Source organism: Pecten maximus, chromosome 2, assembly GCF_902652985.1.
Source record: "Pecten maximus chromosome 2, xPecMax1.1, whole genome shotgun sequence".
Taxonomy (NCBI): Eukaryota; Metazoa; Mollusca; class Bivalvia; order Pectinida; family Pectinidae; genus Pecten; species Pecten maximus.
Window position 1 is genome coordinate 41,471,317 of NC_047016.1, and position 111,837 is coordinate 41,583,153.

General features: G+C 34.2%; 6 protein-coding genes and 1 long non-coding RNA gene across 9 annotated transcripts; 3 read left to right on the forward strand and 4 right to left on the reverse strand.

The window, feature by feature from the left end:
- The first annotated feature begins 17,889 nt into the window (after window positions 1–17,889).
- Window positions 17,890–24,864, forward strand: LOC117322110. Its single transcript, XM_033876865.1, has 8 exons — window positions 17,890–18,069; window positions 18,212–18,267; window positions 19,972–20,188; window positions 20,289–20,744; window positions 21,250–21,357; window positions 22,495–22,724; window positions 23,271–23,463; window positions 23,635–24,864. The coding sequence occupies exons 1-8, from the start codon at window positions 18,003–18,005 to the stop codon at window positions 23,754–23,756; spliced, it is 1,449 nt and encodes a 482-aa protein (XP_033732756.1). The 5' UTR covers window positions 17,890–18,002; the 3' UTR covers window positions 23,757–24,864.
- A 23,912-nt stretch (window positions 24,865–48,776) lies between these two features.
- Window positions 48,777–69,981, reverse strand: LOC117322111 (L-proline trans-4-hydroxylase-like). Of its 2 annotated transcripts, XM_033876866.1 has the most exons (10): window positions 69,689–69,832; window positions 69,356–69,408; window positions 68,104–68,185; window positions 66,580–66,661; window positions 63,975–64,085; window positions 63,340–63,431; window positions 62,479–62,569; window positions 62,109–62,238; window positions 61,439–61,590; window positions 59,875–60,971 (listed from the first exon to the last, which is right to left on the reverse strand). In XM_033876866.1, exons 2-10 carry the CDS (start codon window positions 69,372–69,374, stop codon window positions 60,861–60,863), a joined length of 870 nt encoding a protein of 289 aa, XP_033732757.1. In that variant the 5' UTR covers window positions 69,375–69,408; window positions 69,689–69,832; the 3' UTR covers window positions 59,875–60,860. The 2 variants fall into 2 exon arrangements, with proteins under 2 accessions (XP_033732758.1, XP_033732757.1); XM_033876867.1 differs by lacking the exons at window positions 59,875–60,971; window positions 61,439–61,590 and adding an exon at window positions 48,777–49,160 and having other exon boundaries at window positions 69,689–69,981.
- On the forward strand, window positions 55,483–59,676 carry LOC117322112 (failed axon connections homolog). The gene is made up of 5 exons (XM_033876869.1): window positions 55,483–55,600; window positions 56,329–56,525; window positions 57,133–57,329; window positions 57,756–57,872; window positions 58,134–59,676. Exons 1-5 carry the CDS (start codon window positions 55,496–55,498, stop codon window positions 58,235–58,237), a joined length of 720 nt encoding a protein of 239 aa, XP_033732760.1. The 5' UTR covers window positions 55,483–55,495; the 3' UTR covers window positions 58,238–59,676.
- Window positions 69,982–73,030: 3,049 nt separating the features above from the next.
- Window positions 73,031–79,811, reverse strand: LOC117322113 (mucin-2-like). Its single transcript, XM_033876870.1, has 10 exons — window positions 79,759–79,811; window positions 78,901–78,948; window positions 78,661–78,746; window positions 77,983–78,090; window positions 77,551–77,677; window positions 76,906–76,997; window positions 76,379–76,441; window positions 75,814–75,934; window positions 74,524–75,549; window positions 73,031–73,286 (listed from the first exon to the last, which is right to left on the reverse strand). Exons 1-10 carry the CDS (start codon window positions 79,784–79,786, stop codon window positions 73,144–73,146), a joined length of 1,842 nt encoding a protein of 613 aa, XP_033732761.1. The 5' UTR covers window positions 79,787–79,811; the 3' UTR covers window positions 73,031–73,143.
- A 1,290-nt stretch (window positions 79,812–81,101) lies between these two features.
- Window positions 81,102–85,826, forward strand: LOC117322114. The gene is made up of 7 exons (XM_033876871.1): window positions 81,102–81,224; window positions 81,404–81,446; window positions 82,056–82,248; window positions 82,868–83,021; window positions 83,190–83,398; window positions 83,774–83,922; window positions 85,581–85,826. Exons 1-7 carry the CDS (start codon window positions 81,170–81,172, stop codon window positions 85,723–85,725), a joined length of 948 nt encoding a protein of 315 aa, XP_033732762.1. The 5' UTR covers window positions 81,102–81,169; the 3' UTR covers window positions 85,726–85,826.
- A 7,299-nt stretch (window positions 85,827–93,125) lies between these two features.
- Window positions 93,126–93,632, reverse strand: LOC117322116. 2 transcript variants are annotated; one of them, XR_004531458.1, is made up of 2 exons: window positions 93,471–93,632; window positions 93,126–93,337 (listed from the first exon to the last, which is right to left on the reverse strand). It is a non-coding gene; the product is annotated as an uncharacterized LOC117322116 (long non-coding RNA). The 2 variants fall into 2 exon arrangements; XR_004531459.1 differs by having other exon boundaries at window positions 93,373–93,471.
- Window positions 93,633–93,645: 13 nt separating this feature from the next.
- Window positions 93,646–104,534, reverse strand: LOC117322115 (uridine-cytidine kinase 2-like). Its single transcript, XM_033876872.1, has 7 exons — window positions 104,252–104,534; window positions 101,855–102,014; window positions 100,938–101,034; window positions 100,465–100,607; window positions 95,510–95,607; window positions 94,896–94,944; window positions 93,646–93,943 (listed from the first exon to the last, which is right to left on the reverse strand). Exons 1-7 carry the CDS (start codon window positions 104,420–104,422, stop codon window positions 93,834–93,836), a joined length of 828 nt encoding a protein of 275 aa, XP_033732763.1. The 5' UTR covers window positions 104,423–104,534; the 3' UTR covers window positions 93,646–93,833.
- Between the last annotated feature and the right edge of the window lie 7,303 nt (window positions 104,535–111,837).

Below are 111,837 nucleotides of genomic sequence, written 5' to 3' on the forward strand. Positions count from 1 at the left end.
CCTCTATCACACCACCAACACCTATCACACCACCAACATCTACCCCTATCCCACTACCAAATGTAAATGTTTTTTTATCACACCACCAACACTCACCCCTATCACACCACCAACACTCACTCCTATCACACCACCAACACTCACTCCTATCACACCACCAACACTCACCCCTATCACACCACCAACACTCACCTCTATCACACCACCAACACCTATCACACCACCAACACCTACCCCTATCCCACTACCAAATGTAAATGCTTTTTTTGTTATCACACTACGAACACTCACCAGAGCACACAACACTGCTCAAACCGACATAAGCTGACAAGAGAACACAATGCTACTCACACCTTGGGAAACACACCAGAACACAAACTAATACACAACACTGTCACAACGACCTCAACTCACCAGATAAACAACACTGCTTACTGACATAAACTCACATAAGCAACCAGATAAACTGCACTGTTTACACTGACTGGTGTCACGACCATAAACAACTTATTTTTTTATATATACAAATTAAGTGCTTATCCGAGTAGAAACTAACAAAGAAATAGATCACGTGGTCCTTATATGGGGAACTCTAAATCAATACTCCGAATTCCATGTTGATATGCATGTATAACACAGCATCTATAAATAGCCGATAATGGATTCATAGTTAAATTAGTTGAAGGGGTGATTTAAACTGGTAAGTACAGCTAATAGCAATGGTACTAATATCTTATTTATATATGGGATATATACACGTATACACGTAACCCGATTTATTTCGTATGAATGATATTGGGGCAATATCGGTCATCAAAACATTTTTATCTGTATCGCGATATCAAACACCTTATGGATACTGTTGGCGAGCTTATGTATATGTGTACGAGTATTAGTCTGTTAATTCTTATATTCAATCAATCAGTACCAAACAAAAGCCGAAAACTAATCCTTCTATTATTACTCACGTTTCAGACAATAAAAAAATCTACGGTAGACAACTCCACTCATGACTATTTTTCTCCCATTTTCCTTTTAGAGAGTAACTCTAGTTTTGTTTCTACTCAGACGTGCGCTAGAATGATATATTAAAGATTACCTTCAACATCAGTGACTGTTCCTTGCACTTTTACTAAATTATGCAAGAAGACATGCAGAACACTTAAGTTTAAAAAAATTGCTCCCTGCCCAATTTCCTTGTTTAAAATTAATCAATACGTGACAAGCAGGTTACTCATGGATTGATCTCTATCCTCCGTGGTTAATCCCTAACCATATCATGATAATGACTAGCGGTTTGTAGCATACGACCATTTAGAACACCAGGGACAATGTATCGACTAATCAATTGCATTTCTTTTAACACACAATATAAATCGCTTATCTATTTCATTTCAATATTATTTTCGAAAAATATCTATTATATTAATCAATCAATACCTTAAGCATACACAAAGCAGATACAATATGAGCCTATTTTCGGAAATGATCTTCGATTCCCGGAATTTCCTGTTCTAAATATATATATATACATTGCATTGCCATAAAAATAGACCACAGATGACGGAATAAACCAGACCGACAGACAGCCATATAGAAGGAGCAGTCAGTAATTTGTATTGGTGAGTACAAAGGAATTTTAAAATAACAATTTTGCTTGTTGGTGTGTTTTTTTTTTGTTGTCTTGATAGGTCTAACTCAGGAAAAACGCACACGTACACACTAGAACACACACACCCGTATATACCCTACCTCGGAGCGCCACGTCCATAATTGGAAAACTGCCAAACAAATCAATTCAGCCAAAAACAGACGTGGCAAAGACCAAATTACCACTCGCTATATGTCATAATTTAATGTAGGTATGCATCATGAAAGTGTAGGTAGTCGAGTGCACATTCTGACGTTTTAATTTGTAGATAAACGAACATATACAATCTGGCGTTTTGCTATGGCGTTCTAGGTACATATTGACATTTAACTATGGTTGTTCTAACCATTTGTTCTTGTACCATATCTATATATAATATGCTATACACCCCATGTGCACTGTCAGTGTTTTTTTGTGCATATGCGTACAAGTATTAGTCTGTTATTTCATTTATTCAATCCACTACCAAACAAAAGTCAAACAAAATTCCTACCATTATGATTCATATGTTTCAGATAAGACAGATGTTCAGTAGACAATTCCACCAACAACTATTTCTCTGTTTGACAAAGTTACCTTTTTCTTTTTAACTCGTACTTGTGCCGGAATGATTTCTGATATTTCAATTTCAACTACTGTTCCTTGCACCCTTACAAATATGCACATCTTATATGAAGACTTGATGCACAAGTATTTTTTTTCAAACATCCACATTTGTAAATTAATACGTGAACCGGTGTATAACTAGCCGATCTCAGGATTTGGCTGCACTCATCCGTTGAAATGCCTGAACTTTGTCATGATACGAGTAATCCAGCTAACAGACTTAGTATTGCAGCTTTGCAGCAGGTGACAATTTAGACTACTATCAACAATTTGTAAATACAAGTGATTCATATTGTCTGAAAAATGTAGTTCACTAATTAATTGTATTCGATGTTATGTTTAGTGAAAGTGTCAATCCATTAGAAGGTAATATTAAAACCATTAAGCAATGCAATCACATAATAGTCGTCTGACATATTTTAAGAAATGCTCTCCAGTTCCCGGAATTCCGTGTCCTAAAAATGTACGTATTGTGTTGCATGTCAAACAGTCTACAGACGATGGAGTGAAGCAGACAGATCTGTAAAATTGGTGACTGGAAACAGGTAAGTACAATGGAATATTAAATAATGAAAGTTATTTATGTAGGACGTATCTTGTATACTTATAATGTTACTGGTTTGGTATATTTATTGTTGTATATTTCAAGGTGTGAGTTTTGTTTCCTTGATTGGTCAAATCGGGAAAAATAAACACGATCAAACACACCCAAACATTGAACCACACACATAAATAAAAAGAACATGTTCTATACCAGGATGGTGATATCAAACCAATAAATTCAGTCAAGATTGACGTAGACAAAGAACAAATCGTCAATGATTAATATTACAATGTAATTAAGTCATGCATCATTGGATTTGTGATATGCACAATGTCGTTATGTTGGTATGAACACATCTACTCTTATCGTTACACAAAAACTTTTAGTCCCGTTTAAAACAACACTATCGGTCATAAGTAGTTTGAGATGTGCTAGTATGTTTAAAATTTTGATATACCAGGTTAAGTGCTTGAGGGAAGAGGTATATCATAGCACAGCATTGTAGAACGAAAAGGTCTCTTGGTCGGCGATAGGTATACTCTTGTCACTTGTCACTGGTTGTATCAGAGATGTTGCAACATGCACACACAATTGTAGCAATACAGTTTAGCGTTTTCCCCTCCTGTATGATGGTCAATAATTCATGGCTATTGATTTACATAGTAAATGGGCTTTAGGACTCGCGTTCGTGATGAAATGATTGTGATATTTTGTGTGTGTGTATTTTTTTTAATGAAGAAGTTCGATGAGAACATATCCCCATTTATTTTACCAAATGTTACTCAAGGCCAAGTATACATGCTGTACTTGTACAAGTCGAACGGCATATATCTACTGCTACTAATCAAAGACAGGGGTAGGTCTGAACGTCGTCATGAGTTTACATTATGAAAATGGTATAAGCAAAACGGTGATAATGACACAATGCAATAACAACTTTAAAAAGAAATCAGAAATCGATGTAAAAAAAAACCCATTTTATTTTGGTGACGGTATAACAGCTAATTGATTAATATAAAAACTGTTCTATCTTGGTATTTATTGAATCAAGATAATCTAACAAAATACATTCCATGATATGTCGCAACACATGTCAACTAGTAAACAGAGACCTTTTTACCGCTGTAGCAGACGACAATTTAGAATATTAGCAATGATTTATCAGTGTTATTAATCAATAGTACTGTTACCTCACAATGGAAATCACTAATTAGATTTAGATTGATAATTACAAAACATCAATTACAATATATGTATCAATCAATCGTTATATCCTAACGCTATGCAAACAAGAATGTCACATGCCTTATGACGTTCGTTTCCCGGAATTCTATGTAAGAAACACCCGTTGTATTACGTTTAAGATAGACTGGAATAGTCGATTGGATGAAGTTGACTATGTAGAATGAGTGGCTTAAATTGGCAAATATAATAAAATAACTGATACTGACATTTTTATGTTACGTACGTACATCGTATTGTAAATGGTCTATCACGTGCGGCTTTATTTGTGTTATGTCGGTTTATTTGTTCAAACGTGTTATAGGATTATTTATGTAATTTCATCTTCAACAATTCTTCTTTTCACTTTTAATAAGTAACGTGTTCTTTTAATCAGAGTACTTGCATTAGGTATGAAGTCAGGCATCTAACAAAACAAAGAACTGTTCAAAGACAATCATCCATTAGCACCTTTTAAAGCAAATTCATTTAGCATACCACTATTTTGTCGTCGATGGCTTAAATAATATTAGGTTTAAATACATGGGTGTAATCTGAGGTGTGTCAATATTCAAAGTAATTAAAACGTGTAAATCAGGTTATGTCAAGTTAGGCTAAGCTCTTACCAGGATATAAAATGTAGCCGATCGCTGGGACTAGCTGCACTCATCCGTAGCAATGCCCCAACTGTATCATAATACAGGTGATCTAGCTACCAGACTGAGTACATATGCTGCAGCTTCGTAGCAGACGACACATTATTAATGCATATGTTCTATTTTCGGAAATGCTTTCCGACTCCCGGAATTCCATGTCCTAAAAATATATATTGCATTGCATTTGGAATAGAAAACAAAGAACGGGTAGAAACAGCCATATAGAAGGAGAGATTAGAAATTGGTAAGTAAAAAGGGTATTATTGAATACGATGTTTATCTCGTTTGTTAGTGAGGTGTCTGTTGTATAAATTTGTCTAAATCAGAAAAAAACACATCAACAGACACAGACACGCACAGACACGCACGCTGATGCAAACACACATTTATACACATACAGAGACAGACGGACACCGACGTACACGCAAACACATAACACACAGACACAGAGACACACACGTACACTTACACACATACAGCTACACACAGAAACAGACGGACACAGACAAACACGCAGACACATAGCACACATAAACACACGCACATTTATATACACAAAGACACATCAACACATACACACACAGAGAGACAGACGGACACATACAAACACGCACACAGACAGATGGGGACAGGCGCACAGAAACAAACGCACACACCCTCCCTGACACACGTGCACACTCCAAAACAGAAATCCACATTACTAATTTCAAAATAACCAAACAAATTAATCCAGTCAAAACAGACGTGGACGAAGAGTGTGTATTTGTTATGTGTTGTAATTCAATGTAGATGATCATCATGAAACTGTTTGCATGTAAATACATATATGTATACAGTATGATTAATATGTAAGAATCATGTTCTCTCTAACAGTTTGCTATATTAGTAGGTACATGGAGACAATGGTTCTTTATTTTTCGGGTAGGGACATTTAAAGAAAGATATATTTATATCTCGATAATATACACCACATGGATACTGTAGGTGTGTCTGTATATGTGTACAACAATTGATCTGTTATGTTTTGTAATCAATCCACTACCAATCAAAATAACCAGTCCTAATAGCAGAGCTTTCAGGCGTCCGTATCAATGAATGGTCTGCATTGTGAAACGAGTAATCTAGCTAACAGACTGAACATTGTATCTCTACAGCAGACGGCAATTAAGAATACCAGCAACTGTTTGTAAATACACATAATCAATGGTAGGATTTCACGTCTTAAAAATATCAATAATTGATATTAAAACAGACTAGGATACAATCATATAGCGAAGTGAATGGAAACGTGTAAGTATGATGCAATAATTAATGCTGCTATTTAATCGTAATGCAACTGTTTGGTATTTTGATCTCTCAATTGTTAATCTTATATTAACTCTCTTGATCAGTCAAGCCAGGAAAAAAACACACGCGTACAGACACTTCCAAACACTCAGCAAACAAACACGTCAAAATACACGCGCACAAACGCGCGCGCGCGCGTAAAAACACACCAAAACACACATGTGCAAACATACTAAAACAAAAACACATCCAAACACGTCAAGTACAAATACACCCAAACACTTGTACGAACACAACCTAACACGTCACGTGCAATAACTTTCAAATACCAAACACACGTACAAAACCGACCAGATATGTCACTTGCAAACACATAATAATGCAGAAATCACATCAGTAACTGGATATTTTGAGCCATCGTGATGATATTAAACCACTCAAGCAAGTAAAAACATGTCATTGGTTACATGTTAAAATGTAATGTAGTTATGCATCGTGGAATTGCTGATATATGCATGCACAGTATGTTGGTATGCGATGTTTCTTTTTTTTTGTTACTACTATTATAGAAGTGAAAAGAGCACATATCCCTACAATTTTACTATGATTGGGTTTTAATAATGTACATATACCAGTCGGACAGGAAACCACCACTGTCAAAAAAGCCTTGAAATATCAAAGAGAGAAATATATCTGGAAATAATCAGTTCACTTCTACAAGTGCAATTAATGACCATGTACATTCGCTTGCTCTAGAATAACGTATATTTTTAAAAGATATCATTGTAAACTAAGAACAAAATATTGATACACATTCTGCATCAGTTTGGTATTTATTGAGTCAAGATAAATTAACACCATACATTCCGTGAGTTGTTGTCACACAGGTACACTGGTTAACAAAGAGAACTTTATACCATTGTAGCAGATGACAATTTAGTATACGAGCAATAATTTATCAGTATTATTAATTAATAAAACTGTTACTTAACAATTGAAATTACTAATTATATTTAAATATTTTCTATATTATAAACATCAATTACATTCTATTGATATTAAATCCTGACACTATGAAAACTCAAGATTATCACATGTGCTATTCTCGGAAATGACGTTCGTTTCACGGAATTCCACGTATAAAACACCCATTGTATTGCGTGCAAAAAAAGTACAACAGTAGTCGATTAAAATTTGATACTGACATATATATGTTACATACATCTCGACTTACAAAGGAAAAATACAAAAGCACAATCATAACCTCACGCAATCCGAGAAACGAGACGGGAAACCTTCTCAGAGATTAATGATATTAGAGCAGGGAAACCCCCATGGTCAGATTAGCCTTCATACGTTATCTAAAGGTAAAACGATATTTTGTTTGTTTATCAATGTATGATTGCTGATGTTGATATCTTTGCTAGATGTGTTCTTGCTGTGTTGTAACTCTTACAAAAATCGGGTTAGCGCTTATGTTGAGGTGTGTCGAACGTCCTGTGTCGACTCTGTTGGTTTTCTCGATATCAAATGCTTGTCTTGTTTGTTGACATTATAGGTATTGTTGTGTATTACTCTAAGTAATCGTGATTTATAAAGATTAGCTTTTGGCGTCATGGATTCACGTAGATGAGGTGACACACAAGGAACAGTTTATTAAAGACAAGTGAAATGCATAGACTTGTGGAAACAACAGAATCCTTTTCCGAGTTATTCTTTTTTTGAGGAAATAATATCGGAAGGACTATTTAGCATCAATTTATTTTATGAATGACATTTCAAAAAACGTATATATTAATTTGTAGTTTCTTTATCACGAACATAATTATGACCTGTCATCAAAAGTGATGAATTCTGTTATCATGTTTCGTTCACAAACAACACTGCAGAGACAACATAGTCTTACCTCTGCGATAGGAATGGCATTCTTCTGAAGTGCATGCTTGCCTCTTTGACTTTTATGTGGGGTTTTCCGCTGTATTTAATGATACAAACAATACCTTTAAATATATATATATATATATTTATTTATAGATTTGAAATGGAAGCACAGGAATCAGATGAAGTCTTCATCTCCTACAGTAGCGACGACATCAACCTGGTCCAAGATATAAAGGCGGGCTTAAGACAGAATGGTTAGTATTTAAATCACAATAAATCTATGCTCCTAACCTTTTGTTAACGGAAATCTTCTTTAAATATTTATGATTTGTAAGTTTTTTGATTTGGTCAATGATATAAAGGCGGGCTTAAGACAGAATGGCTAGTGTTTAAATTATAATAAATCTATGCTCCTAACCTTTTGTTAACGGAAATCATCTTGAAATATTTATGATTTTTAAGTTGTTTTTATTTGGTCAATGATATAAAGGCGGGCTTAAGACAGAATGGTTTGTATTTAAATTATAATAAATATATGCTCCTAACCTTTTGTTAACGGAAATCTTCTTGAGACAGAATGATTAGTGTTTAAATCATAATAAAACATCTAAACCATAACCAAGAAAGCTCCTTATACAAAGATAAGCGAACATATTAACTTTAAGAAAGTGAATACGTTCTCAACGATGCCGTTTTGTCAATATTGCCTGTCTGATACGATTATAATTAACACAATGGAATAAATAATGGAAATTGTCTTCTATCATAAAACACACGTACATCGAGGTAAAGGTTAACCCTCCCATTTTCATCATTCTTTTAAGATTTTAGATATTTATACTTTGTAAGTTGACCCGTAGAGCGCTGTTAAATAAGCTATAGTATTGTTTGTCTTAAAATTTGATTTTCAGATATTAAGTGGGCGAAACGAAAATATCTGAACAAAAAAAGGAAATCTAACCTCACAATTGAAATTATTTTCACTAGGCACTGAATGCTTTGTTGCTTACGATGCCATCAGAGCAGGGACTCCCACGATGGACGCAATTACATACGCCCTTTCAAAATGTCGGGCGGGCCTATTTCTTGTCACTCCCGCGGCTTTGGAGAGTTCTTGGTTTGCTTTTGAAGCTATCCTCACATTGGAGAGATCCCAACAGCGCGGCCACCTCAATTGTGTGATCCTCCTGCATGGGGTGACTGAAGACAAGGTTTATCATTTTCTAATTTACATTTATAGCTAAAGATCAGGTTAATCATTTAATAATGTATATTTCTATCTGAAGATCATGTATATCATTTACTCATTCACATTTATAACTAAATGTCAGTTTTATTATTTATTTACCTATTTACATTTCTAACTGAAGATAAGGTTATCATTTTCTCATGTACATTTATATAATTGAAGATCAGGTTTATCTTTTACACATTCACATTTTTAACTGAAGATAAAGTTTATTATTTACTTATTCACATATTTATATAATTGAAGATCAGGTTTATCAATTACTCATTTACATTTATAACTAAAGATCAGGTTTATCATTTACTTATTTACATTCCTAACTGTAGATCAAGTTTATCATTTACCCATTTAAATTTCTAACTGAAGTTCAAGCTTAGCGTTTACTCATTAACATTTACAAAAAAATATCAGGTTTATCATTTACTCATTCACATTTTTAACCAAAGATAAGGGTTATCTTTGTCTCATTAATATTTATATAACTCAAGATTAGAATCATCATTTACTCATTTACATTTATAACTAAAGTTCAGGTTCATCATTTACTCATTTACATTCCTAACTGAAGATTATGTGTATCATTTATTCATTCATATTTATAACTGAAGATCATGTTTATCACTTACTCATTCACATTTATAACTCAAGATTAGAATAGTCATTTACGCATTCACTTTTGTGACTTAAGATCAGGAATCTTGTTAATATTCACACCAGTGACTGCAGATCAGATATCTCGGTTACATTATTCACACAAATTTCTGGACATCTGGCATCTCGTTCATCCCATTCACACTTATTCAAAGTCATTACTGAATGGTGAATAGCTTCAATAGCACTGCTAAGTATGAGTTCGAAAATGTATGAAATGTATTTATAATACTGAGCACATTTAGTCCGTTTTGGATGTTAAAAAATACCAGATAATTATTTCATATTGAGTATGAAATAGAAGATCAAGTTATATGTGACACATTGGCAATGAACATACACTTGAAATCCTCTTATTGGAATAGCCGATTTTAGAAATGAGTAATATTAACGTAACAATTTGTTCAAATTTAAATTGCAGCTTGCCAAGTTTGCGCTTTTTCAAATGATTGATAAATATGTGCTGAGCTTGGACGAGTCAGGAAAGTGGAAAAGCGAACAGATTGTCAAGGTTATACAGAACCTCCGAGGTGAATACGTAGTTAATGAAATTCGTGTTTGTTCAAGATTTGAACTTTGTGAAGATATTGCATTGCTTTGAAATGTGCACATTTTGAAAGAAATTACTCTCTAAGAATAATAAGTGAAAAGCGTACAGACATTCAACAAACAAGTAAGCATAGCACTTTCACTATTTAACAACAGCAGAGAGTTTAAACTGACTCTTAAGACAGTAATTAACAAAGCTTCCACTCTTAAGACAGTAATTAACAAAGCTTCCTGACGATTATAAAACTAGTATGGTAATTTGCAAAGAAAAGAGGACACATGCTATTTCTTTACCGAAACATTTGTTTTTTATACTACAACGAGATGCTTATCATTACAGAGGTGAAAACGATTGAGAGTGCTTTGCCTGTAGGCAATATTGCCCATGCCATGGCTTGGTCACATTACTTTGGATATCACCATGTGATACACCCACGTAGGTATTCAAATTATATATCAATATGTTATCATATCTAATCAACTCATGTAGGTAAACTAGCTACATAGCAATAAGGTACCATATTGAGATACACTCACGTAGGTAATTAAACTACATATCAATTAGGGAACCATATTGAGATACACTCACGTAAGTAATTAAACTACATATCAATTAGGGAACCATATTGAGATACACTCACGTAAGTAATTACCCCTTTTAGTAAAAATTTTTGGGGAAAGGGGGGGAAAGGGGAAAAAAGTTTTTTTTTTAGGAAAGAAACTTTTTTAGTTAAAAGGGTAGGGGTGGGTTTTAAAAAACCTTTGGTTTTTAAAAAAAAATTTTTTTACCCGGGGGGGTTTGCGAATTTAAAGGTTTGGAGTGTTTTCCCCCCCCCCGAGTGGGGGGTTTTGAAGGGGTCTGGGGGCGGGGGTTTTGGAAAAATTTTGTTTTTTTTTGGTTTAATGGGGGTTTTTTTGGGGGGGGTTTTTTAAATCAGGGTTTTTTAAAGGGAAATGTTGTTGTCATGTGTGAATTTAGTACATTGTAAATCTATTCTAAGTATCTTTGGCACTCATCTAGCTTAGCAAATTTGAATTCAGTTATTGCCAAATGATAGAACATTTGTCTTAAGGGGAGAGGAATGTAAAAGTAGGAGAAATTTGTAAGCACATAATAATATATCAGTGTGCAGTTACGGTTCATCTCACCTTATTTCGGCCTCCATCTTTGTTTATTCATTCGGAACCTAGTTACAGTAAGTGTTCCGAGTAACTTTCCGGGGGAATCTGCACGTGCAGATTGCCGCAATCTGGCTATATAGCTCGGGGATTTTCTATAGTCAGACAGTCTTACACAAAGTCTTCGTTCGACTGGTATGACTCGCCTCTCTATCCTTCTCTATAGGTTTAGTGTTAGTTAGGGTATCATTTAGTCAGTTGTTGAACAACCTAGGATAGATTAGTATTTAGTTAGGGCGTAGGTTTGTCGTGACCATGCAGGGTTTTAACACTGATTTTATATACCGTCCGTCGTCTATTCAGTAGGATTATGCCGAGTAGCCATTAGTTATATTTAGTTGTGTGAGCGATGCACGTGTGTGGGTGGAATACATGTTGAATTTACTGTGATATACAAACAGTACTTTACGTTTGTTAAGTTAATAAATTATACGTTGATCTTTATATCTGAGTCTGCGTTTCATTTGCCATATGCTTCCCGTTGTCAAATTCTAAGACTCCAATGGGCCCGAGATCCCCCAACCTAGGTTAGGTTTCTAGTACAGAAACCGTGACTTTTACACAACAAAAGTCCATTAAAATCTGATACTGACATATATATGTTACATACATCTCGACATACAAAGGAAAAATACAAAAACACAATCATAACCTCACTCACTCCGAGAAACGAGACGGGAAACCTTCTCAGAGATTAATGATATTAGAGCAGGGTAACTCCCATGGTCAGATTAGCCTTCATACGTTATCTAAAGGTAAAACGATAGTTTGTTTGTTTATTAACGTAGGATTGCTGATGTTGATATCTTTGCTAGCTGTGTTCTTGCTGTGTTGTAACTCTTGTAAAATCGGGTTTCGGCGTTATCGATTATGTTAAGGTGTGACGAACGACCTGTGTCGATTCTGTAGTATAATTGACCCGGCAGTTGATGTTTTCTCGATATCAAATGCTTTCCTTTTTGTTGACATTGCAGGTATTGTTGTGTAATCACTCTAAGTAATCGTAATTTATAAAGATTAGCTTTTGGTGTCATGGATTATCGTAGTTGAGGTGACACACAAGGAACAGTTTATTAAAGCCAAGTGAAATGCATAGACTTGTGGAAACAACAGAATTCTTTTCCGAGTTATTCTTATTTTGAGGAAATGATATCGGAAGGACTATTTACCATCAATTTATTATATGAATGACATTTCAAAAGCGTATATGTTAATTTTGTAGTTTCTATATCACGAACATGGTTATGCCTTGTCATCAAAAGTGATGAATTCTGTGATCATGTTTCTTTCACAAACAACACTGCAGAGACAACATAGTCTTACCTCTGCGATAGGAATGGCATTCTTCTGAAGTGCATGCTTGCATCATTGACTTCTATGTGTTTTTTCCTCTGTATTTAATGATACAAACAATACCTTCACATATATAACTTTATTTTTAGATTTGAAATGGAAGCACAGGAATCTGATGAAGTCTTCATCTCCTACAGTAGCGATGATATCAACCTGATCAAAGATATAAGAGAGGGCTTAAGACAAAATGGTTAGTATTTAAATCTTAATAAATCTATGCTCCTAACCTTTTGTTAATGGAAATCTTCTTTAAATATTTATGATTTGAAAGTTTTTAGATTTGGTTAGTGATATAAAGGCGGGCTTAAAACAGAATGATTAGTATTTAAATCATAATAAAACATCTAAATCATAACCAAGAAAGCTCCTTATACAAAAATAAGCAAACATATTAACTAAGAAAGTGAATACGTTCTCAACGATGCCGTTTTGTCAATATTGCTGTCTGATACGATTATAATTAACACAATTGAATAAAAAATTGGAAATTGTCTTCTATCATAAAACACACGTACATCGAGGTAAATGTTTGCCCTCTCATTTTCATCTTTATTTAGATATGTATGCTTTGTAAGTTGACCCGTAAAGCGCTGTTAAATAAGCTATAGTATTGTATGTCTTAAGATTTGATTTTCTGATATTAAGTGAGCCAAACGAAAATATCTTAACAAAAAAAAAAAAAAAAAAAATACCAGGAAATCTAACCTTAAAATTGAAATTATTTTCACTAGGCACTGAATGCTTTGTTGCTGATGATGCCATCAAAGCAGGGACTCCCACGATGGACGCAATAACATACGCCCTTTCAAAATGTCGGGCGAGCCTGTTTCTTGTCACTCCCGCGGCTTTGGAGAGTTCTTGGTTTGCTTTTGAAGCTATCCTCACGTTAGAGAGATCCCAACAGCGCGGCCACCTCAATTGTGTGATCCTACTGCATGGGGTGACTGAAGACAAGGTTTATCATTTTCTAATTTACATTTATAGCTAAAGATCAGGTTAATCATTTAATAATGTATATTTCTATCTGAAGATCAAGTTTATTATTTACTCATTCACATTTATAACTAAAGATCAGTTTTATCATTTACCCATTTACATTTCTAACTGAAGATAAGGTTATCATTTTCTCATTTACATTAATACAATTGAAGATCAGATTTATCTTTTACACATTTACATTTTTAACTGAAGATCAAGTTTATTATTTACTTATTCACATATTTATATAATTGAAGATCAGGTTTATCATTTACTCATTTACATTTATAACTAAAGATCAGGTTTACCATTTACTCATTTACATTCCTGACTGAAGATCAAGTTTATCATTTACTCATTTACGTTTCTAACTGGAGTTCAAGCTTAGCATTTACTCATTAACATTTACAAAAAAATATCAGGTTTATCATTTGCTCATTCACATTTCTAACCAAAGATAAAGTTTATCATTGTCTCATTAATATTTATATAACTCAAGATTAAAATCATCATTTACTCATTTACATTTATAACTAAAAATCATGTTTATCATTTACTCATTTACATTCCTAACTGAAGATTATGTGTATCATTTACTCATTTACATTTATAACTAAAAATCATGTTTATCATTTACTCATTCACATCTATAACCCAAGATTAGAATCATCATTTACGCATTTACTTTCCTGATTTAAGATCAGGAATCTTGTTAATATTCACACCAGTGATTGCAGATAAGATATCTCGGTTACATTATTCACACAAATTTCTGGACATCGGGCATCTCGTTCATCCCATTCACACTTATTCAAAGTCATTACTGAATGGTGAATAGCTTCAATAGCACTGCTAAGTATGAGTTCGAAAATGTCTGAAATTTATTTATAATACTGAGTACATTTAGTTCGTTTAGGATGTTAAAAAATTACCAGATAATGATTTCATATTGAGTATAAAATAGAAGATTAAGTTATATGTGACAAATTGGCAAAGTACAAACATTTAAAATCCTCTTATTGGAATAGGCGATTGTAGAAAAGAGTCATATTAACGTACTAATTTGTTCAAACTTAAATTGCAGCTTCCTCAGTTTGCGCTTTTTCAAATGATTGATAAATATGTGCTGAGCTTGGACGAGTCAGGAAAGTGGAAAAGTGAACAGATCGCGCAGGTTATACAGACCCTCCGAGGTGAATACGTAGTTAACGAAATCCGTGCTTGTTCAGGATTTGAACTTTGTGAAGATGTTGCATAATAATAAGAATGATAAGTGAATAGTGTACAGACATTCAACAAACAAATAAGCATAGCACTTTCACTATTTAACAATGGCAGTGAGTTTAAACTGACTCTTGAGACAGTAATAAACAAAGCTACCTGACGATTATAAAACTATTATGGTCATTTACAAAGAAAAGAGGACAAATGATATTTCTTTGCCTAAACATTTGTTTTGATACTATAAAGAGATGCTTATCATTACAGAGGTGAAAACGATCGATAGTGTTTTGCCGGTTGGCAATATTGCCCATGCCATGGCTTGGTCACATTACTTTGGATATCACCATGTGATACACCCACGTAGGTATTCAAATTATATATCAATATGTTATCATATCTGATCAACTCATGTAGGTAATTAAGCTATATACCAATTAGGTACCATATTCATAAACACTTACGTAGGAATTCAAACTACATATCAATTTGCTATCATATTGAAACACACTTACGTTGTATTCAAAGTACATATAAATTTGCTATCATATTATTCAAACTACATATCAATTTGCTGTTACATTGTGATACACTTACGTAAGTTTTCAAAGTACATATTAATTTGCTATCATATTGTGATAAATCTACATAGTTATTTAAACTAGACATCAGTGTTCTATCATATGTGATACAACCTCGTGTCCAAACTACATGTGAGTTTATTTACGTTTATAGCGATCATTCGAAAAGTCTTCGGGAATCCTACACCCTATTCACCTTCGCCACGCAATACATATCTAGATTTTGTCTGTTGTATTTTTGTTACATTTTTAAGCATTAATTGCTATTCATATCATAGTCTTAAATGGCTTGAGGTAAAGAAAAATTGATTTGGTCAAAATAATCCTTTGGGTATGTATACTAAGACAAATGGACAAATCGCGCAATATATTGCGCCTAAATGAAATCCACATGCTATTAACAAAAAATACATTAGCCCTCTTGTGTCTGTCTAACAGTAACAACAACAGCAAAATAGGACTCGTTGCATAACATATACCGATAAGCATCCCAGGCATTTAACCTCGTTTGGGTTACATGTTCTTGATAATAATGAACTATAGCTTCGCAAAGGCATTTTGATCTATAAGAGTTACTCCTCTTCATTGCACTCTGTAATATTGTATAGCGATAATGCGCAAGGGATCCCCTTTAATACACACACTTTATACATCCTATGGTGGATCCAAGGTCCCATTACTCATAATCACGAGTTAAATAACGTTACTTACCTTGCTTGCTTAAAATGCGTTTATAGATATAGTTATGTAGTTCAGTTGTCCATAACGGCAATGACTTTTGTTTGTCTTCCTTCATATTACTGTAAACGTGGTTATTTTCGCGGGTGGTCAATTTCGCGATTTCGATATGAAAACTATACGCGTTGGGGTAATTTTCGTGATCGATTCAAATTCGTTTGTAGTTCGAGATTACGCAAATTGATATCAAATCTTGTTTACACCCTATTGATAACAGAAGTATTTCCTTGACTTCAGATTCAAACAGTGGTTACCTAGATAAACATAAGAAAAAACGTGCAATCAGCAACGACAAAGTTTTATCAAATAGTAGATCCGCTATTGAAATAATTTAAAACAATGAGGTTCGTTATTGATTTTCAACTCAAGGACTTTCAGGATCTAGCACTTCTCAAATGTGCTACATGCATAAGTGATGCGAATACTTGACCAATGTCTTAATTCATACATGTACAAGATGGAAAAATAGGGGAAAATTACTTAAGTTTGATAAATAAGTTGAACTATCTTACCTATATAAAACAAATATTGTATAGAAAAAATATTTTAACGGACTTTGTCAGGTTTGTTAAGTTATGTAGTTTATTACCCAGAATACATATCCTATATTTGACATCTTGACAAGTTGTATATGTGCCCAGATTTAAAACTTAAGAATAACGAGACTCAATACATTAAGATAAAAAATCAAATCACTTTACTGTACTGAAAATTTCTATTTGCAAGGACTTTGAGTACTTTGATTGTTTTCAATGCAAAACAAAAGAAGAATAAATGTTATTTACAGCCACAAAACATGACCAATTACTTCTTTTGATATAATTGCCTAAGATTTATTCAGCATATTTCAATATTTTATATATGCGTTTTATACATTGCAATGAGTTATTCGTAATTCGATTTTATCTTCCATAGATCTCTCTGAGAAGATTAGGGAATGTCCCTGGTTTAAGAACAACATGCCAATTGCCGTTTACGAACTAGTTCCAAAAAGCTGCACCATGCCACGTGTTATACAGGATGAACATATGAAGCTAGTTGGAAAGCTCAACCCGATCATAGTAGAATTGGCCGGACAAAAAGAGAGACGTTACGAATTAAATGTATACTGCATTGAGGACGGGGGAGAGGTACAAGACTGCAACTGATATTTTTTAATGATATACATTACACGACTTTGTCATCAACGTAGCTTGTTGTAAAGAGGTTATTTAGAGGATTTTTTTTTTCAATTAGACCTATTTTAAACGTTATTATTTTGGCGCATTCAAATTTTAGCATAAAATCAAATTGAAACAGGTTAACGCTAGCGATGATTTGAAGAGTTATCACATAAGGAATATTTGCCATAAAATAGGTCAAAAAAAAATATACGTGTACATGATCTGCAGGGTAGTAAACGTAATAGTTTTGCCTTCACTGCAAACGGTGATTAGTTATTACTGTGTTGTTCTGTGTAGAGAAAATGCACATTCATTTTTTTTAAGGAAACAACTTACCTTCTTACATTTTGTATTTTCGTTTAAAAAGGAATACCACTGCATTGTGCAGTATCCTAGCGCACTAAGTCTCATTGGCAAAATGGAAAAGTCTCCCATGATCGACATGGACGAAGCGCACAAGATCCTGCAGGTGGCGCGATTCTACTACACTCTGCATGCCATACTTCAACACTCAAAAGCTAAGGGATGCAGTGAACAGGCTAAGCTCCTATGGGTTTGATGGTAAATTGTCAATACATTTAAAAAAATGCCATTTTTAATAGTAAGGGAAATATCGAAATGAAAATATTCACTTATTACGCTTGGAATGTAAATAAGAACACATTAAAAATTAAATTTATCATTCATCAATCCTTAATTTCAGACTCTGTTGAAGCCGCTAAGGACGTGTTACTAAAGGCAGTTAAGACATACCTCAAGGTTTTATTTTATTCTACAGTATTTTTATATAGATGTTGTCTTGACTTTCATTTCACATTTTTGTAGCTTTAGCGTATTTCACTAGAGCGTCATTGCGACATTATTTAACAATTCAAGCTTTGTTTTTTTACGATAAAAGTACCTTTGTAACTATTTGATCCTTTGGCTTTGGTTTTGTATTGTTCAACATCCTAGCATCGGCTAAAGTCATTTACTGACGGTCTCCGGTGTGTGCGATATGTATTCGTTAAGTGTATGTGTGTGTGTGTGTGTGTGTGTGTGTGTGTGTGTGTGTGTGTGTGTGAGAGGGTGTATGTGTGTGTGTGTGTGTGTGTATGTGTGTGTGCTATGGGAGACTGCGATAGAAATGAAACTGGTGCCAACTTCATAGTGCTACCTCACTGGCGCATACCACCATACACATCCAGCCATACACTCCAACCGGTCACATTATAATGACAACGGGAAAACCTGTCGTACCACTTCAAAAAATGCTGAACGTTTAACGACAGTAGCAACCTTTTTTGTAAGATTCTAGTATTTCTCGGCATGTGAACAGAACCCAAAGCCTTCCTCACAAAGGCAAACCCACAACTTAAGAAAGCAATATTGCAGATTGACATGTTGATTTTTGACAACTACGCTAGAATAAGATTAATAATGAGATATGTACGTTTGCTGTTATTTGTTAACCTTTCAACAACTACACTTGCATCTTACCTCTTTTCTCGTAAAACGCACACTTCTGCTTTGTCAATATCGCACTGGCAATTTGGCATTTTGATGACTACGACGAAAAATAACTTCTCTATAGGATTATCTTAACTGAACAGTGATTTCATTTTAATTTTGTTTGTTATCTATTAATGCTTTCTAATTATATCTAATATTTACTGTATGCCTTTAAAAAAAATTACAATCGAACTGAATTGTGTTTGAGTTTCACATTGTTTCCTCATTTTCATATTTAGAACACATGCTTGTTAACAGCTATTGACTCTCTTTATATAGAGCCTGACTGCAATGTCACTTGTGATTTGTATATTTCATATCATTGAATATTTTTACCACAAAATCTTGATTTAACTGTAGCCCCTTTATTGAAAAGTCAACGCAAAATAATTCCCTTCTACAGATTAGATTTAGAATAACAATTCCAGCCGTTTAATAAGGTCTGTACATGATTTTAGTAACACCCCCCCCCCCCCCCCCCCCCCCCCCCAAACATATTTGACATTGTTTGACAATACCACAATGAAGTAAATCATAACCTCACTAATTTTAAGAAACGCCAAATCAATCAACTTATATCCATCTACCCGGATAGTCAATTTGACTTTATATCAGAAATCAAATGACAATTTTAACCAGTCAGAAAATTCAATATTATCCATACATAATAAATATAAAATGATTTTCTATTGAAAGGTTAATAAAAGCTTAATGAGTATCAAGGCCATGTTCGTATATGATTTCATAATCATAATTGTTTTTTTCTTAATACATGTAGCTTGCTTTCCAGGATTTCAGAAAAGAAATTGTGACAAGTGTCACGTGCTTTACGCGAAAAACTTTTGCTATTGTATTCATTTTAGGTTATAACTATGCTTAACACATGAGTATTTATTTTCAATGTTAAGAGAACCAGTCATTTCCTAGAAAAGAAAAAAAATCAGATTTCTAAATATCGATTTTTTTTTCCAGCTCACATCTTTCGACGTAGCAGCGAATGATCTAACGAGAGTCCTGAGTGCTGTAGAAGAGAACAACTCACAGGAAAAGGAGTACGATGCAACCATTCTGTTCAACATCGATGATGAAGCATCTAGTAACATACGTACACAGATTACAAAATATCTTCAAGACAAAAATGTACTTCTTTTGCCATCCCCGAATATGGCAGGAGCAAGAGAATTCAAAGGTAAGTATGTTATGTTGATTCCTATACATGTAACTTACATGTCCGTTCAAATGGTAGTTAAGTAAAAGCTTTTCCATGCATACCTGTATTTTGTTTACAGATTTAGAAGAGGCAATAGGAATGGTGCGATGGTTGATTCTGATCATCAATCAAGATAGCATACTCCATAACACACCGTTCAAGCTGCAGACCTTGAGCATTCTGGCAGACTGTGTCAAAAGTAAGAAAGTAAGAATTATCCCGGTCATCCACAACATGACTGAAAGTGTCAACGGTAACCAAGCTGAGGGTATCTCCTCTGACAACGGCAACTCAGCCGATGGTGTCTCCTCGGACAACGGTAACCAAGCTGAGGGTATCTCCTCTGACAACAACAACTCAGCCGAGCTTGTCTCATCTGACAGCTGTAATTCAGATGAGAGTGACAACAGCCACTTTTCTACGGAAAACGGCACCATGACTGAGGCTGGCATTATACCAGATCTTTTTAAATGGCTGACTTACATTGACACTCGCACAAAAGGATTTGAACATCGAGTTTACCAAGCATTGAGAGGTTAGTGATCCTGTGTACTATTCAAGACAGCGCAACAATCCGTCCTCGGTATATTATTTAAGAAAGTGAAGTACAATTGTTTTATGTAGTGCAGTGATAACATCAGGCCCTTTCATGCTTCCTGGCATTATAGATTTTTATTTGTAATCTGTCCGAAATCAAAAGACAGTTGATGGCGTAGTCGGTGTCCATCACCAATCGTCCATCCGATCATTGTCAGCTTCTTCTTAATAAGGATTTACCAAAAGGCAGGCTGTCAAAGCTGTTCAAAATGAATGATGGTGACAAAAGAAATATTAAAAGTAATGACGTTTATTAATTATGGGTATTATTATCGGTATCAATTTTTAAGAACGTTAGCTGACCTAGAAGAACGAACAAGCTTATATCTTGTGTGTCGCTTGTATAATCCTTGCAAGGTGAAAACATGTAAAAAAAAACTTGATCGTGAATATGTCAATATATCATTGCGATTACTCTGAACGCCTGTCTCTCTAATTGTCAGGAGAAGACATCCCACTGACTTTAGACGCCGGGCACATTCCCGCTGGAAACATCGGTTACGGTCTAGCCTGGGGCTACGTCCTGAATTACCTCGAGTTTGTTCTTTCACGTGAGTAAATGTCTTAGCATTATTTTGAAACGTAACATCACGAGGTTTATTATCAAATATTAAACTTTTAATTCGTAAACAACTTTGGACGTAAAAATGATCTAGTTATCGAACCAATTTTCAGAAATATCAATGCCATTCTCTAGAAGGTTGTATTGTTTATTTTGAAATGGTAGCTTGATGTCTTATTGTTTTAAATTGTGAAGTGTTTATATTGAGACTTTGGATTACATTGTATATTGTTAGGTGGGGTTATCAATTGATTTATTGTGTATAATAAATTTACTGGTAATCTGAAGCGATTTCTAATGGACAACCGATATAATGTGGGTCCCAGAGTCTAGAGGAGCAATTCACCGCTACTATGTTATTATTAGATATCATCAATATACATGTGATCATTTGGTGAAAAGGACCAATAATAGGTGTTCGGTGTGGTAACTGTCGAGGTCCTGTGTAGAGATAGGTATTAAGTCGTTTTGAGGAATTGGTTTATATATATGGCTCAGGTCATACTATGTTAATAGACAATCAAAATAGCACCAGTACTATTGTTTTCATGATTTGGAGATATGATTTAATGTTTTAAAGATACTATAAGATATCTATTTAATTAAGTCATATCTAAATACTGTTTTTAGTCTAATATTGGTGAAATCGGGGAACTATAGTTTTCATCTCCTTCCGTCTTGTACTTACGACGTGATATTCTTACTAAGTCTTGTCAACACTCTAATGGTTTGAGGGATATGGACCCATACTATCTTGAACAAGCTTGAGTTATAGGGAAGTTGGGCTGGGGTCAAGGTCAATGTTACTATTTTTAGAAAATTACTGTCAGCGCTCAAGCGGCTTCATTCCTTCGGGGAATTTGATCAAACTTCACACAAATACAAAATATTTTACTATCTCGCACAAGTTAGAATTTTAGGGATTTTAGATAAGTTTCAAGGTCATTGTTATTATTTCCAGCGGGGACTGGTAAGGGACATATATTGGTTTAGCAATACCAATTATGCTTGTTCATTTAAGACTGGTTTCAGCATCTGAACGTGGCGAATTCTAAAAATAAATAAATAAATTCAAATATATAGTCATAATTATCAAAAGTCTAGTATGAAATATATTTGGTTTCAGAGCTTGGACAACCTCTCCAGGATCTTCTCAGAGATAGGACGAAGATAAGTCAATGCCCGGATAAACTCTACCTGTTGGTACCGGAAACATGCAATTGTCCAGGAGTCGTCGACGACAAACATGTCAAACATGTCCTGTCCCTGGATTCGAAAGATGACTATCGTGGTGGAGCGAACATCCTCAAAAGCTTGGATATTTATAGCCTTGCAGACATTTCTGATGAATCAAAGGTGAAAACACATTTCTTCAACATCGTATTCAGGTTTATGCCATTCAGTAATATTCATGTGCTATTGGTTATAGTTTAATGTGTTACGTTGTATTTTCCCTTGTTTGTAACTAGAGACAAAAGAAATCAGTCTGATACATCTTATTTTAAAAGACATTTTCATTCCATAAAAATAGTGTATATACATCACACCACATATACGAACATACATCCATTCTAATATGTATGGTTTGTAACCTGATAAATCTGTGGCATTACTGGCAATAACGTCTTTTATATAATCATTATTTCTATATACCCCCAAATATAAAACTGTTTTCCTGTTGTGTTAAAAATAAATCCAATCTCTCAGAAATGTCCTTTGTTACATGTAGTTAATGTTGGTAATGTATTGGTCCTGCTGTATCTTATCATTAGTTTGGGCTCATTTTGATGTTCCCTACTTCCTTTCTAAACTTACACATTTTGGTCCCTATTATCACTAAACACTTAAAAAGACGAACTATTTGTATGAAAAGTATGGCATTTGACGAATTCTTTGTTACAGAAGCACAACTTCATCGGACAATACCCAGCCCCATTACGCACTCTTAGTTTGATGAATGAATGCAGGGTGGCCGGTATCAACCTGAAATCAATGAAGAGGGAACTACGGCGATTCTGTCATACTTTACAAGATATTCTTCAAAGCCCAGTGGGCGAGAAATTACGTAACAAGTGTGAACTGGTCTTCTATGATGGTAAATGGAAATATACCCTTTATTTAGCATGGTATAATATATTCGGCTACGCGAAGCCAGGTATTGAGATTTTGTCACGTGTCCGGCGCTTGTGTGTATTTGCATATGTGACAATTTAACGTCCTATATACAACTGAATCAGCGAATAAGTTTTTTTTATCTCCTTTTCAGACAATGACTGCGACGACCTTCAAAGGCAGCTATCAAAAAAATTGCATTGTCACTCACAACTGAAGCGGAAACAAGACGTGAACGACTCTCAGTGCAGTGGTGTTAAATGTCCACGTTACTAGCCAATGAATTAGTGTATGGATCGATATAGCAGTATCAATAGGTCTCTAATAAGACTTGGAATTGTGATGCATTTAAACGTTACAAAATAATCAAAATATTTCCTTAAAAATCTTACTGACATGCATCCAGTGATTATCTTTTTCTTCCAAATGTTGTGTTTATACAATGTATATATATTATTTATATCCTATATTATATACTTGGTGTTGATATTAATGTGATTTTTGCGAGCAATGATTATATATGGTTTTGATATTGCCATTTGATATGGCAAACAGCCAGGGTCATTTTGAGGCGGGATGGCCTTGTAGTACTTGGCGATTACCACACTGATCAACGCACAGAAGATCCGTCGTATGGCACCCAGAGCACTAAGGACACAGCCACGACAGTACAGACCGGTCATTTTCTCAGCTTCCCGACATGAGCAGAGAGCGTCAAAACACGTTCCTCGGATCTTCACCTGAGATTACATATAATGCGCTTTAACCGACTGAGGTATCGCGGTCCCTTTATCAAAGTTACATTCGCTTAATAGTTACTATTTGCATAAGTGTAATATAAGTTATAAAGAAAATAATAAGTAATGTTTAGTTATATAGTATTTACAAAATGTCATAGTACAAAAGTAAGCCAATATTAGCCGGTCTGTACTGTTGTGGATAGTAATCATAGTACAAAAGTAAGCCAATATTAGCCGGTCTGTACTGTCGTGGATAGTAATCAAGTGTTGGGCACCTTATCCCCTCGGCCACAGCGGACCCTAAGATACAGGAACTGAAACTTGTGCACGATTCACAATAGTAACGAATAACAATGGACATCGTTTTACTGTGTTACATATACTTTAAGGTGACTTATCATTATTAGTGAACTGTCACAGAGCGTTTGCATGTGTGTGGATTTTTTTTTTGGGGGGGGGGGGGTGTGGTTGCGGTTGCGGTTTGGGGGTGAGCAAATGTTGTAATTTAACTGCAGGATAAGTAAAAAGTCGTCTATTTCAAACTCTACTAGGATAACGTACACAGTATATGTAATACTATCATGTACCCTTGCAATTACTGTCTGACTAGAATCATGTTTATAAATGTATTTCATCTTTGTGTTGATGTGTTTTGGTGTCTTTTTGTTGTTGTTTTTTGGTGTTTTTTTCTTTTTCTATTAATTCTTAATTTCAAGTTTCTCTCAATGGACATGGCTTCACTCTTTTCAATTACATGAACACAAATTGCTTCGGAACCAGGGAAAGAATTTTCATTTCTTGTTGAATGTGAGACAGAAATAGCGCTTGCGTATAATATTTTAGTATTTGTAAATCATTGATAGGTGAATACAGCCAGATAATTTTTTCTCTTGATATTTTAAGGAAACATTGCTATCTTTACCTATCTTCATTTAACGTACAAACATATAAATATTGTTTTCTACAACTTTCGTGAATTTTGTCGCATCTCGCATATATGTTGCATTGTTTTAATATATTCATATGTACGCGTTACGTACAATATTGATAGCCCAATAATAATAACAAAACCCATACCTACAACTGATGTAGAAGACTAGATGGATGACAAGTGACAACCATACCACTATGCTTCATACGTTCAGTAAATAATGTCTGGACGGATCGAGAACATTTGTAAGTGATATTTCCATTCCAAGCCAGGATGTTCTGTATGGTTAAATTGAACCAAATAACCAAATTTTCATAAAATACTTGGGCATGGATCTCTCATTCGAAAACATTTTAAGATAAGATATTCGTCTATTATATTGTCATATTGTTTTGCTGTTTAAGTTTAACTGGTAACTTGATTATAGCTAGCTTCGTTTTCTCCACGTTTTAACAGCAACAAAACTCGACCATTTCTCTGTAGCTCTCTCACAAATTCCTATGTGTAACTATCCTTCCATTTCATGTTTGCGCCATATCCATCCAGCCTCAGAACTCTCACGCCACACATCTATTATGTTGACATGCGTTTAATTGCAGCATTTGAAAGAAAGAAATTACAACAAACCCTACAGTATATAAATAAACAAATGTAAATGTTAAAAAGGAATAATAACATATATGACACCTGAACATCTTGAGTTATATAAACATTATCTACAGCCTCATCTTTACGTCTTTACGTTCAATAATATGATTCCTCAATGACTAGTATGTCACAAACAAACGTGTACCAATATTGGAATCCAAGCATCTGAAAACACCTTGTTCCACTTTTACACAGGTATCTATATCATTTTTGTATAGTACTACTCGCTGGAGGAAAGTAACTGATAGCTATATTTGTTTTTTACCATCATAATACCGGAGAAATCTTAAAAACTACAATACCATTCACTACTAGTATACGATACAGTTACAACGACATTCCGGTAATCTTTCAGCCAATTCTTATGAAATAAAACCATTCTCCGTCCCTTCTCTTTTTTGCCATTACATGTGCTGTTATTTGGGTAAATATATATTTATTTTATTAACTCAGTAGTTTTACATTCAGTTTTGCAGTGAGAAACCTGCAGCAAAAACAGTCTCAGTCTGCCCTTTGTCGGATAGCGAACCTTACCGAACCTGTATTTACACTCTCCACTAATGTTATAGGGACCAACCAACCAATTGTTTTCCAATAGACTTTAGTGTTAACGTTTTGGAGTATTTCATTCAAATTCTTGAATTCAATATGACAATTATGGTTAATAACAAAAGTTTAGGGTCTGATATAACACCTAATCAAAAAGAAAGTTGGGTCCTTCAGCTCAAGTTTTCTCCAGGGTAGCCATTTTGAAAATAGGTGAATTTCGCAGTAAAAATTCTCAAAAATCTTAAATGTTTACATGTTTATTATTATTACGTGAACTTTTGGGAAAAAATCAATCGGACTAACGAAATGTATATCAACATTTCTTATTAATAGTTACCTTTCAGGCTACATATCTATTTTCTCACTTAATAACATACTGGCCAATCAGTGGCTGCCAGACATTTTATCCTTGGCTCAACTTTCTATACACAGGGGCTGTTTCAAAATATATTTTTTCAATTGGTTGGTTGTTCCCTATACGGTCATACTCCAGAAAGTGAGCACATTAGTTGTAGAGGTAACACTCCAGAAAGTGAGTTCCTCTCATTTCGATTTTTTGTAGTGACGGTGAGGTTTTTTTTTGTAAAGGTTGCACTCTACAAAGAGACATATTTCATACATTTTTACCAATAAATTATCGGAAGTAGTCAATTTGATAAAATTTTTCATTGTCACTGCCGTGATGATATCAAAAGTCTAGGTGATGTTATAATTTCGGTTTTTTCACCAATCGAAAATGAGGATTCTAATCACCGCATTGAAATCCACCGACTTTCCTGTGAAGCAATTCTATAATAAATGCTTATTTTACTATACTTCTGCAGTGTTTACGTGCCAGGTACATAACACTCATTTGACAACAGGTATGGAAGCAAAACTTACCATGTGAGAGCAGTTGAGAAGCCCATCTAAAATGGCGTCATGTTTTCAAGCTTAACATCATAAGCATACGGCCTCACAGATTATGCTACAGATTCAAGTGATTTTTCAACGCGTACATTTCTCTCTCTCTCTCTCTCTCTCTCTCTCTCTCTCTCTCTCTCTCTTTTCTTCGTTAAAATGTAATATAATCTAATGGTTTCCCTATGAATATGATATACATTTCATTCGAATGACAGAATGTACCGATATTTTTCACTTGTGCGTCATACTCATGAAAAATATTGATATTCTGTCATACTCGTGAAAAATATGTTATATTCAACGGGAAACCAAAATATATATATTTTATATATTTTATATAATGTTCAAATAGAAAAACGTTTGCTAAAGAGGTAAGATTCTACAGAGGGAAAAACAATTGTTACAGATATCACATTTTCTGCAACAAAGGGTTATTTGCTTTAAAGTTCAAACTCTGATTAAAAATGTCAATTTGGTATAGAGGTTAATCTATAAGATAGGCGGGGACTATTATTTTAGGAGTCAAATTTTACAATGGCGACGATATGATTTTGTTTATGTTATGATTTAGATTGCAGGCTACAAGACGAGGGATACATCCGCGAAAGAGTTCACTTTCTTCAGAGGGATACATTCGTTATGCAGGTCACTTTTTACAATGACAAGGGTATATTAGTTTTAGAAATCTTCACCCCAGGAAGGAATACATCTATAAAGATCATACTCTGCTAAGGGACGAACATATTTTGAAGATGGTGTTACATTGTATGTTTTAAGTTTAATATAATGTACTTGTAGGCTTACATCAAATCTATATTGAAATACAATTATATTATCTGCACATTATCCGTATATCTTCATTCCTGTGATTGACACACGTCCTCGCCTGTTTTATGTACAGTAAACAGTGACGTCATTTGGTGATTTCTATACAAAAACTTAAAAATCTACCTTGCTACATCATTCCATGCGTTACACCATGCCCTGGTTCACATCGTAGCATCGTATCTTAATGTACCTGCTGGCCTTAATCTGATTTTTTTTTCTATTCAAAATTGAAAAGCCGCAGCAACTATACCCGACAAGATATGAATGCGAATTATCATTGGAAAATACACAACTGAAAGCTTGCTTGGACTGTATTCTCTACTTAAAATCTGAAAGTAACCTAGCTATCCGAAGAACTTAATCACCAAAAAAAGAAATCTTTTATGCAACTATGCGTTAATTTTAATGGTGGTATTAGCTATAAATTTACTTTAACAGTGAAGCTAAAAACATCACGATATGCACAAGTGAGAAGTAAGTTTATATGGTTGGTACGTGGAAAAAATGTAGCATAAAGTTGTTACATTAATTATGTCAGTGCTATGCGTTGGTAATTTGATATTACGGCAGTTGGGATAACAAAAAGTCAAGCAAAGAACGCGACCAACTGTATTGAGATAGGACTGCATGCATGGAGAAATCAGCGCATGCGTGGTGCTATTTTAAGAGTGAATATATAATACATACTTGGATTCTTCCTCTTTAACAGACAGGATATAGGTATCGATGACAGAACGGTTTGTACTTTTAATTAATGATTGTCTGATGTTCAAAAGTAATAAGATTTTTATAGAAGTCATAATATATGCAACTATGTGTTCAATGTTATCTTAATCTCAAGTATGATATAGAGGTCCTATACTTTAGCAATTTCATCTTAATCTCAAGTATTCTATATAGGTCATTTATTTTAACAATCATACTGTCAAAGCATGCCATGTGTAATGGAGATCTACGCACACATTGGATAGTCGTCTAAGTACGTGATAAAATACAAGATGAGCGCATGCTTAGATGAAGTCAATTTATTAATTATGCATAGTTGATTAAGAATAACAAAAACTAAGGACAAAATGTAGCCTATGAAAAACTGTTAAAATGGGTCATGATTATGATGAACGTCTTGGCATGCGCAATGCTGTTTTTACAGTTTTGAAAATGTATGCGTAAATACTTATTTTTCTCCTACTTTGACAGACAAGTGGTGATTATCGAAGATAGAATGGTACGTAATCTAAGAAGATTTTATTCGATTGTGATTATCATTATTAATATTCCTTTTTCATAATTTGAAATTGGTGTATGTTAGGATTGTTGAATTGTGTGCGATTTACGATGGAGATCATTTACATTTTTAATTCGAAACATCGTGTGAAAGGAAATTGATACTGATTTTAAAAAAAAAAACATCACTAGTTAAGGCACTTTTCTTCCAATGCGTAGCATCTGCCGTCTGTCGCCTATCTGCTTTTTTTGTAAGTCGATACTTGTCCAGTAAAGCTGAGTGGAATTTGATCAATTTGGTCAGAAGCATTCTTGATTTTTATGAAATCATTTGACTTATAAGCAATTAGTCCTGACCGATGGCATTTCTTTCGGGGTACAAAAGGGAAAATTACACAAATTCTTTAAAATAGGTTTTTTCTCTCCATCCCCCCTTTTTTGTGAAAACAGCGGAGTTTGTCAAAATTTGGAGGATTTCGTTCTTTGTATGAAACACATTTTTTTTTTAAAATGGATTTATTTTGAATTAATAGTGGTTCTAGTCACCAACTCGCTACGTTAAAGTGTCTGTACTGCCATTTATTCCAGGTTTTACAGTTTATATATCTTTAAAAAAAAAGACTTTAAAATATGAGTAATACCAAATATATCAAAGATAGCGTTGTGTTCCATGCATACACTAGTACTAATGGCGATCTCAAATGGGACGATCATAATACGATTGTCTTGTATTGATGTTTTTACTTCCTTTTAAACGTAACACTGTCTAACTTTACTTGAAATAGGTCCTAGTTATCATTCTATTTTCTTAAGTATGTGTTAGTCTTGTAAATAAATGAAAATTAACGTGCTGTTGCTTCACTAGTTATATTATATAAAAATGTATGTGTATTTGTTTGGATTTTGTTCAGCGTGAATCAAAAGCGTAAGTGTGTATACATTATCATAAATGTGATTAATTTCAAGTACATGTATTTGAATAAGACATATTTAACGTTTACTAAGGGGCGTATGTATATTGTAGGTCCTTACGTTAGTAAATGGAACGACAGCGTGTTGTGATAGTTAGATATGGATATGGGTACAATGTGATTGACAGATGTCTGCTGTCGAGAGGTTGATGGCAAAATAACAAAACGTGAGACACAGTACTGGAGAGGGTATACGGAAGGTCTGGAGGGACATTTTAATTTACCAGTTATTTATCACTGCGTTTTTGTTATAATTTATTTACAATATAATTTTTATTTGATGATTACAATAAAAGGTGGTGGGGCTGTTTGGCAAAACAGACGGATTTAGTTCTGACGAACATCAGAACGCTGAAATTATGAAATGTGAACATTTAATTGAACAGAGGATGCTTGCAATGTTAATGCACTAATAAGTGTAAATGAATAAGTGTAAATATATAAGAATTAAAAATAAAAAAAAACAATGATGGGTGTATATTGTTTTAAGCAAATGGATACTCAAGTGTACTATATAACGGCACTTCGAAAGGGGGAATATACGAATTCAATCCTTTCTTTGAAATTTAGATAGTGATATCAATCCCACAACAAATAATTTGTATGATATAATAAATATGTATTAATTATAAGTAATAACAGATAAGAATAACAAATAAGTGGCGCCTAAAGATGTCCCCCAGGAATGACGTAGTGATAAGATACAGCCCTCTCTCTCACTGATAAGCTGCAGAGTTTAATTAAGTGTTATAAAGAGCTTTGAACTCTCACACAAATTTGTTCAAATGGGTTTGCTTGTCAAAATATGTTACTTTTTATTATCCAAATAAAATGTCAGCCTCTGGATTCGACACTATGTTTTACCATACTCTAAGTTTTATGAGAAAATTTCACTCAAAACATTCTTTACCTTCGCTCTGAAAATTTCAAGAAATATTTTGTGTTTAGTGTTACATAATGTATTTCGGCTACCTTATCGAGTCAACTTTAGTTCAGGGTTACATACATTCACACTTCGCAAAGCAAACATCTAAACAGGAAGACATAACATATGCGCAATCATGATGATGTTACGTGACTTTTTTCTTTACATATTTGTCCTGAATGACGGAAGTTATGCATAATGTTACTTGTGTGTCTGCTTCAGTAACTTCACACCGCTAATAATCTCAAAAGAAAGAAATAACAAAACTGGGATGATGGGTGATAGGGCGAATATCACGAAACTAGAAAGATAATCTCATTTAGGTCCTAGGAGCGAAACGACGAAAATGTTCGTTATTTCGCCATGCGGAGCGAAAAGACTGTATCATTCTGATAGGCGAGATAAATCACGAGACATTGAATGGTCGGCTTACTGAAACTCACGTAATAATATGTGTCAGCATAAATAATTTTAAAGTTTTTTTTTTATTAATGTGAATAAGGAATTACTATCCAACGTTCCCTTTCTGCTTGGAATCTACTATTCAAATATTTTTACAGACGTGTACGTGTAACAAGTAGTCCAATATTATGCCTAAATACGTACAATATTTAAGATAGATTTATAAATGTATAGGTATGTACTAGTGACATCATATGGATTTCATGTTTTCATCCCCTTCCATAACCTTCAATAGATAAACAGATATCTTTAGATAAAATGTTTATTGCGATTAAACATTCACATTCGTATATGTTATATACAACATGTAAGCAATGTTATATCGTCTACGTATAGTATTTATGTTTTGAAGGGACACAATGTGAATATACATGTTTGTGTAACAATGAAGTTTTGCAGAAAAAAAAGAAAACAAAAGAAAAAACAAAACAAAAAAAACAGACATTCATATTCCAATATGTTCACATGTACATGTGTAACATGTAGCGCAATATTATGCCTAAATGCGTATAACATTTAAGATTTGAGAGAGACAGAAAAACAAAACAAAACAAAACAGACACTCATATTCAACTATGTTCACATAAATGTGTAACATATTGCATAATATTATGTAAATAGATATGTATGAAATTTTACAAAATTATATACAATGTATATATATATATATGGAGACATTCATATTCAAATATATTAACAAACGATTCTGGCACGTTATGTACAACATATTTAGACATGCAAACCTAAATAAAGTTATAGTAGGATGATGGCTCAGTTTAATTAACGAACGACATGCGAGTATCATATCACAGTCTGACAGGAATGGAGTTTGAGAGAGTGTTGTACGAGAGTATAAATATATACGTGTCATACAGGAATATAACATTACTTAGGGGAGATAGAGTATATATATATATACGTGTCATGACGTATATCTACGTGTCATACAGAAGTATAACATTACTTAGGGGAGATAGAGTATATATATATACGTGTCATGACGTATATCTACGTGTCATACAGAAGTATAACATTACTTAGGGGAGATAGAGTATATATATATATACGTGTCATACAGAAGTATTACATTACTTAGGGGAGAGAGAGTATATATATATACGTGTCATGACGTATATCTACGTGTCATACAGAAGTATAACATTACTTAGGGGAGATAGAGTATATATATATATACGTGTCATACAGAAGTATAACATTACTTAGGGGAGATAAAGTAAATATATATATACGTGTCATACAGAAGTTTAACATTACTTAGGGGAGATAGAGTATATATATATATACGTGTCATACAGAAGTATAACATTACTTAGGGGAGATAAAGTAAATATATATATACCTGTCATACAGAAGTTTAACATTACTTAGGGGAGATAGAGTATATATATATACGTGTCATGACGTATATCTACGTGTCATACAGAAGTATAACATTACTTAGGGGAGATAGAGTATATATATATACGTGTCATGACGTATATCTACGTGTGATACAGAAGTATAACATTACTTAGGGGAGATAGAGTATATATATATATATATATACGTGTCATGACGTATATCTACGTGTCATACAGAGGTATAACATTACTTAGGGGAGATAGAGTATATATCTACGTGCCATACAGAAGTATAACATTACTTAGGGGAGATAGAGTATATATATATATATATATATACGTGTCATGACGTATATCTACGTGTCATACAGAAGTATAACATTACTTGGGGTAAATTGAGTATATATACTTGTCATACAGAAGTATAACATTACTTAGGGGAGATGTAGAATATATATACGTGTCATACAGAAGTATAACATTACTTAGGGGAGATAGAGTATATATATATATATATACGTGTCATACAGATGTATTGCATTACATAGGGTAAATTAAGTATATATATACGTGTCATACAGAAGTATAGCATTACTTAGGGCAAATTGAGTATATATATCTACGTGTCATACAGGAATATAACGTTACTTAGGGGAGATAGAGTATATATATATACGTGTCATACTGAAATATAACGTTACTTATGGTAAATTGAGTATATATATATGTATATACGTGTCATGACGTATATCTACGTGTCATACAGAAGTATAACATTACTTAGGGGAGATAGAGTATATATATATACGTGTCATACAGAAGTATAACATTACTTAGGGGAAATTGAGTATATATATATATAGGTGTCATATATATTTCTCTCGGTACAACTACGACAGGAAATTCAAATCTTTATCTGATACATTGTGCTAATAAATAGTTATACATCTAGCTTAGAAACACAAACGACGAAGGAAGACAAGGGGAAATTGAGTATATATATATATATACGTGTCATACATATAGTATATATACAAGTGAGGAGTAAGTATATATGGTTGGTACGTGGAAAAAATGTAACACAAAGTTGTTACATTAATTATGTCAGTGCTATGTGTTGGTAATTTGATTTATCCCATAACTACGCTTGTTTCACAACTGATATGGCACGTGATAAAATTCGTAGCAGTGTGTTATTGTTTTTGTTTACACACCGCAGTGTGTAACCACTTTCTAAGCCTCCGATTGGTCATTTGTGACCTTCAACGAATCTGATTGGCTAACCTCTGGCCTTTGACCACGGACTATTTTTACTACTCTCACTTATCTTCTCTTTTTGTCGTCTGTCTTCAAAAGATCAGCATAGACACTTTTTGTTGATTTTTTGGTGCTCAACATCAGCATATTAAACTGGGTGAGAGGGGTCCCCGGGTGTCCTCATGGAAATGTCGATTAATCTGGAGTTTGAGTCGTATGAAATATAATTTGATGGTAAAATAGACGACGGAAGCGAGATATAGCATCGATTGTAGGCCTACAAGTAGCGAATTAAAACTGCCTCCCCCCCCCCCCCCCCCCCCCCCCCCTTGATTCTAGATATGCAGTAGACCCGATAGCAATGAATGAATTAAACAAAACAATGAACAAAATGGTTAAATCGCTGCCTCTAGGTAAATCGTAGTCATTTGAATGAAACGGTCGCACCATTTAACGTAACTGTTAGGCAGCTTCCCTTTTAGTTGGGTGCCATTCGGTACGGAACAGAAAAAAAAATCAACGAATAAACACAAGTTTTCTTATCAATCCACTTACCTTTATTACGAATATATTTATCCCAAACACAAAAATTTAAAAATCATCTTGGAACATTTGTCTCATGTCAGTAAACTGACGAGATTTCGTGTAAACACACTGACAAACGTAAACTACATAGGCCTATATTGCTCAACACTCCAGCTCGGTTTCCGAAATATTTGTTGAAATGCACGATGTCTTGAATGAATAAATCTCAGAATGAACATTTAACATCACAATAACCAGTAATAGCATACCTACGAAATCCAGGAAAGGACCGATAATTGAATCTGACAATATTTAGTCTAATATTCAGCGATGACGTTCAACTTCGCGATGACGGTGTCGTCTTCGAATATTTCGAGCGGAGTTATTTAAACAAGTTACCTATTAATAAATTACACAGATACTAGGACTTTCAAACTTATATTTCGTTTTGTAAAATAATATCATTTACAAATATAGTATAGAAGATATGACTCGTGCATCTAAAATAGATGATAAGCTTTCGTTCATAACGACCTATATTTTGTCCCGTAGTGATTTGGTTCACGGAATTTAGTTGCTACGTTGGGAGAATTTGAACTTGACATGCTTACATTTGTAAGTAAAGAAGTTATGGGATAAACAAGTTCCCCTACTCGTGACGATTGTTTATCATTTTTATCCAACTCTCGTTAGTTAATTTAAAATGATAAACAATCTCCACTCGTTGGGGGAACATCTATATTACGGCAGTTGGGATAACAAAAAGTCAAGCAAAGAACGCGGCCAACTGTATTGAGATAGGACTGTATGCATGGAGAAATCAGCGCATGCGCGGTACTATTTTAAGAGTGAATATATAATACATACTAGGATTCTTCCTCTTTAACAGACAGGATATAGGTATCGATGACAGAACGGTTTGTACTTTTAATTAATAATTGTCTGATGTTCAAAAGTAATAAGATTTTTTATAGAAGTCATAATATATGCAACTATGTGTTCAATTTTATCTTAATCTCAAGTATGATATAGAGGTCCTATACTTTAGCAATTTCATCTTAATCTCAAGTATTCTATATAGGTCATTTATCTTAACAATCATACTCAGCATGCAATGTGTAATGGAGATATATGCACACATTGGACAGTCGTCTAAGGTCGTTATAAAATACAAGATGTGCGCATGCTTAGATGAAGTCAATTTATTAATTATGCATAGTTGATTTGGAATAACAAAAACTTTAATTTAAGAAGATTATATTCGATTGTGATTATTATTGATATTCCTTTTTCATAATTTGAAATTGGTTTATGTTAGGATTGTTGAATTGTGTGCGATTAACGATGGAGATCATTTACATTTTTAATTCGAAACATCGTGTGAAAGGAAATTGATACTGATTTTTTAAAAAAAAAGGGGGCACTTTTCTAAAATTCTTACATGCATTTTCTTGGAAGTTTTAAGTTATGGAATTTTCCTGGATAAAGGGAATACCAATGAAGTTGAAGCTAGGTCGAAATTATTCCAATGCGTAGCATTTGCCGTCTGTCGTCTATCTGCTTTTTATGTAAGTCGATACTTGTCAACTCGCTACGTTAAAGTGTCTGTACTGCCATTTATTCCAGGTTTTACAGTATATATATCTTAAAATAGGATTTAAAAAGTTGAGTAATACCCTTATACATCAAAGATAGCGTTGTGTTCCATGCATACACTAGTACTAATGGCGATCTCAAATGGGACGATCATAATGCGATTGTCTTGTATTGATGTTTTCACTTCCTTTTAAACGTAACACTGTCTAACTTTACTTGAAATATGTCTTAGTTATCATTCTATTTTCTAAAGTATGTGTTAGTCTTGTAAATAAATGAAAATTAACGTGCTGTTGCTTCACTAGTTATATTATATAAAAATGTATGTGTATTTGTTTGGATTTTGTTCAGCGTGAATCAAAAGCGTAAGTGTGTATACATTATCATAAATGTAATTAATTTCAAGTACATGTATTTGAATAAGAAATATTTAAAATTTACTAAGGGGCGTATGTATATTGTAGGTCCTTACGTTAGTAGATCGAACGACAGCGTGTTGTGATAGTTAGATATGGGTACAATGTGATTGACATATGTCTTCTGTCGAGAGGCTGATAGCAAAATAACAAAACTTGAGACACAGTACTGGAGAGGGTATACGGAAGGTCTGGAGGCACATTTTAAGTTAGCAGTTATTTATCACTGCGTTTTTGTTATAATTTATTTACAATATAATTTTTATTTGATGATTACAATAAAAGGTGGTGGGGCTGTTTGGCAAAACAGACGGATTTAGTTCTGACGAACATCAGAACGCTGAAATTATGAAATGTGAACATTTAATTGAACAGAGGTTGCTTGCAATGTTAATGCACTAATAAGTGTAAATAAATAAGTGTAAATATATAAGAATTAAAAATAATTAAAAAAAAAACAAATGATGGGGTGTATATTGTTTTAAGCAAATGGATACTCAAGTGTACACCATAACGGCACTTCAAAAGGATGAATATACGAATTGAATCCTTGCTTTGAAATTTAGATAGTGATATCAATCCCACAACAAATAATTTGTATGATATAATAAATAAGTATTAATTATAAGTAATAACAGATAAGAATAACAAATATGTGGCACCTAAAGATGTCCCCCAGGAGTGACGTAGTGATAGGATACAGCCCTCTCTCACACTGATGAGCTGCAGAGTTGAATGAAGTGTTATAAAGAGCGTTGAACTCTCACACAAATTGGTTTAAATGGGTTTGCTTGTCAAAATATGTTACATTTAATATCCAAATAAAATGTCAGCCTCTGGATTCGACACTATGTTTTAACATACTCTAAGTTTTATGAGAAAATTTCACTCAAAACATTCTTTACCTTCTCTCTGAAAATTTCAAGAAGAATTTTGTGTTTAGTGTTACATAATGTATTTTCTACTACCTTATCGCGTCAACTTTAGTTCAGGGTTACAGACATTCACACTTCGCAAAGCAAACATCTAAACAGGAAGACAAAATATATTCGCAATCATGATGATGTTACGTGACTTTTTTCTTTACATTATTATTATTTGTAACGAATTAAGTAAGAAAGAAATAACAAAAATGGGGTGATGGGTGATAGGGCGAATATCACGAAACTAGAAAGACAATGTTATTTAGGTTCTCGGAGCGAAACGACGAAAATGTTCGTTATTTCGCCACGCGGAGCGAAAAGACTGTATCATTCTGAGAGGCGAGATAAATCACGAGATATTGAATGGTCGGCTTACTAAAACTCACGTAATAATATGTATCAGCATAAATAATGTTTCAAAGTTTGTTTTTATTAATGTGAATAAGGAACTACTATCCAACGTTCCTTTCTGCTTTGAATCTACCTGAACATTGATAGTTATATTCGTTTAATATTGACCGCTTTTAAAAACTGCTCATGTGAGTGACTCCCCGCAATTTACTACTGTTCAGCACTTTAAACCGAGGGATTTTTTTAATGATTTTCGATATCATGCTATGATCCTCATAAACGGTTAGCGTTAGCCTTGACTATCTGCCAATGGCTACGAGCGGCCATAGGTTCTGATATAAAAAGCAGCAAACATTTTATAGAAAAAAAAAGAAAAGAAAAGAATACCAACACCCACCACCATCTGTAACTATTCAAACTATTTGCTTGAAGTGACAACATGGTTGTATGAACACTTTGTTCTGCTGTGTTGAAGCTGATCACGTATATATATATATTATGTACATCCCATTTGGCAAACATCCAAGTATGGTACGATATCCGGAGATCAAGAGAGGTTGAAACATTGGCCAATGACCTTAACTTTTAACTGAAAAGAAAACGTGAAAATGTACGTAAAGTTCTTTCAAAAAGAAAAAATGTTCCAGTCTATGTTAATTCTAAGTGAAAATATCAAAGCCATAATTTTTGTTACTAGATATATCTGAATATCTAAGAATAAATGTGACAGGGTGTCTGTTAAAATATCACGAAAGGAGGGGCCTCAGTATTAAGCATAATGTTTGTTGGAAGGTACTTTAAGGTCAGTTGCATATGGTTTGCTATTTAAAGCATAAGACTTTTGTTGGCTCATAATTTTAAGGTGTCAAATGTCACAAGATGATAAGTTCACACGCATTCAATAGTTGAGTAAGATATTAGTTTTTGCGGTATCTCCTAGGTTAATATCAGATTTTTAGAAATAAGTTGAACATATGTCAAAAATTGAAAAAAGTTGGTCTTTTTTCTATATTAAATACTATTAAAAGAAAAGCTATCAAAATGTCCATTAGATAACCCTATAATGGGAGGTTATGCTCTGAAATTGTCAAATTGTTAACCAACTAGGTTTAAAAAGATATGAACTTTCAGTCTAGAATTGTACATTTTTGCCAACAGCATCACTATAAAAATGTACAAATAAATTCATATCTGAAGATGCTATAGATTAATTATTTGATCTAGTTAGTAGATTGATTCACTTCAATGCTAATTCATATTTATTTATTTGTTTGTTTGTTTATTCGGTATAGAAACTTTTCTCAATAACTAAAGTTATGAAGGAAGTGTCTAGTGAAAACTCATAAGGAGAATGATAATCTGCCTATAAAAAAGTATCGAATTCTGAGATGAATCAGACAGTGCTAGAGCCGATATCACAGGTGCAGAATCTTAATACAACAATCATTTTAATGCGGGTATTATGTTGTGAATTAAAATGAAAACCTTCTTCAAACAAACAATAGTTTATGCACATATGGTAAAATTCTGTAGCCATACATACAAAGTGTTACCTAGGTTACAGGAGTTTCAGTCTGTATTTGGTTCGTATTACATGACAAGCAATTTCTAAAAAAATTGCTTAAAAAGTCAAACTTATGAATGCTATAATAGCCATCTTGTCGGCAAATTCCCATCTTATTTTTGCATTCCAGTGTGTGTCAGCTGACTTCTTGAATATGGGAGAAAACATCATATGTCTGTGTGAAGGATTGGGACGTTGTAATTGAAAACCTTTCAGTTGTACGATGCAGGCTCATATTCATAATGTTGCGTGTAATGAACATCTATTATAAAATATGGCCCCAAGTACTTTAAACCGAATGAGTTTTACCTATTAGCAATTTTGGATACACATGATCGATTAGCATAAATATTTTAAACACTTAGTAGCTATCATTAATGCAGATGATACATCACAGATCACAGAACGTGAGAGAGAAAACAGTAAAAAGTCTGGAAGGAAAAACAACTTAAACATGGTTCAATGGATGAATGGATATATATTGCATCTGAATGCATCTACAGCCAAGTGTATGACGATAGGGTTCTCTAAAAAGCTGATGAGAAAAAGATATCAGATGATTTGGAAAATAGGAGACATCATGATTGAAACTGTTAAATGTACAAAACTACTAGGTGTTTTTATCGACAGTTGTCTCTCATGGGAAAAATATATTGAATATATTGCAAAGAAAATATCACAAAAAGGTGTGTTAAGAAGGCTAAGGTCATTAATGTCAAATGACGTTGTTACGAAAATAAACAGCAGTATTGTTTTTCCGCCTTCATCGTTATAATATACACTATATTAGTGTATCTCATTTCAATCTTTACACTGCTATATTCTTAGGATAATTTTACGATTGCTAACTTAAGCCATTGACTGTATTAACATTATATATACTACATCGTTATAGTGTTATACTAATTTGTGTCATGATTGTATATATATTTGATGTAGGACCATATTGTAAATGAGACATGTAATAAGAAGCCCTGGTTAAATACATCGACAATATTAACAGATTCTTCAGTAATACCTAGTATATTTTACGAGTAAGGCTAATATGATATTTTTTCACTCGTACAATAAACGAGTGAAATATATTCGGTTTTACTGAAGATGCATTTAAATATACTGTTTCTTACGTTTTTATAGCAAAATATACCGGGTCACCTTTCAATTTTCCCCATTGTCGTTCATAAACATTGTTTTGTCGGGTCAAATCAGAAAAAAAGTGATAAAGGATATAATTATAATAACAAGTAAATCAACCGTTTACACCACTAAACGATATTTCAACAAAAAAATATGACATATTTATTATTTTAATTGCTTGGAAATGGCCTTTGTTAATCTTCATATTGATATCCCGTACATCTTGTAGGTCAGCGATGTGTGAATAGATAGTCTTTGTCACATTCTTCAATAGATTGGTTATAACACAACCAATGTGGCGTTTCTTTGTCACCCTAAGAAATTTGATCAGCTAAGCATACAGTTCGTACGCTGGGCATTACTTATTATCATTCCGACGGATCTTTTTCTTTACACAATATTATTTACACATAGACCTATACCTTGGCTTTTTTTTTTTTTTTTTTTTTGTAGTTGTTGTTTTTTTTTTGTTTACTTTACACATGCATTTTCTTAAAGCATTATCCAACGTTAGAAATCAGGAATTTTATTAACTTATGCGATGAATACCTACATCTTCAAAGTTTTCACAAGGTTGCTCTAAGTGTGTTTTTGTAGGACGAAACACTCGTATGACGCAATTTATATCGTATGATACAGTTTTCAATTCACTATTTAACATACAAAATGCATCATAACTGTATATTTTATATTCATAAAAAGATCAAGTATTCTTATCGATAATGAAATGAATTTAATATATAGAATTACTTGAGACTGCAACGTAATAATAGTCTATGCTATCTGCTTGCGGGATTTAAATCACTCATTACCTCAGTTGCTGTCTGTAAACAATGCCACAAAGATAAAACCGAATAGAGACACATAGGTTCCGTATATGCAAGCAAGGGGTTCTTTTTAGCGTTCTGCTTAGGAGCATTATCATGCATTCTTGTAGGGCATACCAAATAGTTATTTTGCTGTTTTGTACTGATATAGGTATTTATACAACACGCTACGGGCACTTGTTAAGGGATATCATTACACTATATTCGCTTTTTCGGTATTTTTTAGTTGCGTGTACTCTGTTTACGCCTGTCGTGCTCCATGTTCTTGATAGAAAATATGTAACCGCAGATATATGTACCATTCGAACATTTTATAGCATTACCACCATATGCCATTCAATTACCTTTTGACTCATTACTGTATATTCTACAGTTTATATAACCTCTCATCCACAAAAAAAATGATATAAGAGATTATTTTGATGTCATTAGAGCCACACCGTTAGGTTTTCGCAAGAAAGAATGATAGAGAGGATCAGTGTTACCCCCATAACCACCTCGAAAAGAACCATATGTTCCTTGCCAAAGTGACATGCATTCCTCCATCGAAACCACAAGTCAAAATGACCCAATGAATCGTTACAATCTTGGTTAAGACTGTAATTACACAAACGGCTTGAATGCCATGCCGTCATGTAACTGTCTCAAAGATTGAAAGATTTGAAGGCATTTAAATATTATTTTTGAAACCTGAGACCTAATAGCCATACATTGCCCATTTGTTCTACATCTTATGGGGCATTGTACAAAAGATACGTATAATATAAGAGTCAAAACAAATCGAGAGTAAGATACTGTAAATCCGAAATTGAAGATTGTAGACCTTATTCATATTATTTTTAAAGTTTATTAAGATCACTGAAAGGGGATTCCAAAATGTGTAGCCCGCCACTCCACATGCTACTAGCCTCGTATAATTAATCCGGTCTGGTTTTTTAGAGGGGAGAGGGCGGGAGAAAGGGGACGGTGGAGTTATGGAACAGTTATTTAAAGATTTAAACATATTGAACCATGCAGCCTCGAGAGAATGGTTCGGTATTCATTTTTAAAAACCTCGGTAGAGTTGGTCAAAATTATTCATTGAAAAAGGAGCAGATTTCCCAGCATGCCACTGACCTACTATGTTATCGGCCATGTAGAGGAAGTGACGTAAAATGTACGATTTTAAACATTTTACTGACAGAGAGACTTTGGAAGTATATTAAAGTAATTTATAGTTTAGATAGGTTGGTCGCAAATTCAAGTCTGCTTTTAATTTTTCATTGGAGAGTTTGTTTGTATATGTTTTTTTATTAAGAATAAAACTTCTAGATTTATCACAACCACTTGATCCTGATTTCTGGTACAAGAAAAATAAACACTACTATATAAATGTGATTTGATTTAGATGCTGATGATGCTGACAGCAGTGACCATAGTGAGTGTTCTGACAGCGCCCTGTCTTGGATTCAGTCTTAGTCCTCCGTTAGGGGCGTGTGTGAGTATGTGGCCTCATCACGGAGTAGACGCCCAATCTTCGGATCCTCCCTATACGATCACCGTCAGCAAGAGCATATACAACCCCAGGGACCAACTCACTAGTAAGTGACGCGATACTATCAAAATAATTATATTTAGACTAATGAATTGTCATAACCTGACGAATTATTAATATATTTTAATTTAGACTCATACTTAACTCATTTAACTACATTTAAAATGTTTTTCTGTAGTATTTATATGATTTCCTCTGCCTGTGTGAATTTCAGGATTCATTAACATGTGTAAATATAAAGGAAATACCATGCGATCTCTTCCTCTGTTTCTATATTTCTGATATCGTAAATGCCGCCATATATGGACTTATCACTCCTCTTACGCACAAACAACATGCAATTGATCTTTGTCCACCAGCATCCGTAATGGATTTTGCTGACTGAAAGTCTGTGCTGTAATTTTCTGAGAGGTACTGGAATCAGGAGGGAAAATGTACATAAATGTATTTCATGCTTGGTCTCTAGTTAAGCATGTTCAATCATGAGAAAGCTAGGACAAACAAAATGTATTAAATGAAGAAATCGGTAATTCTACTGGACTTTCTCCTCGGGTTCCATACGGTCTGTAAGTTCAATTTTGAGATTGATTATGTAAACAAAAAAGCTGAAAAAACGAACATCTTAGATTTTGATCAATTTAGTTTGTAATTGGCAATTTCTACATAGCTTTGTTTCAAGTATAATTATTGCGGTTATACAGGGTCTCTTCTTGTCGCAACACTGCACGGCAAACTAGATAAGTCTAGCCCTATAAACTTTTGTTTTGTATTCTGCTCATCTACATGTGAGCAACTCCGATTCTCTATTATAGTTTTCGTCAATACGACCGACCAGAATTCAGATATAGAATTCTTCGAAGGTTTGATGATCCAAGCTAGGCGGGCCAGGTGTGACGTTGTCGATTATCAGGAAGCCGTTGGGTCGTTTACGCTCGATAGTAACGAGGACTTCCTTGGCCTGATGGACTGTCAGGGAGGAGTTGACGTGCGTACTATTATTAGAAAATAATATAATGACATCACTGTATTGGATGGTTATTTAGAAGTATTTAGAAAACGGATAATAGCTAATGTAGTAGCTTTACATTCCCTGCATACAGTAAAACGTCGTTAATCTGATGTCGTCGGGATTGTGATAAACTTCGAGTTATTCCAAAGTCTATGAGAAAAACCCAGCTTCAAAAAAGACATTTGGTATACGTATATCTTTAAAAATCCCTTAACAGAAACACTCCTATTTCATTTCAACTATGACAAAATCGTATTTATCATTTATACTACAAACGGTGTGTATTGCAAATAGATAGTATTTCATGTAATACTGTTGTATCGTTTTGGAATACATTATGCGTATACCTGTGATTGGGTCAGTTTCTGATATGTCTTTTCTAACTGAATGGAAGACGAGAAGACAATTTCAGCATTTTAATATTCCTCGAGTTCCCACATTCAGAATATTTTTTGACAAAGAGCACATTGGAAGACAAACTTTGACAATGCTTTTCGAAGTAACAGAAGCCATCTAAAATTCTAAATTATAAAATCGTAGTTGAATAACATAACCGACAACACATATTTCGCTTTCAATAAGTCCACATAGCTCATATTATTAGGACTAACCGCTTAGCAACCCGAAGGTTCAGAGAAACAAACTACCATATCGATTAGACATACATAGATTGGTAGTGTAAAATGACTATTCATTGTCAGTTTTACTGTATTTCATATGGTGAACCACATAATCCGTTCACAACTCACAGCGAGACTATTGACCATGGCGATCTATTTTGGTACTGTGGGAATCACAGGCGTCACCTGATATTTTACCGGTACTATCGATGTACAAACGACCACATTTATTTTAAAAATCTATTCAGGATATATTACCAGAATAAACAAATGGGTATGCTAATCAGGGGGGTCTCGTAGGGTCCGACACATAGTAATTCTGACGAGTCGGAATCTTTGTTGAAATTGTAGTAGTAAACAATGTATGTGCTACGTGGTCATTGATCTCATGTTTCGCTTTGTTTGTCGTTTATTTCAGAGTGCTGTCGTTCACAGGGCACATGCGCACATCTATAACAGGACATTCACGTGGACTGCTCCGTCGATAAGTGTAGGACATATCTATTTCAGGTCTGTTCCGCATACTCTTAATGTTCTGTTATTTGTAATGTTTAACAGGTGAATGGAAATCTGTGTCAAACTGTAAGCCAGGTAATAATTAGTGCAAATTTTCACTATATCTGATTTTCCTAAAATTCCAGTTTAATTTAATGCTGCGTTGTTTTTTTTTTGTTTTTTGTTTTTTTTTGTTTTTAATCAGTTCACTCGTTAATATACATATAAAACTTTTGTTTTTGATCTTCTTAAAATAAGCAAATTCGTAAAACAATAGATTAATACATTAATAATTTCATCTCATTAAAATGTGTCATAAATTATTCAAAATTGTACCTCAATTAACAATGGAATGTGATATATATGAGCTTACAAAACTGTTTTAGCGGCACGAAAGCGATACTGTGGTATTTATACTATGTTAGTAACAGTTTGAAAATAATACTTGTTATACTCGGAAACTCATACGACATTAAACTTAATCGAGAGAAGTGGGCCTTACTGATTGTGACATTGTCGATCTATTACCTGTAATAAATAAACCTATAGATATAGATATAATACCTATAGCTATTGTATTTGATATAAACATAAGGATAATATATGATCTATGTACAACATCGATAACAAGGACATACCTGTATGTATGTCTGTCTATCTGTCTGTATGTAGACCACTAGCGTCGTAACTTGAACAAAGGATCATATTGCTATTACTTTCGCACATTAAGATGTATATTTCAAAATTATTTTAAAGCCTGAATTTAAAAATAGCTCTTTGAAAAAAAAGACGTATTGTTCAAAATATATATAGCTTGGTGTTACATAATGTTAAGACTTTCCTCTTAAAATGTCCACAATCATATTTAAATGCACAAACAGTCTACAATCGGAGACTTGTGAATTTCAATTTAGAGCGGGCTAATCCCGATATCACATAAGTATGCAACAAATTAAAGTTAAGGGTATAACCCTGCATATCGCTATAATATCAACTTTTATCATCATTCAATATATTATTATGAATAGTGCTTCATTTTACAGAGGGACAATCGCGAGGAGAAAATCTACCTTTTGGACAACGGTGATGTCGACATTTATTCGGGACGCCTCGGATTCTTCCACACCGATGACATGCTATCACCAGACAAAAAGCCAGGAGGAGAGCGCCTGCACCAGCTCCGCAGGCAATGTTGAGATCTCTCGTGTTGCTTTCCTGCTTACCATCGTGGTGTTTTGGTTGAGAATATGAGCACCTTTTCTTCCAGCCCACAGTGTTCCACATATACGATGGGTATATATATATGTATGCGTATGCATTCCATTGAATTAATAGACTACTCACACTTTTATTTTGCTGAAACATCTTTAGAAAATATGTTAATACAGAACTGTTGATAGTATTTTAACGATTGCCGATTTAAGAGAAATAACATCTACATAAGTAATAACTAGCATGACTTTGTACGTGTGTAGTATTATATAATGCCAACGCGACGCAGTCCATCTTCAAGAGGGAGCAAATAAAGTTTTAATTTCAAACACCTGGATCTGGAACAAATCCATTACCTACATACCCTTATACATATGTATTGAATTGTCACATATTATACATGTATATGTACAGTAGTTAGAAATATATGCGTTGTAGTTTTCACAGATATGTTCCCCTCCTCAGCTACACGAAAGTTGAATATAATTAATAATGTTGCTTAAGTCCGTAAGGAGTCGCATTCCAACATTCCTGAACTGTTTTAGTTACATCACAGAAATATGACGATGAGATATGATATAGATGTTCATATCAGCAACACGTCGTCTAAAATAAGAACTGTATTTTCGAGTTCTCTTTATCCATCATACCAACATCCACTGATTAATATAATGTTGGATTTTTAACAAAGGGATTTTGGTGATGTGTGGGCATATCTCATTTCAGATTTCGTTGCTATCGATTTACTAAAAAATAAAACGAAGTGACATGTATTTGTATGTAACACCACAAAAAGAGCTTATCGAAAATAACATATTCTACAATTTAAGCAATCATTACAGAGAAGTCTTTTTCAAATACTTATATTGTATATTAACACGTCAAACACATTTCATGGATGCATGTAAAAGTATTTGTTGTCGCGAATACATCTGCCTTCTTTTTTTAGCTTACGTGCTGCCTAACATTTTTCTGTGGGACAATTTAATTGATGATTCAAAACCCTGCCCTGGCAACTCGATATTATTTTCAAATAGTCTTTCTTCGTATTTTCTCTTTAAATGTTTTATACCAAGTTGTACCAAAATTGTATCGTATACTACTCTTAAATAACAATAATCGATCGCATATGTACTCTGCCTAATATATATACGAATCATGTTATATATGTTATTATATGTTCGATAAAACGTCTAATGAATCATCGTTTTTTCTGTTGTCATTTTTAAGACTAGTCACTATAATTCTTATCATTTTAGCATTATACAGTTTAGGTTAACCTCAAGTATATGTCTTTCCTTCTACTTTGGTTCCAGCGTCGTATGAGTTTTGATGTTTCAAATTTATCCAAAATCTTTGGTCAAAATATTTGATAAGTATCTTCAATAGTAAAAGGATTTTTTTCTTAATTCTACCCTGCTCCCTGGTACGGCACTCTTCTTCAACTTTAAATCTTTCCGAAACTCTGCTTGTTTCTGGGGCTCTCTACACAAACATACAAGCCAAACTGCCAGCTTCAATATATTACATCTCCAACAGTAAGTAATTATGATGGAAAACAAGAGCAGGCTGTTGTATATTTTTATTCAATAAAAAGTTTCATGCTTCACACTACTACTTCCCTCCAAAAGTTTGAGCTTTTCATTTATCTTTTGAATCAAAAGTATATTTAAAATTAATTGCATCCAGGGGAAATTATATCATGCTTGCCCTCTATTTCATGTATATAATTATCGGTCTTAAAGCTATCAAAACTATGACTTTGTTATTTTATTTTTTCTCTTCTTTATGTTAATTAGTTATACAATGTATTTTTATACCTTAGTTGCCATTTTATGAATTAATGTGAGAAGAGCACCTTTAGAGAATGACATGACCTACAGCGGCACTCACCCTACACACAGCCCATTATACTTTATAGACCATGCACCACCAACGACGACTCACACCTATCTGTGCAAATATCTATTTAATCAATATGTCAACCCGGTGTTAGGAGGGGGTATCAGATGACATCCTATGATATGAATTATATAAATTTCAACAAATCATATTATGCATCATGACAATTAAAATGTCGTTTTCACCGTAAAAACGCCGAGGTCCACATTGAATGCACATAAAACAAAGATAAAAACAAAATTAAACAATCTGACATGAAAGAATATATCAATAAGAATGATGGAAAATACCACAGGCGCTTGCATATAGATAATATCTATAGCAAACAAATATTAGCTCCTATCCCTACAATATCAGTAGGAGAAAGTGCTAATATTTTTTTTTCTTTTTTTGCTTTAAATACTATTCAGATGCAGTCGCCTGTGAAAATGCTTAAATAATATCACTCGAATATATCAGGCATGACAGATATCGGTGGTTTTTCAACTTTTAATACATAACACAAACACAAATAATTGTCAACTGGTATGATAATGGGAATGATAGTGTATTACGAATATATACGTGCAATCATCTGTAGTCATAATTGTGGTGGTCGAGTGGTCAAAGTATCCCGACACTTTATCACTAGCCCTCCACCTCTGGGTCGCGAGTCCGAAACCTACGCAAGGGAGTTGCTGTAGGCCGCAGGTTTTTCTCCGGGTACTCTGACTTTAGTCGACCTCCAAAACCAGGCACGTCCTTCGATGACCCGGGCGGTTCATATGACGCTAAACAAAATAAACCAAACCGAATTATTTCTTTATACGTCAATATATATATATTAATATATTCGATACGGTTGTTATATTTGTACCGGATTCGCGGTTAAAGCATACTATCATCCTCGTGTTTATAAACTACTGTAATAGGCACTGATTAGATATCTTGTTAAATCATTTACGTCTATAACTAATAAACGTCTCATCGCATATAACTTATAAGTTTTTACTTGAAAATAAAACGAGATTTAAAGACTTCACTTCACTATCATAAAATTCCACTTTAGACTTTAATTGGACGTTTTAAACGGTTTAATATTACTATGTCTTGTGCTTTCATTGATTTCGAAAACTCATCCATAACAGGTAAAATCGTTGAGTGATGATTTAAAGTTATAAGTACAGTGGCTTAAGTCATTGAAGGTATTATATTATATATGTATTTGTTGTTCTGAAGTCAGACATAGAAAAAACTTATCCTTTCTTTCCTCCATATTTAAGTTAACTTCAAGTTGTTCATGCTCTATTGATATAATTTTACACTAATTCAACACTATGACACCTTAAAGCCAATACTGACATGAGGACTAAATACTTAATTCATAATCATTATTCATGATTAAGAAAAAAAAGTTAGATCTCCATCTACGACTAGTTTATGTACAAATAAATTTTTGAACATGATATAAAGTTACCGATTGAACATGGCAGGTGGAAAATACCCCTACATAAAATGAAATTTTCAACCTGTGAAACGAAATTTAAGACGGAGTCCTTTGTTTGTTATAACCGGGAGATTTAAGTGAACAGGAATGCTTATTCTCCAGGTGAAAAGCACTTTAAAATTCTATATTTCATTTATGTTTGTAGTTAAAACTTAATAGACAAAGACTATTGCTAATGTTTAGGGGAGAGGGTTAAAAAACTTATTTCCTACAGCTCACCTAGAAAATTTATAAGAAAAGAAAGAAATGACATATAGATATATTTATCTTATGATTATGATATGATATATATCAAAATCTTAACATTGTTAATAATACGCATTCATTAATAAGCACCTGATCTTTTTTATATAAAAAAAATGACATAACATTATCGAATTTATTTGAAAGCATTACTATTTTCATAATTGTATAATCGTAGACAAACAGGAAAGGTAATTTGATCATGGTTAAACAAAAATTACATTCATTAATTCAAGATATTAATTGTGTAAATGTGAACAAAAGAAATTGTCGTGTATACTCAAAGAATACGACAACCTGTTACATTGACAAAAGCAGTTAACTCGAAACAGGAATCAACAAAAAATATTTGAAAGTGTGATGCTCTCACAAAAATACTCAAGTATTAGATGTTATTGATGGGGTACTTTGTTGTACCTTAAATATTAAGTTGATACTTAGTAATCTATCTGATAAATACTCTAGCACTAACAAACATAAAAAAATAGCTATGGAATGTAGTAAAAGGGATGTGATGAAATTTTGATATATCTGTTGAGTGTAACTATCAAATCTAGGACGGCTGACACTATTTAAATTTAATTTGGATGTGTGAAAATTATCGTCCGCCCCAATTGGAAATCGCACTCTCGCTTGGATTCACAAAGGTAATCGATAGTGCAATCTTCACCCGGGACCGAGTATTATAAAATGGTATAGCATACGGTCGGCTAGCTTCATTTAAATAAAAGTACAACGAACCTCAAGATACTGAAGAAAATATACATGAATTACATTCATCTAATCAGTTTTAACTACATGAGTAATCCATTTACACCGACAACGCTGTCAATGATGAAAGGATAAAAAAAAAAAAAAATACTGGGGAGCAAATTGATTTTGATCAATTTTGAAAATGGAATTGACCTCTTAAATAGCACACGTATGCTGAGTATTTGAATATAAAACCACAACCACTAAATGTGTAAAATCTGGACTGGCCGATTTCCTTGTAGATCACAGAAGATCAACTAACTATGACGAAATTATCAAGGTGAAAGTATTTGCATTTGAAGTTACTAAATGTAATGTAATTATGAAATGAAAGGTCGTTCGCATCTAATATAGAATTTCTACTCATGTATGTTCTATTGAACATACATGAGTAGAAATTCTATTTCTTTAAAGGAAATTCCTTAGTTCAGCTAACCAATAAAACCACTAAAATACAACAAAATCAAATTTGAGTAACAACAGATCAATAGGAACCAACATTTACTTTGATAAACATAGATATGAAACGTATTACACCGCTACAGTAGCGAGTCGGTTCCTTTTCCGAAGAGGTGCCTCTTCGGAAAAGGACAGGGTGTCTGTCACGCACCCGTGGTTAACAAAAACGTGTGAGACACGTGGTTGTTGTACCTTACAATGAGTGACCTATATGCTGGGGGTCATGCTCCTGTGCCTGTATTGGCTATATTTTCAACCTTGAACTTCAGTGTCGCGGACCCCAAATGTAATCAAGTGCATGTTTAACCGGAACAGCCGTACAGGGCTGAATATAATGTATCTTTTCATTTGGTCGGGAAGTTTAAATTAAATTCTAACAATTGTTTGACGTTTAGGATCATTTTTCCATAGAATGGTTTATATGACTTATTACTAGTATTCCTTAGTATCGATCCTCCTACACTCTAAATTTATTTATTTCTAAACAAACATAACTGGTCGTGTTATTTCTCCTGTGTTCGATCAACCATTATTGCTTTAAATAAAAGTGCGCTGTCTTTCATAACGTATCTGCGTCACTGTGCATTCACACGTAGAAGTACACATTGACACCTGTGACACCTATGCCATGATTGAATAGGGGAAATCTTATATACGTATATATAGACACCCTGTACGTAACGTCGTCCTTGTTCTTCAACAGCTAGGGCGGTTGAATATCAGTGCCGTTCTAGATAGGTAGAATCTATAAAGTGTAAGGAATCTATATTTAGATAATGTCACACGATAAACTATTCCAGAACTTTATAAATAGTTATATACATGTTTCCAAAAAATCAATTAAGTTCCAGCTATAAAAAATGGAAACTAATACATGGATTGCATTACTAAGTATAAGCTGTTAGGTGATATTACTGTCAGAACTTTGGCCTGTTCTGTACATAATAATTTAATGCAGTGGTTGCTTCACTGCATAAGTTCTTTCTTTATAGTTTTACACAACAAAATCACTAAAGAGATCTTCAAATGATATTATTTAAAGAACGAGGCAACACGATACAGTAATTATACACACACGTAATGAAATACAATGGTCTATGTCTGACATCAAAAGCTAGTTAAATGTAGAATCCTAGGTGAATATGTCGAACGCAGCACAGATTTTCACCCCCTTAACAGATATTGAGGGAGACTAGAATTGCTTGGGAACAGAACAAAACATTAATGTATGGGTATAAATTGTCGTACATCCTCAGCGAGCTAGGCAAAACATTCCCAACAAGCTAGGTAAAACATTCATACTCAGGATGGTAGGACGTTCTCAGGTCGGGTAAGTGCTGTGTAATACAAGTCCCCTATTAGGGTTAATTTTATGATGTCGCATAATATTTTCTATATGATGGAATGGTAAAATATTATAAGATATGTGATATGCTCATGATGTCGGGATAAAGCATGTACAATAGAAAATCCGGGCTTACAGATGTGGTTATAAAAGGAAAACTGGACTTACATTTGTGCGCACAATAGGAAAAGTGGGCTTATATTTGTGCGCACGATTAGAAACTGGTCTTACATTTGAGAGCAGATTGAAAATATGGGCTTGTATTTGTGCGCACGATCGGAAAATTGAGCTTACATATTTGCGCACGATAGAAAAAATAGTGGGTTTACGTTTGTGCGCACGATAAGAAGACTGGGCTGACATTTGTACATGTATGTACATGTACGATAGGAAAAGTGGGATTACATATGTGTGCATCATAGGAATACTGGACTTAGATTTGGGATATGGTTTTGATTGAGGAAATATTTCAGGACAATTGATTATATTTGCTGGCTATATTAAAATGTTCATATGATTTGAGATACATATACATCTGTGGTAATGTAGTTTACAGACCTATAAACTTATATCTATGGTAATGTAGTTTACAGACCTATAAACTTACATCTGTGGTAATGTAGTTTACAGACCTATAAACTTACATCTGTGGTAATGTAGCTTACAGACCTATAAACTTACATCTGTGGTAATGTAGTTTACAGACCTATAAACTTACATCTGTGGTAATGTAGTTTACAGACCTATCAACTTACATCTGTGGTAATGTAGTTTACAGACCTATAAACTTACATCTATGGTAATGTAGTTTACAGACCTATAAACTTACATCTGTGGTAATGTAGTTTACAGACCTATAAACTTACATCTGTGGTAATGTAGTTTACAGACCTATAAACTTACATCTGTGGTAATGTAGTTTACAGACCTATAAACTTACAAAGTGATAGCATTAATGTACCGGCACTCAATGAGTATCAGTAGCAGGTGAATGGACGATTTCGTTACCTCAAAAATGCTTTCTCTGAAATCATTATAGAAATATTAATATTCCTTTTGTTTTGTTTTTTTCTTCTTCTATTTTTCTTCTTTTTTTGTGTTTTGAACAATAACAATACTTACAACTTGTATATCCTCAGATAAAACTATATGTGTTACGGAGGAGTCCTAGCTCTGTCCATGCCTGCCATCTTTACTCTTATGTAACTGTCGTTATAATAGCTCTCAGGAGCTAATGTAATTTGTATCACATATGTGACGTTAAATAACGATTATTACATTGTATTGTCGGTGCAATATCGCGATGGCCGAGCAAATCTTGTTGAAAAGTTAAGAAAATTCAGGTGGGAGACAACTAAATAATTATTATACATGTTTGGCACTTATCCAATTAATATACCATGATTATAAAACTAGTATAATAACCAGGCTAGCTTAATCATAAGCCATTATTGCTCCCCATTTTCCATATATTCCTTCAATCCTATTTCATTCATTTAAAGTGTATGCATCTCTTGCACGTGTCACTGTTAATTACCTTGAATATCTTCGCTTCATAAGGTGTCGAGGTACAGGGTACACATGTATTGTCTGCGACTTGTTGTATTTGATGAGAAGAACTAAGCATCATTACGGGATTTCTTGTTTCCATATAACATATATGTCTCCAAATGCAGCTTAACTAAATTTAATTACTCCCCCCCCCCCCCCCCCCCCACACACACACACACACACACACACACACACACACCTCCCACACACCCCTCCCACCCCCGCCCACATCCGGGCTTTCATCCGGGCTTTCATCCGGGCTAACAAGTATGATTAACATACATTGTTATGACTTGTTTCGCAGTTGTAATGAAAACAATAAATACAAAGTTCACATTTTAAAAACATGATTAAGAACACATTAGCTAAAATCCAAAATATTGATTCCCCCTCTAAGGAAAGATTTTGCTTAACTGTGCTTGGGAATAATGGATAATGCCATTCAAAGTACAAAGTATAATTTTCCTTTAAACGTTTTCCTTGCTCATCTTAAGAATAAACTTTACTACTTCAAAGAAAACTGATTATCTAAGTATTACCTATTTGTACAAAGCTCAGTTCTCGATCCGTTAAGTTTAAACAAAGGTTCACAGAAGACATTTAACTGATAAGCATGCTCTTACGTTGAACTGATATTACTTCAAAGTTAAAGAACCAATACATGTACCACTCTGAAATATGTGTTATCGAGTAAACACTTATATTGTAGAGTCAAAACATGATCTCCAATTAACAATTCCTATGTCCTCTACAGAAAAAATACAAAATCATGCTATTAAAACATTAGAACTGCGTGACCTTGACCCCAATTACATATGTCAGTACTTGATGCGTGCATATACATGTACACATGGCAGACACTAGTTATGATTTTATTTCCTTTTGTAACGAATTACGGTTTGGTATTCAGGCCAATTTGAATACTTAGATACATTATATATGATTTAGGTAAAACAATATTTTGATAAGACTTCAAGTTGTCAACGAATTCAAGGTTACATAATTTTAGACATCACAATGCCAATAACTAGATTTTTCTAATTTTCAGTCAATCATGTTCCGGAATATTAATAGATTATACTGACTTAATTTGGTTTAGTTTATTTTATTTACAGTGCTATCAACAGCCTGGGCAATTCTGGTATGAAGATACCAGCTAGTTATTAAGCTTTAAGACGTGTTTTACATGTGTTTATATTAAAAACATTCGGCAATATGTTATGTTATTTAATCTTATATTCGGTAACAGAGAAGGAAGCGGGGATCCCATGGTCACCCTGTACCAAATAGGCCGCGCTCCAAATACACCAAGTCTAACGCCATTTGCAATCAAACTTGAGACCTATCTGAGGGCAGCGAATATTCCATACAAGGTAGGTTCTTTAAACATTGCAAACACATCCGTCTTTTTAACATAGTGTTTTTATAATAATCCACAGTTGTCATAGTATACTGCGAAGGTCGTTTTTACAAGGATTGAGTTTTCGTCGTTTACTAAATGTAGGAATGGAAACGGGTTCTTTTTAAGTAAAATATATAAATATATATTAAGTATAACTTGATAAATGATTTTCAAGTTCAAATGATATATGTATTGAAGTAGTGATACCACTGCCTTCCGTCAATGCGATCGGTGTATGATACCCCGAACGGACATGAAAAGGCACGGAGTCTCCTACACATCTTGTGGTTTCCGGAATCCTTCTTCAATAAGATTTCCATTCCATGTTACTCTGGCCAACAGGAATGGGTCATATATATCGAAGTAATTCATTATAATAGAATCACCTAATTGACTGAATGAGGAAATGACGAACACGAATCACTCTGGACATTGCAGTACACAAAGCGTTTTGCTTATTTCCCCTAGGCGATGAAGACTTATTAGCGCAATTTTGAAATCGGCAATCACACCAAGAGTGGTTTTCAATACATCATTAAATAGCGGTAAAACACAATTTTCAAACACACTATAACTTTCAAGGGATACTCAACATCGATGATGTACAGGTAACCAAAACACAGACTAAAAGAGTTTTTCGTTTGTTGAAATATTATTCCTAACTTATTGGATAACACTTGTCTTAACGAAACATTACAGAATGACCATAGAGGGAAGGCTAGCTCCAAGGGAAAAGTTCCATGGATTTCCTATCAGGGAAAGGCTATTGCCGACTCAGATTTCAGTTTGGAGTTCCTTAACAAAGAGAGGAATGTAGATTTAAATAGTCATCTAAGCGATGAGCAGAAAGGTGCTGGACGAGCATTTCAAAAGATGGTCGAGGAAAACACATACTGGTAAGTTACTAGTACATGTATATTATAGTACAGCGCTAGTTCTCCATTACACACAAAATATCGTATTAACAGTAAACACCACCAAAACATCATGCTGTTACATATAATACCATAACATACAATTCATTTTCAGCGAAAATATCTGTCAAGCCATGTATACTAGAACAGACATATCAAGAACAACAACTGACAAATTACATATAAATATCTTTATAATACTTCATTTAAACAAAACTTGAAGACACCTACTTCCCACACCTACGGTGTTAACATATCCCAGTTGATTAGATATGCAGTGGTTTATTTCCATTATCAAAATTTCTAAAACGGTGTCGTCCTTTGACGGAAAAAGCAAGTTAAAAGATCAATGGTTGTTGAAATGCCCGTAGATCTAACTCCAAGAATATAACCTATCCCCAGATTCTAACTACTTTTGTATGTTGGTGACGTCGATTGATGAATAAGACGGTTACTCTTCCTGAGCACCTGGTCTTTTTCTCAAAGTTCGTCATGCAAATTTGTTTTTGTTTGACATCTTTGATTGGACTTGTATAGATATTTATCGACTATGATGATATGTGATAACTTTATCTGTTTCCTAACTTAGGGTGTTGGTACTCGACCGTTGGTTATATGACAAAACGAATGGCACTGCAAAAACCTTTGGGATTCCTAGTATAATGAGATGGCTTCCAAGGTCAAGGTTTGTAGGCATGGCCAAGAAACAGGGGATTGGACGACATAGTAAAGCGGAAGTCGAACAAATTCTACGCAATGATGTCAACGCCATATCCTGTTATCTTGGTAAGTAAAACAGTAAGCTTATATTTTGATTTCGAATTTCAGAAATACAACTTTGGTAGTAAATCTTTATAAATGTAGACATAAAAATAAAGAAAGAATTTAAACTAAAAAATATTCATACACACTGTACGTGTGCATTAGGCTGACATTTCCCTATGGTTTGCTATCAATAAGGTAATTGACGGTACCATCTGGCTAAATGTAAATACAGTGGAGTAACCAGATCATATACCAGAGAATTATTCTAGCGATGTACTTTTTAAATGTAAACATTGAGTCACGTCGGCATTCCATTATATCATTCGAGTTAAGATTGTAAAGTTGACACATTTGTTTTGGTAGACATCAATAGATATCGACTTATGTAATGTTCTAGAAATATTCCATGTCCTGTAATGTTGTAATCAAACATAAAATACGTTTCAGGTTCAAAGAAGTTTCTGTTCGGGGATAAGATATCTCAATATGACATGGCTGTCTTTGGCCAGCTTGCTGCAATGAAGTATGAACCATTCGGTGGGATGGCTGGTGGCGTTGTCGACGGTAAGCGTTTTGTAATAATAACAAAACCTGTAGAAAATTTCGAGAGTTCTCAATCTGTTAAGTTCACTTCAAACGGATAAGTTAATTGAGGAACTCTGGCCAGTTATGTTTATGAAGTAAATATCATTATGCTGCAACTTGAAAAGTAATGTATTGATTTTACTGTGATTAATATATAATTAGTATAATTCAATGTAAGCGCTTCCTGTTAAATTGTATAACGCTTGCTCACTCAAAGACTCTTTTTTCTGTTTCAATTAGAGTTCAGTACAGTGTGTTCCTACCTTGACCGTATCAAGACTGAGTTTTGGCCGGATTGGGACGAATGTACGACAGGAGGTGGAACCAGGAAGGCAACGAAATAGACCCATTCTGAGGAATAACATACGATGAGTTCCTGACTCTCATGTACGTGTCGGCACATTTAACACTATTGGTGTCTTCATTTGTATAATACCTTACAGGAAAACACACACACGAAACATAACATAAAACAACAATCGAAACAGCACATGAATCAACACACGAAAAACATACGAAACAGCACAAGAAACAAAAAAACGGTGTATATGTTTATGGAGCTACACCGATTGATTGTATATGGCAGCCCATTTAAGCTGACATTCAAAGATAAAGCGTGGTATGCAGTTGTCCTTGTTTAAGAACGCTTTTATACAGATGTACCTGTGCAAAAACTGTGCCAGTAACCGTACAAACGTTTCGAAATTATGTGACTATGTGTAGAGGATATGTAGATATCTAACAATATTGAATTTCCGTGTTTGCCTCCTAAAAGAAAGATACCTGATATGTAGATACTACTTATTTTTCTTATTGGTAGCATGATACTTGGGCTGCTTTTGTAGGTTTCTTGCTCAGACGAATCAAAGACGTGCTGGTAACATGACATATTCAACAAAAGAGTTGTTTTTTTTATGTTATTATACTGTGTAAGGATGAGCACAATAATCGCACTATGTTTTGTCCAGATCACACGCCAAAAAGGTACTTGTCTGTGATATTGTGGTATTTTCTTCTTGCTAATGAAATCTATTGCAATTCTATTTTTGACATTTGATTTATATCTTTATATATTACATATATCTAGAGTTTTACACATAAATGTCTTAGCTCATTATAACTATCAAACAATATTTTTGTTCAAACATGACGATGAATGATATTTTTCGTATAATAACTTCTTTATATACAAACTTGTAACTTATTATTGAATGCAATGTCAGTTTTCTTTGTCTTCATTTTTATTGTTGGGATGAGGCTACTACTGGTACATGTATCTATACATTTTTCTTATTTTTCAAATTATCATGCTATGTCTGTATGTTATTTATATTTCACATTGCTCTTATATGAAGAATTTGTAATGAGGTTTCATGTATAATACAACATCATGCATAATGAAAATAAGTCAAGATGGTTTTTACCGCATACTTCGAAACAACGGACATTCCGATAAATATAAGAGTCAAAATTTGAGAGAAGCAGTCATTTTGTTGCGTCATTTTCTTTTCATCACATAATGTCAGTATCCAAATTATCATGAATCACCCTCTTTTTCTGATTACAGAAAAAAACATATTATAGCAATATTGTATATTACAATACGGACATACCAAAACAATTACATAGCGAATATCAACAGGCAAATTGTGTGATAAACATTGATATTATTTTTATGTATTTTGTGATATGATAACATGTGTATCTTCAAATTGTTTATCATTAGTGCTTTATAACCAATGTCCTGGTATGCATTGATACTAATAAAACAATTTCATTTGTTTTCCTTGTCTTCATTTCATTTTGTTTTTGTTATGTAATCCGTCTAAATAATACACTTTCTGTTTCGTTTCTGAACAAGTAATGGAGAATGGTCGATTATTACCTTTATTACATTTGTATTATTACTTTTACGATTTATGACTGGTATGTTTTTCGTCGACTTGTTTTATTCATGTTAAAATTCTGTATCCACAGGGCATTTTTTTTTTTTTTTTTTTTTTTAAATATTTTTTTAATACGACTTTGCTTCAAAAATTGAAAAATATAATGTTGAACTCCTCAGTTGTGTTACTTGTAATGTATGTCAACAATAAAACACACCTTGGGTGTTCCCTTGTCATCATCGTGTACTTATTTCGAGAATTTGCCTTCATCCGTATTTGACATAAGGATTTGTATGGCGGATATCGTCGATGGACGCTTGCTATCTTCCAGAACACCTGGTATTATTGTTTTTGTACTTTTTCATGTAAATATATATTGTCTTCATATAATACCCTCGTGATAGCAAATTTGATTTGAATGTTTTTTGTTTTGTTTTTTTTTTTTCTTTTCTTACATTTTTATTTTTTATTTTTTTTTCATAAGAGATTTTCGTAGAGATAAGAAAACATTTGTTCTTTCTGTTGTGATGCATTTACGGCGTAAAATTAAAAAAAAAGTTCATATTTCTGTCGAAATTATATTGTCAAAATATTAAGTTTTCTCAAAGACATTTCTGTAGTTATCCAGTTCACAGCAAAATATAAAAAGAATGCGTTGGGTATAAAGTATGATGTAGGTTTAAACTATTTCAAACACATTGATAACTAATTTCATTTTCAGTTGACAGCATTCGAGATTATATTTGTTCATTTACTTTCTCCATCTTATTTTCGTTTAAGATATTTTAGTGGCTAATGATAAATATACATTCTCATGGAGAAACAACTTACAATATACAATTGGCTTAATTTGTATTCTAGTTATAATGACTGGAAAATATACTAAAATTAACTAAATAATATTGTCTCTATGTGTAATTTACCATCTACCTTCATGCGAGAGGTTTATGTGATAACCAAAATAGTTTATTGTTGTTAACATCAAAATAGATTACACCATTCCTATCAACGCATTAATCCATGCTAGATGACAAAACATTGCATCACGAATTGTTAAAGTCAGGACAATGTAACTGCAATGTTAATATTCTTGTTTGTGAGCTTTGACTGTCTTGTCGATATCGGGGTCCAGAAAATCCTTGCCGGACAGGTCGAAGTAGTTTGTGCACTCTTTAATTGCCGAGTTGGGTACCTTTCATATATATAAAAAAAACATTACAATACTTATATTTAATTATTGAATGAATGGGATAATATGGGATAATATGACATTTCACAATCCTCAAAACGATAACTTATATACATATACACGAAACTGTAATGACCAGGGAAAAAAATCATATAGTAGATCTACAACTATAAATGCTGGGTTGTTCGTATACATGTAGAGAAATATATTCGTAGTCGTAGAGTTACCTCCCTCTACTGCTTCTCACTTCAATTCTACAGATTTTCGGTGATATTCAATACAAACCACAACATAGATATTATATCTATATGCTATATATGAAACTATATCTTAATATCTAATTCCTATTGTATTGACAAGAGAGTCGCGTCCTAGCCGTTCAGATCACCATATCTAAACACAAAACATTGGTATATAATCACATCATATATATTCTCGGTGTTGAATTCTGTTAGATATGTGTACTGTACCTTCTGCAGCGGCGTGTACTGAGGGTGATGATGGGGGCGCAAGGCGTCGTTTGATTTCAGGTTATACGAAAACAAAAGAACCCAACGACGGGTATCGCTTGAGTTTGTGTCACTGGTGTGTAGCAAATTACAGCTGAAGAATATTGCATCTCCTACAACAGGCAAGTCAGAACATTCATGTACTGGAGAACTGAAGTATTATTCAATACGACAAAACATACTGCAAAACTTAAATACCGTTTTACAGGGAAAAATACAGCGCAATTAAAATACCCTTTCATATGGAAAACATACTACACAATCAAAATACCTTTTCATAGGGAAAACACTCTACACAATTAAAATACACTTCCATAGGGAAAACATTCTACACAATTAAAATACACTTTCATAGAAACAATTTACATCAGTTCTTAAATGGAAACTTTTTCATATTTACGAATATCGTAAGCTGATTAATTGACAAATGATACGTTCGCGGATTATTTCCCATGCCACTTATTCATTTTGAAAATGGAGCATTGGTTTGACATTAAATTTCTCAGAAAAGAGTAACCTATTGAATCACTTATATATGACGTTCAACTACAGTTGGATTGAACAAAAACGACAAAACACACTGATGAAGCATACGAAACTGACACACTGGACGAAATAAAATGTGCCTTACCGGGGTTCATTTCCACGTATTCCAGGGGACATATCCCCTTGATGTCTTTTACTCTATCCAAGTCAGCCTGGTGCTGTCCTCCTTGGGGTAGGTGGTCGATACGACCGCATTTGTGCGAGCCGCGCAGGATCTGGAATACATCAGGTGGATTTATTCTCCATTATGCAAGATTTTCTCTCAATCATATGACATCACTTCACCTAAGAAAATTAGTTACTCTGTTGCACATCTTTTTGTGTATTGCATCCATAACGTCCTCCATTTCCAACCGAAGTATTGGCTTTGTTTGATTTAGATTGATTGATTTATTAGCTTAAATGTGTAATATATATGTAAATATATGAGGTCAAGCGGACACGAATGCACACACCTGGAGGCAACCGTTAGCCTTTTCACACTTATCCACGGCGATAAAGGCTGTCAATAGGTCAGGGAAAAGGATACTGTTCTGGTACCAGTACCTACAAACACACATAGGGAAGTGATGGACGAAGTGACACAGCACAGGACATACAAGTATGGTGTTATTTAAATAAAGATCATCATTATACACTGCGTTATTAAAATCTGGTAAGAATTTGATCAGCTAACTTCAACGCTTACCATATCATATGATTTTTTCGCCAATCAAAACGCAGTAATGAACCTTAAATACGTCACTGTTCTTTCAGTCTTTTGCTTTTTCATCTCCTTCCGGGATAATTTCAGCAATCACAAATGGAAATTTACAGTTTTATTGTGTAATAAATACATTGTTTTGGGCGGGAAGTTGCAGACGATGAATGCGGCTATCATACTTTAGATGGCATTCGTAACACTCGGATATCATCGATTTAATAACTACGTACCAATCATGATGAGTACCGAGGGGAAGCAGACTCTTGCCAGACCCATTTTGATTGGTTGATTGAAAGGTTATGATCCCTGACCGGCCATCGGTAGACTTCATAACGTAATGTACATTGATGATCTGTATTTTAGTCAAATTCAAAACATAGCCAGTATAAGGAAATATTTAAATATTCAATTTCCCTGTAACCAGCAATAATTCAATGTACATATAAGATGCTTATATAATATGCATAGCATAACAATAACAGTAGAATAACGATGAAAGAATGACACATCCGTCTTGATATTTTTTCATTATGAAATATGTTAATTTGAGAAACGCTTTTTTTTTTTTCTTAAATTTATTATGCTATGGTACAGTATCACTTTTTTGACGTACCCGTAATCCTGATGCCAGAGTAGTCCTCCTCCTGTACGTGGGTCCTTCTGAACAAACTTGGCGTGATAGTGGTACACCTCTCCCCCTAATAACTAGTTAACAAATGTAGACAGGATCTCTGACTTGTAACCATTTCAAATGAACATGCATATTGTCTTAAGGTTTGTAATACCATATATATTTTTATTGTCTGCAGACATTGGAAACTATTTTCCCATTTTCGCGTCATATATTTCGATGTATCTACTAATAAAAAAAGTAAAATATAGCCAATATCGTTGGATGAGAGCTCTGCTCTTCAAACAAGAGGGCCGGTTTTTTTTTAAACACATTGCATATATATATATATTATACAGATGTAGATTTTATTCTGAATCAACGAAAGAAATAACGCTCTGTACCTTAATGTGTCAAACATAACATCATTATAAAGTATACACACATTACAGGTACTGACAACTTGCTAGAGGGGATAGCTGGGTAAAAGAATAGCAGCATTATGTATCATTGTTTGTCAGTAGCCACTTATCAGTAATTCAGATCATATTCATGCAGAGGTCAGCTTAGAATAAAAATTTCAATATCGTTTATATTGATAATTCTAATAACGCTTAACGTGAAATAACACTACCCACCTTTTCACTTGTATTAACAACTTTTTCACTTCTAGCAATCATTCCCGTGACGTCATTTCCGGGATGACCCCATATCACAAATTTTGGTTCTTTTCCAGTGCCGTCGGGTATCTTCAATTATATAAGCTCATTGACAGACAGCATGTTAACGATCTCATGGTTATCAATGCAAATTTAGATACATACATCGAAACAAAGAGAGCCTAAAATACAAACTCGTTATTTGAATTATTTATTTATTTCAACATCTTAAATGCGTTTAATGATAGTGGATGTAATATCCTAAAACTTCTGTTTTGTAAGAGTAATTACCTGAAATGTATATGCTAAGTTTGTTGTCGCGGTTTCAAACGATAACAATTGTGTCGTGATTACCGTTTTAATGTTTACAAACATAACAATACCATGCTGCGACCGATATATGTCTATAAAAGAAAGAAGATATTAGCACCTTTCAAAACATCTTGAAAGGTAGATATACAAATTATAATACAAAACATATAAATTAATAGCCTTGAAATATCAATGGAAATTGAATTTGACAGTCATGATGTTATACGTATTTTGTTTTTTGTTTGTTTGTTTGTTTGTTTGTTTTGTTTTTTGTTTTTGTTTTTGTTTTTTTACCATATAAAATACCGATGTATCCCTTAAAATGTGGATTTGCAAAAAAAAAAAAATATATATATATGTCAAATTGGAAAGCTCAGTCCCTCGCTGATTTTACATGTACATGTATTGCTGATAGAACGTCTCGGATGCTGACAGGTTGTAAGTAGTCGGTCAAGCTACAGCAAGTTTAATCGGCGAACCATACATTCGTTATGTAATGAACCACAAAAAGTGTGCAAGATTACAGTTACCTTAAATGTATGGCATGTCAAACGTTACATAATCAAATAAGTTGATGTTGATACTAGCTATGTTGCTATTTATATTGTCTATTTGTATTTAGTAAGTTTGAATTTTTATTGCATTTTATTTGTATTCTGAAATTCAATAGTTATGCTCTATTTGTATTATTTATATAGTATAATTTTCTATTTATGTTCTTTATACCAGCATTTCCATTCTATATAACCCGTATCACATGTGTATTCAATATTTCGTGTTTTATATTGTAAAAAACCTCCCGTTTGATTCAATATATCACATTTCAATTATCATTTATTAATATCTTAAAAAATCAATTTTATACAATTTTACATATTGTATCCTGTGTGCATTTACATTCAATAGTTCTGTAATTGTCATCAAGCTTGAAACACAATTTCTAATTGTTTTAGAGTAGACTGTGTCTCAAGCGGTCTCCATCGGAACTCCATAATTTAGCCTGTTTGTGGAGCGCTGAGGATTGTAGATATTCTGATTTTTTTTTTTCAGTTCATGTACAATATTTAAACATAACAACTATGCTTTATGTGTAATAATGTATCTTAGTCTTGAAACTGCATGTTGTTTATCTGTATAAAAGTAGTATTTATTTAATAATGCAAAATACATGCATAAACAAAATTGGAAAATGCTGAATTCAACATATGTATGAAATTTCTTATATTTCACATCATGATATTGTCAAATTAGACAATATCTATAATTTACGAATTTGCTTGAAAACATATTTGACATTCATTTGAGTAAAACTTGACTTTGTCCTGATAATCTTCTGTTATACCTTTTTAAATTCATACAAATAGGTGGATACAAGTTATCACTTTTTTCAATGAGCTCAGAAATGACACGCTTACGCCTCTATAATCCAGTTCATCTCATTTTCATTTTCCGCTTCGATATCCGACTCCTAATCTGTTTCCGTACCAGCATAAACTGGTCGGACATTGTCAAGTTATTTTCCTGGATGTCCTAAGTTACGAGTCTGTGTGTCACGTTGAGAACAATTACATTATAAACATGGTTTCAAGAATCATTAAGGAGCGATGAGGAAATGTGTTCCCACCTTTCCTCATTTTCAAGCGCTCCCCTTGATTATACGTTAAAATCTCGGATGCACTTGATCGAAAGATAACAACGATACAAACTAAGTTATAGGATACAATTGTGATGTATATAACACAAATGGAAAGTTTTAGAACCACAAAATATTGAATACAAATGTAAAATATGGAATATAATTGCTGAAATACTGAAGATAAATAGAAAATTACATAATATAAATAATATGAATAGAAAAGAATACCATAGAAATAATACAAATAGAACATAAATGGATTAAGTAAAAAATACAAATGCAAAAATATGCAATACTTATTGAATACAAATCGGAAATAAAAAAGACATTTTGCCTGAAATTTGTGATTGATATGAGAGAAAAATTATCCTGTTTCAGTATGCAATATGAAGGAAGGCGATATCACATCCACCCGATTACAGATATTGAAAACCGTCCGCAATCATTGGCTTAACCTTATTAACCTTCGGTAGGTATAACTATATCTTATATTCATATATACGAAACTAAGTATCCAAACTACATCTGTAAGTTTGATCACGCGATATTATATGTTGACCACTGATCCATTCGACATCTGTCTTCACAATAAAGTAAAACATTTTTGGAAGAATTACAAAGGCAGGACATATTTACCCCGTAGCCATATTTGCTCCTCATTTCGGATTCCTCTAATACTTTCTTCACGCCGGTCATTTCTTCTTTGTCAAGAAACCCGCTAACAATGCAAAATTACAGAAATTAGACAATGAGTTAAAACATTACAAAATAGATAAAGAAATGAGAAATCTGCCATAAAACAACGCAAAATCTTATATAACGTCGGTAATCAGTTCAGTGTTAACATGTCTCCTTCCCTCAGAGTTTCTGAAACGTTTGCTTATATTGGTAAAACAGGAAAAAGAGATTATTTTATTTTCAAAATTATGTATGTGAGTCTGAATAACTAAAGTGAATACTACAAAACATTTAAAATATGCAACGAGTTAATGTCACTGCGGATAGTCATTTTTCCAAGTTTATATTAAAAATTCTAAATCTCCTAATATCATGGGATTTTTTCCTAGTTCCAATTTGAAATCTAGAGCGGCAGGGTTTTAAAAAAAATCCTGGAAGTGTTCTATCAAACTGATGTTGGAGCCATTAAAAGCATGTCTGAAATGACCAAACATTATCTAATGATTATATTGTTCGTGACTTTGTATTCCCTTCGTGATCTGATGCTTCAACATTAGAGTGTTTAACACTTTGATCAGGCTTTATAGGAAAGGCTTGGTTTTTTTTTAAACCAGGTATATGTTTGTTTGTTTCCGCTGGACTTTTCCGAGAAGATTTATTTGCCGAACGAAACATTTAAGTTGTTATAACCATTTTGTTCTTAAACGGGGAACTGTAAGATCCCTTGATGCAGTCTAAAAATATGTGGCACGGATTTGATACAAAACTTAAAGAAAGTCAAATCATCTCCGTATCTGTGGAGAAATTTCATGAACAACCCTTTGAAGGTATCAACACCATGGCGCTTGTGTCAATCGCTGGTTACTAAACCCATTTATTTGTGCATGCCTGTTAAAACTGTTTTCATCTTCAAGTCTGAAGGTTGTAAGTACTGAGCTAGCTGGAACATTACCTTTAAAGAAACCTATGGTCAAAAAATCAAAGATCAGCATTTTCTTGCCATGCTGGATAATTAATCTAGACGAAGTCAAGAATGTTGAATTGACCATGGGTTATATCAAAGCGTATATAAACCCACATCCTAATTTGACACATAAATTGACATTAATTTCAATCCTTACTTTAAAATTCTTGAACGAAGTGCTGGTACCTGCAATCGAGTTTAGATTTGATTTAATGAAGAATCGTAAAAAAAACAAAAACAAATAAACAAAACAAAACAAAAGAAATACTGACTTTCAATTGACGAACCATTGAAAGAAGAGTTGCCATGCAAGATAGTCATATGGTTTCAACCAGAGTAAGGCGTACTTTTAGATAAACTATTTCTGTGTAATACAGGTGTACTGTCACGTTGTAATGTGTATGTATACATATATGATAAGTATACATATCTAGTATGACCGTGATACGAAATAAGATCCATGTGTATAGCCGCGACGTTAATTGGCTATCAATACTTCACTGCTAATTAGTACTTACCGTATCATTATGTAACCATGTTCTTTGTAGTCTGCTAACATTTGTTCTGTCACTTCAAAATTATCCGGGTCATATTGGTATTCTGTAATATAAATGGGTCAGGTTGAATGACATCAGTGGACTTGATTTCATCATACAAATATACTATGATTTAAATATTTAGTTTATTACCCGCACTAAAAGATAATTAATATAATGCAACAGTGTTGTATATATTACCACTAGGACCCAGCTGTTCAAAAGGTGATTAGGGTAATCACTGTCTAATAACAAAATCAAAATCCCGATAAAATTATTTCTGGTTAAATAACAATATTTTACAAAACTATAACACTCATCAGTCTCTTCATACCTGCCTATTTTAAGGAATATACACACACTCAGGTTTTGAAGTAAAGGAGAAATGTAATTTTCACTAATCAAGTGATAAAGCTTATCACCTTTTGAACAAATGGAATTTGAAATAATTTACGCATTTGACTTGATGAATTGGTTTTCACAAAATTAATATTAATGCTGGACTTTTATATCTGACTCGTTTCGCATTTCTAAAAAAAAAAAAAAATAAAAATCGAGCCCATGTTACGATGTTGACAAATTATTTATTTGGTAATTTCGTAAATGGCGCTTATACTATTATTGTGATAGCTGTATTTCTTATAATAAATTAGTAGCGTCATAGCTTGTGAAGCTGCATTATAGGTGGTTTATATGACCAAATGCAAATTTAGAAAGCTCCCTAGGCCTATTGATACGGAAGTACCTGGCGGTCATGTTTAATTTTGTTTTACCAAGAACACCATCGGCTGTATTCTAAACACTGACCAAATCACTGTAAATTGTAGTACACAGTCTTATATACAACAATTTGGTTTACTGACGACATGTATACAACACAATATACAACTACATTTTGTATGTCGCCATAAAACAACAAAAGGTGACGTGTCAATAATTAAAGTACTCTTATAAGCTCCTTGAAGCGCCCGAAAAAATGAATGTCGCTCTAACTTATCCTGCAAATACGTGGAACTATTGGCAAATAAAAGCAGTAAGAAAAATTTGTTTAGGTCAGTTAACAACTACTTAGCATATAATGAAAATGTAGTAAGCATATTATGCTGACTTTTTTTTCTGTCGAGATGCTTCAGTGACACATTCGTTTACAATCCCTCTTCAAATTGTTTATAGTTTCCTCGCTACATGCTTATATTCATGTATTAACATGTTTATACATAAAATTTGTATTTACCTGCGCTTGTCAGTTCCATGGTTTTACTCCTTAACGATGGACAGTGGACAAATCTACCCGAAACACAACAATAAAGTCATTTTATAAAGAAATAGATAATATGCATGTAACATTTTACATTATTTTAAATAATACTCAAATTAGTTATTTATTTCAGTTATTATATCACTCTGAATCAACATAATAAAAAGTGTGATCTTAGTCACTTAATAAAGTAACTAATGTTATGTATATATCAAAGTTTCATTAAATATATAATACATTAAAAACTTTTTCGAATCAAAGTATATAAGCAGTATTTTCTATAAAGAAATACATGTAGATCTATCTTACCTGTCTACAGGTAAATAATTAGTTTCCAAAGCCAGTCAACTGCTTTACCATTAGGATGTAATAACGCCTACTGAACTCGTCCTCAACGTCTCGTGTCGACCACGGCTGTTGGCTCAAGTACAGACAACTTACGTTGATAACACCGCTGTCTGTGTATTATCGTACACATTCCCCTTATACTGCAATGTTTACATATATCTCTGTAGAACAGTCTATCTTAAAATCAACATGTTTAACTCCGGGTTGTTTACAGTGACCATCATTTATCTATGCTAAACATCTATACTGACAGTATTGTTAACTTTTGACAGTTTATAGATGCCATCACTTATCCATGCTAAACGTCTCTACTGGCAGTATTGTTAGTTTGGACATTTAACAGCCACCTTTTCCTATCCATACAAAACGCTTGCAATGACATTATTCAAATTATCATTATGAACTTATTCAAAGTGGGAAATCCTAATCTGACGTCATCAATGGGAATTTATGAATTTTTACAATAAATCCCCACACTAGTTACGATATCACGTGATCGGCGCAGGACCTAAGATAATGCAGAACAAGGACGAATAGAATGTTGAATGTCGCTTTTGTTGTGTGTGTTTGGTTGTGTTATTTGTTGTGTTTTTTTGTATAGAATAACTATAAGAAAGTGTGTGGCTTTTATATAGTGGTTCTATATATATGTGTCACTATAGAATATTGTTGTTGTTGTTATATTGGAATATTTAAAAGGATTGGGTCGGTGTGTTATTTACATAGTGATTCTACGTGTCACTTTGCTGACGAAGAAAGCTTGAAAGTCTTAGTTTCTGTCTCTCCGTCTAGCCATTTAAATGATCTACTGGGTTTACAGTGGGGTCGAGGGTTAACATTATACAAGTATTGCCTTTTGTTTTCTGTGTAAACGAGACTATACGGACCTGGTCAAGAGTTTTTTCATCGAGGCCGAACAAACTCTAAAAAAGGTCAGTATAGCCTAGAGTACACTGAAAGCAAAAGGAAACAACTATTCTGTAATATGGCCAACAAACGAATAAGAAGTACTTAAGTTTTCAGTCCGCAGACTGAACTCTGGCACTTAAATATTGTGGGAAAAGTTTTGTTGCACATGAAGTATTTTTACCGGGTGTTCAACGTGTCTTTTCTCTTGTAATTCCTCTTCTTTAATTGTATCGATACATTGTTGGGGTATCTCGTCTGAAATATTGTGAAAACAAAAGTGTTGCCGAACACTCGCTTGTTCCAAGCATTCTGTAGTTAACGGTGATATAAAACAACAGAATGCCTTTTAGAGTATTAATATAGACATGTCCTCACACTACCTTTGATTCCTTCCAATGATAAAAAGTGAAGCCTTCATCCCTGTCAACCAAGCGTTTTGATTGCATGCGGGGCTTTATGATGAAGTACAAGCTGGTGGTGGATATGGCGTTGATTAACAAAGTGCAGACTGTCGGTGAGTATGGAGCTGATTGACGAAGTACAAGCTGGCGGTGGGTATGGAGTTGATTGACGAAGGGCAAGTCGTAATTTGAATACGATTTCCGAAACAATGCGAAGTCGTAGAGTTCTTGCAATGTAACTATTTATGCTAAATCCAAATAAAATATGACAAATCAAGTTTCATCGAATGTTATTTTAAGTAATGATTTGTTCTGAATATCATGTCCTTAAATAACAAACGTCAATGTGAAATCGCGTGTCTATGGAAAGCGTACATCACAGACAATATTGTGTCTTAACTTAATAAATGGAAATTTCAAGTGAACAATCAATATGAGCCAATCTCAACAAAACCGTCATGCACTAAAAGAAATATTCTTTTTGTAAGCTTTACTATTATTTTTCATGTCTATTGACTTTGAAAGATACCATTTAAACTGATGGAAGCTCACTTGTGTGACATCCGACTTCCGTGTACAAAATAAGATAAGTATTGTTGTTGTAAATAGCTCTTGGTTTAGTAATGGTATCTTGTGTGTAAATGATAAAGCAACAATGTATACCGACATGAAAACGAAGCCGTAATTTAAACCAAAGTCGATAAAACGATGACAAACCTATACCATTACACGGAGACCCACGACAAAGTACTACGAGAATAAGACCAGGTGTTCCGGAAAGGTAGGCGTCTTCTGCTTCACTTGGCACCCGCAACGCTAATATAGGTAGAATTTGGGTTAAGTGTAACACCCCCTCAAATCGATAACAGTAGGCAGATGACAACGGAACCACCAAGTATACCGAACAGCATAAAATACGTCTGAATTCATATATATATTTCATTGTCATTCTCAACTCGCATCTCAAGAAACCCTAAGTTATTTTATCACGCCGGGGTATCAAGAATACGCCAATGAATACATAACAAATTAAAACAGTAAGATAATCCAAATACTATAGTTAGGAGAAGCATTGGTATTGCTATCTAGAAATAAAGTATTTATATTTGGGTTAGTTGTAAACTGTACATCTTCTTACATTGAAAGTAAAGATCGAGGTAAGCGTTAAGGAGTCGGCGGGGTCCTTGTTTTCAAGTTTCCGAAGGCATATCCGAACGACATGGTCGTTCAAGTTTGTGTCATTTAAAAAAAAAACACATCGTCAATACAATTATAGGTGCAATTGAAAGACCTAATATAATTTACATAATAGTCAGGCATAGTGTTATAGCGTGTGACTAATGCCTTGAAAGGTTCTCTGAAATAAATATATATATATTATCAGATTGCTCTTGTTCCCAACATTATACCGTAAATCGGACTATTTTAGCGAGTGCAAATAAATAGGTTGTTGATATCAAAATCCAAAGGTTACATTTTTGTGCGCGAACTTCTAACGATTGTTTTACTTACGTTCATGAATAGTAAAAGATGAGGTCAATCTATTGCAAAAGTTTCGTAAATCTGTTGAATGAAAGCTTAATATATTTGAATATAAGATGAGCCGATAATGCAGTCCAGATCAGTCACTATAAACAGTCGTTAGATGGCTATGTACAATGCTTAAGTGTGTGCATCCCCGCTAACAAAGTCGATCACCAACATAATATGTTCCAGGTAAGAACGGTCTTTACTCTTTGTGTAGGGCTAAAATTCTAGCGACTTTGATTTAGTGACTTTGATATTGAGCGATTCATATATGAAATTTAAAAACTAGTTGAATTAGCTATAATTTGCAGCTTGCTGTAAGGTAACAGTTTCTTATTTACATACTGCCGATTCACGAGTAATGGGATCATGCTCTGTCATTCAAAATGTTCCTTTATTTCCATCCACGTTCTTTGTATTGTGTATCTGTCAATATGCTATTCTCGATTTTTTTTTTTTTGTTGTTGTAAGAATCAAAGGATCCATACATTGTAATAGGTCTGTTTTTTCGATGGAATCCTAGCTACCTTGTAATTTCAAAAATATCATGTAATGAACAACTTCACATTTACCCAACGTTCAGTTATTTATTCTATTAACTGCACACAGACCACAAAACTTCTTGCAGTAGGTAACTGCCAGATCGTAGACGGAACAAATGTTAATTTCTGCCATGAACTCACAGCGAATTCCAGGTTTATCCTCACATGACTGTCCAACACCTTAAAGAGAACAATAGTCAATACAGGCATAAGCAGTGGCAAGATCATAACATTTGCATAATCGGAACAATAATCTTCTATCAAATATGATGAGTGCTTCATTTCATCGCACTTTCTACGTATGAAATAATTTGTTATATAAAAAGTAAAACTATTTACACAGTAGATACGAGGTCTAATTGATAAGTTGTGAGCCTCGTATTGAAGGGGGTACTCAAGGATGTTCTTTTTAAGTCCTACTATTCTCTGACTATATAGGGCCGTGTACCCAAGGATTGGTCTGATTTGGTTAGTTTATATCGACGAAATAGTACTCTAAAGTAAACAAGACAAGCAATTTTTCCAACTTAGACAAAATAGGTTAGGGTTAGGGTAAGGTTGAAAGAGTCTGCCATTGCCATGGCTGTCATTTACGATTGTGGCTTTAAATAGCTTGAGAATCCGCCTCATTCACCTGATCTCGCTCCATCAGACTTTCATCTATTTCCGAAACTGAAAACACCTATTTCAGGCATCCTAACCCTAATATGCTGTGGATGACTTTCTAAACAGCCTAGAAAAGGAGTTCTATAAAATGTGGCATTGAGGCCCTTAAACACCGCAAAAGTGTGTAGATACTGAAGGGGATTATGTTGAAAAATAATACAATATGTCCGGCAAAATTCAAATCCTTCAATAGGGGATTATGTTGAAAAATGATACAATATGTCCGGCAAAATTCAAATCCTTCAATATGAGGCTCACAGCTTATCAATCAGCCCTCGTATAAAATGATTATTTCTATACTGTGTTTATCTATTTCATACTGTCTGCATATACTTTATTGACTTCTTGGATCAACGCTACTAACTTCATATGTTTAACGCTTTCACCATGAGTTCTTCTCAGGAAATATTCTATGACAAGACATGAACTGAAACAGTCTTTTAACGCCAATGATGAATGTAAAAAACACTTTAAATAAAGACAACTTACTATACATGTTGTCCCTTATGTATTTGTACTAATTTTCTTCATTTTCAATTTCAGGTAGATACATGCTAACGCAAGCTATGGGAAAGTTATAAAATTTCAAAAACTTCACCGATACAAACAAAATGTACACTCTCTTGATGTCACATAGACACTACATTGTAGAGCAGTAATGCAGCAGACATACGTTTCTAATGTCTCTATGTAGGTCATTAATTAATGGATACATTCGTTATCTGTGGATAAGGACAAGAAATACACCTACCCGTTGGTCCAGGAGTGGTATTGATAACTGGAGCTAAAGTTGGTCTAGGAGTGGTATTGATAAGTGGAGCTTGTGTTGGTCTAGGAGTTGTATTGATAACTGGAGCTTGAGTTGGTCTAGGAGTGGTATTGATAACTGGAGCTAAAGTTGGTCTAGGAGTGGTAATGATGACTGGAACTTGAGTTGGTGGAGTTGGTCCAGGTGTGGTATTGATAACCGGGGCTGGAGTAGGTGGAGTTGGTCTAGGAGTGGTAATGATGACTGGAACTTGAGTTGGTGGAGTTGGTCCAGGTGTGGTATTGATAACCGGGGCTGGAGTTGGTGGAGTTGGCCCAGGTGTGGTATTGATAACCGGGGCTGGAGTTGGTGGAGTTGGCCCAGGTGTGGTATTTATAACCGGGGCTGGAGTTGGTGGAGTTGGTCTAGGAGTGGTAATGATGACTGGAACTTGAGTTGGTGGAGTTGGTCCAGGTGTGGTATTGATAACCGGAACTGGAGTTGGTGGAGTTGGTCTAGGAGTGGTTTTGATGACAGGGACAGGTGTCGGAGGAGTTGGTCTTGGAGTGGTGTTGATGACAGGGACAGGTGTCGGAGGAGTTGGTCTTTGAGTGGTTTTGATGACTGGAGCTGGAGTCGGTGGAGTTGGTCTAGGAGTTGTATTGATAACAGGAGCTGGAGTTGGTGGGGTCGGTCTAGGAGTCGTTTGGATGACTGGCGCTGGAGTTGGTGGAGCAATTCGAAGAGTTGTAGAAACCCCTGGAGCAGGTGGTGGTGGTGTTGGTTGCGGAGTTGTACTAGCAGTTGATACAGGTTGAGGAGGAGTTGGTCGTGATGTAATTTGTGCCAGTGGTGCTGGGGATGGGGGAGTTGGTACAGGACTTCTATCAACCTTTGCCCCTGGTGTTGGCGTCGGTGGACGTGGTGGTGAACGTGTACTATGAGTAGTTACCGCTGGTATTACTGTAGAAAGACTGATCATGTCTGCTTCGGTACACCGCTGTGGAATTGGTGTTGAAGTAGCGAGAACTAGAAAAACATAAATAATATGATATGCTACATATTAATATAATATGAATGGGCCTTGAGATCATTATATGTGCAGTACATATTTTGATTGTTACGAAGGTTGACTTACAATGTACTTGCATGTGATGTACCGTACATATTTTGACGGGTACAAAAGTTAATTTACCTTTAGGTGATGTGCCGTACATATTTTGATGGTACAAATATTAATTTACCTGTAGGTGATGTGCCGTACATATTTTGACAGGTAAAACGTTAATTTACCTGTAGGTGATGAGCCGTACATATTTTTATTGTTACACAAGGGGCCGTTACAACATCGAGTAGTGAGGACATCACCAGTGTGAAGTCGCTTTCCTTTGGGTCTGTTGACGACGTCACACACCTATTGAATGACGAAATACACAGGATTCTCCTTTATTTACATTATCTAATGTATTTGTACTGCATTTGGATGGAAGAGGAAACGGTATTCCAGAAAAAATCATTATTTTACGATTAAATATTCTAGTTGCAAGGTCAAATACTGAGTGATAGGAAATGCCCGTTGTGTATTAGTTTCTTATATTTTCGTAATTGAATAGCAACCTCAAAACGAATATCACGATTTATCTGAAAAAAGGTAGATTAATATTTGTTTCGACGGCAGACATAGGGAGGTCGAACCATGAAACTAACATCAGGTTGATGCTTGATACTCGAAAATATCCTTGAGCATTTTATGTTATACAGAATTAAACAGAAACGTCAATTTAAGTGTGAGTTATTGGATGAAATTTATCTTCGCTCGAGATTTTGTTATTTAATTAGTTTCTAAACAAAAACATACCTTCTGCGGGAGGCATTCCAATTTCATACTAGCGTCAGGGTAAAGCAGCGATGAGGAACACATCTAAAAATAGCACAGTGACATTTACATGCACTAATAAAACACTGCATATATGTCAAAACTGATCCCAATGTTTTGATGGTATAACGTTATATACTATCTACATACATTTTATTTGACAATACATAATATATTAGATATGGCACGATTCTCGTTATTTATCATTGGTTTAAACATGATCATTTTGTGAGGTATTAACCTACTGTTTCTATTTTAGAAACATTGGGTTAACATAATGCAATTCCACCCTTTTGCAAACAAGTTTAATATCTAATATTAAACTTTAGAAACTTTGATTCGGTAAATATGGTGTTAAATCGACATGGTAAAATCTGAAATATTCACCTCGAGCTTCGCCTTCGGTTACATGTACTATCTTATTCTATCAGGTTGGTATAACACCATTTTGACCTCGCCAAATGTCCATAATTGATAATTTAACAATTAATACTATATAAACGGATTACCTGGTCCTGTCCACATTGTTTAATAGTTGTACAATCTTCCACAGTAGCAGCATTATTGCACGTAAGGCAGAGACGATTACCGGGATCATTCTCTAAATCATGAAAAGGTTTCCAGGAAATTAATTGTAAAAAGTTATTATTAAGAAATAAAATACATGTTCAAAATGGATATTGAAAACGAATGTTCACATTAAATATTGAATACGAAAAGTGTTTGATATATCTAAAAGGCTACATTTCCGAAAAAAGTGTAATAATGATCGATTTGAAAGAGGAATGGACAGTTAAATACTTTACTTCATTACCACGCACCAGAAGTTTGAGATTCTCTTTTTTATCTTTTAAAATAAAATAAAAAAGACTAATTTGCATAACGAAGAAAGTTTATAGTTGATCATTAACATATACCTTGGGTTGATTTCGGTCTTGTAAGCGATCATTACTAGAAAACTGTTATAATGTTATTAGATATACTTCTACATCATGGGTGACATTTTAGGCATGTTTTGACAAACCATTCATACGCATCTTTCAAGCAAAATTTTCTATTTCTAAATACTAAATAAGCCATTACTAGATGAGGTTTATAAGATATGTGTATAAAACATTTAATGCATTGCATAAAAAGTTTTTCATTGAACTTACGGATTAAAAGGAAACCCTGGGCATTGCAAACATGAGAGGAACAGCAGTGATGGTAGGTGCGAACGCCATAGTAACCATCGACCCCCGTTTGTGATGCATCAGCGTCACAATTTAACTCTGTACAATCCTATATCAATAAAAAAAGAATCGGATTGAACCACACAGATTTACATCATGACATAATTCTTAATGTCTAATGTTCTGGGATTCATCGTATGCTACTATAATCACAAACATAGGTTTGATATTTAACTTATAGTCGTTTCTAAGACTGAGACTGACAGTGAGCATGACACTCATATGATTTGATACCAAATGTAAACGTTTAAGAGACTGGGAGAGCGAGCAAGCACGATGCTACAATCACAAACAGGGTTATGACACATAGTAGATTGCAACTATGTTAAAGTTATGAAGAACTCGAATACTAACCCCACTTCCCTTGCAACCAGCATTATGGAGGATAATTACGGCTGGATTCTGTGCAGATGAGTTTGGATCCGTCCCATTTAAAACGGACAATCGTTCAACAAAACAAACCTATGAAAACAAACAATTCAAACATAAGACGCTTACCTATATTATATGTTCTAAACATGTAATACATTTAATAATCAATTTTGCTTTTATATTTCCTAAAAAGTGTTAAGTAGTAGTCAAGGTTGATTTCTATCTAACCGTTTATCTAGATGATATGGTAATGCCAATATTTCCTCCCAACTGAAATGATGCTTTCATTCATTTCAACATGAAGTTGAAAACGATTAACGATACGAATGTATCTCATAAGTCTCTATATAAACAATCAAAATATGTTATTATTAGATAAAGGGTTATCTATCACAACCAATAAAGTCATTGCTAGTGTCGATAAGTTTCGATAACAGCTCTGCTATCTTCCTCCGACTTGAATGACCAATATAGCGTCTTAGATAACGTTTTTACTATAGCTATCCTGACCAGCATGAATAATATGTTTCACAATATGTTAGTACTGTCTTAAAAAAGTTAATAATCAACGATATATTTCTTTCCATCATACCATCACTTCATTGATTAAGCATGTTGTGTGGTGGGTAAAACAAAGATTAGTACGAAACTAACGCTCACCTCATTAGGTTTGCAAGTGACCGTTGTATTACAGTCTTTTATTGAGGTCACTCCTTCACATTGGAGACACGTGACAGGGTCAGAAGCTGGAGAATCAGATAGCCATATATATATGCAAATTTGAAATAGTTATTTCATTATTCTCATAATTTGTTGTGTTCAAAATGTTATATAATTGAACAATTTAGTTATAAAGATTAAGCACACTACTATTAAAGAAAGTCAGTATAATGTACTTACCTTGCAATGCCTGTACCCAACAACAATAAAGAATAGCGATCAGTGCAACTAAAAATAGAAGGTGATATATCAGTGAAACGAGCTGCACGTGCACAATTCACATTAGAAAAACAGCACTGTCATTAATCATATCTCCTGATTACGATAGAAAATAAAATCTCATTTTACCCAACCAATAATGTACACAAAATTGAACGATGTTAAAGAAAATCAATTTACTTTTTATATCATCGCCTAGGTAAGACAAAAACCCAAGTTTAAGAAATAAAGGAAATTAATTGTATACATTTCAAATTTAGAGTTGTTAATAAGCAAATGAAATAAATTATAATTATTTTAAGCGAATGACATGTACACAGTGAAAAGTTCGTTATGCAAATTTGACCTAAAAACCTTGACCTGAAATTGACCTGAAAAAATATTCATGCAAATACAAGGTGAAAACTTTATGTCAACTTGAGATAAATTTCACATGAAATTGACCTAAATTGACTTGAAGACATTTTGTACGTTTATCAAGTTATAAGTATGAGATTTTGCCGCTAATATATACGGCGCAAACCCAGCTGTAACTGATTTCCTATGGCATTAGGTTGATAAGTATGCATAATTGGTTATATATTGTCCATATAACCAGTGTTAATAAGAAAATTGATTAATAAAATTATCTTTAAAACTTAAACATTAACATGCATTGTGTTATGATATGAGCAAACGGAGACAATATGGTATCGTTCTCATAATGCTACATATTTTACTGTCGTCTATAAGAGGTTGTTTATGTAACGACGAAATTAACTGACGATTCCGTTATCGATACACCATTTTACTTCTAATTGTTTATATAACAAGACTTACATTTTACGTTTGCACAAATTCCTTCCATATTCCCCTGAACCCCGCGACACCATTCTAAAGTAATCGGAGTTCAAAGGTCATATTAACATAATCAATACGTCACACAACTTCTTACAGGACAGCACATGTATAAATCTAAGAAAGTATTACGCATATTACCGAAAATACAGATGCATGTAATAGCACGTGTAGGGTTGGTTTTGTCTAGGTCGGTAACCAGTTCATTGGAAATGCTCAAATGCTCCCTTTAGCATGTGCATCATTTGCGAAAATATTTGTTTTGAACTACGCGGGTGGTAGGGGTGGTGGGTGGTATTATTCTAGGTGTTGACATTTTCTTGCATAATGCCCCATAATATATTCTAGCAACTGTTCACTAACTGTATACATTCCAGATATTATTTCATTTTTGTTCACGTTTTATTGGAAAAGATTCATGGAAATCTTAATCGTGCATTTTTTTGAGGGAGAGGTTTCTGAGGCGATAAACAAGGAGTTGATCAAATAATCTGATCAAAAATGCATTGTAATCCTGTAAATTTAATACCGATAGATATAGAATACATATTTAGATAAATTGAGGCTGCAACGCAAAACGTAAATACAATATATACAATGTAAGTGTATAATCGACAAGAAACACAGTTCCTTGTTACAAGCTAGTATCTCGTAACATTGAATGACGCCAACAGTAAGATTTATGCACAATAACTAACCATGCACATGGATAATGTAGTACAAAAAAACTGTATCATACCATTTATTTTTAGATTGTTATCTATAATACGCTGGCCTTATTTCTTTCTACAGAAAACTTCCTTATCAGTTAATAGCTGTGTCTTACCTGCCATAGTACAACAAGGTCGCGTTCAGGACAACTTATACGACAATTTATACAATTTAATACAAAATTCATTTTTCATAAACACTAGTAAGAAACATAGTTGATTAAATGAGTTATTTAAGCCATGGTATAGTTATAATTAAACACTAAAATCCCTCAGACAATCAGTACAGTATAAACATCGCTAGACACATCTCCTATATGTTTTGGTGTTAAAAGGATATATTATTTTCTTAGATTTTCTTTTGATCCCTAGAATATAACAGTGAAGTCTGTAATGGCCAAAACTGTCCAATGTGGAGGTTTATTCATAGTATATTTAGGCTCCAATTGTGTTTCATTGATCTAGAGAGTGCTGGTTAACCAAAATATCTTTTGTTCTGATAAAACTTGATGATGATCACACTTGTCAATGTCACCCTGTACGATTAGGTTTATCTGAGACAGCTACTTTCCTATGATGATAACGACCGAAACCAGCTGCTTAGTTCCATACATATACATTACCTCTGAGACAGATCAGAACGTTACCGCTTTAATCGAGGGTCATTTCTTACGTCCGCTAACATGGTCGACAAAGCACCACAGGGTTGTATACTGATCTTAGCCAGTATTATAATATGTACGTATTAACAAGAAATATATACAGAACTTGATACTCATAATGCACAGCATTCCATTTAAGCGTTCATTTATTACTTTCATATTCGTAATTGTTGTCGAATATTTTAGATATAAAACAACTATATGAGAAATCTCCATTTTAATACGTTCTATATGTAATTAATGTCGCAATTTCAGCGGTACTAAGTCTTTCACCCCCATTGTCAGAAGAGGCGCTAAAGTAAGTTTATAAGTCTGACTCTCATTCTAATATAGAATATTCAAACACTTGTGTTTAAAATTCCATGCACATGCACTTTATAAGATATAAGTTGGACATGTAGTATATGCCATATTGTGTTTTCCTACTTAAAATGTGTATCCATTTTGCTGTTCTGTTTCATATTACATAATAGTATCCATCTAACGCGTTTTGTTTTGCAAATGGGATATCAAATGCTTATGAGTTCATTCCCATTGTATGTATTTCAAAAAATCGTTTATCAAATCAATCATGTGTATATGACCTGGTTTTTGGACATTCCATAGACCTTCATGTAAATGCTCCCGAATCGCCAAGATGATATAGACTGGAAGTATCTTAAGCCTCTATTGATGTATTGTATCTAGATACGTATTATGTGCCGGTGTGAACTTCCTCTTTCTGGACGGTTGCTTCAAATTTACTTCATTGATCAAATATAATTAGTACCATGATTCATACTGGTAATATTCCATATGATTCAGTTATCATGATTTATAGCTCGATTATCAACGCATGAACATACCTTGTAATGTATTTCCTATTAACATATTATGCAGTAGCAAAACTTCCTGTTGTTTTTCGAAGCTCGTTGGACAAAGACGTTCGCTATGCTATACTTCATTCTAAAATCCATAACCAACATCGCCATTCTACAAAGACATCCTTAAAGAGTATGTATGTTGGTGTAGGGGGGAAAATATACTCCACGCCACAAATATTCGCACAAACTATCAACGTTGACGCCACACAGGCTGTTTCTCAGGACATCTTGTGGAAGGTAGGCATTAATGTTCGGTTGATATAATTTTTCAGGTTTATAAAAATATGTATCGACCTTATCAAAAGGCAATAATTGTGTATCGGTTGTTACTACGTCCTTTATATTGATTATTCGTATTCATTCCTGATTTGTTGTCCTGATAAACATTTGATAAAAAAAAATAATATTACGTTCTTTCTTTTTTATACCACATGTACTATTACTGTTGTAATACTGTATTAATAATGTTACTTGCTAATGTACTAGAAATATGATATTCTGTTCAATACTTTAATATACAGATAATAATCACAATTATTGCAATACTCTTCTTTGTACTGCTAGTATTATGACATTCTAAAACTATTACATTATTATATTTCCATTTGCTTTGCATTGTCACTATATAATCTGACCAAACCAAAAAGAAAGCTATAGGATCATATATCTAACATAACTCCCATTTGTGTAGTGAACAATGTTCGTGACGTCACTAAATGACGTCGTTTTTTTTTCTGACGTAGGGCATTTATTTTCTAAAGAAGGCAGCTTATAACTTAAATTATTACCATTATACGGTACAGTTTTTACAATTAAGTTGTGGACATTATCAAAACATATACTATTTTTACACCAGGCGACAGTCATTGTGTCCTACATGGTAAAATACATGCCCGCGGATATATTTGCTGGAGTAGCGAACAGTCATGGCGTAGGAATATTTACGGCTGCCGATGGTGCCACTGCATTTCCTGAGAATGCACATCTAGCTGACACTCCTCAATGCCATGGTAGCTTTATTCCATTTCTGCAGTTACATATACATATTCTCGATAACCCATTACTGAATTATTAACTTAAACTTTCCGTTGCTTGGAGATTTCATGCCAGCTTTCCGTAAATTTTATTTATCGATATTTTATTATAATATTCTGTCATCAATGTATCTCACGTCACAGGAACATGCAGTGGGGCTTGCTCATACACGTGTACGACTGACGGACGTAAGTATTCAACAATTGCCGGAATTACCAATTCCCGATCTGTGGCACTTTCAACCAATATCGGCTGTCAGACTGGCGACCCGCAGGGTGGACAGGAAAACATCCTTGTGCATGAATTTGGACACTTGGTATTGATGTATATGCCAAAAACATACAGAGATCAGGTAAAATGTGATTGTAAATCGATTTCAATATAAATACTCAAGTCTGTTAAAAGAAACACTTAATTGCAGACTCCAAAATTACTTTGATATGCAGTTGGAAAATGTGATCTGGTGTTTCATGGTCAGGTTTAGCGGACAATGAAACAGCGGGACATACCAATTTAAGTGACATTGCGTTTCAAAGATAGATTTTAGAAGAAGCTTAAATAAATGTATTAGATAAATGTATTATACCTGGAAAAAGCAGGTGCCACGTTAGGCAGTCTGGAATTTAATGTCAGGTATATATTGCCCTCGAACTTTACATCCATATCAAGCGGTCGACCACAACCCACGAAAATATCCGGGGTAAAGTCATGATCATTTTCTCTTCAGCTCATTACCGCCTACAACTACGCAGCCCAACACCAAGTCTGGTATCCTGGGTACGAGCTCAGCAACAAAGACGAATATTGGGCGGAGGCAACTGCATCGTTCTTCAATGTCATAACACGAGATGACGGGCCTGCCGGGGGAATGAACAAGTAGGTGTTGAATGATGCTTTAGATAGAACAGTTTGGCGAGATATTGTTTTACTTCCTTCATAAACACATTAAGATCGTTTAAAAACTATGGCATAGCTGTAAGTATATATACATATTTATATAATTTCCTGTGCTGGAGGAATGAAATATTTGTATCAAAAAATAAATAAATAATAAAATCAAGGACGGGGGCCGCGATGGCTCGGTAAGTTAAAGTGCCAGCCACGTAATCTCAGGTGAAGATTATAGATGCGTGTTTCGACGTTCTCTACACGTATCGGTTTGTATTTCTCATGGGGCTTTCTGTTTACGGGGCGATTAACCTAGCACACAAATAAAACACAAACATTAAAGGACGGAGTCCAAGGATAATGTGTTAAATGAAAAACGGTGTCAAAAAATGATTGACCAAATGACACACGGGGATCCACAAATAATGAACCAATACGGGATCCTTCCTCACAGGGGACAGAGTACAAAACCTTCTTCACAGGCATCAGAGCCCAAGTACTTTCTAACAAGGGAAAAAACCTAAAGACTTTCTTACAGGGGACAGAGTCCAAATAATTCCTTATAGGGGACAGAAACCAAAGCGCCCAAATACACCTCACAGGGGACATGGCCCAAAGCCTTCCTCACAGGGGATACAGCAAAAAAAAGTCTTTCTCACATGGGGTCAGGACCCAAATACTTCCTCATTTGGGACATAGTCCAAAACCTTCATCACACGAGACAGAGTCAAAAATCTTCATCACAGGAGACAGAGCCAAAAACCTTCATCACAGGGGACATAGTCCAAAGTCTTCATCACAGGGCACATAGACCAAAGTCTCTATCAGAGGGGTCAGATCTCAAATATTTCCTCACAGGGACAGAATATCAAGCCTTTCTCACCGGAGACAGAAACCAAACCCTTCTTCACAGGAGCGAACGCATAACGGAACTCCGAATTTTAGGTTATTCCAATGGAAACATAAGGAATAAAAATTGTAGAAAGAACGAGAGAAAAAAATCCCAAATTAAGTCACCTCGAATAATTACAATTTTTACGTCGTAACGGACACAGAACGATTTTAAAAGTATTGTGAATCAAGTTTATAGATTCATTTATATCACTGTGATTGGTTCGGACAAAATATTTGTATGATGAAACCAGAGTATCAGCAAGAAACATCTAAAGTAATCCATACGTTCTGTGGCGCTAACTGACCACCATTTCTACTTTATTGGCTAGCAAAATGGTATCACCAACTACATCATACAGTTTGACAAAGATTTGTATGACTGGTGTTGTCAATGAAACAATAGACGCTAAGCCTTCCGGAACACCTGATCTGATTCCACTTGTACTTTTTTCAAGAGTTTTTATGCGAATGTAAACTTTTGTCCGTATGTTGTCCTCGTTTTGTTGACTTTGGGTTAGAATTACGGTGTCGTCTTTATTTTGGTATTCTCTGTTGATATTATACAACTTCGCTTTGTAAAAATGCCAAACAGTTACCTAACATTGTGTATATATAGCATACTGAGGTCCAACATTTTTACAGTAATCGAGGACAAATAATAACACCGCAAGGAAGCGGGTCACGTATCCTAACACCATATATGGTACTACACGCTTACTTACTCAATCATGCATGTTCTTCTTTACTTGTAGGTGTGAATTTACCCATATCTGTACATCGGAGACAGAGAATAGAGCTTGGTTAAAAAAGCATGATGCATGGCTATTCAATGTTCTCAGCAAAGTCTACACAAACAACCATCCCGAGTACCCCAGTGGACTGCGGATATGTATGTAACCGTACTAGAGTCAGTTTATCATGTCAAAATAAACATATGAGCATGCATTTGATTTATTGTGGATTCCGTGGAAATAAAACATTTGTACCTCACAACATGATCACCATCCTAAGTTTATTGATGTCGAAGAATGTAGATTGATAGATAAATTAAGCACTTTTAGACAAGGCACACACGATACCATATCAGACACTATAAAAGTCCATATCACGACAGCCTTATACAAATAAACACCGTAATCGCACTACAGGACTAGATACACCTACTGTAAGGCTAGATACACGTACGGTAAGACTAGATACATGTGCTGTAAGACTAGATACATGTGCTGTAAGACTAGATACACGTGTTGTAAGACTAGATACGCGTACTGTAAGACTAGATACACGTACTGTAAGACTGAATAAACGTGATGTAAGACTATATACACATGCTGTAAGACTAGATACATATGCTGTAAGACTAGATACACGTGATGTAAGACTATATACACATGCTGTAAGACTAGATACATGTGCTGTAAGACTAGATACACGTGATGTAAGACTAGATACATGTGCTGTAAGACTATATACACGTGCTGTAAGACAAGATACACCGATATAAGACTAGAAACACGCACTGTAAGACTAGAAACATGTGCTGTAAGACTATATACACGTGCTGTAAGACTGGATACACGTCCTGTAAGAGTACATACACGTGCTGTAAGACTAGATACACGTACTGTAAAACTAGATACACATGCTGTAAGTCTAGATACATGTGCTGTAAGACTAGATACACGTGATGTAAGACTAGATACACGCCCTGTAAGACTATATACACGTGCTGTAAGACTATATACACGTGCTGTAAGACTAGATACACCGCTGTAAGACTAGACTCACGCACTGTAAGACTGGATACACGTACTTTAAGATTAGAAACACGTACTGTAAGACTAGATACACGTACTGAAAGACTGGATATCATACTGTAAGACTAGATACGCGTGCTGTAAGACTAGATACACGTACTGTAAGACCAGATAATCGTACTGTACGACTAGATACACGTACTGTGAGACTAGATACGCGTGCTGTAAGACTAGATACACGTACTGTAAGACCAGATACTCGTACTGTACGACTAGATACACGTACTGTAAGACTAGATACACGTGCTGTAAGACTAGATTCACGTGCTGTAAGCCTAGATACATGTGCTGTAAGACTAGATACATGTGCTGTAAGACTAGATACACGTGCTGTAAGCCTAGATACACGTGTTGTAAGACTAGATACATGTGCTGTAAGACTAGATACATGTGCTGTAAGACTAGATACACGTGCTGTAAGCCTAGATACACGTGTTGTAAGACTAGATACACGTGCTGTAAGACTAGATACACATGCTGTAAGCCTAGATACACGTTTGTAAGACTAGATACACGTGCTGTAAGACTAGATACACGTACTGTAAGACTAGATACACGTGCTGTAAGACTAGATACACGTACTGTAAGACCAGATACTCGTACTGTAAGACTAGATACACGTGATGTAATACCGTTTCGTCGAACCATACGGAACTTAAACGGCCAGAGCCAAAGTAAAACCAAAGCAAAAGAACATGACGACCATTTTGAAAGGGGAAACTTCACTTTAGTGTGTTATAAGTGTATACGTAGGTGTCAGTACCTCAGTACTAATGAACTAAGTATGAACATTTCAGTTCAGTTCATTTTACAGTATTCCAATGCAAAACAGAATTTCCCCCACGCTCGTATTTGTTTTCAAAAAATACATAGCAATATTGTCAATGAATTTTAATTACTTTGCACAAAATTCATAATTACAGTTTTGGGCAATTTCAATTTATACTGTTAGAAGACGTTTTTAATCCATACAAAAGGACTGCAATAGGAAGTATATTTGACCTTCAGAAAATTTCGCTTAATGTAAAAATATTATGTTCTTACTCAAAATCCATCATATTTTTATATACCGTTCAGTGTATTCAAAAAAGTAACGTCTTGCTTTGCATGTATGCTATCTTACATGTTATTATCAGCATGCTTATGCTAAGTTTTCTAAACCAAAATAAATATTGCAGCATTTCCCCCAAAACCATACATTGTTTTTTTTTTAATCTTTGGCACGAAAAGGATGCTATTGTCTTGTATAAGTACATGTAGGAACTTAAATGTCTATTTATAGGACTACAGAGGCTATCAATATCATATCATATTTGCTTTTTAGGCCTTTTTTTAACCCGACCTTTGACTTTAATATGAAATTATAGTCATTATTATCAAATTGGATTTTACTTGAATCCAAAATTCTATGTATGTTCGAAGGGACAGTTAATGAGATTTTAAAGTTCCTGGTACTGTTTGTATACTTCATAAGCCCCCCCCCCCCCCACACACACACACACACACACACACAAAAAATAACGTAACAAAGAATAAACAAACCAATTTTCTCTTTCAGGTTGTATTTATGTTGATCAACAATCATAAAAATATCCACAAGTACATACATGTAATACCACAACTACACAAGAATGAAATCAACTATATACAAATATATTGATTCTTGACCAATGAAAATGCTTGAATATTTGTGGGGAAGTGTAACGAAACCAAATTCAGTTTGAAAATCTTAATCCAGGAGATTGAGGAAACAATCAAACCATGTCAACAATACATATTGATTACTGTAATTTTTGAAAAATCAATTTTGGTTTAGCACAGGAACACGAAATTTATGCTCAGTCAACAGATAGTTAAATTCTGGGCAGCTAGACTTTAATTACAATGTAGATATACACTATATAGACTATATTGCACAGTGGAGAACCCCGAATGGTCGAGACTATTTGCAGAAACATTTAAATCATCTTTTTATATTATGTATCATTATATATTTTCAGACAACTCTATACAATAATCATGCAATCCATTGACATAAATAAATATACACAATTGCATAAGAAAATAAATGAACTTCCATAAAAAAAAAAAGCATCTGTCTGTTCATAAATTAAGGTCCCGCTCTCAATAGTATAACTGAACACAATGAATTTCTGCTGTCAAAACAACATATGTAAATCCATTCGAAATTAAAGCATCAACGTCTTGTTCACTACTAAGTCTGGCTAATACAAAAGCTCAGTAAAAACAAAGGGCCTGCATCACTCACCAGGAAATTTCAGTAATCATGGTAAAATACTCTCATGTAAGTTATATTTCAAATATATTCAAATGTATTGGGCCCCACCCCTCCGACCTCAGGGGAGCCACACCCTTGGTTTATACAAAATTGGATCTCTTTTGCCCAATAATGCTCCAGACCAAATTTCATCAAAATTCATTCTGGTGTAATTTCATCAAAATTCATTCTGGGGTTCAAGACTACCCAGGTAGTATTGATTTAAAGGAAATGTTAGTGGACGATGGACGATGTGCCATGGTATAAGCTCACTGATTCTTTGGGTCAGGTGAGCTAAAAATGAAGTGAAAAATATTAATTGCTTTCTACATATAAATAATGTGATTTGTCCATAGACTACCTGGGGTATAATGTACTGTGTAATCATAGCAAAAAAATATGAAAACCTGTGTAAATGTGAAATAATACAGACATACCTGCAATTAGCACACTGCTTATCCTTCACCTTAATAAGTAATTGAATAACTTAAACAGGTTAGGGAGGAACAAAGTCTATCATTTGTCTCTTTACAGGTGTATTGACATACAATAAATGCAATCATTTGGGAAAAGAACTTTATACTCTGAGTTACAAAAAAAATGAAGGCCATACAGTGTTGTGGTACTACAAATCTAAAGCAATTTATCAAAAAAATATGTAGTTAAAACACTGTTTTTATGGTTTTTAAATTGTTTCACTTCAAGATTAGATAACAAAATATAAAACAAAATTTTGTAATGCAACATTCTGAAGTCCACATGACTATCAGTAAAGGCATAAAAATGAACACTTTTGAGATCGATTTTTTATCTGTTATTTCGATATATGTTGAGAAAATATAGGTATGATATTATGCATTAAAATAAATCTTAATCTTATAAAAGATGTTAAAAATGCATAAAAAGGTATGATTTTAAGTCCAATAAAGATAACTGCATGTAGTGTGGACTGACTAGGCTGTAATCATGAGTGGGCCAAATAAGCCCTACCAGCAGTTATAATCAACAACCGCACGAAGAAAATGTCACCAAAACTATCGCATCACCGTAATAAGATACAGGATGTATAGTCACATTCCTGATGATGAAATAGATAGAATGGAGGAGTTTTAAAATCAACATTATGAATGCAAGGTTCACTTGATTTAATCAATTGCATGTATGCTAATAAAGAGAGAATGTATAATAACTTTAGAAACATTGGGAGCGTGTTTGTTCACGATGACAAATTGGTTGGTCAAAATCTTTAACATTTCATGTATAAATCCTGTCTCCAGACATGTAAATCTAAAAATAGGTCTATAGTTTGTTTGCCAAGACTTGCTAGAAAGTTAAATAAGACTACTATAGATTTGTCCTTAGTCTATAAACAAACAACTATATTCCGCTCCATGTTTTAAAAGTACCATGGGTATTGATCAGATAAGGGAGGTAACTACAAAATGAGTAACGGTCAAATCACAACTAGATGCCACTCAGATGGACTGAATATGACAAAATTGTGGCAGATATTATCATTGATGAACAAAACACAACTCACAAAGAGAAAAGTAAAGAGGAGAAGTTTTCTTCACACACTGGGGTTAATACATAAACATTCTCAAATACAAGAGGCCCAGAGGGCCTGTATCGCTCACCTGGTTTCATGAGATATTTGCCACTGGTATTGCTATGTCAATATATCATAGGCATTTTATATGGTTACATGAACATTGTTTTTATTGTAATTCTAACAAGAGATCCCAGAGGGATCTTGGCGCCCACCATTGAATGATCTTTATAGGTTCCATGTCAGATTGATCTTTTCTCTACTTTTCCCTTCCTCTAAGTCTTACTAATCTGTGTAAATTCAGAAACAGCCCTCTAGTACTTTTCAAACAAGGGGAACCTATATATAAAATTTAAGATTTAGCGATAATGGCTGTCTGTCGGCCATGTTGTTTTCGGATTGGTCCCAAAATGCAACACCAGGGACCAAGGGGAACCAACATATGAAATTTGAGAAAGAACCCTTCAGTACCTTCTATAGCGATAACAAACTTCAATTGTCAAAATCCAAGATGGCTGCCTGTCAGCCAGGTTGTTTTCTGACTGGTCTCAAAATTCAATATGCATAACTAGGGACAGAGGGGAACCTAATAATAAAATTTCAGAAAGATATCTTCAGCAATTTCTGATAAATAGCGATAACAAACTTCAATTGTCAAAATCCAAGATGACTGCCAGTCGGCCATGTTGTTTTCCTATTGGTCCCAAGATGCAATATGCAGAACAACAGACCAAGGGGAATTTAAAAAAAAGTCTGAGAAAGATCCCTTCAGTACTTTCTGAGAAATAGCGATAACAAACTTCAATTGTCAAAATCCAAGATGGCTGCCTGTCGGCCATGTTGTTTACCGATTGGTCTCAATATGCAATATGCTTAACTAGGCACCAAGGGGAACCAACATATGAAATTTGAGAAAGATCCCTTCAGTACTTTCTGAGAAAAAGCAATAACAAACTTCAATTGTCAAAATCCAAGATGGCTGCCTGTCGGCCATGTTGTTTTCCGATTGGTCTCAAAATGCGATATGCATAACTAGGCACCAAGGGGAACCTACATATGAAATTTGAGAAAGATCCCTTCAGTACTTTCCGAGAAAAAGCGATAACAAACTTCAATTGTCAAAATCCAAGATGGCTGCCTGTCGGCCATGTTGTTTTCAGATTGGTCTCAAAACGCAATATGCATAACTAGGCACCAAGGGGAACCTTCATATGAAATTTGAGAAAGATCCCTTTAGCACTTTCTCAGAAATAGCGATAACAAACTTCAATTGTCAAAATCCAAGATGGCTGCCTGTCGGCCATGTTGTTTTCCGATAGGTCTCAAAATGCAATATGCATAACTAGGCACCAAGGGGAACCAACATATGAAATTTGAGAAAGATCCCTTCAGTACTTTCTGAGAAATAGCGATATCAAACTTCAATTGTCAAAATCCAAGATGGCTGGCTGTCGGCCATGTTGTTTTCCGATTGTTCTCAAAATGCGATATGCATAACTAGGCACCAAGGGGAACCTACATATGAAATTTGAGAAATATCCCTTCTGTGCTTTCTGAGAAATAGCGATAACAAACTTCAATTGTCAAAATCCAAGATGGCTGCCTGTCGGCCATGTTGTTTTCCGATAGGTCTCAAAATGCAATATGCATAACTAGGCACCAAAGGGAACCTACATATGAAATTTGAGAAAGATCCCTTCAGTACTTTCTGAGAAATAGCGATAACAAGAATTGTTTACGGACGGACGGACGGACGACAGACCACGGACGCAGGGCGATTTGAATAGCCCACCATCTGATGATGGTGGGCTAAAAATGTCAATTAAGCCAAATTGATCCCTTTTGGCCCCGCCCCTCAGCTCCCCGGGGGGTCATCCCCACCAATTGTACAATTTTGAATCCCCACCCCATAGTAATGCTACCAAGCAAATATGAGCGATATCCATTGCTCGGTTTCAGAGAAGAAGTCGTTTATATCAAAATAGCTAAATAGACTCCTTTTGGCCCCGCCCCAGAGGCCCCCAGGGGGTCAGCCCCATCATTTGTACAATTTTGAGTCCCCTACCCATAAGGATGCTTCTGACCAAATTTGGTGAAATTCCGATCAGCGGTTATGAAGAAGAAGTCAAATAAGTCAATTGTTGACGGACGGACGGACGGACGGACGACAGACCGACGACGGACGCCACGGTATGGCATAAGCTCACCTTGGTCCTTCGGACCAGGTGAGCTAATAATTATTTTCTTCTTTATAAATAATGATACAACATTTATCTTGATCAATAAAATCATTAAATCGATAACAGTAAGTATCTTGAACAATCCTTTGGGTTTTGGTTGAAAACAAAATAACCCGTATCAGTGGTACATGATCAATTCCAGCAAAAGGATGATATTTTACATGGGCAGTTTAATGTGATTTATCGACTCTACAGAACCATTTAATACATTAAACATACTAATAAACAAAATGTACGTCTATATATCACACAGTGGAGAAATTTGTACATTTCCATGATTCTCCAAGTTAGACCTACTTTAGAAATAGCATGTGTTATTGTTGAATTACAGCTTTAAGATATCTTCTTAACTAGACATATCCGATCATTTGCAGCACATCTATAAGGTTCCCTAACATCAAGATAAGTCGAGATACTACACAACAGTAAGTTTATTTTACACTTACAAAAATTCTAATAATAGATTTATTAATAGATTAATGTCTGGTGTTTCATGGAGAGGCAATGATATTTTAATCTCTCTTTATCAGCAGAGGGAAGAAAAATCACACTTTAAAAACACTTAAAAATGTACATGTAATTTTTTGTTGTTATATTATTGACTTAATCAACAGGTACTTCTTAACTGACTTAACATGTACATCTTAATTGTATCATAACTTGTCGTATCATAAGTGACTTAACATGTACATCTTAATTGTATCATAACTTGTCGTATCATAAGTGACTTAACATGTACATCTTAATTGTATCATAACTTGTCGTATCATAAGTGACTTAACATGTACATCTTAATTGTATCATAACTGACTTAACATGTACATCTTAATTGTCGTATCATAACTGACTTAATCAACTGGTACATCTTAACTGTCGTATCATAAGTGACTTAATCAACTGGTACATCTTAATTGTCGTATCATAAGTGGTACATCTTAATTATTGCATTATTAGTGACTTAATCAACCAGTATGTTCAACAACAATAAGAGACTTCATCAACAACTAGATCATATTAGTCGTACCAACAACAGGAAGCACAGTACACCTAATCACCAGATTTGTGGTACTATGATTATAAAGAACAGGAGATCCCGAATTAATCATTATTTCACAAACAATTCAGTGAGGCCTGCCCACAAATGAGTCCGAGTTATGTCTAAATCTCTTCACATTCTTGTTACTAGGCCGAAGTAGTTCCTGGATATGTTGTACAATCAGGTCAATTGCCACTGGAAATAGAAAAAGAAAATATATTAAACTTCTCCCTACCCGACATAAATCACATATAGCAAGACATGGAGGCCTGACATTAGCTCCATATTTTCTCCCAAGCTATGAGGGAAAGAGCCAAAAAAAACTCTCCTGTTTGGGGTTGAAGGAGTGAATCTCAACTCTTTGTGAAAAGTTTTAAGTTGAAAAACAGTCTAGTTTCGGTCAACTCAAGAATCTTCTCTCTCCAGTTGAAGTACTCCTGTCCCATTCATATGGGGAAAATCTAATCATCTCACTACAGGGTTCAGGGGAGAACAATTATACATGTTTAACACTATAGCAACAATAAAATATGTCATCACAGCAACACTTCAATAAAATAGTTTCAATAGGTCTCTACATAATACGTCAACTTTGCATAATTATACATATGTTATCAATAATGTAATATTCAAAGTTCTTATATACAGCTAAATCACAGCAATATAGCTGTCTGAAAGCAGTTCACAAATTATCATAAGGAGCTACCAGTCAATTTCTTTCTCATATCAATGTGGGGCATTCAGCCAGAGCTGTGATTCAATGCTAACATCTTGCACACGACCTTTTTTGGGCTGCCTTATCACACATACTCATTTACATCTGAGTCTACTGGAACACGACCAAATAATGCATCTTGTTCACAGATACAAAACAGTGCCTGTCTCTGCACTCAAACTAGTGACAGCCTATCATCCTACCACTGTGCCTCTGTGATAAGAGGGTACATAGGATAAGATTAAAATAATCATTTATTTTGTTCGGAATAGGAACCTCAACCCTTGTGGCCAGATCCTGTCAAATTGTCACATACTCAGCAAGCCCCATGTTTGTCATTTTAAGTATCTGCCTTCCTTGGCCTAGATTCCAAAGCTCAAACCTAAATGAGCGAAAGAAAGATTTAGATTCTGGTTGTTAATTAGTCTCTACCTGTGTTATCAGCTCCTCGTGGTATTATGACATCAGCATACTTTTTTGTCTGAAAAAAAATAACACCAAGTGTTAATTTGATATCAAGTACATGCATGTATCTTAATATCTATACACTGAAATAGTCTTGTTTTACTGTATAGAAAAGAATGCAAAATATTAAGATTGTGAAAAAGTGCTTCGGGCAAGAAAAATAAAGATTGCATTTCCATTCTGAGCAGAACAGAAATGATACTTGTATTGCTTGCTATTTTCATTCCCATTAGGAAATAAATGATAGACTATGATTAGATTCTAGATTTTAGATTCAATAATTAAACATGTCAATAGATATAGAGTCCCTATTAAACAAGGATACTCATAACTGATTTCAGGCAAAATTCATCCAGACATACGGGACAAGAAGTGTTAACACAATGAGCAGAAAAAATGAATACAACACCATAGCATAATTTCACTAGTGTTTTGGATCAGGTGAGCCAAAAATCAAACCCATATCTTTTCTTCACAATGAATAGTTCGAACAAATAAAACAATAGTTCCCATGTTATGTAAAAACAATTAAAAGAAACAAAACGAAAATTCAGAAAAAAAGTTTTGTTAACATAACTTACAGGTAAACAGAATTCCTCAAAGGCAGGTTTTACTAGTGTTGTGTACTGGTGAAGGATTTGCTCTATGTCACGTCCTCTGTCACGCGTATCTCTTAATACTGTAAGACAAAAAAAATGTATTTATATTTATCAACATTTCTTGCAACAGGAAACAAGCATACTAGGTAATACAAAAGCAATATATGTCACTTACCAGCAAGTTTTATATATTTTGTATCTTCCTTTGACAGTCTAAAATCTAGACCTGAGTTGCTAGTTAATAATCTCTAGTAGACAGTACCTTTCCTGAATAGTATATGGTGTCTTCTCACATAGCCAACATTCTGAATTTTGAGGTATACAGGTAAGGTATTTTGTTGGCCAAGTGATACTAAGTGTGAAAGGTAGAACTAAGTGAGAATGAACGGGTGTATCTCTGAACGCCAACATTTTGAATTTACCTGTAGGGCAGTTTGTTTTGATAGTGATTATAGTCTTTTTCCTAAAAGGAGTCTCAATGCCAACATGTAAATTTACCTGTAAAAATTACCTGATGATACTTACCTGGAGGTTAAATTAAGGATTTATAACCAAACATAATGCATTTATATGTATATCTAAAATATTCATTTTATCTGATATCTAATTTAAAAATGGCAATATAATATTATATGTGTGAAAATTATTGTATGTCCGGTTTTTTTATTTTTTTTAAAGGACATTTTTAATGCATAAACACATAAGATCCATTCCAACAGATATGATTTACACTTATCATCATCATCATCATCTTTCTAAAATATTTTGATTTATTTTCCATAGGTATATAAGTGATAATGCCCTGACGCTTGGTATCACATGGCCCTAACACATAATTGACCGTTTACATAACCAGAATTTATAGATCTGCTTCCAGAAACATTTGAAAAACTCTGAAGTAAATCCATCCGACCCGGGGCCCTTATTATTCTTCATGTTTTTAAGTGTTGCAGCTGCCTCATTCAAAGTTATCATACCTTCTAAACAAGTTGCCTCTTCTTCATTTAATTCAGGAATATCATAATTTTCCCACTATAAACCCCATATAATTGTTTGTATGAAGATTAAACCTCATGTAAAATAGCCCCTTGTTCTGTTATTATTTCCCCATTATCTCGCTGTAACTTTGGAACTACTTTTGACATAAAGTTCCTATTTTCTAGACTGTAAAAACAATATGTTGCTTTTTTCACCTTCCTCAATCCATAATGCTTTTGCCCTTATTATACTTCCCTTAATTCTATTTACTAAAATATTCTCTTATTTTTTCTTACTCAATTTTCCCTAATCTCCATTATTCTGACTTTCCATCTGCTGCATTTCATCTCTGAGATTGTTTTCACTTAACCTGCTTAGGTTTTTTTTAAAGATGTGTACAAAATTGTTTTTCCTATAATTTCAATAGCTGATTGTCTTTAACTAATTGTAAATATCTGTCTGGAATATTATTTATCATTTTAGGATTGTAAATAGGAAGACAATAATGGGCTTTTATTTCTTTTAGGGTATTATTTATGATATCAAGATAATTTTGGTCATGTAACAGTGAACTATTAAATTTTCACAAACCTCTACCTTTTTTAAACTCGTTATATTTTATGTAATTTCTGGTAAGGAATGGTCAGATCTGTAAACGGAATATATGCATGAATCAAAAATACTTGGTTATAAGCTTACAGATACTAAAATAATAGAGTATTACCTTACAAATACTAAAAAAATTGAGTCTTGCTTTTTCTTGGTCTACTCTTCTGACATGTATTTCTTGAAATATCAGGATGTTGCTCTCTGAAGACATCAACTAAATTAGAATTCACTGAGTTTGTATTACTAAGAAAAAGAAGGATTTTGACCGGTACCGGAGTAATACTTATAGTAAACAGTGTCTTCGAGTAATCCGAGTTCAGGTTAATAAATTTTGACTGTAAGTGATTATAAAAATCTTCAAAAGTTATAAATGGCGTTTTGCTCTTGCATTTTTTAAAAATTTTACTACTATTAAAAAAAAAACAAAAAAAGGGTTTTTGCCGTAGGTGCTCCAGCATATCGCCCTCAAACTGGCTATATTGCCTTTGTTGAGAGGTACATGTACATGTATATTCATTTTTAACTTTCTTTATATACATTTATGTTTCAGATATTTAAACTTTAATGCATGCATGTATGTTGTAAGAAAATAGGGGAAAATACAATTCTGTATGCCGCGTGGAACACAGGTAAATCTCAGGTGACTGTACAGGTAAAAAAGACAACTTATATGAAGCAGTATATAATTGCCTTCCCATTGTTTCCTGAAACAACACCTATAGCTACCTATTGTTAAAAAAAATGTTGGCGTTCAGAGAACACCCCGAATGAACCGTACCTCATTATATGAGTACATAGACTTGTAGAACGAATATTCATACCCTGCCTACACTGCTCTCCGGCAGGACGACGACCATCTGTCAGAAATTGTCCGTCCGTCGTCCAGAGCTACGTTATCGCAGCTAATAGACTTGATGCATGGCTGACTACACCTTTCCAGGACAGCCTGGTGTCTAGACCTGGTTGTTAGTATATAACCCTGATACATGACTATACCTCTGGACAGCCTGGTGTCTAGACCTGGTTGTTAGTATATAACCCTGATACATGACTATACCTCTGGACAGCCTGGTGTCTAGACCTGGTTGTGAGTATATAGACCAGATATACCCGACTATACCTCTGGACAGCCTGGTGTCTAGACCTGGTTGTTAGTATATAACCCTGATACATGACTATACCTCTGGACAGCCTGGTGTCTAGACCTGGTTGTGAGTATATAGACCAGATATACCCGACTATACCTCTGGACAGCCTGGTGTCTAGACCTGGTTGTGAGTATATAGACCTTATACATGACTATACCTCTGGACAGCCTGGTGTCTAGACCTGGTTGTGAGTATATAGACCTTATACATGACTATACCTCTAGACAGCCTGGTGTCTAGACCTGGTTGTGAGTATATAGACCTGATACATGACTATACCTCTAGACAGCCTGGTGTCTAGACCTGGTTGTGAGTATATAGACCTTATACATGACTATACCTCTAGACAGCCTGGTGTCTAGACCTGGTTGTGAGTATATAGACCAGATATACACGACTATACCTCTGGACAGCCTGGTGTCTAGACCTGGTTGTGAGTATACAGACCTGATACACGACTATACCTCCGGACAGACTGGTGTCTAGACCTGGTTGTGAGTATATAGACCTGATACATAATTATACCTCTGGACAGCCTGGTGTCTAGACCTGGTTGTGAGTATACAGACCTGATACACGACTAAACCTCTGGACAGCCTGGTGTCTAGACCTGGTTGTGAGTATACAGACCTGATACACGACTAAACCTCTGGACAGCCTGGTGTCTAGACCTGGTTGTGAGTAGATATCCCAGATACACGACTATACCTCTGGACAGCCTGGTGTCTAGACTTGGTTGTGAGTATATAACCCTGATACATGACTATACCTCTGGACAGCCTGGTGTCTAGACCTGGTTGTGAGTATATAGACCCGATACACGACTATACCTCTGGACAGCCTGGTGTCTAGACCTGGTTGTGAGTATATAGACCAGATACAAGACTATACCTCCGGACAGCCTGGTGTCTAGACCTGGTTGTGAGTAGATATCCCAGATACATGACTATACCTCTGGACAGCCTGGTGTCTAGACCTGGTTGTGAGTATATAGACCTGGTACATGACTATACCTCTGGACAGCCTGGTGTCTAGACCTGGTTGTGAGTATATAGACCCGATACACGACTATACCTCTGGACAGCCTGGTGTCTAGACCTGGTTGTGAGTATATAGACCTGGTACATGACTATACCTCTGGACAGCCTGGTGTCTAGACCTGGTTGTGAGTATATAGACCTGATACATGACTATACCTCTGGACAGCCTGGTGTCTAGACCTGATTGTGAGTATATAGACCAGATACCCGACTATACCTCAGGACAGCCTGGTGTCTAGACCTGATTGTGAGTATATAGACCTGATATACCCGACTATACCTCTGGACAGCCTGGTGTCTAGACCTGGTTGTGAGTATATAGACCTGATACACGACTATACCTCTGGACAGCCTGGTGTCTAGACCTGGTTGTGAGTATACAGACCACATATACACGACTATACCTCTGGACAGCCTGGTGTCTAGACCTGGTTGTGAGTATACAGACCACATATACACGACTATACCTCTGGACAGCCTGGTGTCTAGACCTGGTTGTGAGTATATAGACCTGATACACGACTATACCTCTGGACAGCCTGGTGTCTAGACCTGGTTGTGAGTATACAGACCACATATACCCGACTATACCTCTGGACAGCCTGGTGTCTAGACCTGGTTGTGAGTATATAGACCTGATACATGACTCTACCTCTTGACAGCCTGGTGTCTAGACCTGGTTGTGAGTATATAGACCAGATATACACGACTATACCTTTGGACAGTCCGGTGTCTAGACCTGGTTGTGAGTATATAGACCTGATACATGACTATACCTCTGGACAGCCTGGTGTCTAGACCTGGTTGTGAGTATATAACCCTGATACATGACTAAACCTCTGGACAGCCTGGTGTCTAGACCTGGTTGTGAGTATATAGACCTGATACACGACTATACCTCTGGACAGCCTGGTGTCTAGACCTGGTTGTGAGTATATAACCCTGATACATGACTAAACCTCTTGACAGTCCGGTGTCTAGACCTGATTGTGAGTATACAGACCTGGTACATGACTAAATATTTCAACAGCTTGGTGCCTTGACCTACTTTTGAGTATATCTAGACCGGGTTGAGAGTAAATCTAGACCCAAATTGTGTGTATATTTAGACTTAATTGTGACGCCTGGGTGTTAATGCTATAGACCAGAGATATGACTTTACCTCTCCTGGACAGTCTGGTGTCGGGATCAGTGTCAACAAAAAGTTTCATGTGGAACATGTCTCTTATTTCCTTCAGGTAGAAAACAAGGATTCCTTCAAATAAAACTACATCAGCAGGGTATATTGTCTGTGATTCTTCATCTCTGCAAATGAAAGTTGGATAACTTTGAGGTTGAAGAAAGCTTTTCTTACGATTTTTCATTTAACAACAGATACTAAAATGAAATCAGAAATCTCATACATGTGGTTAGAAAAGAGACTGTAAATTTTGAAAAACAAAATATAAAACAATGATCAAGTTACCAAATAACATCAAAGAAAGCACATATGAAAACATATTCATAGAGGAAATATTGGGCACATGATATAGTAATGTAGCCCGAGTTTCCTCTGGCCCTGACACCAGACAGAGGAAACCCTGGCTAATAATTATGGTGAATTAACTTAAACAAATTTAAACTACTAAGCTTTACCTGCTGTTCCTCACATAGTTGTAATTTGGTATATGTACAGTCTTTCCTTTCAAAATGTCTCTGATGGTTTTTATCATGTAATCATGATCAAAGGCATCTGAAATGATAATAAAATATCTGGTACTATTACTACTACTATATATATACTCCCGGTCATCCACTTTGTCTAAAACCATAATGGCTTATCATTAAACAAGTGACTTAATATGAAACAATGTTTTTTTTTTAATTATAAAAATGAAAATAAATATACACTTAAATATCACAACATTGGAGTCTCAAAGCAGTTCACAAATTATTATCCGTGGCTATATCTTTATTGGGCCTATTTTTGCCTATTTGATAATTGATTTCTCTAAAATAAATGATAAATTATTGCTGATATATGATACAATCTATGATGAGCAGGGTAGCAAATGATTGCTGTTACTGATTCAATTTGTCCTGATCATGATCAGTCATGACATGGACTACTGTCTTAATACAATGTAAAAACTGAAAATATAACTGGAGTTACTTCCCCTTACAGATAAACTATTTTACATGACATTTCCAGCACTACCCTATTACATACTCATTTACAGCTGCACAGAGTCGACTGGAACACAACAGAGTGAAGTATTTTGTTGAAGGATAAAACACGGACAGCAGCTTTGCTGAGATTTGAGCTTGTAATACTTTGATGACCAGCCGATCATCCTACCATTTGACCATTGGGCCTCTGTGTGAAGTTAGAGACTTATGTGTGATTATTCCATACATTAAATAGTCGAACACTATTATTAGCTAAAACAATAAACTGAACATCCACCTTAATCCACAACAACAGGAGCAGTACTTAAGTAACAGGTCAGCATACATGGATATAGAAATATGTAGCTTCTCCTTCTTTTTATATCTTATAGGTTAATTATTACCTGGGTGATCAAAGTTGAACTCGCCACGGAGAGCCCTTCTCTTCTCATCCTCGTTAAGACTTCTGTAAAATGAATCCTGGCTTATGATAACGACCTGTCTCTGATTATCATCCACCTCTGTTTGACCAAGCTGTTGCATTATCTTGGCACATACTGATGACTGGAACACACAAAATAAAATAGACAATTAAACAAGTGATTGGTGAAAGGGGCCACCCAGGTCCTTATAAAGATCAAGGGACATCAACATTTTAACAGTTTATTGTACCACTGACTGGCAGTATATTTAGGGGATAGTAAGTTGTTTTGAGTGGCTATACTGGCGATTAGAACATGAAATTTGGTTTGAACTCGAGACCGATAGGTCGAGAGTTTAAACCAAATTTCATGTTCTAATCGCCAGTATAGCCACTCAAAACAACGTACTATCCCCATTCTAACACGTTTACGATCGCATATATTTAGAAACATTGTTTTACAGTGCTACAAGTACGCTGTTAAGTACTCTGTGACCTCCGTTAGTGACGTGTCATACTGTGGCGGATTGACCAATAAGAGAGAAGCTATCAAAGTCGGTCAATTGGCCACGCCCATACTGGCGAGAGCTCGGTCTGTATGTTAACGAAGCGGGGTATTTGGATTGTTGTGAAAGTCCTGTTTCCGAAGATTTAAAGACATATTTGGATTTACGCAGTATGCTTAACGACATGTGCATTTTAACAAAGTCAGGGTTGATGTGTTTCTACAGGCTCAACCGTTATGTGAAATTGTGTGCACTTGTTCCATTTCATTTCGGATTTTACTTGACCTTAGATGCTTACACACGGACGAAATGAACGTTTCAATCAATAAATGACGGTAAGAATGATGTTAACGATTTTTGTTCAATTTATTAAGTTAATTCATTCTATTCGATTTCTTCACTTTCGATTACAATATCACGGGTCATCAATCATAAATGGTGCAGAGTGTTGAATTTCGCTACGAGTCGAACTTGACGCCATATTGTTTTGATTAGAAACGGGGCGTGGCTTAACACGATATGTCATGGTTCTATCGCAGATTAGAAGTCGGTCCGCAACCAATCAAAACACGCGTTGCAAACGAATCGTGTTAGAATTTACAATATGCTAACACAATAAGGCTTTCACAGGTTATCATGTGAAATAATCAACCATGCTTAAATGTCAAATATTATCTCAGTAAATATGAAAGAGGAGATCAACAGGATCTATTTTCATTTTAAGTTCGAAATTGAACAACTGATAAAGTATCATATATTTAATAGTTCACAAACTAAACCCTTCAGGACTCTAAAGTCAGAAGAAATCTTAGTTATATAAGTCTCTGGTCTGAACTAGTCAGGCACCCTATTCTCTCTATTCTACACTACTCCATCCTTCACAGTTAGGCTTTGTCCACGAAGTCAACCACAAGTCCACAACCCAGGTTCTATAGCTCGAAGGATATGCCTCTCAATCTCCTGTGGCTTTCCCCTGGTGTGATCATGATCAATGATGATAGGAGTAATGAAAAATACCCTGTCTGCATTGGGGTTCAAACTACAAAATAGTGACCTTCTTGTAGCGGAAATGGGCTTGGGTGAACTCTGGTGACCTGGAGGTAGCTCAACTGGTAGAGCATCCAGCTAGTGTTCAGAAGTCCCAAGTTCAGATCCTGGTCTGGCCGTGCATTTTTCCTCACCTATTACATTTGACACCCAACTAAATACCTATGGAGGTAGTATTTAAGGTCTTGTTGTGTGTCTTCAGGGTCAAAGACTTTGTTGAAGGAGGAGGAATGTAGCGGAATTGGACTAGGACATCTGGCTAGTGTTTAGAGGTCCCGTGTTCGAACCCTATTCTGGTCATGCATTTTCCCTCTCCTGTTACACTCTTGCTCTCAAGGCAAACATCCTACCACTAGGCAGAGACATATAGACATATATAATGTCTCTGCACTAGGCTAGAATAGGGAAAGTCCTCCTAGTCTGAGCTAGTAATAGTAAGGTGAATTATACACTCTCTACTTTACACTTGTAACAGACTCTAGCTCTAGTCACATGCTGCTTTAATTTGTTAATCTAAGACTAAGGTCATTATACACTCCAAAACAAATACATTTCCAATGGATTTGTAACAAAATTTAATCGTCATATTTAACAATCATGACTTCAAACTGGCACGACGTGTCTCCAAACAGTTGTTATCCTATCTTGTAATATTAGCATACACGATTTCGAGTCATGCTAGGACCTACTTATTTACAGTAGCTCATGCATGATCATGCAAGTACCCAAATTTCAATGTCCCAACTCAAGATCATAACACACTGCTTAGCATGGAGTATTACGACAACGAAATAAAACAATGGAATTAAATACGAATTTGAGGTCACCTTTCCTGATGCTGTTCCGCCAGCTACACCTATCATAAATGGCCGTGGTATTCTATCCATTCCGTTTATCATTTGGTGAATGGACGAATCGCTCACACGAACAGTCGCCATCATGAGCGCGTTTTTGTTTGTTGCACACGCTTGGAACACTTTATATACTCCTCTTAACATTGAGTTAAATAATCTTCACGGCTGCAACTTAAGTCGGTCGATAAATATTCCATTCAAAGTTAGATAATTAGAGTAACTACAAATTCTCACGCAATCACAAAACACGTGGTTTTGTGTACATTTTACGACATATCTGTTCACATCGGTTCTGTTTTACGGTAACTGGTTGTACTAGGGAAGCGCGTGGGTGGTTTGGTTTGGTTTGGTTTAGTTTAAACAATATTTTATTCATTAATCAAAATAATCAATACATATACAAATATTTGTTTATGGGGTGGGGAAAACAAGCTTATAGAGCTGATATTAATTCCTTTCCCATTTACATACAAGGGCAAATATAAATCTTCGAACTGGAACACCTTACCAGAGACATATATACAGATATATATATGTCTCTGACCTTACATATCAATATGAAATGAAATAATGATATTTATTGGTTACAATTAAAACCAATAGACATATATCGGTTCATGTGGTGACTAGAATTAATAGTAGAAATAAACAACAGTGGTCTGTAAATAAAATTACCTTATATAGCTACGTATAGATGTATGCCATTATACATTCGATAGATGACATAATGGGTTGAAAAATATCAGCTAAAACGTTTACTTAGCTTAATATAATTTTGTATTGTCAAGAATATTTGATCATTTTTCTGTATTGAATAAGTATAATTTCCCCCATAGCAAAGGTTTTTTTTCAGTTAATATTATATCTAACTGAAATAAAGTATTTTGTCTGATATAATGTTGTACTTGTCACACGATAGTAAAAAATGGTAAGTACTTTCTACTAACCCACATAATGGACTTTCCTCTGAATTTCTTATGTATAAATGTTGTTTAAAATTACTACATTTGAGCCTTAATCTTGTATGTAAGATTTGAAGATTTCTATTTCCAATGTTAAATACAATTTGTAACTTGGGATTATTAGTTTGTCCTTTTGTAAAAAGCCTTTGATTATACTGACAGACGGATTTTCTCGAATATCAACTGGTAATGAATTCCATAACTGTATTGAGGCATTTAAGAATGAGGTTTTGTAAAACTGAGTTCAGACTTAGTTCTGCAATTAATAAATTGAGAGTAAATTATTTGAATTTCGTGTATTATTCCTATGACTATCTGATACTTTACCTGGAATAAGATCTGATAGATAAAATGGAGTTTTTTCTTGTGATACATTTTATGAAACTGTACAATTTTGTGATTTTCCCGTCTTTTAGATATTTTTTTCCAGCCCACATCTTTATACAATAGATTTACACTAGACAATTTTGTAGCACCTATAACTATTCTTGCTGCTTCTATTTGAATGTTTTCTAAATTTTTATACAAGTAATTTGGTAAATTATCCTAGACAATATCAGAATATTCTAAAATAGGTCTAATAAAAGCAAAATATATTGTTTGGAGAGAATTCCTATCAAGGGTGTTTTCTTAAATTTCTTAATACTGCTAGTCTTGGTGATACTTTTTTTCAATATATAGTCAACATGTTTATGTCATGTACCATCGTCAGATATCAATACCCCTAAGTGTTTATGAGATTTTACACTAGTTACATTTATATTGTTCATAGTGATAGGATCATATATCCCTGGTATAGTTTTCCTGCTAATTAATAACGATTCTGTCTTATCGGGATTGAATTTTACTAACCACTTATTTGCCCATATATGTATTTTCGAAAGATCCTTATTGATAGTATTGATAGCGAGAGTGCGATTTTCAACTATTATATACAAGGCTGTATCATCAGCAAATAATTTTATTTTACAATTTATGTCATTCACAATAACATTTATGTATACGAGGAAGAAAAGAGGTCCTAAGATTGAACATTGAGGTACACCTGCTTTGATATTTTGAGTTTCCGAAGAAATATCATTTATTACAACCCTTTGACTTCTGCCAGATAAATAATTTTCACACCAAGCTAGTAATTTCCAAGATATGCCCGATTCTTTCAATTTATGGATAAGACCCCTGTGCCAAACACGATCAAAGGCTTTACTAATATCACAAAATACAGCAATAATTTATGTACCCGCGTCTAAAGCCCTCCCAATATCATTTGTAATGTCTAGCAATTGATTTGTTGCAGAATCCCCAGGTGTGAAGCCTGATTGACAATTTGTAAAAAAAAAAAAAATTGTATCTATAAAAAAATTGTAAAAGTGTTTGAAAATACACCTTTCCATTAATTTGCCAACAATACTTATCAAAGATATGGGTCTATAATTTGAAACAGTAGTTTTATCGCCTTTTTAAAAAACTGGTGTAACATTCGCTATTTTCCATAAAGAGGGATATATACTACAATCGATGGACTTAATTGTTAAATAATTTGGCCAGAATTGAAATAACAGACTGTGTCTTTGCTGCCTTCATTATTCTTGGACTCATTTTATCTGGACCAGAAGCTTTGGAAATATCTAACATATTGATTGCATCTTCAACATCTTGTTCAGTAATATTAATATTTTGAAGTTTTTTTATCAGGGGTATTTACATTACAGGGTGGTGTTATATTAGAATCATCAATAGTAGATTGACTAATAAAGTAGGTATTAAAAATATCTGCTTTTTGTTTATTATCTCCATAGTATATATTAGTATGTATCAGCGTTGGTATATGAGATGTTTTGACTGAAAAAATTGTAAAAGTGTTAATCAATTTCCACCAGTCTCGTGTCGATGTAGACATACATTTTATCTTACTTTATATTTTTAAATGTTCATTTTTTGCTCTCCTAATAACATCAATACATTTATTTCTTGCCTGTCTAAATTGTAGCCAATGATATGGATTTTGTGTACTTTTAGCTTTCCGATGTAATCGTTTCCGAACCCTAATTAATTTTCTAACTTCATTATGCATCCATAGTGGTTCATTTTGCCTTATTGTTACAGTTTTATTAGGAATACACCCTTTTGCAATGTTCAAAATTGCGGAATTAAAAAACCAAGCGAATTCATCAATTGTTAAATTTTCAAGTGGACTAATCCAGTCTATATCATTCAATCTATCACAAAACATTTTATAATCACCATTCTTATATAACCAAATATGCCTTTCGATACTCATATTAAAAGTATTAAGACCAATATGTAAAAAAGTGTAAATAGGGCAGTGATATCTTGTCTCAGCAGGTAAAAAGGATTCGCCCACAACAACGTCCTTTATAATATTTATATCATTTGTCATAAATATATCTAAACGAGAGGAAGAGTGTTCTGTAAAATGAGTAGGTTCGTCAACAAATTCAATGAAATTATATCGATACATTATGTCACTGATATGATGCGAATTAGTAGCTAACTGATTTTCATTAAAATCACCTGTAATTAAAATATCGTCAGATTTATAATTAGCTACCATATCAATAGAATAATCTATTAAATTCCAAATTTCATTTCCAGAGTTTGGAGGTCTATAAAAAGTTCCCAGCATAATTATTTTATTGTTAAACTGTAGTTCTATCCAAATGCATTCAAGATTATTTACTTCAAATTCCGAACGACGGATCGCAGTAATACTTTTATCAAGTCTATATCTTTGATAATGGGTAATGACTATATGTCTCGTAGAGTGGCAATCAGTACTTTTTATTCCAAAGCCTATGGTAGATTTATATTGAAATATTCATACCTCTTATTCTTCTACTATACATTTTTCTTGTTTTTTTTTTACAAAAAAATTAAAACACAATTTGACCAAGTTTGCAAGCTTATTGAATACGTTTTTGCTTTCACATCTAAACAATATAGATTTCATGTTAATCTTGCTATTGCTTTTACTACAGCATATGGACATTGCATCAAATCCTGGTCCTGGACCAGGTGAACTCTTAATTTTTCATTTAAAAATCAGAAGTATACGGAATAAAATCGATTATATAGAAAATTTTGCAGGAGAGTATGATATACAATAATGTAATTTGCCTAACCGAAACACACCTTGATGCTTCTTTACCGACAAGTGAATTGATTATTGATGGTTTTTACTCCCCTTTTAGACTTGATAGAAATTTTGCAGGGGGTGGTATAATGGTATATATAATATTGATGCACTTAAAGTCAATAGATTTGGGCTTGAAGTTATGTGGTTTGAAGTGCTTCTTCCTGAAGGTAAGAAAATCGTTATATGAATGGCTTATCTGTCTAATTATCATAATGCTAATCATTTTTGGAATATACTTCGTATCTCTTTAAACTAGCTTAAGACCTTACTGATAATGTTATATTGTTAGGAGATCTGAATGTAGATTTGTTAACAATTTCTCAATATCATGTTTTTGCAGATATTGTTGATACTTTTAATTTGATTAATGTAATATCGGAACCTACCCGAGTAGGTGCGACAAGATCAAGTTTACTTGATCCTATTTTATTATCAGATTCTCTTACTTGTATAGACTCTTCTGTTATTGAAACTGATAAAGATTTTACTGATCATGAAGCTTGTGTTGCTTATATTGAAGTTCCTTTTAAAATTAAACCTGTTTATAGAAGACGAGTATGGCTATATAAAAGAGGTAATTTTGAATTATTTAATAATCTTATCAGGGAATATGATTGGAATACTCTTTGTTTTAAAATTGCGATTCAGTTGATTCTGCAAGTGTACAATTTACCAAAGTTTTCCTTGATTTTGCTAATATATGCATACCAAATAAAGATGTTACTATTAGACCCAAAGATAAGCAATGGATGAATTCTGATTTGAGAACAAATATGAGAATACGTGAAAGGTTGAGAAAAATTGCGATTAATTCCAAGCTTCCAAGGGACATAACAAATTAAAAAAAAAACAGAGGAATAAGGTAAATAACATGAAAAAAATTTGCAAAATCATTTTATGACAATGTAGGTGATCTCATTGATTATTATTATTCAGGTGATCCTAAAAATTATTGGAAATTAATAAAGAGACTTATAGGTAATTCAGGGTCAGAATCTATTCCTACTCTTTTAGACCCAACCTCTGGTCATTTATCGGTCGATGATAAAGACAAGTCAAATTTACTAAATGAATATTTTTGTAGTATTACTAATATTGATGATGATAATACTGAAGTGCCTATTTTAGAACTGAAAACTAACAGCTTTCTAAATTCTTTATTAGTTACTTCTAATGAAATTTGTGATGTTTTAAAAAATTTAAAGCTTGGTAAAGCTTCAGGTGAAGATGGTATAAGTCATCATATGCTTAAATACACTGCTGATACAGTTTGTAAACCACTTGAACTTCTTTTTAATTTTACTTTATCTACTTGTATCTTTCCAAATATATGGAAAATAGCTAAAGTTATGCCTCTTTTTAAAAAAGGAGATAGGCATTCTATAACAAACTATCGTCCCATATCTCTTCTTTCTACTTTTTCTTATTTTTATAAATGACATAGCTGATAATCTTGAATCAACAGCACGTTTATTCGCTGACGACACTCCTCTTATAAAGTCGTCTTCCTCATGTCGTGAAATAGAATTAGTTTTAAACAGAGATTTAGAAAAAAAAAATCAGTGAGCAAAAACTTGGCTTGTTACTTTTAATCCAAATAAAACTGAGGTAATTTTTATATCAAACTCTGACAATATTGAAGAAAATCTTGATTTAATTTTTGATGGAACCTTTTTAAATTTTAGTAGTTTTCATAGACATCTTGGAGTCATATTTAATTCAAATGCTAAATGGTCTGACCACATCGATGAAATTTACAAATCAGTACTGAAAAAAATAACGTCTTGAGGAAAATTAAATATATGTTAAAGAATGATGTTCTTTTAAGAATTTATAAATCATTTATTTTACCTGTACTTGAATATGCATGTGAGGTTTGGGACGGATGCTCTCAAGCTGATTCAGAAAAGTTAGAGCGGGCTCAGCGTGAAGCAATAAGAACAATAACCGGGTTACCATCTTATACAAGAAAGGAATATTGATATTTTGAAACAGAATTGGAACTCGTTTCAGACAGAAGAGCTAGAAGAAAACTTCAATTACTATATAAGATAAACAATAATATGACTCTAAGTCATCTATCAAGCTTATTACCTCCTTCAGTAGGCGATATTAATCCATACACTTTAAGAAATAAGGACACCTTCAGAATTCCAAATTACCGACTTTCCACTACAACTAACTCCTTCTTGCCCTCTGCTTTAAAAACCTGGAATAACTTAGACGACAATATTAAATCCTTACCTCTTAATTCTTTTAAACTAGCTCTTTCCCAACCTATCTCTACTAGTCTGCCTTGTTACTTTAATTATGGAGAAAGAAAGTTTAACATTATACAAACTAAATTAAGACATCAGTGTAGTTCCCTCAAAGATGATCTTTTCCGTGTAAATTTAGCACAGGACTCTATTTGTGTAAACTGTGGCAATATTTGTGAAAATGTCCATCATTTCTTTTTTGAGTGTCAGAGATATTTTACTGCCCGTGCTGAAATGCTCCAAGCTTTTAATGACTTAAACATACATGTCGATTTAAATTTATTACTTTATGGAAATGAAAACTTGGCTTTGGAAGTAAATTGTTATGTATTTGAACATGTGCAGTCATTTATAAAGTCCAGCAGAAGATTTTGAATGTAATATACTTGTATATCTTTATTATGTACATTGCATGTTAAATTAAATTATGCAGGTTTTTTTTCTTTTCTTCCCATAAATGTTGATTTTACTATATATTATACCTATGTCATCGTTTGTAAATAATAATATGTTTATTGGAGAAGGCTTTATAAGTTGGAATGACTTGTGCCTAATCCCTTTGTTCTTACAATAAAATATGTTTAAAGTAAAAAAATACTTTTATCAACATATACGGCAATACCTCCCCGCCCACCCTATCTGACCGAGATTTTACAAATGGGCCATGAAATTTAGAATGGGAAAGATCGTCTGATTTTTCCGTATTTGGTGATAACCAAGTTTCAGTAAATGATAAAATGTCATATTGATATAGTTCACTAAAATTATGTCTGTTTTTGGTAATAAACTAGTAGTGCACTTCCGATAAGTAGTTTTGGTTTAGAATGGATAAATCAGAAAGGGATGGACGTTCGGGACCCGGGTAACTTTCAATATCGCCACAGCGAAGGAGAACTTTTAGAAAACATATCAGAAAAAATATATAACTCACAGTAAAAAAAAATCAATAACACATGTAAAAACAAGGTCAGGGTACGATCCATAACGTAAAAGGGAGAAATAAAGACATGAAAATAATATCAGTATATAGGATACAATATACTTCAAAATAGGAAGTGTATGTACAAGGTGTATAGTATCAGAATATTTATCCAACTTCTTAACAGTACACATGTTTAAGGAATGTTTATCAAGTAAGTCTTTTTGTTTGCTCAAAGGTAACTGACTTGACCTCGCATGATA

Bases quoted from the DNA above. Each gene is read 5' to 3' on its own strand.
- LOC117322110 (XM_033876865.1), top strand. From the start codon at position 18,003: ATGCCATACTTCAACACTCAAAAGCTAAGGGATGCAGTGAACAGGCTA. The intron at 18,070-18,211 runs GTAAATTGTCAA...CCTTAATTTCAG, and splicing joins AAGCTCCTATGGGTTTGATG to ACTCTGTTGAAGCCGCTAAG. The intron at 18,268-19,971 runs GTTTTATTTTAT...TTTTTTTTCCAG, and splicing joins CAGTTAAGACATACCTCAAG to CTCACATCTTTCGACGTAGC.
- LOC117322112 (XM_033876869.1), top strand. From the start codon at position 55,496: ATGGTCACCCTGTACCAAATAGGCCGCGCTCCAAATACACCAAGTCTA. The intron at 57,330-57,755 runs GTAAGTAAAACA...AATACGTTTCAG, and splicing joins CGCCATATCCTGTTATCTTG to GTTCAAAGAAGTTTCTGTTC. The intron at 57,873-58,133 runs GTAAGCGTTTTG...TGTTTCAATTAG, and splicing joins GGCTGGTGGCGTTGTCGACG to AGTTCAGTACAGTGTGTTCC.
- LOC117322111 (XM_033876866.1), bottom strand. The intron at 63,432-63,974 runs GTGGGTAGTGTT...TTTGTTAACTAG, and splicing joins TTGTTAATACAAGTGAAAAG to TTATTAGGGGGAGAGGTGTA. The intron at 62,239-62,478 runs GTGTGTGCATTC...GATGTATTCCAG, and splicing joins AGGCTAACGGTTGCCTCCAG to ATCCTGCGCGGCTCGCACAA.
- LOC117322113 (XM_033876870.1), bottom strand. From the start codon at position 79,786: ATGGAAGGAATTTGTGCAAACGTAAAAT. The intron at 78,949-79,758 runs GTAAGTCTTGTT...TTCTATTTTTAG, and splicing joins AATTTGTGCAAACGTAAAAT to TTGCACTGATCGCTATTCTT. The intron at 78,747-78,900 runs GTAAGTACATTA...CTGATTCTCCAG, and splicing joins TTGGGTACAGGCATTGCAAG to CTTCTGACCCTGTCACGTGT.
- LOC117322114 (XM_033876871.1), top strand. From the start codon at position 81,170: ATGGTCGACAAAGCACCACAGGGTTGTATACTGATCTTAGCCAGTATT. The intron at 81,225-81,403 runs GTACGTATTAAC...TCGCAATTTCAG, and splicing joins CTTAGCCAGTATTATAATAT to CGGTACTAAGTCTTTCACCC. The intron at 82,249-82,867 runs GTAGGCATTAAT...TTTTTACACCAG, and splicing joins CTCAGGACATCTTGTGGAAG to GCGACAGTCATTGTGTCCTA.
- LOC117322115 (XM_033876872.1), bottom strand. From the start codon at position 104,422: ATGTTAAGAGGAGTATATAAAGTGTTCCAAGCGTGTGCAACAAACAAA. The intron at 95,608-100,464 runs GTAAAGTCATAT...TTTGTCTTACAG, and splicing joins CACCAGACTGTCCAGGAGAG to TATTAAGAGATACGCGTGAC. The intron at 93,944-94,895 runs GTAGAGACTAAT...TTCTATTTCCAG, and splicing joins ACGAGGAGCTGATAACACAG to TGGCAATTGACCTGATTGTA.